This window comes from Opisthocomus hoazin, chromosome 4 (genome assembly GCF_030867145.1).
Source record: "Opisthocomus hoazin isolate bOpiHoa1 chromosome 4, bOpiHoa1.hap1, whole genome shotgun sequence".
Taxonomy (NCBI): Eukaryota; Metazoa; Chordata; class Aves; order Opisthocomiformes; family Opisthocomidae; genus Opisthocomus; species Opisthocomus hoazin.
Window position 1 is genome coordinate 15,209,693 of NC_134417.1, and position 136,341 is coordinate 15,346,033.

A 136,341-nucleotide genomic window follows, 5' to 3' on the forward strand; every position below is an offset into this window, starting at 1 on the left:
GTTGTTTTCAGGCTTTGTGACGGAAGGAGAATGGGGGGAGACAGAGCAATTTCAGGTTAACGCCTGAAAAATGTCTCTGACAGCACTGAGAGCTGGGACACGAGAGGCTGGAAGATGTGCAGTGGGGCTCCCAAGCCTGGCTGCCTCTGCTGTCCCTGCCAGGGGGACTGGCTGGAGCCCCCATCTCCCCCTACCTCGCAGGGGTTTGTGCTGCACGTTGTTCGAGGGTCCTGTGTCACCCAGCTGGGCTTCCAAAAACCTCGTCCAGCCCTGTTGCTCTTTCCTTGTAACTCAGGCAGAAAACCAAAGCTCATGTCTGAGGCAGTGCTCAGAGCTAGTGGGAAAGTTCAGACCAGATCCACACCTGGAGACCACTGCTCCAGCATGCACCTCCACTGTGCTGAAAGCGAGCCCAGGCCCGGGCACTGTGACCTCCACAGAGCAGATGCTTCTCTCCGACATGCTGGAGGTGGTTCCTGGTGCCAGGGTGGCTGCTTTGGGGCCAGCTCTGTGCGGGGCTGCGGCTCCCTCCCACCCTTCTCCTTGCCGTGTACCTCAGTTTCCCTCCAAGCCCTGCTCAGGTCCATCTTCCCCACACCGGATCGCAGGTCACCAGAGCTCTGCTCCAGCCTGTCCCACCCCAGCAAGCGCAACTGAGCCAGGAGTCAGAGAAACGCCATGTCATGCGTAAGTCAGGCATTTAAGGACTGTACACGTGAGGGTGGATTTTCCTCCCTCTCCTGGAAACCTAATAAGAAGCGAGCGCAGTGTGAGGCTTTCAGAGGCAGCAGACAGGACCATAGTGAGAGCTGACTTTAACACTGGCCCGAGTTCAAGTCAGTAACTGCGTTTGGCATTGCTTGACTGCACCAACAAGGACATCCACGACTGAAAACAACGTGGTCAGATGGAGGAGAAGCTTTGGAAGGATCATTGTGTGCTCCTCAACAAGGATGAAGAAAATGAGCTGGTAAGGAGCAGGGGACTGCACTGGGTTTTGGTTTCCTTGTGAACCTCTTATCCCACGTGCCCATTTTGGATATGCCTCCGCTTCTTCTTCACCTTCACTCACCATTCGGGCACTGTCTCTTCAACATAGCCTTGGTGAAGGAAAAGCCCTGGATCAGTCCTTACTGACTCTGGGATTGATTTTTGCAAAGTAAGGGCTAAATGAGGAACATACTGCTTCAGTCCAGAGGCACGAAACATGGAAGAGACCTCTTTGCCCACCAGATGTCATCTGGCCAGGGAGCAGTGTCCCTTTCCCCACTGTCGGTTCCGTTGTCTTTTCCATCCTAATTGAGAATCACTACTACTGGGTACACTTTCCCTTACTGGGTCATCATGTACCAGAAAGCAAGTCACAGGGAAAGTGCTTAAAAATGACTTTTATCCTGGACAATTGTCTGAAGTAGTGAATAAATCTCTTCTCTGGAAGTGCAAGGGTCTTTGCTGCTTAAGCAGGTCGAGGAACCAGGTCTACCACAGCTCTCATGGCAGGAATCTCTTGTTTCTCAGTCTTTTACAGTAGCTTTTATGGAGCTGCTCTGTCCTTACAAGGGTTTTTTATTAATGTTAATTGAATCTACTTTCTGTCTTTGATTGTGATTGATTATTGATTATGTGCAGCAGCCTGGAAGGGCTGCACTAAGTGAGTGCTTTGCAAACACAATGAGTTGGAAACTCTTCCTCTACCTGCTAACATGGAGTGATTACAGAGTCTGGTGAGGGTGGGAGTAAGACTTTCTCCTCCAGCTTTCTGTGCAAGGAATAACTGGAATCCAGATATTTCCATTGCACAGAGCGGGCACAGAAGTAGATGCCTCTGCACAGTTGTAAGACGCCACTCCTGAATTTGCTAGAGAGATATATATCTGTGCTGCATGCTCTGGAAGCACAGCAGCACGCTCTCCCAGGACAGGAGTCTCTGTCCTCTGCAAGCAGAGGCTGCTAGCAGGTGCTCCCCAGCATCTCTAGTCTCACTGTCTGCCCAGCTTTGGGGACTGAGAAAGTGCCTCTGTTGTGGGGATGCAGGTACTCGAGGCATGCACAGGTGGGAGAGATCCTGCCCTGCAAAGCACACCTGCACCTCTGTATCAGGATTGCTTGCAGGGCTACTAATAGCAGTGGGGCTTCAGCTTCCCTGGTTGCTTTCAGTAAATTCCTGCTGGGATTTGGCTGCTGCTCATGTGAGCTTGTTTTAGACTAGGGAGCTTAGGCCAGTTGCAGCAGCCTGGATCCAGCATAAAATGAAAAATTCTGCTGTGGGAGACAGGTAAGGAGTCAGCTAGGGATTGTCTGTGTCATGCTGATTGCTACAGAGAGTGTTCTTCAGGGGGTCTTCAGCTGGCGTGTGGGTATGGCCCTTGATGCCTGCCTCTACTTGTATAAGAAGCAATGGGAATGCCACCTCCCTGGTGAGGATGGAGGGCCAGGATGAACGGTTGGGTGTAGTGAGGCTGAGCTGGGAGCCTGTGCACCCCGCATGAGCTGCACCCACTCGTAGGAGACGCCTCCCTTGCCCCATCCAGCCTGTGGCTGCAACGCTGCTGGCAGAGAAGGGCCTGGCTCTGCCCAGGATGCTGCTGACACAGCCTGCCTTGTGCAAGGCTGTCTGCGTCAGGCTCAGCCGTGACTTTCATGATACAGCTTCCCGCAGTCCCGTTTGCTGGAGCAGCCTTGCTTCCAGGTACTCCACTTTTTGGAAAGCCCTTCTTACTGCAGGCAGGCTCAGTGGGGTAAATGAGCTGTGAACGTGGGTTCCCTCAGCTCCAGCCTTCAGTGCTTCTTCATAAGTACTGAGTGAGCGCTCAGCGTGTGTTCTCTGAGAAACACTGTGCACTAGCACAGGCTTCCTTTGTACCCGGCCTGGGCAGAGCGAGCCGGGTGATCGGCCATGTGTTGCAGCCGTGTGGGGACTGGCTGTGCCAGCTGAGACCCATCACTCTGCCCTGGACACCTGGGCTCCCGCCTGGTCCCATACGGGCATGGTGGTGAGCACCGGGCACGACTCTGCTGTGCTGGGCTGCTGCAGCCTGTGGGAAGGGGCACCCCCCAGCACCCTGCATGTCGGGAGCTCACAGCACCCCTCCACTTATTTAAGCCACCCCGTTTTGACCTGTACAGTGCACTGCTATTGATTATCTTCCATCATGTCTAATGCATTTTCGGGTTCCTCGGTTGCTGTGCTTCGCACATAGCTGTGTGCTAAAGTCCCGCTTGCTGACAGCTGCCCGTGTTTGGCTCGTGCTAGAAATCCCTGAATGTCCTCGCTGGGCGACTTGGCACCGTGCACTCCCTCAGCTCGAATGCCACAGCCCTTCCCCAGCCTTCCCTCCACCCTTGGCTGCAGATTTGATCCCCTCCAGGCCCTTGTGGGGTGATGGAGGAGTTGTTGTCCCATGCAGCTTCTGTCACTCCAGCCACTCCTAGAACAGGCTCCTTGTTTTCCAGGACTGCATTTGGAGTGTGTTTATAAAAATCCTGTTAGGAAAAGGCAAGCAAATGAAAATCTCCTGGAGTTTCCTTAGTTATGGACACTGTGGTTTGTCCTCCCACCCTGAAAACACCATTTGTAGTTATTGATTTAAACTTCTGTGGCCTCTGAAGGAATATTATTTTGCATGCAGCAGGGCTGCGCATTTAAAACCTACAGAGCTGGTTTGACATGGATTTTGCTAACCTGGTATAAGGGCTGTATGATTACGTTTGTTTCAGTTGAGCTGCATTGATTTCAGCTTAGTTTATGCTGATCATGATCAGAGTTCAGATAAATCAAGTTAATTGCTCTCTTAAACATGAATAGGTACTTACTCCACTGCCTTTAAATCACTTGAAAATTATACTTGAAATTGAACCAGTACGATTGTTTGAACAAGCCCTCTCCAAGGAGCTGTGCTTTGTTGCAAACTCTATCCTGTAAAGCACTGGTTCTCCTTCTGCCATTTCTCTGACATACATTTCAGATGTGGGACGTCCTCATTTTCATTCTCTTGTTATAATTTAAAACACCATTTTCCCCCCCCCTCCATTACACAGTCCGTGGCAATAGGTATGCACTGTCTCACTGTGTTGTGTACTTCAGTAGGCAAGCTGTTCTGGAGAAACATTCAGTGTAGTCACAAGCAGATGTACAAGAACGTTTCCTTTTACTCATGGCCTCTGCCTACGTCTGCAGGGTCACCTGATACCTCCTGCCTCGTGCGCCCGCTGCTTGGCAGTTTTCTTTCCCCAAGGCAGATTCTGTGCCCCTGCTGCAAAGCAGATTTCAGCAGTCAGCACCAAGTTTGCATGGAGACATTCTCCTCGGTAGCAGGCAGGGCTGCTTGGCACTGGCACTGCAGATAGAGAAGTGTTACCATGGCAGGTCGGCTGCAGTCGTGATGGTAAAAGCTCCAGACTGGATTTAATTCTTCATTAATCCTGGGAGAGCTGATGTGAGAACGCTCCTCTGCCAGCAGCAGCCCAGCAGCTCTGCTGTATTCTTAGCTACGTGGTCTCAATCAGCAAACTCCCAATTCCAAAAATGACCTTGAGCAGTTATAGGAGAGGGCTTCAGTCTGCAGCCTTTCTTTTCAATGAGCTTGGGCTTCCTATGAACAAACGCCAAGGTCAAACTTGCTAACAAAGAATGCTTTCTCTTTGCTGTGCAGGCGACTTTTGGCTACAAAACCCAAGGCTGGCGGAGGATCTTGTGCATTGCTGGGTACATCTTGTCCTGTGGGGCTCTGCTGCTGCTGTTTTACTGGAAGCCGGAGTGGGACGTGTGGGCGAACTGCATCCGCTGTAGCTTGGAAGAAGCGGACGTTGTTCTGCTCAGAACCACAGTAGGTTAACCCTTCTAGCTCGTTGTTATTTGCAGAACCTATTGTTTTCACAGATAGGGCAGCCGGTCTGCCTTTGTCTGCATGACGTAGCAGGTTAGCAACACTTTCCACTGTTGGAAAGTGGAGCGGCAGGGATGAATCAAGCTTCCAAGGACCAATCATTTTTATTTGCAGAGTTTGAAATACTGCGTAAAAGACCATGTTTATACTAAAAAAGAGGGCAGCTACCCTGCCTGAAGGCTGGGCACCAAGCAGAGTTCAGGCATTGCTGCTGCCCATTTGCAGGCTCCAGCAGCTGCCCTCTGCCGATAACATGTTCGTGAAACAGCTCTGCCTCTTCCCTTCCTTTCCATGCATGGGGCGCAGCCAGCTGGCTTCAGCAGAGGGATCATCTTCAGAAGTTGTGGCTGTTAGTAGCCTTTCTGTTTTACAGTTCTTGAAGAATGCTGAGGAACTGGGTTTTAGAGAGCTGGATTTCAGGCATTAGATATATTCTAAGACTCTGTAACTGTAAATTAAAACCTAACCCAATTCTAGCAGAGCAAATGCTTAACACAACGCTCAACACTGCAATTATATTCCTAGGATAAATACACTCTAACCACTAAATGCGTAATCTATTTCTCATTGTAACTAGTTACATTAGACTAAACTGATTAAAGGACAATTCAGTCTGACAAATGCTTGTATAGCAGTAAAGCTGAGTTGCTCTTGGCTACGGAAGTATAGCAAGTAACGCAATGTTATAGGAGTTTTGTAGACCAAAGTAGATGGTGCTTAGGACTCACTGTTTACACCAGAAGTATTTCAGAAAGCTTTTACTTCCAACTAGCTCTAGTCTGATCCCATAGACTGAATATCCATCCAGTAGCTATTGAATCACATCTTCTGGTTTAGTCTAATCTGTTCTGAAATTGCTCTGCAGCATGAACCAAAGCAAATGAAGATGATTGCGAGATTGACTTTGAAGTGATTTACTGATTGGTACTAAAACACTGAGACCAACATCCCTGTTACAATGGGCTTATATTTGCTATGGTTGTAATGATGCCACAGTACTGTAGTTCTCTGGGAATCTCATCTATACTTTCCAGAGTCAGGAGACATTATCACAGGCAGCATTTTGGGCTTGGCACTGAACTGTGCTCTGTTTCTCTAGGATGAGTTTCAGAGATACACCCGAAAGAAGGTGACCTGGATTGATTTGTCCACATTGGCACTACTGGTTGGTAGTAATTCAGATGATCCTCTTGTAGCTGATGAAGACTCTGTCATAAACAGAGCTGTAATGAAGCCACAGTTAAAGGTAAGTCAGCTATAAAATGGAGAAGAAAGACGGCAGGGAGGAGGCAGGTGAAAATGGGAGTCAAGGCACCTGGAAACTCCCAAGGGTGCTTTGTCAGCATCTTCCTGCAAATCCTGTTTACATAAGCTCAAGTTTTCTCCTAAAACATGGGGAAGAATTTCTGTAACTGTGAGATGGTTTTCCCTTGAATGGCAAAAAGAATTTTTGCTGGTTGGTCTTGCAGGTGAGATGTATCCAGGTGCAGAAAATCCGTTATATTTGGGACTTTTCTGTAAGAGAATTCAAGAAAGTTGGGTGAGTGTCAAAAGCCTGTTACAAAACCCTTTGTGGCAGGGGACTTCCTTGTCTGAGCTTACTCCTGTTATCCTAGATCATTAGAAGACAGCAACACATGTCACAGCATACACCACAAGTTTGGAGCTGGCCTCACAAGGAAAGAACAGAAGATCAGGTATGATCTACATATGAGTAGTAGTATGAGCTAATTGTGGCAGTGTGACCTATTAATTCTTCCTTTCAAATTCATGTGAGATTCTTGCTACTCACCTTAGCAGTAAGGCACTGCAAACTGTGTGGGTGACAGTTGGAAAGGTGCAAAATCATTTTCCATTACAGTTTATTCATCTCATTATCTTCTCAGTGATGTCAGGCTAAGTCTGGGGAAAACGCCCCTGGTTCCCCCTGGGGTTCAGGGCACAGCAAGCTGTGACTGGCTTCCTTTGCCATTTTCTCCTTAAAAGCCCTCTGGAAAGCTCATCACAGGGTTTAGTGGCAAACCAATGGCCTTTTCAGCAAGGAAACAGTAAAATTCTTCCTCTGTGTAAAGTCCTCTTGGATATAATAGCTTCCTGACAGGTTTATTTGTCCTGTTCAGCCACATGGTGACCTCAGGACTTACTTTTTTAGAGGAGTGTTAATGTTATTTGTGTGAACAGTTTTCCACATGAAGTCTTACCCTACATGACTAAGCTATAACGTGGGGAACTCTTCTCTACCTTCCTACAGGCAGCTGGTGTGTGGGCCTAATGCCATTGAAGTTGAAATTCGTCCTATTTGGAAGTTACTTTTTAAAGAGGTCAGTAAGTCAGACTAGCACTTGGTGGGACACGTTTGAAGTGTTTTGGAGGCTTTACCTGGGCACACTGGGATGGGGTTGATCAATGCTCATGGAGTGAGGTTGGTGAATCTCCTTTACTGCTATTAGCACACATTCCTGGCAGGAGGTTACAGGGAACAGTATAAAGCTAAGATGATACCTGGTGCTGCATCTTTGTAATAGCTAAATGTTTCCCTTGTGATGACTGTGCCCCTTCTTGGAGAGCAGTAGTGTGGGAGGACTGATGTCCTCCTCCTCTGCTGTAGGCCCTTGCTCCTGACTGAGCATCTCCCGTGATCTGGACGTCTTGCCTCATGACTGAGCAGTGGCATGCACCTGGAATGCTCAGGCTTTCTGCAACTGCTAGGACTGACCATAGCCACATCAGTAACTCTGTCATTTCATGTAGGCTCTTGATAATGGTCTGCAGTGAACACTTTTTTGGTGGACCTTAGGCACGCTTGTTCCTCTTTAATAGCCCTGTTTTGGTAGTCTGAAGGTAGTACAAAGCATTGTACAAGCTTGCTTGTGGCCTCAACAGCAGTGTAAATCAGGAGTGTGCTTTAGAATGGAGGAAAATATTTGCAAAATTCCTATTTTGTAACTGCATTGTTCACCTATTTCTCCTATGACATAGATGCGAGACAATTTTTTTCCTGCACATATAAGGACACACTCCAACACTGTTCTTCCTCTACAGAGGGCAAACCAAAAACATCTTGTGGATAAGAGGAGAGACACATATGGATGGTTATTTGCTGAGTTTGCATATAGAAATGCTGGACATATATTTTTGCCAGCCTGTAAGCAGAGGCTTTGCATATAGGATTCTTACTGTGTTGTCTGTGTTCACTTTAGTGGACTATGGATTCTACACGAATGTCTTTAAAATGGAAAAGAGCTATGGATGCTGGGAATCCAAGCTAGTACGTGTCTGAACTTTAAGTGCAGTTTGTTTGAAACCCTACAAAATACATGAAAAGCTCCAGGGCTCCTGAAATTGGTTGAATTTGATGTTACCAACCTTTCAGTGTCCCCTGGAGATGGTTTTGAAGAGAACTCCAGTGTAGCACTCTAAAAAGTTTATTTAATTTGAACTTTGCACTTCCATCCAAGGCTGAAGCTTCATGTTTGAAATATTAATGGTGGTGCCTGAAGGCAGACTGGTCCTCATAAGCTTGTGGTATTTCAGTCCAGATGCAGCTTCAGTGTCCGGAGGCTGGCACCCTGATTTAGTGTCTGTCTCTTTGTCCTAGTGAATGTCGAAGAAAGTATTAAATTTTCATTGAGGGACCAAATTTGTCAGATGAATAATTCATTTCAGTTCCAGTCTTTATGCAGAAAGCTCTTTCAGTGGCTATTTTAGTTACACCAGTTCTACAGAAAAGTCTGTCACTCCTGCAGACAAGCCAAGTGGTGGGCAAATCTCTGAAAAACATCATTTAATTCTTCTTTTGTTGTTAGCTAGATACCACAATAACCAAAATTATATTCTCAGCCTTCAGTGGGTCTTGTGGCCTGTTTTAGCAGAACATATTAAAATGAATGATGACTGGTATTGTAAAGCTGACACAATGCAGAGTAGCTAAAAGTACGGAAGTACGAGGAAATCAAGCCTCCATTTTAGCTGTAGCCTCAGACTGCTTACTGATGGCCCCACAGACCATTACCATTTTTCTTTTTCCAAATAAATATCATATTCACTCTAACTTTCTTCAATCACACAGTATTAAAATACTGTTATGGTAATTATGGTAATTCAGTCTTCCCCCCCCAGTTTGGGTAGGGTCTCCTGTGTAGCAGTTACTTAGCATCAGAAATGTTAAGGTCACCTTTGTTAGACGTCTACAGTGGGAAACCAACCGACTTAGTCTGACTGTAATTTGCCAGCATAGTTGCTGCTGCTTTGTGACTGGTTAGTAACCACTTTTAATTACAAACAGCACAAACCACATGTAAGCTGGTAAGTTCAGAGCTGGAGGCTATTCATGCTCTAAAATAGCCATGAAAGAAAGCTGCCTTAGGATGTTAAAACAACCCTCTAACTCAGTGTTTAACACTCCTGGATGCTGTAATGAATTGTTCTCACCTCTTCCCACACTCGATCTCTCCTGACATGTGTTATGACCATCCCCTGACATGTGTTAAATTTGTGTTTGCAGATTTTAAACCCCTTCTATGTGTTCCAAGCCTTCACCCTCGTGCTGTGGCTGAGCCAAGGCTACACTGAATATTCAGTGGCCATCATAATCCTGTCAATCATTTCTATTTGCTTAACTGTGTACGACCTCAGACAGGTGAGTCCGCGGCACAGCCTGCCAGCCCTCCATCCTGCGCTTTGCTGGCAATTTCATCTACCACAGACACAAGCAGCTATTTATATGCTCTTTCTGGCTAATTTTTATCGCTGTCTATTCTGCTGTATTACTACAGATTTATTTTTATAGAAGAGTTAAAAGGGTCGTACCTGGGGGTCTTGAACTTTCCAAGAATTAAAGAAAATTGAAGTCTGATAGCTGGGCATTGTAAGACTTTATGAAGGTGGACTCTATCCATGAGTCTGGTTCCTACTGTAATTTCAGGGGGATTCACTCCTCTTAAATTTTGCTAAATAACAAGTCTTAATAGCAAAAGGAAACATGACTTTATTTCTCAGATTTGTTCAATACTTCTGTCATGGTTGAATTCTGTCATCTGCTGGAATGTATTTTCTAGTAGTCTCAGCTTATTCAGTTTTTGCACTTGCCTGTGGTAAACCTGAAACCTTCAGTCTCTATGGCGAAGACAGACAGATCGTGCTGAGTCTCACCCAGCTATAACTCTTTTTTGCCTCCCAAAGATGTTGAGATGGACAATTTCTAGGGTGATGTAAAAGCCTTGGATAGGTTTTCTTGGTCACAGAGTTTTATGGACACTAAGCAAATAAAGCTGAACACAACCACTTAGAGGGAGATGTTCAGACCAGGGCTGATCTTTGTGCCATTGCTTTTCAGTCAGTATTATGTCTGTGAAGTGCTGGCCTTAAATCATTGTATCTTCGTGGAGCCAGGTGAGGTTTCTGGTGCTTCCTGTGGGAATCGCAGAATGCTCTCACTGGGAATTTGGAAAATATTTCCTTGATTTCTGAACCCACTTTAAATACACAGGGAAGGCAAAAATCACATGAAGAAAAGGTATAATAAGGAAAAAAGAGAAACTACCTGAATGAAAGTATGGATGGGAAAGAGTGATAGGAACAGGAGTCTGGCAGGCAGTGTTCTAGTCTCTCAGGTCTGGATATTAGGTATTGCATTCCTCTGTCGTTAAGTTTTAAAAGCAAAAATGAACTGAGGATTCCTGAGTCCTGATAAATGTTTTGTTAGTCTTCAGGAAAAAGATAAGGGTTAGAGGACATCATTGAGAAATCCAGTCCCTGCAGACAGCGTGATGGGATTAGAGGTGGTGGCAGGTGAAGGGACAGCAGCGCTGAGGTGCAGTGACCTGACTGTCACACTCATGCTGCTTCAGAGCCAGCCATGGCTCATATTGCCTCGAAATTCACTGGTAAAATCATTGTTCCTGCACTGAATTACTGGGGAGGGGCAAGATTCAGCCCTTTGAAAGGTTCCATGGGAAGGTGGTATAGCAAACTTCTCTGTGGAGCGCTGCCCAGGAGGAGGCAATAATTTGCCCTTCCAGGAGCTGGCTTTTGTTTGAATTGCTTTTCCGTGGGCTGCTAGAGGCACACAGCACGTTGCCTGTGTAGGTTTTGGGCCTGCGGGGCTTTGGGGCACGATGTGCTCGGTGACGTGCTGTGCTGGCAAGGCGAGGCACTCCTGCCCTGCCAAGGGCACGCTTTTATCGCTGCTCACACCGATCTCAGCCAGGGCCTTGTGAATAGCCGGGGCTTCTGCCAGCACAGGTGTGTTGGCTGCGTATCGCATTTTCGTATCGCTGACTAATATCAGCAGGATGACGAGCACTCCCGTGTTGAACAAGCACTCGCATCTCTTTGAGCGCACCTTTGTACTGTAAGTGTTGGTGTCCGTCCTGGTATTGCCGAGCACAAAGAACAGATATGGTCCATTCAGCTTTCTTTGGCAAGGCCAGCTTTATTCTCTGACTGATAATTTTGGCAGGAAGAATTACAATGTTTGAGGCCTCCGGATATTCTTCAAACTGGCTTGACATGTTCACATGAACAATGCTAATGAAGAAATCCACACTCGGGCATTAGGTTTTTGCAACTGTGACTTTTAAATCAAGATATAGCATTCTCTCTAATGGCTTCGCAATGACAGTTGACTTCATCATTGTCTCAGGATGCATAATTGTCTGAATTAGATTGTCTATGATTTGTCAGTTTTTGCAGCCATCTAAATTAGAATTTCTGGTTTTCTTCTTGCAGTGGCAGTTTTGTAACGATAGTCTTTACAACTTTGTGGTCCTGTTGGTAGCCTCCTAGCAAGGATAAAACTGTTGAGCACAAAGAAACGCTCTACTGAGTGACTGCAGATAGCAACGTTGCAGCTCAGGAGGCTTACACTGGTACGAAGCAGGAATAGCCGCTTGAAGGTCAAGGGAGATACAGTGGCATGAATCGGAAGCAAAAAGAAAACTAGGTCCATGTTCCCATGGCAGCTTGTTCTAGGCTAACCCGATGAACTCGCATCCTGACTTCAATATGAAACCTCCACTGGATGACTCAGCAGAGTTTAGTTTCAGTGTGACGTTAGCATGATCACTGGGCTGGAACCTGCTGCTTCACCTGAGTATTGGTGTTTCAACACTGCAATTTCTTTCCCATCAACAGCAGTCTACCAAGCTGCACGACCTCGTTGAGGAGCATAACAAAGTCCAGGTTACAGTCTGCACAAAGAGCGAAGGTGAGTCATCTGCATCTTATTTTCCTCACAAGCCAGTATAATTAACTAACATGTTGAAATGTATCTGGAATTGCACAGCTCCTTGTCATTTCTATGGCTGAAATCACACACAATCACAGAATCACAGAATGGTAGGGGTTGGAAGGGACCTCTGTGGGTCATCTAGTCCAACCCTCCTGCCAAAGCAGGGTCACCTACAGTAGGTTGTAGAGGACCTTGTCCAGGCAGGTCTTGAATATCTCCAGAAAAGGAGATTCCACAACCTCCCTGGGCAGCCTGTTCCAGGGCTCCGTCACCCTCAGAGTGAAGAAATTCTTCCTCATATTCAGACAGAACTTCCTGTGCCTCAGTTTGTGCCCATTGCCCCTTGTCCTGTCACTGGACACCACTGAAAAGAGCTTGGCCCCATCCTCCTGACACCCACTCTTCAGATATTTGTAAGTATATATTAGGTCCCCTCGCAGCCTTCTCTTCTTCAGGCTGAACAAGCCCAGCTCCCTCAGCCTTTCCTCGTAGGAGAGATGTTCCAGTACCCTCACCATCCTCGTAGCCCTCCGCTGGACTCTCTCCAGTAGCTCTTCATCTTTCTTGAACTGGGGAGCCCAGAACTGGACAGAGTACTCCAGATGAGGCCTCATCAGGGCAGTGTAGAGGGGAAGGAGAACCTCCCTCGACCTGCTGGCCTGCAGGGAGAGTGGGGCAGAGGGAGGTGAGCTGGGCAGGGCGGTGAGAAGTGTGGGCACAGCCTGTGCGGTGCAGTAATGATGCATCTGTATCTGCGGCATCTGTAATGATAGGTGAAAGTCGTAATTTGAGTTGAGAACGGCTTGGAAAATTTAATTTCAGAAACAAGCAACTAGATAATGACTCTGGCCTTCCAAGACCTACTTTCCTGCTCTGCTACAGGCTACTTTCACAATATTGTCAAGTAACTTGTGAGCAATTCTCTACGAGTCTAGATATATGGCTCCCACCGAGGTATATGCTTTCTTTCCTGCATCTGTTTCTTGCCAATAAAATAGGGGCTGTAACTCTTTTTGCGTCCCAAAGATGTTGAGATGGGCAATTTCTAGGGTGATGTAAAAGCCTTGGATAGGTTTTCTTGGTCACAGAGTTTTATGGACACTAAGCAAATAAAGCTGAACACAACCACTTGGAGGGAGATGTTCAGACCAGGGCTGATCTTTGTGCCATTGCTTTTTCAGTCAGTATTATGTCTGTGAAGTGCTGGCCTTAAATCATGTAGTGCAGAAGTTTAGTGATGATGTGTGTGCCGGGAGACTTTTAATTGCTAAGAAGTTGTGTACAAGTAAAGTTCATTTTCATATTGTTCTACAGGTTGCAAAGAGCTGGAGTCTCATTACTTAGTCCCTGGAGACATGTTTCTTTTAGATGGAAAAAAGCTGTCTCTCCCATGTGATGCTGTCCTGATTGATGGAAGCTGCGTTGTGAATGAAGGGATGCTCACAGGTGCAGTCTTGGAGTTGGAAATGCTAACACCCTGTGCAGATTGTCTGTCGGGGAGATGTCTCTATCTGTTCTGACAGCAAATTGTTTACTATTTATTAGAACAGTTTGCAGCAGGAGGTGGAAAAACTGTGGCTTGAATAATTCACAGTTGTCTTGGGCTTTTGAACACTGCCATTGAGTAATATGCATTTCTTATCCACATTAAAAACAAGTAGGATTAATATACTGTCATGAGTAGAAAGTGAAAATAATCAAATCCACTGAATATGTATTTTTTGAGTTTTTGGATTCTGATCTTGCAGCAGTTCTGTTAAAGCAGACAATATATGAGCACAGGGGTTACTGTTGTACCTAAACATTGAGCCAGTAAGAGGCATGAACTTGGGTCAGGAGCAAAATTTGGCCCAAGCCCATTGGTAGAAAATGCTCAGAGAAACCATCTGATGTACTCTGAAACTAGAACTATAATGGCTGTTACCATATATCCACATGTGTAAGTAGATAAGCAAGCTCATTAGTCAGGGAAGCTGGAGCACCTAAAGCATGCTGTCACTTGCTAATTATGCAGGATCTGACAGACTTCTGAATCCCCTTTAAGTGAAGCTGCATGCTGTTATTCTTAGGTGAAAGCATTCCGGTTACTAAAACCCCCTTGCCCCTCGTGGAGAGTCCGATGCCCTGGAAAACCCACAGCATGGAGGATTATCGGAGACACGTCCTCTTCTGTGGGACAGAAGTCATACAGACAAAGCTGACAGGCAGAGGGCCGGCGAGAGCCGTCGTGCTGCAAACCGGTATTTCTTTTATCATTTGCTAAGCAGCAGAGAAAAGCGGCAGCCCCAGAGGCTGGAGGAGAGCTGCTTTTGTTTTGTAGTTCAAATCCAGCATAGGTCTGCTGTCCCTGAGAAGCGCTCGTTGCCACCTGATGGCGCAGGCTTGTGCAATGCTGTCCGTTTTTGAACAGCAGCCGTGTGGTACGCCGCCGCTATGTCACATACGCAATGTATGGCACATGTCTTCATGCAGGGTTCAATACAGCTAAAGGTGACCTGGTGAGATCCATCCTCTACCCCAAGCCAGTGAACTTCAAACTCTACAGAGATGCCTTCAAGTTCATTGTAGGCCTCTCTGTCATTGGCGTGTTCGGACTCATCTACACCGTGTGCGTGTTCATGTCCCACGAGGTAAGTACGAGGGATGCCTGTGCGCTGCAGGTGCCAGCTCTGAGCCCTTGGTCACTCAAGATCCTTGGAATATTGTCCGCTTCTGTATTTCAGTTTTCAGATGCCAGAAATGGGGGGTGGTGGGGGTGTTGATGGGATGGATGGGCAGAACAAAGCAGAGTAAATCTGTCATCCCCAGGGGCAAAGCTTGGGGTGCATTGCTCCTGGGTGGGAGGATCGGACCCTCTGAGTGTGGTGGCAGCTGGGAGGGATGCTGTTCCCACCCCCTCACCCCTGTTGCTCTCACTGTTTGCAGAAGCCGGTGGCAGACGTGGTGGCTATGGCCTTCCTCCTCCTCACCCTGGCTGTGCCTCCCACTGTCCCCGCTGCCTTGACAACAGGAACTGTTTATGCCCAAAGGAGGCTGAAGAAAAAGAAGATTTTCTGCATCAGCCCACAGAGGATTAATATCTGTGGGCAGATCAACCTTGTTTGCTTTGACAAAGTAAGGTTCTGCCTGGGTCACTGAAAGATGCTGGGGGCTGCTAGAAATGTGACTTTTTTTTTTTTTTTTCCTTTTCCCACCCCATCTACCCTGCTCTAACCCCAGGGCAAAATCCTCTACAGGTGCCCATGCAGCAGGGCCATACTGCGGGCAGGAGGCTTTCCTTACCCTGCCCCAGAGCCGCGGAAGGACCTCTGGGGCTGTGGCTGGAGGGAAGAGGTGAGCAGTAGCAGGGTAACTAGATGTTTGTTTAAATTTAGACGGGCACGCTGACAGAAGATGGACTGGACCTGTGGGGCATCATCCCTTCTGAGGGAAGCCGGTAAGCAAGGATTTCATTTAGCAAGAACTAATCTCCAGTGTGAAGGTACTACCCAGATGTCTAGTTAGGAGGGAGGCAGTTGTATAGGATACGGAGAGACAGCAGAGGGCATGCAGCAAGAGATCTTTGGGTGCATTTGAGGAGGCAGGGTGCAAGGGGTGTCCCTGCTCCCTACTCGGCTCCTTCCCTCCGAGGACGTCATCCGGGCACTGCTGTGGCAGGCGTAGCTGTAAAGTTTGCTGCTAATTCAAGGCAAACAGAAGTCAGCAGCAGCAGGAGTGCTTTATTTATCCTGGGGGGATCTATAGAATATGCACAGAGCTTTTCAATTATATCATTCACAGCACAGTTCAATAAATACTCTTAATCTAGTCAATAAATCTTTCATCATTTAAATATTAGGATAATGTTCCTTCTGTTGAAATTAAGTGTTTCTGACTTTGATGCCTGTCAAATCTTGCCTACTTTCTGTAAATGCCATGAAAAAATTTCACGTGACCACAGATCAGATCTGCAAATCTCAGGTGTCCTTAGGAACTCCCTCAAAACCCTGGCAGGCTCTGTCTCAGTTCCAAGCCTAAAGACCATTGAAATCCTCAATAAATAACCACTATGTAAACATTAAACTTGACTATATGCAAAATTATACTATTTAATTAATATTACTATAATACAATAACCGACTTCAGCTCTGCAGTGCGTGTTATGCCAACCTCAAAATATTAATCTTTTGTAGTGGCCAGAACAAATCACACACCCCATATCAACTCCCAGGTTTCATTAGTAGTTGTTAATATATCAGATACTTCAACACCACAGAGATAATCATGCCATAATGAGTGAAAGGATGAATTCATTGCGAGAGCAGAAGAATCATATTTCCAATACTTCCTCAAAGGACAGAGAGAAAATTACTATCCCATCCAGATTAATGAGAAGAGATTAATAAGTGTCAACCACAATAAAATACCCTTCCAGTGGGACCAAAGTGCAGGCACATAGGACAGTCTCTTCTCGGCCCCTCTCCAGTGCGGCGGGGAGGCCACGCTGAGTAGGTGCGTGTTGAACAGGCTCGGAGCCCACCGAAGGCCAACGACTCATGGTAGTGCCAGAATGATTTCCATCAAGATAGCAGGTAGCGTCTGCTTATGGGAGCAGCAGAACAAATCTGGATCCATAGATCAGAATAAATTTGTGTAACAAAAAAAACCTCTACAAGGTATCAAAACATAAGGCTGTCTTTGCAGACATGTCCAATCTGCACCCAGCTGGGAGCTGGTGCTGGTGGTGTGCCAAAATGCAAGAAGGAGCTATTGCTGCCTGCATTGATCTCATTAGCCTATTTTCATAATTACTCTTTCTTAAATGTTGACATTTTTAAACATGTTGCAAGACTAGCTGTCAGCTAAGCTGGATACTGCGAGGCAATGACGGTAAAGGAATTTCATTCAACTTGCAAAATATCCTATTGTACGTTTAATAAGATATAAATGTTTGTTGGTTTTATGTGGTGTTTAGCAGTTTCATGGTGCCCTTCAAGTATTAATTAATTAATAAGCCAATTATGACCAGGCTGAGAACAAGGTATAATTTGCTGGAAACACAACAGACTTGGACAGCCCAAAGGGACAACAGGTCCTGGATTCATTGTTCCTCTAAATAGAGCTGCGAGCTGTCGCGCTGCTCACTTCCAGATGCATTTCATTGTGCTTGTGTTAGTTACAGGGGATAGCGGTGATCAAAGGTAAAAAAAATCTATTTAAATTTCTCCTTAACATGCCAGCCTAAATGCCAATGGGCTGTGTTCTGGTCTGGCAAACAGAGCTTGTCAGCCAGCCAGCCAGTTTCTTAGGGGGGAAAACTGTGTGTGTGAGAAGAGGACTGTCAGAAATAACTTCCATGATGAAATTACAGAGCCTCCATCCAGCCTAGCTTCACGCGTGTTTGGTCTGTACTGTGAGGCCAAGGAGGGAATAAACCTCAAGGCTATCCACAGGAAGAAATCAAGGCGTGAATCTTTGATAGCATGCCTCAGTGTAACTCCATAGGAGACAACCAAGTACCCATTTTTAAAACCAAGGTGTGAGGGACAAGCATCTGGTGTCTGTGGATATGCGGATGTAAAATCTACAGCTGGAAGTGAAGACTCGGCTCCTCGTGGCTCTCCCACATCGCTCTTGGGGATGCGGAGTGCGGGCTGTCGGTGCAGAGCACCAGCCTGAGAAGATGCACCCCGTTTCCATACTGCAGCTTCACAAATCTTCTCCTAGGGCACTTTGCCAAACTTCTTTGAAATCCCTGCTGCAAGTTGTTTCCTTCCCAACAGCGTCTTCTCTGCTTTGTCTAATACCAAACAGCAATTGCCAAGCAGGTCTCCTGTGGCAGCCCCTCTGAGTGTTTTACCGGCTCAGTTACTTCATGTGAAGTTGAACTTGTACCAGTTAATCACTGGGTACTTCTTGTCCTCCTGAAGGCATCTGACCCTGTTACCAGATGGCTGGGTAGGACAACGTGTTGCTTGCTGTTAGGGGGCTCAGCTCCACTCAGTGCAGCAGAGCAGCACCTATATGCCCCAGCTGAGGACTTGTGTCTCTGCATCCCTCTTGTAAGTGCTCCCACTAACCCTCTGCTTTTAATCAGGTTTCAGAAAATCCATAAGTTCCCGTCCAGCACTCCTCTGCCCTGGGGCCCTGTGTGCGGAGCCATGGCAAGCTGTCATTCACTGCTTGTTTTGGACAAGAAGATTCAAGGAGATCCACTAGACTTGAAAATGTTTGAAGGCACATGCTGGGTAACGTGAATCGCATCCTCTACACACATCCAAACCATGGACATCCCCAACCCATCCCATGGGGGTTTACTGACAATTCAAGCTCAAATACGTGCCTGTAGGGGAAACTCCTTTTCAATCCTGGTCATAACAGCTGGAATTTGCTCTGTTATTTCTGCTAACCACATGGCAGATTTGCAGCACTGTCCCTGCTTTTTGATAGTCCAGGAATCATTTTCCTTGGGGCTTCCTGCATTTGCTCTCTTAATTTGATCTGGAAACACTGGAGTGTAAGGAAGCAGGGGGGGAGCCTGGCTGCTGCTTGCTGGAAGCAGGGGCTCAGACCACGCCGTTGGCCACATGGTGCGCAGAGTGTAAGTCAGCCAAGGAAACGCACAGGCAGGCTTTTATGCTGCTATGCTAAAGGCTGTTATCTCTGCTTACCAAAGGGACATCCCTATGGAGAAGCCAAGGCTGGGGCCTCCAGCTAGGTGAACAGCAAGCCTCAGAGAGACCTGGGGAGGAGGTGAGAGACTGAGCCTCCAGGCTCAGCTGTGCAGATGGAGAGCTGCTTGGGTGGGAGCAGAACGGGAGGAGCCATGAGAAGGAAAGGGGCTGCTATTCCCCCTGCCATGTCCTAGCCTGGAGGGGTTCCGGGTCTCTGCAGTTAACTGCCTCATCATCTTTTCTCCTTCAACCTTTTGCTCCAGAGAGATTAATCAATAAGTAAAACGGATGGCAGCTCTTTCAGCAGCACTGTGGGAAGGCATCAGGCAGGTGCTCGCTCCTGTGGAAGAGTAGGCAGCAGCAGAGCCGCATGACAGCAGAAGGGGACGAGGGTGAATGAACCTTGGCAGCACATAAAGTAACAGAGCTGGAGGGCTAAAAGCATCCTACACTGAAAATTACCACCCTGTTTCTGCACAGAACACCAGTGAGACTCTTAAAAGCGGGAGACTGGAGGGTAACACCAGCTTGATAAGGATGATTTTTTTTTCTCTTTCCCTGCATCATTGATATGGCAATAAATCTATGTGGATCTTGAGTTTAAAGAAGCCACAAAATTTGACACAAGTTTTTACTCTCATCAAGTCAAAAGACACAGGGCCATGTAGGCCTCTGCTGAGGACAAGGCTGCAGGGAGGCTGTCACTGACGATGGACAGGAAGACCTATTAGATCGTAACAAAACACTTCTCTGCAACCAGTTGCCAACAGTAAGGGGAAAACATGCTCCCATGTGCTGCTGCCCCTGCTTGAACAGACAGGTGTGAAGTCAAAATAAAAAAAGTAAGTATCAGAAATAACACTTTTCTTTGTACAGGAGATAGATGACTCCAGCGCAGCTCAGGATGGGGCTGGTGCTCTGGACACCTGCATCGTTAGACCGGGGCCGAAGGCCAGCAGTGTAAGTCCATTTTTTTCCTGAGAATAAATATTCTGTATGTTCAACCTGCAGCACATGCAAACTCCTAGCATGTGCACTATTCATTTACCTGGGTTAGCGGTTGCAAAATGCCTTTCAACCACTCTTGGTACTGTGTTGCATCTTTCCCCAAAACACCCTGGAAGCATAGAACCAGAAAAGCAAATTCTGATTAAAGTGGACATGCCGCCCTGAAGTGGCATGTGAGGCACTTCATGTGCCTTAAAAGCCCCTCAGTTCCGACTCCACTATTTGTGCTAATAAAAGATACAGACTACTCTGAGTCCTCACCTGGTAAATCTGCTGGCAAAATGAAACTGCACAACCAGTTTAAGTGGAAACTAATACAGAGAAACCGTGTAAACAGAATTAATGTCTAAAGCATGAGTTTATCTGCAGGAGAAGGCAGTGTGAGTAAGGACAAGGCATTTCACCCAGAGGCATGGACGTGGGTCCATGAGTCCTTCTGGTAATGGTTGTGCAATCCCACTAGCAGATCTATCAGCATCACCCCAAAGCACGGTGATGTTTGCTTCAGTCTTCCTCTTACAAGTACACTTAGGAAGCTCCTCCAGGCTTTGACAGTTCAAAATTTTTATGCTTCCAATTCAAATGTTGAACTGGCCAGCATCGTCCTGGTGGAAGGAGTGTAATTTTTGCTAGCAACACTGGGAAGACAGTGCTGTGGCAACAAGAAAATCAATCTTGTTTTTAGGATTGCTCTGTTCCCATGGCAAAGTCACTGTAACACATCAAATTTTAGTTCCTAGGACTGCAAATGCAGGAATATTACATTAATATGTGGTTATTAAGAGAAAGAATGGGACAAAGCCTGGAAAACCAGTCAAATATAAACAAAAATATTGCAGTTCCTGGGAAGTACAGTAGGAAGACAGAGCTGTTGAGATTGTGATTCCTGAACTTGTGATCAGGGATCTGATCCCATAGCCAGAAGGCAGAAAAGGTGAAATAATCTCCTATTAGTAATAAATCACCTTACCAAGAAAACCTCAAACGAGCTGAAGTTCAGAATGGATTTTCTTTGTGTATTCAATGATCCAAATAACATCTGACTTTCCTGACCTCTCCAGGCCCCCGTGGAAGGAATAGCAATCCTACATCAATTCCCCTTTTCTTCTGGGCTCCAGAGGATGTCTGTTGTTTCACAGAAGATCGGAGAGGAACAGTACGACCTGTACATGAAAGGAGCACCAGAAATAGTGTCCAGCTTTTGTAGACAAGAAACAGGTACAGAACTGGGAAAGGACAACTTTACAGTGTTTACTTGGACTTAATCCAAACCAGAGTTTATATTAGGACTCTAATCGTAAAAGGTTTTCAGCATTTACTCTTCCCACTGGCCACACTGCAACCGCATGTGTATGAGTCTTCCCACAAGCCAGCCTTGAGCTTCTTAAATGTCATTAGTTAATACTACAAACAAGTTTTCGTTGCTTGTTTGGAAGTTAAAGGCGCACACAGCCCAACAGCTAGTGAGATGCACAGCCTGAGGTTCAGCCCCGATACATCCCTTAGCTGACTTGCATCAGCTGAAGATACAGTGCACAAATAATGTTGATATGTCAAGATACCCAGAGCAGACGTAGGATCATGGTAACTGGATGTGTCACAGCAAGTGTGTTGTGCTGTACAAGTTCTTAAATTTCCTGCTAATTTATTGCCCTGTAAATTCAGCACTGAGTTACTGACCTAGCTTGCAAAGGCTTTAAATCTCAGCGCTGGGAAACTTGCTGTGGACATGCAAATTGCTGTTATTAAGGATATTTGCTATTAACACTTGAGCAAAAACTTCTGTCCTCTCTCTGAAAATAAACATAGGCTTTTCTTTTTTGTATGTGAACAATATTACAGGCTTCCACTCAAATTTGTCTGCAAACTTGAAACTCAAGTCACATTCTCGGAATACTTCAAAAGGATGCCAAGTAAACGCAGTACCAATGGTTTGTGGCTCTATAGCTTGTTATTTCAGGTGGCACTGACCTGAAAACAGCTGAGAACTCTTTTGGGGGACAGTGGAAAGGTTTAGTTTAGAACCACCTAAGATCTAATGACACAAACCTCCAAACAATTCAACATCAGCAAGAAAAAGGTCTTCAAAATTATGTTTCGCTTTCTCAGATTTCTAAATAGCTCCTCTTTCCTGTCTTGATTGTTTCTATATTGATTACAGCTTAATGCATAATTAGGTACCGCACTGTAAAGCTGTGATTGCAGTACGTAGTGAGCACAAAATACCGCAAAGTTTAAAGGAACTCTTTTCTTTTAGAGTCATGGGAATGATCAGAGAGTTGAAAATTTAGGATTTGGGAGAATTCTTACGTTAAGGCACAAACATAAAACCAATTTCCTCGGCCACTCAGCATGTATGCAGTAAAGCTTAGGACAGAATTACGAAGTTAGTCATTTGTCCTTTGCCCAGTAATTCATCTTCTCTACCTGTACCTTAACATACCTTTAAAAAGTATGAAACAGATGCATAGATCACTTACTTGAGTAGTCAGTTACACAGCCTTGGTACAAAACAGCTGACTTCTGTAAGAGGTCACAGTGCTGTAACAAAGCTATAAAGTGGTTTAAAGGACAGGCATTTAACCCTAGAAAAGCAGTCAGCAAGTGTGGAATATTTTAACCATGAAACTTTTATTCCTGTAAACAGTCCCAGCTGATTTCTTAAAGGAGCTTAAGACGTACACAAGCCAAGGCTTCAGAGTCATTGCTCTGGCCCATAAAGTGCTAAACCTAGGAAAGGACGTAGACATGAGCAACCTAGAGAGGTAAGACGTGCTGATGAGCTGCTGGTATCGCTGCCGGGCTGCTTTCCTATCTGCTTGCTGTGGCCTGCCCCAAACCTTCCCCCCTCACCTGCCAAAGGAAGCCTGTCGGGAAGCAGTACCATATAACGCCTTCCTCTCAGCAGATGCTGATTACACTGTTAATTGCCTGCTTTGCTACTGCTCTTGCAAGGCTCACTGAACTGAATTTCAGAATCTGTTATCAAAGGGTAATGAAAGCTGGTGATTGTGCTCCTATATGGCAACGGATTGGGACTGCAACAGAAATTCTGTATGCCATCTGTGGGTTTCAGCCAGCCAGTTCCTGCAAATCCCTGTCCCTCTCTCGGCACACACATCTCTGCTGCATTGCTCCTTCCTAGAGATAGCAATGTAGCGGATCAGCAGCTTGGCTGAAGTTACAGAAATCTTGGCGTTGTTTGAGCACTGCTTGTCTTCTACTCGCAACAGTTGTGCTTCCCTGCGGAGCCAGTGTGGTTCCCACTGAGCATGGCTTTCCTGTTGAACAAAAACCGCAGGGAGAGTCTCTCTCTCTGTGCTGTCCATGGGAAACAGCATGTTTGTTTCTGTCCTTGCTCTAAGAGAGGAGGCAGAGTCTGGGCTGGTGTTCCTGGGCCTCCTGGTGATGGAGAACAGCCTGAAGCAGGAGACGAAGCCTGTGCTACAAGAGCTGACTGCCGCCCGCATCAGGAGCGTCATGGTCACAGGTAAATCCCTCCGGGCTCTGCGGGGCACACAGCAGAGAGGTTCACTCCTCCAGCATCCTCCATTGCACGGCCGTGGTCTCCACCTGGGCTGCCACCATGCTATGGAGATGCAAGGAGCCTGTTTCTCCACTATCCTCGCAGGAGACAACCTGCAGACAGCTGTCACGGTGGCCAAGAACGCGGGTATGATTCACATGGGCAGCAAAGTCATCCTCGTAGAAGCAAATGAGCCGGAGGGCTCTGCTCCAGCTTCCATTGCCTGGCGATTGGCAGAAGACAGCAAAGCAAACACAGCTGTGCCCCGTGTAAGCATAGCCAGGGATGGTTGCTTTTGGGTGCCAGGAGGAATTAACGAAGCTTTTAATGTCTAATTAGTGCCTAATATCCAGGCTCCTTAGGGCTGGACTTCTTGCTAAGGATTTGGCAGCAGCTCTGAGGAACAGAGGAAGCCTGGGGACGCATTTGTATCTACGGCAGGGTGCATGGAGCTGTGGTATGGACCATGCACCTGTTAAGGGAGTAATAATTAATATAGTGGCTCTTTGTTCCGGGCAACATGCAAAATAACTACACAAATAACTGCCAAGTCTGCAGATGCAGTGGCCACTTCAATCACACTTGAAGTGCGCAGAATTAATGCAATTATACGTACTGGTCTGTGTGACTATTTGCTGGACCAAACTTCCGTGTCTAAACTAGAAGCCTGTGGCTAACAGGGATTAGTTAGGCATGGAAACACAGCTAGAAAATCGAGTACTGCCAAGCAGAAAGTTTTACAAAAGGATGCTGCAGAAGGCTGTGTCCCCGCGTGCCTGGTGGGAGGCTGATGAGCTGGAAGCGAAACGGCATGTTGTGACCTCAACCTGAGAAGAAATGCTGTCTTATTTCTAGGAGGTATGTGCTAATACTGAGGAAAAGATCACCTTGGAAGGAGAAACCAGCAACTACCATTTTGCAATGAACGGAAAGTCCTATCAGGTTATTATGAAGCACTTCTACAACTTGCTGCCAAAAGTAAGTTCAGAGGAAAGAAAGCGCTTATTTGCCCTCCCTGTTTTATTAAGTGGCAGTGGTGCTCCAGCTGGAGAAAGGTGGCTTTCTGTTTGATTTTACATTTTGACAGCTCTGGGCAGCCTCCCACCATGCCTCAGGTTCAACCCAAACAGCTTGCTTTCAGCACCTTCTAAGACCTCAGATGACAGGGGTGGCTGTCATGCTGCGAGCAGCTGTGCCATGGAGTTACTCTATGGTCACCTTCTCAATTTCATTTTAATTAAACACATCAACCCCATTCCCATGTGCCACTACCACAGCTGGCAACAGCCTCTGCTCATCAGGGGCATCAGGAACATGAAATACCCACTTCTAGCAGCAGAAATCTTCAACTCCTGTTACGCAGTCCTTAAAATAGCTGGTACTGGGACAAATTTTTGGGTTTTATAGTCTCTGGCCAGATTTTCAGGTAGGAGAAACCTCAGGCTGCGCAGTGTTACTACTGCTGTCATCAACCATCTGTTCTGCACTTAGGGAACACTTACAATGCCTTGCTGCTCCAAAGGCTGCTGCAGAGCACATGGTGGTCACTGGCTTCCCAGCACCTCTTGCGGAGCAGGCAAAGCAGAAACCAGAGCAGGATAAATCTGATTTTAGAGGAAACACAAACCCTAAGGGTAGCAAAAGCATGGTAGGGTTTGGGAGATGGGATTAGAGGGTTTTACAAGTGTCAGGTACCCATCAGAGAGGCCTGATCCTGCCTTGATGGAGCGATGGAGGCACAAATGCCTGCCCAAAGCAGCCGGTTACTCTCTCTTGCAGATACTGGTGAACGCGACTGTCTTTGCTAGGATGTCTCCTGGCCAGAAGTCCAGCCTCATTGAAGAGTTCCAGAAACTCAAGTAAGGTTCTCTTTTGTTTTCTTCTTGAACCAAACCAGTAATATGTTTGAAGTGTGATCGCCCCAGCTAGTGCTGCTCCAGGCCCATCTTTCCGACCCTCCCTTTGTCCATGGGCGACCCCTGCCCGCATCCTTCGTGGCCACCTCCTCCTAGTTCCGCTGCAGGGACCCTGCTGCACCAGGAGCACCTGCACCCCTTGCCCAGACTTAGCCACCGCTTCTCACTGGTGCAGTAGAGAAGGCAGCATTAAGTGAGGCTGAGATAAAGATACAGAGGCAGACCCCTGCGTACACAAAGAGCCCCCACCGCCAGCAACTCCTGCGTGGCTGCTGGTGCTGTCTGGGCTGCAGCTTTAGCAAAGCTGAAAACAACCTGACGTAGTTAGGAGTTTGACCCCAAAGATGCTCCCCCAGGTCCCGCAAAGGAAGTTTCCTCCCCCCAAACAGGACTCATGCTAACTATAGAAATTGCTTGCTGAGCATAAGCAAGATGTGATACCTTTCTGAAAAAGAAACAGTTAATTCTTCGTTATGAGGTGCTTCCTCTGGGGATGAAGTTCCCTGCCCTCTCAGAGGGACCTCGTGCAATGGCTTGGGAGCTGCTGTATTATTTCAGCAATTCCTGTGTCTTCAGGCCTACAGAGACAGTCGAGGAGAAAAATGCCCGTAAAAGCCAAGGCTGCAGCTGCAGGAGCTGCTGCAAGCATGCACACCCTGCTCCCTTTCCATCACACCTGGTACCATGGGGAAGACACTGTCTGGAATAAAGTGGCAGCATTCCTTTTCCTGTTACAGCCTCTTGCAAAATTGAATTTCCCTCTGTGCACCCTGCCCCGACCTCTCCCCATAGACAGCTTGTCCTCTGGAAACAGCCACTGCCTTCTCCTGGGCCAACAGGAGTCCCTGCTCTGATGTACCTGCAAGTGCTAAGTCAGTGGGTGCTCCACATGGGATCAGCCACGTCCAAGGCTCATGTGTTTTCCCTCTTTTTCCTCCATCAGTTACTGCGTGGGTATGTGCGGCGATGGCGCCAACGACTGTGGGGTACGTAGGAGCTCATCTCCCATTCTTGTTAAATATTATCTCTTTCAACCTAAGGAGTACTGTGACAAGGGGCTGCCCAACACCAGTTGTCACCGGTATTTCCCAGGTTAGCCTCTGGGCACACTTGGTCAGTGTGTCACCGTGAAATGCTATCTACAGGAGGATTTTTTGGTACTAACATACACAAACATAGGGGATTACTGTTTTGATTTTTTCCCCCCAGAAGTAGGGGCAAGGGACTTTCTTACACGTTTGTTCAGTTTTACAGTTGTAAATTTGACAATCTTAGCCGTAAAAATATTATATTATCTATTATATTATGATACTAGTGTAATCATAATATAATTCATAATAATGCATTAGCTTGCTTTGTAAAAGTTGTTGATAGCCTACACCTGAGCGCTAAACCAGAGGTGACAAGGCCAGGGAGCTTGTAAGAGACCAATAAAAGAAATATGAACAGGAGATTGAAAGGCATAGAATGAGGACAAAATGGTTATTTAAACAGTTTAGGAGACTGTTTAACAGGAGAGGTATGCAGAACTCCAGTATGGGAAACAGTGTACAGGGTAATTCAAAGGATTGTAAATAGGTATAATGGGATTAAATGCACAAAAGAAGTATTTAGGCTCCAGGGAAGGGAAGATATCTGGAAAATGAGATCAGTTGGGCCACAGAACAGAGGAGGATCAGTTACAAAGGACACTTGAAGCACAACTTGTAAAGCACCAGTAAACATACTGCGTGGGGTGGGGGGGTGGGGGGTGGCTGGGTGTCTCTCCATCTTCTGACTCCCATGGATTTCAGGCTTTGAAAATGGCCCACGCAGGGATATCACTGTCAGAGCAGGAGGCGTCCGTGGCCTCGCCTTTTACCTCTCAAATCCCCAACATCCAGTGTGTGCCGGAGCTGATCAGGTGAGTCTGCTGGGTGCTGCTCTGGACTAGTCTCAGGGTGCTGCTGCTGGCTCGGAGATCGGCGTAGGGGGGTTGTGAGTGGGCACGCACTACCTTCAGAGATGCTGATAAACCAAACCTAATCCCTCAGTGACTATAGAAAATACAGCAGAAAGGTTTTTGAATTGTTTTTGATACTCAAATTCCAGTGCTGGGAGGTTTTCTGTGGTTGTAGGAGAGCACTGCTGATGGTGGCTGATATTTTTGGAACAGGTGTAGCAGGAGAGTCACAGGAAAAGGCAAGTATATCAGTGACGCAGAATAGATTTTCTTGTCGTTACTTTAAAATATTGATATCCATGTGCTGCACATGGTCATGGAGCAGCCAGTAATGATGCCATTTCACCAAATGTATGCAAAGACAGTTACCTGTCTGAAATGTGCTTGATTCCCGAAACTATTGAGCAAATTAGTAATGAAAAAGCAACAGCAGCTTAATCCAGGCATTAAAATTGTGGCTTTAGAACAAGAACAGAGAAGCAAAATGCTACAATGAAGGGTAGTTAAGTGGCTGTAAAGTATCTTAAGGCCAAAATATTTGTTTGTGGAATTTTGAACTGTTTTCTATTCTTCTTAGAGTTCCTAAACACAGATCCTTAAAGCAGAAACCATCTGTAGCACTAAATCCCCAGTACTGTAGCTGTAAGGGGGGTTTTCTAGCTTTGTTTTGTGTTTCGAGCAGGGAAGGTCGAGCTGCTTTGGTTGCTTCCTTCGCTGTGGTGAAATACCTGACCCTTTATGGCATGATTCAGTTTATTGGTACCGCTCTGCTGTTTTGGGTAAGTGTTTTGTGCCCATCTTTTATCAGCATGCTGTGTGCTCTGTAGTATTTTATCTTTAGTGCCATTACTTGGCAGGGAAGAAAAGGCATGTAGGGCTTCAAGGAATAACAAAGATGTGAAAAGCTGAATAATTACTGGCAGCGTTTAGATTGGCTGTAGGCACCTGCAGAATCTGGAAGAAGCCCAGTGATAAAAATTAATCTCTTCCAGAAGAAGTCAGGGAAATAGAAGGTGGGTGAGTCCTGCCTAGCTGCGTGGTGGAGGCCTGGGAGCAGGACTTGCTGTAGAATGGGGGCTTTGGGGGAGCAGCTGCATCTCTCTGCTGGAGAAAAAGCTTGAAAAAGAAGTGAATGTCTCGGGCAGATGAAGGAGGGTAGTTGAGGAAGAATTACCATTGTGTGTCACCAGTATGTGATGAATCCTCTAAAACTTTAATCCATGAAAAGAAAAACAGCAGAGGAAGTTAATATATGGATTTACTTTGGGCACCACTCTCGCCTCAGCTGATGCACGTCCTCTGCGCAGTCCCGCAGAGGGTGAAGGGCAGAAAGGAAAGTGAGCTGCTGCGAATCTGCAAGGTACAGCTGAGGCTCGGTGGCAAATGGGGAGCGCTGGTGGAGCACCACGTGGGGATGCCTTCCCCAGCCACTGGTTCCATCATGCCAACTTTGTCGACGTCCCCACTACCCAAAAACATTTTGAACCTGGAACAAAGTGAAACTCTAGCTGTCATTTCTATTACCATGGGTTGGGAGTGCATGACCTGATCTGGGTGGCCCAGGGGCACTTGTATCTGGTGGGAAAATATTCAAATGCCACTGTGTTGCCCACAAGTGCTGTGAATTAGCGGGGGATTCAGTGGGACCCAGCTGGCAGCCTGTAAACTGGGCTTGTGAGTCCTCACGGAGTTGCATCAGAGCTGTGGGGCTGCTGTTGCTGGTGTGACATTGCTCTGAAATAGCATCGGCTGCTACAGTTTGTATCGATCATCTAAGTTGTCATCGGTTCTCAGGTGGTGCTGCCTTTTTTTCTGTTCCAGCAACTGCAAATCTTTGGGAATCACCAGTATTTGATACAAGATGTCATCATTACCCTTCTGGTTTGCCTAACAAGTAAGCAGCTTGGGGAAGCCAGTTGTCTCTGTCTGACAGCCTGAGAGTCAATAGATAACTGGATTTCCTAATAAAAATTAAAATGAGGAGCCAAGTTCTGCTGTCAGTAACATCATAACCGTTGATGCTAGGGCAATTCCCAGGGCCCAGAGTGTGAGATTTGGCTCCCAGTCCTTTGCAAACATGGCTGCAAAATTCTGTACATAATCTATAGGGTTTGGATGTGAGACTCGGCTGGAAGAGGAGCAGTTGCTCTTCTGACTGTTAGTGGGGCTCAGACAGTGTAACTTTAGCCCCTGGCCTCCTGTGTGTTCCTGGTGTGAGACCAGTACGGCTCTGAGACTCCACTGGAGATCCACCCCCACCTGAAAGTGAGGATGATATTCCCCATCTCCTCTCTGTGTTCTCTTGAGGAGGGAAAACAGAGGAAGTTCAGATGGAAAACAGTGCAGACCAAAGCCATTTCTTGCCTGCTTGTTAGGGCCAGGCTTTGCAGCATTTAGTGGTGATGAGCAGACAGGGGTCCATGTGTGGCTCTGCTTGCCCAGCAAACGCAGAGGGATGCTGGTGGACTGAGCTGCCACGGACTGGAAGTGTCTCCGGTTTCTCCCCAGTGAGCTTGACTGAAGCCTACCCAAAGCTGGCACCTTATCGTCCTCCCAGCCAGCTCATCTCTCCTCCCTTGCTGCTCTCCATCATCCTCAACGTGTGCTTTGCCATAATCATGCAAACCTCTGGCTTCCTTCTGGTGAGGCAGCAGCCCTGGTATGTAGCGCTGGCCAGCCAGAGGTAAGTCCCTTTTTTTCTCTCTGAGCCCCAGCTTGCAGATCACGTTGCTGCTGTGTGTGGGGACACTCCAGCCTTGCCGTGGCCTGCAGCCGGGCTCACTGTAGGAGGGCAATTCCACCCCCCTCAGCTGTGTGTATGCTTAGCAGAGAGTTGCCAAGACAGAATTAAGTTCTGCAGATGCCTCACAGAGATATGAAGGGCCAGCCTGAGGGCTAACACACGCGTGTTTTTCAAACACCTCCTCTGAGGCACGCAGTGTGCTGCCCGTCTGGAAATATGGGAGGAGTGCGATGCCCATGCCATGGGGCGGTGGTGGGCACCCACACCCGATGGGGCTGGAGGCCCCCAACCTCTCCCCGCTCCCCCTCAGTGCCCTTGCCTGGGGTCTGGCCGCGCAGCTCCTCCCAGAAGTAAACAGCCCTGGGGGTGGGTTTTTCTGGAATCCAACCTGCCTTAGAGAACGGTTGCGATGTTGTAACCTGGCTTGTTTCCGTGTTTGTGAAAGGTAGAAAAAGTCTTTTTCCATATTCCAGAGCTTAACTGTATTATGTATTATATGTATAATACTATGTAATATTTGTTATAATATATATGTATTAATGACCAGTGTATCATCGTCCAGAAATGAACTGGTTTCAGTGGGGATACTGCTGGTGCCAGGGCTCAGCCGGGGCCATTGCCCTGCGGCTGCAGGGATGCATCCCGGGGCGAGTGTACCGGAGCAGTGTGCAGGCACCTGGGGCATGCATCTTCATAGCCGTGTCCCTCAAACACTGCTGTTGTTGCCCACCTGAGAGCCAAGATTTTGGCACACACCAGAAAATTAAGCTGATTGTTTTGGGTTTTGTTTTGGTTCATTGGTTGCTTTTTTTATGTGTGGTTTTCACTCCCGTGGGTGACACCTGGTTGTTATAGTAGGCAAGGTTGGAAAGAAGAGGGAATTGCTGTTTGCAGCTCAGTATTGCTGAGACAGCAGGAACAAAATGGTGGGTGTTACCTTACAGACACTGCTCTCCGGGGAACCAGACCGTGTCCCCCACCAGCCCAGGGGGAAACGGTACCAGCAGCAGTGCCCAGAGCTCTGTCCTCAGTTACGAAGACACTACGCTGTGGCCACTGACTTCTATCCACTGCATCATTGTGGCTTTCGTCTTTTCCAAGGGAAAGCCCTTCCGGAAGCCCATCTACACCAACTGTGAGTAAAGCTGGAGTAACATGTACTCTGCAGACCCCTGCTCCTGCCCCAAAATAACCCTGGCAGGAGAGGCTGCTAGGGAAGGGGTGCTGTGGATTTTTCTGTACCCACACCACTGACTGGCATGTGAAATAATTGTTGGTGTATGTGAGCTCCTACTTCTCCATTTCTAAAAAAGCTCAGTGAGCACTGCTTATGTTAGCTGCTGCCTGGAGATAAGAAGCAGCTGAGCTAAAAAAGGAGACTGCATCTTGTTTTGGAAAATGTGTGCTTTCCAGAGGATGACAGGCTGGATTTAGTGCAGAACTGTGCATTATTGTGAACACAGAGAGCATATGAGCATCAGATATATTTGTTTCAAAACACATCAAAAAGAGTTCCTCTGAGACTCACAGTCTTACCTTGCCTGACTTCCTCTCCTAGAGATGAGAGAGAAAGGCCTGTGATAATATCACTGTTAAAATCCTCTCACAATAACCTTTCTGTGTCTGTCTGTGTTCTGCCGAGATGATTTAGCCCTTCTAGCCATCCGTTGCCCGACAGCTCCTTTGCGATTGCAGCTCATGGATGAGAGGGCAGGACTGCTTAATCTTAGCAGGGGTGTTTTTAGGTATTTTGTTAAAAGGCAGGTCCCAAACCCATTTCCCAGAGCACTGGATCACCTGCAGAAGACAGGTGAGACCAGAAAGAAGCTGCCCCACAAGCAGCCAGGCTGAGATGGGACAGAGGACTCTGTCAGCTGGGAAATCTGCACACACTTTTCTGTGTTTTATCCCTGTTTAGGGACAATCCCTAGGAAGAAGCAAAGGGCAATTCCCTTGTTTTGGCCACCCACTCAGCCCTGTCCGCTCTCTTCCCTGGCAGTGAGAAGGTTGCCACGAGGCCATTGGGAGCTGTTGACCCATTTTACCAGCTAGTTTTAAGATGCTCACCTCCTGGTAATTGCCAGGAGTTTGGCACCTCCAAACCCCTGGGCCAGCTGCTGTCACTCTGTGGTCTCCTACTCCTTTGGAAGAGGATGCAAAGCCAGACAAGCTCTGCCTGTGGAAGGCACTGGTGTAGGCCACCTTTGCACTGTGTTGGTTGTAGAAGCACCCGTCCCTCCCCGGGAGGGCAGCCCATGGGAAGAAGCAGCCTCCTCTGCTGCCTGCGGTCCAGGCATACGGCTGAGCACGTGGAGGAGCGAGCGCAGGGCAAGGGAAGCTGCTGTGGCTCACAGCAGTGCCCTTTCAAGGCAGTTTTCTGTGGTTGTGTAAGAATCAGAATATGCCAAATCACTTGTGCAGGAAAAACCAGTGTAGGTGGTGAGCTTTGCAACATGCTGCTGGGGAGTAGCTCCTCTAGTTTCAATTCCACAGCTCTTCTTTTAGGGGAAAAAAAAAAAAAAAGGCATTTTACATGATGGCAGTTCTACAGCATTAGCATTTGGGGTTCCTGTCAGTGCATTTGGAGAGTTTGGTCACCAACACCTCTCCCTCCCAGGGCCACAAATGCTCTTCTTTCCCTAGATATATTTTCAGTCCTCCTGGCTCTCCAGCTTGCGATCTGCCTCTTCCTCTTCTTCGCCGACATCGATGCTGTGTACAGTGGCATGCAGGTAAGTGCAAACAGAATGCGCATCTCCTTTTCATGCTACTTCTTTTGCTGGCCCTTTACCTAAGTGTAGAGAGCAGAACCTACAGCTATGGTCATCTTGGAAATGAATTTGCTGATCTGATGCTGACTGGGTAGCCCTTTCAAACTTCTCTAAAATCCTTCTGACAAGGGCTTGATTAATGAGGTTGTCCTCCTCTCCTCTAAAGACTGCGTGGCAACAGGGAGAAGAAAAAGTGCTTATAGCTTGCTGAGCTTTTCTTCTTAACAGAAAAGCACAACAGGGTGGGTTGTGGTTTTGCATGTTGTAGGAGGTTTGTTGGCTGGAGAAGCGAGTGGGCAGGGATTGCTGCTCCCTCGGGAGCACCACGAGCTCGTGTGGGGCCATGGCTGCCTTGGCCCCCCCTGGGCGCTCGGCCAGGGCACGGCGCAGGCAGCTGCCTCCAGCTGTGCTGCCCAGCGCCGGGAATGGCCGAGCCCTGCGGCTCGTCCCCAGCCATCCTGCATGGGATGGATTTGGGTGGAGGGCGGGCATACACAGAGGGCAAGGAGCTGCACGTTGTGCATCGGCTGCAACTCCCCAGAAGTATTTGGGCACCAGACTCTGCCCCAGGCACTCGGATTGCAGGTTTCAGCAGTAGCTTAAGTAGCCAAGATGAGTTGGGCAGCTCCGTGCCATGGGGAATCTGGCACCAAACCTTCCATGATCTCTGTGACAAGGGACTACTGTCACCTCCTACTGCCTCCTCCATGCTTGCCCCTGGGAAAAATGTTAGTCAGCCTCTCCAATCATCATGAACAGATGCAAATCTTGGCAAGGCGTTTAAACCTAATTGCCGTTCATGTCTTTTCCAACAGTTTCTTTGCACTCCTGTGATCTGGAGAGTTTACATCTTACTGATGCTCTTGGTCACCTTTTGCATATCTTTTTTTACGGAGGTGAGTGCATTTGTTTACCACCCGTTTTCCCAGGGTGAACCAGTGTCTGGTCAGGTCCTTCTGCACCCATTTGCAGCCTCGCTTTCTTCCTGCAGAAGAAAAAAACCCCCAGACCCTCCCCCCCCCCCCAACTCAAAGCACGTCAATCAAATCTGTTTTATGCAGCACCAGGGATTATTTAGACCATGTCTAAATAGAGAGAGAGTAGGCTGAAGTGCAGCTGCCCCCGAGGAGCCTGCTGCCCTGGCCTGCTAGGGAGCAGACCGCAGCACGCAGCAGGCACTTGGCAGTGATTTCAAAACTGCTTCCCTCTTGCCCTACAATCCACCAGGCCAGAGACTGCTGGCTTGTGAGCTGGATGTTGCAGTAATGACTAAGCCCTAAAGCGTCTTGTGGGTCAAGGCTGGCTGCGTCACCGCTGGTGGGGGCACAGGCTGTGTCCAGCACCAGGTATTGGCCCCTGCAAGGAGCAGCAGTACCCAGTCATCCCACAGCCCAGTCATCCCACAGCCCCGGGAGGAAAAACATGCCCCTTGACTATCCCCTTTAGCCAAGCAGACTGGGATCAGTGTTCTCCTGGTATAGCTGAGCAGAGTCCTCCTGAGGATGAGGATGGTGGCATCTGGCAGCCGTGTTACCAAAGGGGAGCGTATGCAGCTGCCCAGCGCTGTGGGGCTCAGGGGGGTTGCATGTGTAGCAAGGGATGGCTTTTGTCCCCAAGCGGTCCTCCCTCCCTGTGCAGAGCAGCAGCACTGACCCTGTGCCGTGTCACTCCGCAGGATGTTATCTTGCAGAACAAGCACCTCTGGCTGCTGCTTAAAGCCTGGTTTGGGTACCAGTCAAAGAGCCAGTATCGAAAATGGCAGAGGATGCTGCAGACAGATCCCAACTGGCCTCCTGCGAACACAAAAGACTTGGCAGCAAAAAGCACAGAGGAGATTTACATTAACCCTACCTATGAACACAGCAATGAGGACTAAGTGAGACTCCGCAGCCGGGCACAGGGCTGCACAGTGCTGGCAGATTCCCCGGCATGCACTGAAGAACGCGGGTTTTCATCCTTCCATGTGCAGCAGATTCAGATGTTTGAAATCCCTGCACAAACCCATCCATTCAGGGGCAGGCTGGGCCTGCATTCCTTGTGGGCCGGAGCACAGGCGAGGATTATTCTCTCGGCTGCTGGCAAAATAACAGCCTTGACTCTACTCCATTGCAACAGCAGGTCTCGGGCCTCACCAACATACCCTACAAAGGTCCAAAAATATTCAATACAGCGAAGTGCTGGCTTCTGCTGCTCTACATCACGCTCTCACTTTATGTTTCAGCCACTGCTCCACCAAATCCTCTCAATGCACCCACCGGGCTTAATGGGAAGGCAATCCAAAATCAGTGACCTAATCTTGGTTGCATTTTCTTCCATCTTGGAGTGAATTACAGATGTGAGAGGGCATGTATGCTGTCCTTGCCTAGCTCTCCCTTGCCAGTTCTTGCAGACATAATGCTCTGAGTACAAGAAAGGTTAAAGCTCAGGGACTGCTGTAGGACCAGGCTAGGAAGGCTGGTGAGGATATGCCCCACTTCAGCTTGCAAAGGCAGAGGCCAGCACAGCTGCTGCACCCACGCAGGCATGACCCCCTCAGTTCATGCTCTGCCGCTGCCAGGTCCTGGCCCAGGTTTGGTGTCACGCGGCAGAAAGCAGGGCTAAGCCCTGGCTTCTCGCTTTAACTAGGTCACAGCAAGAAGCATGGGTTTTAACACGCTCTGGTGCACGGCTACTGGACAGGTACAAGAAGCTGAGCCCCTGTGTACTTGCTCCTTCATCTTCAAGTTGTTCAGCCACCATGGAAGAACTTTTGGTTACATTTGCAGGAAGCAAAAAAGGACTTTCAGTTTCAGTTTTATTATAATATGTGTTCCTATATTAAAAAAAGAACTTTATTTAAATGTAGTAAGAGGGCACTACAAATATGACCAGAAGTCTCAGCTTTGTTATTTCAAACACTTAAACAACTGATGTTTAAAAAAAGCTTCTGATCCTGTTATGTACATGTTCAGAGCAGACAAAAATAGCACGCCTCTTACAGACAGCTCATTTGCTCTCATCTCTTCTTACAGCCCAGGCAGTTGCCTGTGGCAAAAGCAACAAAGGATTTTATTTCTTACATGTGCTCTGCAAATAACATGGTTCCAAACATGCAAGCCAGATACTCCTGGTAAAGAGTAATAAACCACACTTTTCCAAAACAGTTCTCTTCTAAGACAAGCCACATGTCAGCTTCGTGACAAGGAAGTAATGAGGCTCTGCAGCTTTGGCGATGGGGCACAGGTGCTGCACAGCTCACTCTCCAGGTGCATCACCCAGAGCACTGCAGGGACCCTGGCTTTGCCTTCCTGTTGGCTGGAGAAAGATCTTGTGCTCAGGCTACCAACTGCTTAAATTCAACTTCAGGTCCCTGAGGAGCCAATGGCCCCAGCTGCAAAGGGCAAAGGCTCCTGGCTGCCCCTGCAATCCATGGTGTCTTTCTTTAAACCTCAGTGCTTTGACAGACCAAGGAGTAGAATCATAAAGTGTCGGAAAGGACCTTAAAGATCATCTATAGTATGCTTGATCAGGTCCAGTATCACCAATTACTGCACTTACAGGGATGAAGAGGGAAATTTCAGTGGCACAGTGGCCCCAGCCTGGAACAAACAGCTGCCAGAGATACAGCTAGCTGGGATTTTGTCAGATCCCCCCCGACTGGGGGCCTGCTGCTCCCAAAGGGAGACAGAGAGCCAGGGAAAGGGATGCTTCGCAGGCAGGAAAAAAACTAAACAAAACGCCATTGTGCCAAAACCAGAGCACTCATTTAAAACACCGAGGGATACAGCCTGTGGGACCTGCCCTTCCTTCCTTCCTCCCACCCTCGCAGGAGCGGCTCAGTTTAGGCACCGCTGGCCCAGGCCCCCAGATGCAGCACGTGCCTCGTCTGCCCTTCCGCAGGCCTTGGAACCTGGGGTTTCCCACTTGCACAGGCTCTCTGCTGGAGGCAACACAGTAAACCCTAAGCAACACTTGCACATTACTGTTGTTTAAAAAAAGTAAAAATGTTTCCTCAAGCAGGTTAAAATAAGTTATTCACAGAAAAAGCCCACAGGATGTAGCTGCTAAAACCAGGATGTGTGGAGAAAGCTTGCACCAGCCCTCAGCAGAGCACTGGGGGTGTGAGAATGGAGAATTCGCTTGCAAGCACTCCCAGACTACCACAAAAATCACCACAGGCAATGAAATAAAAGCAGATGTGGCAAACAGGCTAGCGCTGCTCTCAGCAAGGGCAGCACAGTTGTTAGTAAGTCCTGGGGGAAGCTGCGGCCACAGACTGTCCCCAGACCCTCCCGGCTGGGGCTCCCTGCCCTGCTCCGAGCTCATCCCACGGCCTGTCAGTACTGTCTCTCCCTGGATCTGCTCCGGAGCAAGCCCAGCAAGGAGAAGGCACCAGCAGCAGCTGTTACAAACCCAATGGCACCGATTGCTCGTCTGGCCTGCAAAGGGGGAGTAAAACACAGGCTGGAAACATGGTGAGCTTTTTTATTTTTTTTTTAACCACCCCCAGGCACCCTAATGAAGAGCAGGCAGAGACAACCAAGGCAATCAAATGAATGAGAGACACCCGTCCCATGAGCAGAAGGGGTAACACCCAGGCTTTTACCCTTAGGCTGTGGCACTCAGTAGGAGGGCACTATGAGGGTGCAGATGGACCAGAGCCAATCTCCTGGTCCAGGGTCTCCACCGAGGCCGAAGGCAGCGACGGTTTGGACCCCACACCTGGGATTTTGATGTTCCTGCGCAGTTCGCAGGCTGTGCCCTGGTCCAGGGGCTCAGACAGAGCAGCAAGGAGGTGCTCTGTGAGGCATGCAGGACCTCACCCCACGTTACCTACCTGGTCAGAGACCCCCTCACCGTAGCGGAGCAGTGTCACGAAGTGCTCGCAGTTGTTCCCGAGCAGGTCGTAGGACACCTCCTGGTCGATGAGGTACTCAGCGCGCCGGATGATCTCCTCCACGGGGAGGGGAGCGTAGGTGCCGTCGTACTTGTTGTTGATGTGGTAGGTGTCATTTCCCACCACGTCCTTCAGGAGCTGCATCCTCACCCGGGCCTTTCTGCTGAACACTGACTTGGCACTGGCAAACGTGGCTGGGGGCCCTTCATCTGGGGAAGGCAGGGACAGGAGGAGCCAGGCAGGTCCTGCCTGGTCCCTCTAAGACCTTAGAGGGGTTTCTGGCTGGCTCCTGGAAGCGCCCACCACCGGCCCACGGAGGCAGAGAGGACTCCCAGGTCACCCCAAAACCCCTTCTGCACCCACAGAATCACAGAATGGTAGGAGTTGGAAGGGACCTCTGTGGGTCATCTAGTCCAACCCCCCCGCCAAAGCAGGGTCACCTACAGCAGGCTGCACAGGACCTTGTCCAGGCGGGTCTTGAATATCTCCAGAGAAGGAGACTCCACAACCTCCCTGGGCAGCGAGTTCCAGTGCTCTGTCATGCTCAAAGTGAAGAAGTTCTTCCTCATCTTCAGGTGGAACTTCCTGTGCCTCAGTTTGTGCCCATTGCCCCTTGTCCTGTCACTGGGCACCACTGTAAAGAGTCTGGCCCCATCCTCTTGACACCCACCCTTCAGATATTTATAGGCATTTACAAGATCTCCTCGCAGCCTTCTCTTCTTCAGGCTGAACAAGCCCAGTTCCCTCAGCCTTTCCTCGCAGGAGAGATGCTCCAGTCCCCTCATCACCCTCCTAGCCCTATGTAACCCTCCTGGGCTGCAGCATCCTTACCTACAGGCGTCACGTTGATGATGTACCCGTCCCCCAGGTACAGCGCCCAGTGCTGGTAAGCCGGCCGGAAGATCTCGATCAGGTCCCCGGGCTGGGGGTCGCCGGGGTGGGTGGCACTGAAGCTCTCGACAGCTGCCATCTCAAGAGCGGGAGGTCAGGGCATGCCCCTCCGGGCGGGCAGGCGCGGTGGAGAGGGGAGGTCTGGGCCGCGCACAGGGCATATGCTGGGGGCCGGCAGGGAGAGCGTTAGGGGAGCATCCTCGGGGGGGGGGGGGGGGGGGGGGAGGGCACCCGGCCGCGGCGGCCCCCATCTCAAAAGCGGGGCCCTGGCCGGGGGCAGCCGGTCGCTCCGAGGCGAAAACGAAACCGCCGCCCCTCCGGCCCAGCGCCGCGGGCGAACGGTGAAGCCATGACGGGCCCGCATCCATCCCGCAGCGCCCGGCCCCCCCCGCGGCCGCTCTCCTCTCGGGGCTCTGCCTGTGCCGGCACCGGGCCGGCTCCGGTGGAGGGTGGTAGCTCCCCGGGGCCGGGTCGGGGGGTGAGACGGGACACCCGGGGTCCTGAGCCTGTCCCCGGGGCACCCCCGGGAGCTCGGCAGACCCGCGCCCGCCCCCCGGGCAGCGGCCGTATCCTGCCGGCAGACCCCGCTCCCACCTCCTGTCCCCCCGCTCACCCCAGCGCCCGTCCCGCTGCTGCCGTGGCCGGGCGGCCGCCCCGGGGGCGGGCGGAGGGGGGCAGCGGCGGAAGCTGGGCCGGGTCCGGTTCCTCCCGGCCGCTATAAATGGCGCGGAGCCGGGCGGGCGGCGCTTGCACGGTCCCCCGGGAGCTGCCCGTCCGTCCGTCCGCCGGGCCCCGCTCCGGAGCCCGTTCCCAAAGCTCGCCCTGTGCTCGGGGAAGCGGCCGCGGCCTCCTCGCCGGGAGCCCCCCGCCACGGCTGCCGGGGCCCCGCCGAGGTGCCGGGGGCGGGGGGGGTTCGGGGCCGGGGGAGCGGTCCTGCGGCTGAGGGAGCAGCCCTCGGCGGGAGACCTTTCGGGAGGGAAGGGGGATGCTGCCGTTCCGCTTTGCCGGGGAGGAGCGGGGAAGGAGGCGGAGCTCGGGGTGAATCCCAGTGGCGGTTTTAGGGCAAAGGGATTTCTAGGATGGTTCCATGTGGTGGGCCAGGAGTTTCCTTCAGGACATCAGAGGAGTCTCGTGGTTGTGCCCAGCAAGAGTCCTCCGAGCTGAGGGGAGGGCGCGGGGAGCGGGTACGGCTGGCTTCTTGGCTGTTGCCAGCACCGGGTGCTAAAAAGAAGGGTTCACTAACAACAAAACTGTCCTCCGAGTTGAAGTAAGCCGTGTGTTTAATGCCCAGCATTTTCAAAGTCCAATGAGCAAGCCAACTGATTTAAAAGATCAGAGCAGCTAAAAGTTTGTCATCTTTCTGGCTTCATTTGGCATTAAATAGTTAATTCAGTGGAGCACTGAATTGCAGTTCTGCTTTTCTGTTTCGAGTCTGAAGTATTTGCAAAGCTTTGGAGTGGAAAGCCAAGGCAATTCTTGTGGTGTCGGAGTTGGGGGGGGGGGGGGAGTGTGTCCATGGAAACCCAGAAATCTGCTTTACCTGGGCACAGCTGGGTGCTGAGGCTTGGGAGAGCCCGGCCTGGGGTCCTGCAGGGTGGGGCCTGGCCTGAGCCCCCGCAGACGGCAAGGGGAGGCGAGTGTGGTCGGCACCGCTCGGCATCCACAGAATCGCACCGTTAGCAAGCGCGGGAGCGTGATGGGAAGCTGCTGCTGAGCAGGCATGAAAGATACTTTTATAATTGTGGTGAAATTCCAGCATAAGGTTGACAGTTCATTTGTGTACGAGCAGGTCTCGCAGTGATTAATTTGCATTGTGTAACGAGGCTGAAAGCCCCTTTCCATTCTCATCCTCTCCAAAATAGCTGTGTTGTGTGCGTATGGACAGCTGGCATGTTCTCGAATGGACCAGAATAAAATGCCTTTTATCTGCCTAATTGTTCATGGAGGTTACAAATACTGTTTGGGCTAACAGCACACATGAGTTTACGGATATAAGGGAAAGAAGAAAGGGCAAGTAAACAATAACCAGCATTGTGGCAGAAACAGTGGGAAGCCGACACTGTTCCTCACCGTAATCAGAAGTGAACCTGCAAAGAACTGGAAGAGCATCAGAGAAACCGCAATGATGCATTGCTTACATCTCAAAGCTTCATTCATGGCACTGGAAATTCATTCAGGGCTTGTAGAAGGCCCAGGCGGTGCCTCAGTCCCCTGAGCCTTGTGAGTGGCCTGTCCTGGGGTGTATGTCTCACACACTGCATGTTATTAGGCCTTGCCACAAACACCTTTGATCTTCTGCTGTAGGGAGGTCCTTAGTGTGGCCCAGGGCTGAACATGTGTGGATCTCTACCCGCATTCATCAGAGCGTGGCAGCTTCAGAGTCTGCAAAGACCTCAAGGAGAGTTCATGACAGGATCTTGTTCTTCAGATCTGAAGTTTTTGTTCAGTTATGCTCTTGCTTAGCACCCGCAGGCAGGAGGCTGATGACAATGCTACTTCTTGTCCACTCCACCCTGACAGCAAGGAGGCAGCTCTCCTTCAAACAATCACTTCTTTCAGTCCAGCACTCCCAAGGGGGACATTGTTTTTACTTCACCCACCACCAGATGAGCTCAGTGTCTTATACGTTTCTTTCCCATGTGGGACATGTCTTGCCAGAAGAGGAGTAAGAACTGTGTCCAGCTCAGTCAGCTAATCCCCTCCCCGTGGAAGGATCTGGATAACATGATGTTGTGAAGACCTGCCTGGGATGCTATAATTAATTCTGACCACATCAGACTACGGTTTGTACATCTATCAGAGGTGTGTATGTGGTGGTGTGCAACGTACTTGTGCTGGTAAATTCTGTCTGGGCTTAGTGTATTTGAAACAACCTCTGAAGACACCATGGTTTCTTATGTGAGTTAGGACTTATTTCAATTTGGGTCTACGACATGAGATTTGAGATATATTTTAGATGAATAATTTCAAAGGTTTTCAGAAAATGCAATGATTTATTTATTATTATTTCTTCACAAAGTTCTAGAAATACTATTAAAATACAAGAGCATAAAGTAATACAAATGAAGTGGAAAAATATTACTAACTATAGTTGTGTATTTCGGGATTCACTTTGATCAAATGCAGTGTTCACGATGCAGCCATAATCTTGCTCATGTACTCTGTCATCCAGTCTATTCCTGGACTGTTTCGAAGAAGAATCCTGTGATATTGCAGCTGTATCCATCTTTCTGTTCCTTCTGTACAATGGAAAAATAAAACAAACAAACATTCTTATTTCTAGGTCAAACAATGGCGTGAGCATGAATGAAGTCAGATTTTGGAGAAGCCCAAGTTTTGTGATAGTGATGCATATGCCCTGTGTAAAGGTAAATGACATATGTTCATTTCTGTAGAAAAAGCTGAGTTTTCCTTTACAGTCCTCAAATGAGATCCTGAATGCTGTGGTTCCTTTCTGGCCCTGCAGGTACGTGACTAAGGGGAGTTTTGAGGTTTGCAGGTGCTAAAAGACGTGTATGCATCTTGACTGTGCTGAACATAGCAAAGCTGGAAAAAGCCTTACCTGTACAGGTACACTGTAGAGGAGATGAGAATGACGATAACAGCTACGCCTGCCACAACTGCAACAATGATGGCAACTATATTTTGCTCGGCATCCTCTGTGGGAAGGTCATCAACTGAGGAGGAAAGAAGAGCCCTGTCAGTAAAAGCTAAGCATACTGTGAACAGATTTTTTGTCTCAACCCTTGCCTGTCTGCTTGATTTATACTGTGTTCTTTGATGAATGTGGCTTTCTGGAGTGGTGTCAGACCCAGGGCGTGTATGCTCTACAGAGCGCTGCTGTCATGCCTTGTAGCATCCCTCCACTGGCAGATCTGACCCCTTCTTTCTGCTTGGATGACCACAGGCTCTCACCCACTGGGTTACTGAGTTACAGTATGGAAATGAAGCACAAGCTCAGTCTTCTCCATAATGACACCCATTTTTGAAAGTGGTGTGTGTAATGCAGACAGTGAAATCTGAAATAGTTGTATTACCTATCTTTTCTTCCTCACAGCTTTGTCCTGTGTACAGTTCTGAACATTCACAGTAATAGCTGAGAGAGGTGCTGTTGGCAGTTTCAGAGCAAACTCCATCATTCTTACAAGGACTGGGCATACATGGTCCACCTAGCCAAAAGGAAGGAGAAACACTTCAGACTCTCAGATAATCCAACCTTGAGAGAACTGTTCTTTGTTAGATTACACCGACTGCTAATGCTGGACATGCCCTGTATTTTAAGGCACGTTACTTGTATTTGACAACAGGAATAGGGGAAAGAAATGCTGTCTCTGCAATGAAACAGGAGAGCAAGATCCCCGGTATGCTTGTGAAGGGCTTTTCTTCTGTTGAGACTCTGTTGCAACTATCCCCAACCTAGTGATGTCCTATAAGCAAGAAGTCAAGACTTCTTAGCATCAAAGAGAGTGTGTGGTTGACTCACTCCTGTAGCATCCACGACTGTAGTTGGAAATGCCACAGATTTCATCAGATCCACACACTATGTTAGAGCAGGAGACACTGGAGCTGTCTGTGCACTCGCATCTCTGAGAGCAGTCATCAGTGGTGAATATTTCTCCAATCTGGAAGACAGCAATTAAATGTTAAAAAATATCAAATAAAATCAGCCAGCAAAACTATGAACGGAGCACTGGGGCCCCATGCTACTCTCTCGATGCCTTCCTGATGAATGGCAACAGGGCAGATTTTTTCTTTTTTTTTTCTTTTAGTAGATTTTACAAAAAAAGAAAGCAAATAGCTTACTAATCCAGCTCTTTGAAACTCAAGGATGACCCAAGAAAGAAGGCAAAAGAAGTGTTTGGGTGTATGAGATCCTACCCCCAGGTTGCTTACATGCGCAACCAACAACGTGTAACTGTTGCTGGAGACAAGAGAGAGCGGGAGATGCATCCCGTCATGCCTCCAAGGCAATATGGAAATGCCATGTGCCATTCTTCCATCAAGTCCCACCTGTTCATAGTAAGTGTCGCCCTCCTCCCATAAAACAATTTTTACTGGCCTTTTATCTACCAAATCTCTAGTGTTAAAAGAGAAATCTGTGAGATTATGAAGTTGTTCTATCCTGCAGCAACAGTGGAGAAGAGGAGGCCAAGGGGACACCTTATTGCTCTCTACAACTACCTGAAAGGAGATTGTAGTAAGGCAATTGTTGGTCTGTTCTCCCAAGTAACTAGCGATAGGCTGAGAGGCAAGGGCCTCAAGTTCCATCAAGGGAGGTTTAGATTGGATATTAGGAAAAATTTCTTTACTGAAAGAGTTGTCAGACATTGGAATAGGCTGCCCAGGGCAGTGGTGGAGTCACCATCCCTGGAGGTGTTCAAAAAACGTGTAGATATTGTACTTCGGGACATGGTTTAGCAGACATGGTGGTGTTGGGTTGACAGTTGGACTTGATGATCTTAGAGGTCTTTTCCAGCCTTAGTGGTTCTATGATTCTATGAGGATTCTCTGTATTCCTCAGAATCCAGCCTTGCTTGGGGCTCTCTTCATGCCTTAGCCAACTCTACAGACTCTCAACCCTGCCTATACCGCTCGTCACTGGGAGGAGAGGGACCACAGTGACTGACAGAATTTCTCTGTAACTGGTGTGTTGTAAGCTTTAGAGCCTTTGAGGCTATGAGGCCTATGACTGCCTGAAGTATTCTGGCAGGTGGAGTTTCAGAGGCAGACCAAGTGATCTATCCTCTCTTCCCTTCCTCCAGAGACCAGAATTTTATTTATAAATTGCTCTTTGTTTCTAAAGCAAAATTACATGCCAAGGAGAATGAGAAGATTGTCAAAAATAATTAGCAGAAGAAACATTGTTTGGTGCTGCGGGAGCTGTCTGACCCACAGAGAGCCCGTACCTCATAATATTTGCCAAGGTACGTGCAGCCACATTGTCTGTAAGGCACACAGTCAAAACCACTAAGAACATAGCCAGGGAGACATTCACAGCCTTCAACACAAGGTGATTCGCACTCAGAGGGGCTCGTGAAGTCGCTGCAGGATGCTGGGCATGCAGACATGCATGAGCTGTAGTTGCTGTTGGCAGGACATGATATATCTGTGGAAATAAGGAAAGTCCAGTTACAGCAGGCTGCTGTGCATTGCTTACACAGTGCCCTTTGAGACCCAGAGGGTGCTACCCTTTTGTAGGAGGCAATATGATGAACACACATACAGAGAGATGTGCACACATAGATAGTAGTACTGAGGTTGTAAGTAAAGCAATCTGAAGTCAGGAGATGCATCGTCAAAGCTATTTGTATGCTGTACTCTCATTCCTGGTGTTCACTGATCTCGGAGAACTTCTCATGCATTCAAGGTAGCCATCCCTGCAAGTAGCAGAGCTGTTTCACAACTCTGGGAACTGGGTTTCGCCGGGAATACAAAGGCATCTAACCATGGGTGATGCAGAGGAAATATGGTTTGATGAATCTCCCAACTTGAAAAAAAAGTATCAGGAAAAAAAGGATTGAGATTATTAGAAGTTTTATTTCAGCATTTTTTCATCTGAAGGAGTTGGGGTTTTCAGCTGAATCTTCTTTATTTTGAAATTTTGCAGGCAAAAAAAAGAAGAATTAGTAGATTTGTAGATTTAAAAAGAGATTGAAATGATAAGTTTTCAAGTTTTTTGTTCATTTTTGTGGCTTCCAAAATTTTAACGTTTTTTCCCAGTTGGGAATTGGGACATTTTTTTCTCGCACGAAGCTTCCGATGACAGGGGAGCTGACTGCTCTGCTTTTCTAAGTCATTTTCTAAGTGGCGATCTAAATGCAAAAGTCAGGATAGGACACAAAAGAGAGGCCAGAAGAGTGAGTATGCATGCTAAACTGAACAGTGATTGACGTGTGAATCGGCATGCTTTTGTGCCCTGAGAAGCTTTGATATATGGTGCTTCTAGGAAAACCCTCAAATCTCAGATTTTGACAGTCCTTTGTGCAGAAACCATACTTTCTGATTCTTCTTGTGCTTACCACAAACTGTCTGTTGCCTCCAGCCTTCCATGGTGACTTGCTGCTGCTGACAAGCCAGCACGTATTCCTCCAGACTCTGACACAAGGTAGCATCATCATCTCCTTCAACACACATATCGAATAGGCAGCTCCTATGTGCAACATGAGAAAGCGTTTCATTACCAATACCTTTGTTATTGTTGATTTTCAGCTGCTTTTCTGCCTGACTTTTGAGTTTGTTCAGTTTTCCTATATCTTGCTGACAGGAAAACAGAAGAAAAAAAAACAAACCCAGCCACGTGACTGGGAAGATCTGGTAATTTGTTGTGCAGCTGCTGCTAACATGCGAGGTATTCATATATGAACAAGCAATAAAGAGGTACCTGACTGCTTGTCACACTAAGTTATTCCTTGCTATCTGCTTCTGGTTTGGGTTAGCATGGCTGCATCTTGCTTATAGAGCATTTTTTAGTGCTGATACGTCTTACAGCTGGACTGTACACTTCTTTCAATACATGGATGCCCTCCCTTGTCCATATGCCTTGAATATTGGCACAGAATTCTATTTTACCCAGTTTTTGTTTGCCAGTGCTACCTTCTCAGCTTTGCTCATCATCTGAGTATCCACGGACTGATTTTTCAGAGGCATTCAGATTTGAGATGAATGGAAACTGCAAGTCTGCAGCACCTCAGAAAAATCAGGCAACCGCTGAGAAGGTAAAACAGGCTGTCCATCCAAATTCTAGAGCGAGGAGAAAAGTAGACTTGTGTTAAGAATCAGAAAGTACACACTGAAGCCAGTGCTCCAGTTTATTTGGCTTAAGAAACCTTCACATTCTTCTCACAGCCAAGAGGGACTTTGAAGTGGGCATTAGCTGGCTTTAAACATTAGTTATGACTAAGTAACTGGCAGAAAACTAACAGAAAACTGGCAGCTACTTGGCATTTTGTGACTGATGACAGGTGAATGATGAATGTGGGGATGAATCAACAGGTTTTGTACAGCTCAGAATTAGGTGTGTGGGAATTGTATACGTAGGAGGAACACAGCAGGGGGAACTTTCTTGATGATACTGGGTTAGTTACTCTTCACTAATCTGTCTTTTGCACTTCTCCGTGATTCAAGAAGTGTTACTGACATCTTCAGCCTTTGTGGCTATAGCAAGAAGGCTAGATTTTGTGAGGCTAAAATTGCTAAAAGGAAACTAATGGAGCCAGGTACCAAATTCTCACTGAATGTGGATGAGAACTGTAAGCACGCTGTAAATCCCAGCCTACAAGTACAACACTTAACACTGCTGCTTCACCTGTGTATGAAAACAGGAAAGCTACTTTCTAGAGCCAACAGAAAAAGTGAAACTCTAAACAGATGGAAAGACAGATCATCACAATTATTTAAAAATAAAGGGATTTAAATATATCAGTAATGGAATCACTGGGCCCAGGTCTCCAAAGACACTTACTATCCGCAGTTCTTATTCAAAACTAGCACCAGAATGATTTTGCAGATGGGGAGAACAACTGTCAGCAGTAGACACTTACGTGAAATAGAAATTTGGTGAGACGATGGAATGACAGTTCACGAAAGGACCGTCCGGGTCAATCAGGATTTGACATCTAGAAGTTCTGTTTTCTTGCCCCAGCTGATTTTCATTGCAGCCTTGGAAGAGCCCTGGATCTGGTTCATCCTCAGACTCATCTTCTGAGTTGACATCTCGTCTGGAAATGAAGTCATTATGAAACAATCAGTTCTCTGTACATGCAGCATTCATGGTACTGCTCTCTAAGTAGCACCACAAGACTGCTTCTGCCTTGTGGTGTAAGTGTAAGCTTATTTCTCTCTCATGATTTATCCTGAATGGGAAGGAGATAGGTAAAGCAAATCTAAGATGTATTAGAACACTTTCTACCACCTCAGAGATTTATGGGTATTTAAATCAAGATGGATAGCTGTAAGTATCTCTTTGGAAATTCTGCATGACGCAGGCTTCATCCAATGCCTCCTTCATCCATCTATTCAGTAAAATTTGCAGAATGATGCACATGCAATAGGCTGCTATTTCTTGGACATATGCTGACTTCCACTGAACAACTGGCTGCATGCCAGAAGTGCCAGAATTCTGCTGTAGGCGTAGCCTCCAGAGCCACTTTATGCTTAACACTAGCCCACGTACTGCTTTCTACTATTCTGGCAGAGAAGTTTTTGCAGCCAGATTATATCCTGACAGCTAATACAATTCCATGTACTTGCTAAAAAAGTTCTGTGTTAGTGGCTAAGCAACCTCCAAAAGTCTTTCAAAGCAAATTGATAAAGAAGGAAATTTCTTTCCCTATCTGTTTCAATATTCTGTGTGGACTAATTAGCACAGAATTTGCCTGACCACAAATATCATGCTCATTTATATTCAACAGAATGTCCTTACTTTTTGTGTACTGGTGCAAAACATGCCATGAAAGTAAGGAAAGCAGACTCTTCCAGAACCTCTTCTGGGAGGAACTGTGAATTCATCTTGATGGATTTCAAAGCTAACTTCATGTTCCAGAGAGGCATGACACTCAACCAGGATTTGCCCTCCCTCAGGCCCATCCAGCACAACTTGATGTATTTATCTTTGCCAGGAACAACGAGCTTGGCAAAGATCTTATTCATCCCTGTGCCCTAGCAGTTGTAATGGCTGTGACTCCAAAGAGGGATACTGAACTGGAGTAATGCAGTGATAGTTCAGGCCTTTTTGGGCTAGATAAAAGGACGCTAATAATTCATCTTAGCGATGAGCAGAAAAAGTTCCTACACACAGACCAAAGGAAGAAGACAGACCAAAAATAAGACAGCATAATTATTCCTGGGTATTAACTATGGCTTAATTCACCTATTTCCAGTGGCTGTGCTTGCCATGGATATTAAGTAGAAAATTAAGTACCTGCGACGAGAGTTTGTTCTTTCCAGAGGAACTTTCCAGCTATCACCAAATGTATTCACGTACTTTACCCAAACACCGTCTGGTTTTGTGAAGTCATTTCTATATCTCCCATCAAAGTTACCACACAAGCCTTCCACTCTATTTTCGTAGGTGTTTGCCAGCTTTATATCTAGGGAAGTTCAGAAGAAGAAATAGCCATTACACAGCAATCTTTGCTTCTGAGTCTATGGAAAAGGTGGAAAGCAGTACCAAGTACTGCAGTTTGTGATTCAGATCGGAGATGGTCATGTGACATGGGCCTCATACATAGGATATGAACACAACCCTGAAAATATGTCTTTGTATATGTATTCACAGGACTTTTTCTGTGCTCTGCAACATGGATCATGAAAAAAATAATTTCTTGTGGCCAGTAAGGTATTAGATAACATGACATCGTCACCTGAGTGCTCTTAGTGCATACTGGGTACTGCTTTGCAACAAACTGAATGCACCACCCAACTTTTTGTCCTTCGCTTACAATTCACTTGCACATTGAGAAACAGAATTCCTACACAACAGACCTTTTCTTTCTGCAGTTGGTATTTTAGGGTTTGGAATAATGGTCATATGTATAAATGGCCTGACACTTTCACCATACATTCAGAAATAACATGGCTATGTTCTGTTGTATATCAGGAGTAACTCTGCTTTGAACAGAGGAGGTAATGTGTGTTCAACTTACATAAATGAGTTATGAGAATCCTGCTGAGAAACACCGAAGTATGGGATTATCTGGAGTAGGCTTGAAAGGGAGCATGTAAAAGCATGCACTCAAAGCTGTATAGCTTGAGGCCCTCTCTCCTATGACTGGGTTAAGATGGCAAAGGGACAGATCCAGTCTTCACCCCATCATCCTGATCAGCAATTTTAAATGATTTGCTCTTGTTTTTATCACTCAGGCCTTACTTAACATGAAAAAAAGTAGAAAAATCAGACTCTACATCTCATTTATCCTAAGTTTAGGTGGATCCAGATAAAAAAATGCCAGTTTTATGGTTTTTCTGGTTCCTGGGAAACACTTTCTGTGTTCATTTTTTGGAAGTTCATATCACAAAGGACCATAGGCTCAAAGGGTGAAGGTTTCTAATTTTGCCTTGGCTTTAGACCTCCATTAGAATAAGAACATCTTTTTGAGACAGTGCATAAATATTCCTGTACATTGCCTTAATGTCACTTACCTGCATTTTGATTGCCATCAAAACTCACATATAAGCCAAAATCTGTCTCCAGGTAAATTCTTGTTGTCCTCTGATATATACGAATACCTTCATGAGGATGAGCAGGGGGTGTCACCCTCACACCATCCAACTAACAGGGAAAGAATGAGTTAAAATTTGTAAGATATAGGCCAAATTATAACCTAGATTCAGTACAGGTCAATCATACAATGAACACTTCTCTTCTCTGGTTTTATGATAAATACGTCAGATATTTTAACCAGGTGAAAAACTCAGTATTCAATTTTTTAAAGTTAACAAAATCATGTATTGAGGAAAGTGATCAGGACACCGTATTTTCATGTAATCCTAAGAGATTTCTACTATTGAGCTAAAAATGTGTATAGGAGCTATGTATACTCTTACACACCAATAAAGAGGAAGGAAAACAAGTTTTCCTAGCGTAATTCACACTTGTTTTTCCCTACCACTGATAAAAATTTGTATGGCTTTATTGTAAGTCTTGGGATATTTGGGGTTTTATTCCTAAATCTCAATTTATTTGTTTATTTGTTTGAAGTAGAATTATATCCTTCATAGCTGTAGAGAAAAAAGACGCAACACAACTGAAAATCACATTTGCGGTTGCCCGGTAGCACTGGTGTAATAATATACTTAGCTTTAATGCTTGAATTCTTCAGAACAGACATCTATTACTCAAAGGTGTTCCACTCCAAGGGAGAGCCTTTCTCTGTGCCCTGCAGTCAGCGAGAGACTTACCAATAGCTGCTTGTTCTGCCTGAATCGCACTGTGTGATTGTAAACATTGACGAGAATCTCTTTCAGGTAAGTAATGTGTCGACTTTGACGGAGAGGATAGTTCATGCCTTCAATGCTGAACTGCGTCAGAGTATCAGGTAGGTCAGGGATGGTCTGAGTCAGAATATACGTGTATTTCCCTTGAAAGTGGTGCACCAGGCCATCGAAAGTGATGTAGTGTGGATCACCCATGATGTGGCATTTCCCAAAACCTAAAGGGGAAGAGCTTCGTTACTCTCCAGTCTGAATATGTGTGCCAGATCCCAAACATGGATGATTTTAACATGTTAGATAAAAAGGATTGCTGCTAACATGCAGGTCTTTCGAAGTAAAGATAGCTGCTCAGGCATCACCCTAGTGAGTGGGCACTCAGATGGGGAGATGGGCAGAGAAACTCATTCCTCTACTGAGATCCAGAGTGAGCAAACTGAAGTGAAGCAAAACATTAGGGTTTATAGGCTTTATAGAGACTACGTTGTGCACATTGGTCCTCTGCAAGAGGAATGGCTCTGGCACACAGCATGGTTTGCAGTGGGCTCTTAGAGATGTTGCGTTCATAGTCCTCAGCAATATGTTGCTACAAAGTTATTGGAACATGAAAAGCAATGGCTAATTTTGGATGGCTCATTGCTGTCACACTGATTCCTTCCAAGGTTACTAGATTGATCACTGGGTTACTAGATTGATCATTGGGTTCACCAGACTTAATCAGATGCAGTGACTAATGTCTAAGTATTCTCCTTGACCACTGAGTACAGAGCAAACCATTATCCAAGGACCAAGGCTCTCCTTGAGACTGTTGAGGTGCCTCTGCTCTGGTATTTTGCCAAAATGGAGCAGAGGGAAACTGGATTTGCATTATGCTCTTGTGCTGATCATCAGTACAGTAGGATCTATGCCATACTATTCTTCAAAACTGAAATGTAGAGTCACTAGGCAACAAGCTATATCCTAAATGATCCAATTTACCTGGACAATATGGGGTGAACTTTGCTTAGCCAAAGCAGCTATTGAATGAAAAGCACCAAAGTTCTCTGACTGGCCTATTACGTATCTGTTCAGATCTGGTCTGTCCTGTTTTGCCTATATTTTTTTCTGTTCTCAAATCAACATGCAATGGAAAAAGCAGGATCATTGCCAAAGGATTCATAGACATACCTGAGTTTTGTTTTTGGTAGATACAGTGCAAATCTTTTTTTTTTTAATTTAAAGAAGTCAGACTGAGCTGTCAAATTTCTAGATGTAAGTAGATTTTCAAACTCTTGTTCCATTTCCCTCTACAAATTCTCTGTCTTGTACTGGAACTTTCTGTTCTGATAACTGAGACCTTTTTGTGTTCAGTAATGTGTCGTCAATAGCACTGTCAGAGCTGCCTGCTTTTCCTGTGGAACAGTCTGGAAGTGCGATGGAAGAAAGAATGGACACATCCCTCTTCCTTCTCCAGCCCTCATGGAACACAAAGTGAAGAGCTGCCTGCACATACCTGTTGGATTGCACTTGTATTTTCCATTTTTGATCACGCAGACTTCTTTAGAATCACAGCTATAGCTCTTACAGTTGATGACACCAGTATTCTGACACTCGCATCTGCTGGTGCAGTGTGGAGTTATCCAGGTCTCCCCAGCCTGGACACAAGTTGTGTTAACAGTATGTTGCCAAGGTGCTCAGCTTTGCAATGCAATAGAAGTTCAATAGCAAAGGGTGTGGGGGCTGGCTAGGCGCAACCTGTCCAGTTGGCAATTTCACAACTGCTCAATCCACATGCAGTCCCACCAAGAGCCTGGGAGGGGGGATCCCAGTCTATTTATCTTAATGTCTTTGACATGAGAATTTGAACACAAACTAGGACTAGGACAGACTGCGTGAATAACTCTGATCAATTGCCTGGTTTTGAATATGCCTCAATTTTGGCCTGAGGTGCAAAGTACCAAGCTCCTGCACCTCCTAATAACTGACCCTGCAGCTTTTACTAATCAGATGAAAGTTATTTAAGAGGTAGGTAGATCCTGAAGATTTCTCTCTCTCTCTCTTTCAGATGGACAGGGGACCAACTTTCTACAAGTTTTGCAGCCAGAGATGTGCTCCACAGACAAACTACTTACACTGTAATAATTGTTGTCATCATCCCTGCAGCCACAATCGCTCAGAGGTACACAATTGCCGTTACTGAGCACGTAATTATTGTCACACTCACAGCCCTCTGTGCACTCTTCTGTCTTCTCACAAAGGGAAGAGGCAAAAATGTCATTGCATGTTGATGGACAGGCGGAGGCACAGTCTGTGTAATGGCTGTGGGTTGGACAGGCCAATGCTGTGTGGATGAAGAGAATAGAACCAGCGTTATTAAGTACATTTAGAAAGTGCACTCCAAACACATGTGCCTGCCTGAGAGCTACAACTTGGCCTACAGAATAGTGGTATAGAATTGCCTTTTAATAACTGCTTTTGATCATCAACCAGTTTTGATTTTTTATATTTTATTTTAAAAAACCCAACAAAAACAAAACAGAGAACCCTCTCTGGAGCTGCCAATTCGGTTCTAAGACACATATGCCTGAACTGGTGGCATCTGGCACTAGACCATTCAGATTCAATATTTCTGTTCAGCTGCAAATGCCTCTTCGGGCACTGCTAGAAATGAGAATCTTTAGGGCTAATTCCTTAGAATGTTCAACCCTCCAGTGATGTAAACCAAGTGTATATCTAGCTTAACCAGAGATACAAACACTTGCAAGAACAACAGATATGCGTTGTCAGACTGAAGATTCATCTAGCTCTGTACCCTATTTCTGCCAATGACTAGAGATGCATAAGGGGATCGTTCAAGAAACAGGGTAGCAGGACAAAGGGTTTGTTTGTTCATTACTTTGCTCCACTCGTGGCAAGAAGGCAACTAGGAATTTCTGATGGACCAATTCAACATTCATCTGGCTTTTTTTTAACCAGTTAATTGCTTCATCTTCCACAACATTATGTGATTGTTAATTCCACAATGTAATACTAAATTGTGAAAAAGCAACAAAAAGAAACCCACTGTATAATCCTTATTCATTTTTACATGGTTTGTTTGTAGCATTGTTGGATGGGTGGAGTTAGGCACAATAATTCGAAATTAAGCTGAGAATGTGGCCTTAATAAGCAGCTGGCCAAATTGCCAGTTTTCATTCAAAACACAGTGAGTGGGATTGAGCCCTGTATACTAACACAGTATCCCTCTTTGTTTTAGTCTTCTGGTTATATCATTTCTCCATTTTAGGCTCATTGCAATATCTCATGGCACTCATTTGGCTACTAAACCCATTCTAACTCCACATTACTATCCATAACTTGTCTAGTCCTGAGTTATCACTGGGTTTAGCGCAACCTCAACACAGTTCAGTGCAACAATGGAGTCATAAAATCATAATAATAGAATTGCATTTTGTGAGAATTTGTGTTTAATTTTCTTTTACATAACTTGTTCACCTAATACTGCTATTTGTTCTCATGTTATCGGCCATCCAAGTTTCATTTTTTTCATTTGCTTGTGCACTTACGACAGAATGTGCTATTCCTCCATTTAATTGTGATTCCATAATTCCCGCAGGTGTCCACGTAGACTTGAACTATGTCACAGAGAGTGGACTTCATGCCATCATACTGGCACATGTCATAGATGCAGATCTGTATGAAGTCTTCAGGCTTGACTAGATTATGACATGCTTTGAATTTGTCTGATTTTAGGACATTGCACTGGCTTTCAATGCCTGGTTTATTCTCAGCATTGCAAGGAGGAACATCATCTTCTCTCAAGTCTGAGAAACAACTGCATGAAAGCACAGACACAGCTGCAGTTAAGTTTCAAAGGCATATAGGAGATAGAGAATGAAACTGAAAGGTTTGTTTCTACTGAAAGGTATTAAACAAATAACACTAGAGACTACAGTCTTCTTTCTATGAGTGAAAGATTAGGCAGAAGCCGACCTGCCTAGCAATCACCATGCTGTCTGACCCTCATTACTCTCACTGAACTTGACCCTGACTAGAGGATTGACTTATCATCTTGACCTCAGACCTGTCTTGTCATTGCAAACTTGTGTGGTGATCTGGACTCTTGGCTGACCCTGAATTCCACCCTTTGGCCTGCCCTGCTTGCCTTGCTTGGGTAGTGTGGGATGGACCCTGGCTGCTGAGGCCACTGTTCTCTCAGCTGTGTTGTCACCCTTGGCTCCCTGTCCCTTAGGGAGCAGCTGGGTCTCACTGTTCCCCAACACCATCATCCTGCTCGAAGTGCTTTCAGTGTAAAATAGAGGCTATGCCATACTGAGAACTGCCCCAAAGCCGAATTCCCGAAGTGTGTATGTAGATCACTAGAATGGCTGTGGTTTCCCTCTGGCCTGTGCAGTGGTTCACGGTGGTGATGGCTCTGTTTTGAGCTTCAAATTCAAGAAGAGACAAGTCTCATATACACTGCTTATATGTTATGAAGTAGCAAACAGTCAAAACAATTGATACTCTTTCCCGGAGGAAGACGGAAGGTATAAAAAAAGTTATATTTACCCTGCATCACTGTCTTCCTCCACTTTCCAGCTGTTTCCAAACTCTGTGACACTGACAAGTGTACCACTGGGCGAGGACAGATCATCTTCACTATTATCATTGAAGTTACCACACATGCCATGTACCTGCAAATGAACAAGAAGCATATTCTAAGCACAATCTGTTCTACCTCAGCTTCCGTAATAACTTCTTATTCATTGCCTACGAAGTGATATGACAGTCACCACCACCAACCAATCTTGTACCAGGCATTTCAGACATGCTCACTGGTGTCTGACTGCACCCAGGGAGAAATAAAATAGAAACTGCAGTAAATCTGTTCTTCTCTAAGGCTTCAGTGCATTTAATTCTATAAGCTGGATGTATTCCCCTAGCCAGGTCATTTTCTCTAACTATCCCCTTGGAACACAAGGAAATTGCTGTGAAGAGAAAAAAATAGAAAGGAAATAAATGACATGTTACAATACAGCTACAAAGAAAGATGCAATAGCTAAACACAGGAATGAGAGAAATTAAAATTAAATGCACAAAGCAGTGATTTTGAAAGAGTGCCAGATGTTTACATACTAAATCTTACCTTTGAGAAATAAGACTGTGGGAGGGTGATTTCCAGATAGTGATTGCCATCATATTTCACTATCGCACCAAAGTCAGTTTCCACTACGATAAATCTGCCGGCGTTTCCAATGGACACGCCTTGCAACTGGTTCTGCACTGGAGTGTAGACTCTCTCGTTGTTCCACTAGAGAGACATGTCACTGGTCAGTATGAACATTTTTCCATTAAAGCTTTTCTGCTCACAGTCTATATTCCGTGCAATGCTGAAGATTTCTTTGTGACAGTTTCATCTCCTTTACACTTCCACCGTTGCATATTCCAACTATGGGTTGCAGGAATTAGCCTTTTAGCTGAGGAGAGCTGGGCAGGACTCGTAGCCCGTGCCTTTAACAGGGAGTGGGAAAGATCCCTGACAGTGAGAAAGCTCTTACCCACCCATAGGGTGGATGCGCTGCCTTCAGTACTGCTATGAATCCCTGTGCTATTCTAGACCAATACAGTATGACTTGCTTTTCCTCTGCTCTGGTTAGCTAGTTATAGGTGATTGGGTTGACAACATCTATTGAAGTGGGGACCCACATTCTTTAGTTTAGGCAACAGTTCTCCAGTTCGAAGACTCTGGGCTCCATCTCCAAGACAAGGCCAATAGAACAGTAAACCCAAACCACGAGCCTTGGGAACTAGTGAGAAATGATATTTCCCCATGATACCCAGTTGACGGAGGAGCCCACAAGTATTAAGCAAACGCGTACATATTCCTCAGGAAACATGAAGATCCTTTTTCCTACAGCTACTGTAGTGAGGTAATTTTAAGACACATCTTGCCAGAATAAAGAGCACTGCTACCTACCAGGATTCCTTGGCTTTTCTGAAGGGTGATTCGTACACCATACACATCTATGTAGACTTCTTTCAGGTATGTGGCCCCTCTTAGTCCTCTGTCTTCATTCTTGCCAAGAATGGTTATAGGAATGACACTGTTGGTGTTGATAACCTCAACCAAGGTGTAGGTGCAGGTACCCACAAAAGTGTACACCATTCCATCAAAAGTGAAATAATGGGGATCTCCTGCCACTTGACATGTTGCTTGGCCTGAAGGTGAAAAAATGGTCTAAGGACTTTGGACTGGATTTCACCATGGACTCAGCTGACCAAGGATGTTTGCATTAGTGCAGCAACCTAATCCTGATCATTATTGTGTGGGCAAACCTTCACAGAGGTATGTCAGGTTCATGCCAATGACATTTATTTGGAAATAAGAAATTTCCAGAAAGTGTCTCCTAAATTTCATTTAGAGATTATGAACAAACTGGCAACTTGGCAGCAAATGAACCTCTTTATACATTTCTATATGCTCTTGTGGCTATGATATATGGTAGTTGAGAGTAATACAGAACTTTTCTACTTAGCTATATAAAAATAAATAATTATATGTATAAATACAGGTTTAAATATAAAACTAAATAAATTTGCATCTATATACATAGATACTTAATGTACTTGCCGTCACCCAGACTCTCAGAAATACAGTTCTCAACTACTCCCAAATTTAGATCTTGCAGCACTGGTGATGTGGGACTTGACTTTGTATTATCAAGACAAAAAGAACCCATGTGACTTTGCAAGCTTTTAGGCAGAATCAGTTTTTGCTGGTATCCACTACAACAGAAAGGGATCTGTGCTCGCCAGACAGATCGTCATGTCTTTTCATCTCTTATGCTGGCAGCAGTCAGTTGGGACTTCTTTGCCATCACATATGAAAGATATTTATAATAAAGCTAGAAGGAGAAGAAGGATCTAATTATGGAATTGACATTGAGAACCATTTTCAGGCAGGGCTTACCATTGGAATGGCAGCCCAGCACACCATCCTGAATGCTGCATTCGTCTCGGACTCCACACTCCCAGGATGTGCATTCAATGGTGTGATTAGCTTTGCAGGTGCAGCGTTCAGTGCAGGGATAACCAGTGAACCAGCTTTCATCCAGCTGAGCAGAAAAAAAGAGTATACAAGTATATACTAAGAGATAAATTGGAAGATAATACCATAAGAGACAATCAAATTACTAGTATTTGAATGTGCATGGTATATGGTCATTTGGCCAATTGTAGCCACACAACTCACGGATCAGGAAGGCTGGCAAAGTGAGTCTACTTTGTTATTATTAATGGTATAAACAACAATTGTCTTAGTGTTATTAACATTTTTTCCTCTCATGGTGATAAAGAATGAGATCTCCTGTTCTTTCTTTTTCTTTTCTTTAAATATCTGAGGTAACTTGCCTGGTGGTACTGGTTTTTTTCATCGACACAACCACAGCTGCTTTCTGGCACACATTTGTCTCCACTCAAAACATAGCCTTCCTTACAGAAGCAACCTTCCACTGGTAAGGAACTGCAGGAATCAGGTGCTGAGATATTCAGACAGGTAGAGGGACACCTGGTACCACAGCTCTTGTAGATGCTGCCTCCAGAACAGGACATAGCTAGAAAGAAAAAGGAAAAATAAGATCACTCAAAAGGGCAAAATCATGATAGAAGTTTTCCTGATGCTTTTACTGTTTGCTCCTGAAAACACGGAAAAATTGGTGTTAGAAAGTCTGACACTGGGGAGGACTGTGTACAGAGGATTTTCTTGCAGTGTGAGATGGATGGCTTTTGATGGAGGTGGGTAAGACAGGTGGGCCACCCTGCACTTCACCTCACAAAGGAAGTCAAGCGTTGTAAGCTCACTTTGAGTGTAGGTCTGATGTGATCATACAGGACTAAGTGTGCTTGGTTCAGTAAATCTTTTACTTCAGGTTTAAAGACATGAAGTTACTCCATTAAGGAAACAGAAGAATCTCTTCATGTACCAGCTGATATGGTCCCATTATTGTAGTTATTATTTGAACATCTGCCATATATTTAAAAATAGAATTAAAAAGTCTTTCACTGAAACCCATTGAGGAAAATACACTATACTGTCACACCCCTCCTGCTCATGGTAGAATTTGGCTTCTATCACTCAGAGCATGCTCCCCAGGGAAGACATTATATTATACAGAAATCCCGAAGCATTTGTCCATTTCTGTCATCTAAAAAACCCATAAATACTGTTTCTGGCTAGATTCTGTGATAAATCACTACATATGACTCTCATTTCCTTCTGTCCTTACAGCAGGATCTCTTAGTCCTGTCAGGCAATTAGAGCCAACATCTCCAGCCATCTAGCCAGAGTACCTGCTCTTTGTCAGGTTCTTAGTTGAGTTTTTATTTGAGTTACTGATGGAGGGAGTACTTGAGAGTCAATTGTCTTAATGTGGTTGAGTCTTCTCTAGCACTATAATCAAGCCATGGATATTTAGGTCCTGGGCTATAGTGTCAGACTATGGAGTCTGGATGTCCATAGCTTTAATCTGATTTAGAGGGTTAGAATCTTGTTTCTTGCTCTGTCTTCTTTCTGTATATGAATTCTCTGTGCTCTGTCCTCCCAGGGCTGACTTACTGGGTGCTTTAAAGCCATTCTAAAGTCACAGTAATTCTTTTCCAAACTGAGCAGCTCCAAGAATCTCTCAATGGTTTTTATGGTTTAATTTCAATGCAAAGCTAATTGTTGATCACAGGAAAGAAAAAACACCAAAAACCAAGGTTCAAATCTGCAGAAGATAATAGAGTGGTTGCGGAAGGTGATGCAGTGGTAACTGGTCTAATCAAAATTAGTGTAAAAAAACAAAAAACATGGAGGAGAATTATGGTTTATTTCAGTGTGTTTGACCTTTAAAGCACTTTTTTTTTTTTTCTGCAGGTGTGAACTTTGTGGATATAAAGGTCCTTTAGAAGATGCCTGGCAAGCAGAAAACTGCCCAGTGCTGCATAAAATTGGCACCAGTGGAACCCCTGGAAAGCTTTATTCTAAGAAATATGAGTTCATTATATAAAATTTCCCATAAGGTCTTTCTGAAGGCAATTAATCGGGAGATAGGTGAGAATAGTTGATTTCTTTGCTTTATGGAGAAATACTTGTAAACTTCCTAGAAACAACGGTTTCTCAAGGTCTCTTATTAAACTGGTTTTCTAACCAAAAACCATCAATAAACATTTGTGTATGGAGGACTACCAGCTCCACTTACACTGAGGATGGTAGATTTTCAGTGGAGCAAAGCAACAGTTATTTCCCAATGCAGAACCTCACATAAGACACGTGCATACTTTTGAAGTTTAAATCCTGAACAGACATTTATCAGTCACAACACTCACGGCAGAGAGTAGTATTCCTCCACTCTATGCATATCCCAGCATTGATACACGACTCAGCGTAGGCCTGCAGTTCATAGCATAAGGACGTTGCCTGTCCATCAGTGTAACACATGTCGTAAACACAGTTTTCAAAGAAATTCTCCGGAGGCACTTTGGTATGACAATCCTTGAAGACTCCTATGTAAATCAAGAAAGATAGATAGAAGGATAGAAAAAAAATTGGGAATTATAAGGTAAGCACCACCATCTATTTTCTGTCATGGCAAAAGTATTGGGAGTGCTCCAGGCTAACTTTGTTTCGTAAGTTAAACCAAGACTTGAAATGGAGCACGCACAATGAAATTTGCGCTCTGGATCAGGCTTTCTTCTTTTTGCATGATAGATACAACGTAGCTTACATAAATTAAATGTTGTTGGGTAGGCAAGCCACTAATTCTAGACAACTGCAGGGGCTCTCCAAAGCAGGAACACCTACAGAATTTCAGGTAAAATATCTGTAATTCACGCAATGACAGTGCCCTCTGAACTACTTCTTTAGCAAGCAGAGTGCAAGTCACTGAGTACAAGTCACTATAAAGCAAAGAGCAGCTATGGCTCCCTGTGTGCATTCTCAGATAATCTTCATGGACACATTGGCACTGTCTGAATGGTTGATGTACCTTGACCGAGAACCTATGAGTTTTAAGTTGGCCATTCACACTGGTGGTTTTATATGCTTCCAGTGTGAGCTCAGAACAACAGACTACAGAGAGGAGACAATACCAGCTATAAAGTACTCCATGACATGGCTCACAGAGAGCTACCAACAAACTACCTGTTGGGTCTGTGATCATGCCACATGCTGTGTTCTTCTTTGCTTCACTCTCCAGTGCAGGATCACATTGCTCTTCTGTCCCACTGGAGCATCTGGGGAAAGCAAGCAAAATCAAGTGTGTGTTTCACATCTCTTACTATCAGATTGTCAGTGCAAGGTTGACACATGACAACCCTGCACAACACACTGTATTTTATTATAGTCACAAGACTTTATCCAGCTTCTTTGAAAAACTGATGTCAGTCCTGTCACTGAATGGAGTCCCTTTTTGAGGTATTTTGGGCTATTCAAAGGCTTATTCTTAGCTGAAAAAAGACATGTGGGATCCAATCAGTTATGGTTTCCAGTCAGGGAACTTGACTGAAGTCCCATCCCCCCTCACACTCAGCAGATGGTTCCTGCTTTGGAAAATAAGACTTAAAGGACACAAGCCCTCTTCTCGTTCTCTGTTTAGCGTAAAGGGGCAGTTCCCTACTTCTAACAGGCAGTCAAAAGATGTAAAATGGTGCTGGATGACAAAGCCAGTGAGTGGATGGATGTTTGATTTTATAGAGATTGATTAGTAAATGCTAGTGATTAAATTAATATACATACATGGTGTTATTCTCAGGCACAAGCCAGCTTTCTCCAAGGTCATTGGAATCACTTGCAATGTCACCATTGGGCTTTATGTTGTCATCATTTAGATCACCATTATAATTACCTGTGAGAGTAAAAAGAGATTTATTTGACACTTGAAGTTCACACCTGTAGAACAAACTTTCAGGCTGTGAAATAAACTACAATGAACTAAAGACAATATATATGCAACTTCAGTGTGTACTGGGCAAAATAAGAAGAGCTCATTTGTGTTTTAGGCTTTGACCACTGACAAGCTGCTGTTCAGAGACTTGTGGGCTTGAAGCAAGAAGCCTGTAAGTTATTATGTAACTAGATCACATTGCATAGAAGAAGGAATTGCTTAGCTAAAAAAATCCAACTCATTTCCTTGGATCCTACCTGTAGAAAGTTGGACTAAAAACCAAATGGTGTTATTTACATCATTATATCTTTACGTAGAGTTCCTGAATTGAAAATGTGAAAAACCCATGGGGAGATAATTGAACTAGGAAATCTCAGATGATCCAAAGCAAAAAATAATCAGAAACTCACAAGACAAGATACACCTCTAATTTCTACAGTCTCACTGCCATCCTGAAGTACATTTCATATAATCACCTGGTTTTCAGAATGTTGTTCCAACTAAACCTGCTCAGGTTCAGGCATTAGCAACATTGGTTGAAAAACTACTGGTCACTATTAATTTCAGCAAGCTCCTAATTAGCTACTTAAGCCACCTGTGACTCTACTTTGCTATCCTATTGCAACAGAATGTCTTACAGAACATAGTAGAATGTGCCTTTTGTGTCTGATCTTCCAAATAGGAGTCTAAAAGGCCTCTATGTTTTGTACGATATGCAACACTTAATATTTTGTGGTATTTGAATTTTGGAAATAAAGTATGAATTTTCTTTCTTATTCATCAAGTCTACCCATTCAGGATTATCCATATTGGATGCTTGTCATTGCTTTGCTTTAATGTAGACAGTGCCTATCTTAGCTGGAACAAAAAGTAGTTAAAAATAAGCCTTAGTAGTCTAATTTTTCTTTCTTTTCTTTCAGATTTTCCTTTAATTTCTTTTTTTCTTCCCCCCCCTTTGATGATATAAACATGATCATGCTAGTTGTATAAATACCTTCTAAAACAGCAGCAGGAAAGTTTGACAATGTTGGCACTAAGCTATTCTGAAGATTGCTCTCTGCTGTGGAAACAGCCTCAAGTTTTTATGATTCACGAAATTAAAAGGTATAGCTTTCCTCACACACCACAAAAGACAAATACATCAGAAAGTGAATAACAGAAAAATATATTTGTAGAATTCTTGAGTAGGTGCAGGCAAATCATAATTTTTTTCTGAATTTAAAATGCAGAATTGAAGTGAGCTTTTTACTTGGCTGAAGATGTTTTTTGTAGTTGTATCTCACAACATTCCAAATGGATAGCATGCTACCGGGAATTTTGTAAGTAACAGTTCTTAGAAATGGAAAAATTCTAGCAAGTTTTCTTCACGGCTGTAAGTTCTAGTCGATTTGACAAGGACTAGTTGCGTGTAAAATAAATATGACATGCTAAGAAAAAAAGTTTAAGTGATTACCATCCTCCACAGTTCACTAAAAAGTGACTAAGCCTATAACCCTATGACTTACCACAAAGGCCACAGAGCAGACCCCTGTAATTAGAGGGCACAGAGACTTCTGCATAGTGATTTCCATCGTATCTCACCCACAGTCCAAAGTCAGTTTCCAAGAGGACATATCCACCACTGCTTTGAATGCTGATCTTCTTTTCAATAAATACAGGCAGGTTCATTCTGCTTCCATTGACCTATGCAGAAAGTTGTAAAAGTTAGTGCATTACTGCTGGGACTCCTGCAGCTACCAGCAGCTGGAATAGATTAGTGAAAGATATGTTCCTGTGCACAATGGAACTGGAAGGAATTAAAGAACACTTCATCTGAGCAAATTTGTTGGACATCTCATTAAAAGACATACATTTAATTGATAAAAAGATAAAGTTTACTATGAACTCTACAGTCAGAGAAAATACTTCAGCATCTGCATGTCAGTTTAAAAATATATGTCTTTTAAACAAGTATTTTCTTACATTCACTTTCTTGTTTTTCAGCAAAGAAATCTGGTTGCCATAGACTTCCACTTGCACAGACTTCACATAAGAGACTTTGGTGTTGGCTCCTCTGTGCTCATTCGTTGTGGATACATCAAAATATGGAAGTGTCTCAGAGATGTTGCACACTTTGGAGAGGGTGTAAGTGCAATTTCCCATGAAATTATGAACTCTCTGGTCATAAGTGTTATAATGTGGATCCCCAGAGGCACTGCAGAAAGCACGGTCTGGGAAGAAAGACAGAGAGAATAATTCCCGCTGAATCTTTACCAGACTTCTGCAGTTGCATTGTTCCTGCTTTGTTTGTTCTACTTTGTCATTGCTGCTCAGATATAACAGGGATGGCATCAGTCAGAATATTCCAAAGTCCAGCCCAGCCTCCTGTCTTTGGACCCATAAAAATCTGTACTCTTTTGTATCAGAAATCAATGCTAGAGGTTGAGGAAGAAATATAAGCAAAAAGCTTTGATATTAAAAAAAGCTTTGTTATGAAGACATTATTGTATAAAATGGAGCTGTGAGATTTTAGTGTCCAAGTCTGAAAGACTATTTCTGACTAAATAGAAAGAATCTACTCAAAAAACTTTACAGGGTTGGTTAGCCAGAATAGACCACCGCAGTACCAGCTGTCTAGGGTTCTGTACTCACATCAGTTACGGAATCTTATTGAACACTGCGTACACAAGATGTACACATTTTCAGAAAATATCAAGGTTAAATATCCAGTAATAATATGTACAAATGGAGGTACACAGGATGTGTCCATTTGTGTGTGTGAGCTGGGTAAGGTTTTGAGTGCTAATAAGAAATTCCCATTTTCAGCAAGAAAAATCTCTCCATCAGATCTTAGCAGAGTTGAGCTTGCAGGTGTTTTATGGTGTTAATCAACAACAACAAAAAATAATGAAAAAAGGTTCTTACATCTACTCTGCTTTTCAATGGCATGTTACAAAAATAGCTACAATTATGGTTACATCTACACATGAACCTTAACTGCTTACACACAAAATATTAAAACTCTAAGAACTACATACATAAAAATTATCAGAAAAAGCAAGAAGACATTCACACTCACTAGGTGAGCTAACGCTCTCTTGTACTTTACATGCTGAGACATGTAGAAGACTAAGTGCTTAAAACTGGAGAAAAAAAGCAGTTAAAACATACCTGAACTGACATTTTAGTGTATTTCCTGAGTACTAAAATAACAATAACCAAAATGACTCAGTCTTTTCCAGGACCATATCATTGGATTATATACAAAACAAAAACAGTATTTTACAGCTAAATAGAATTTCAAAACAGTAATAACAATAACAGCTGAAGAACAGATGAAAACACGCGGTAGAAAAGGGTAATTTAAAAATGTATCGACATTGCAATAAAGGGCATGTCAGATAATTGCCAGGCAGCTGGTCTAATATTATTAAGATCCCAACACTGTGGCAAAATGACCCAGGGCAGGACCTGAATAACCTGAAAGTGTCTCAGCACTGCAGGACTGTCCCACTAATATCACAAGATAAGCAAGAACAAGTTCTGACTCTCCGGTATAAAAAATCTGTCACTTGGTTGTTGGACCTGCATAAAGACAATGGAGCAGTTATGACAGGCAGTAAGAGATGGACATGGGAAAAACCAGTACCTGAGCTTGGTGTCGGTCTTGGTGTGTGTGGAGGCCGTGTTGTGGTGGTTGGCAAGGTGGTCCCAGGTTCTGTGGTTGATGGACCTAGCAGAAGAGAGAGTTAGAGGAGACCTGCACCAGCATTGGAGTTTTTTGCGGGTAGCTATCCCACTCTTCCCAAACACCCTAACACCATGACCAGAGAGGCCCAGGGCAGGGATTGCACAGTGACTCCTCAGCAACAACTGCAGGACTCAAGTGCTCTTCCACCAGCATAGCTGGAGGATAGAAGGAGAAGCACAGCCCCTTCAGTATGGACACTCCATTCCATGGTCGTGTGCCTTGGAGGAAGTGAAACAAACAGTTCTCAGAAGCAGTAGAAGATGGGCACGGAGCATGAGAGTACCTGAGCTCGGTGTGGCTCTTGGTGGTGATGTTGTGTGTGGAGGCTGCGTTGTAGAGCCTGGCGAGGGGATCGTGGGTTTTGATGTTGTTGGACCTAGCAGAAGAGAGAATTGGAGGAGATCTGCAGCAACATGGGAGTTTTGTTGCAGGCAACTGGTCCACCCTTCCCAAACAATCCAACTTTGTGACCAGAGAGACCCAGGAAGGGCATTGCACAGTGACTCCTCAGCAAAGACTCCCGCACTTAAGTGCTCTTGCACCAGCGTTGTCGGGAGATGGAAGGAGACACGCAGCTCCTCCACTAGAGTAACTCCATCCCTTGTCCATGAGCATTGAAGAAAGCTAACTGAACTGTTGCGAGAAGCAGTTGAAGACGGCGGTGGAACAGGAGAGTACCTGAGCTTGGTGTGGGTCTTGGAGTACGTGTAGGCTGCGTTGTGGTGGATGGCAAGGTGGTCCCAGGTTCTGTGGTTGATGGACCTAGCAGAAGAGAGAGTTAGAGGAGACCTGTGCTAACACGGGCGTTTTGCTGCAGGCAGTTGGTCCGCCCTTCCCAAACCCAAACCCCGCAACAGCGTGATGAGAGATGCTCAGAACTGAATTGCGGAATGTCATCTCAGAAAGAGCCCTGCCACTCAAGGGCTCTGCCACCAGCACACCTGGGTGACAAAAGCAGATTAGGCACTTCAGTACCTAGGCTCAGTGTCTTGGCTCTGGGCCTTGTAATATATGAACTAAATAGCGGCTGCAAGCAGTGCCAGCAGTCCAGTGTCCCACAAGAAAGCCCTCTTGGGCACAGGCTGCGTCGCTGGCCTACACGGCACTGCAACGACAACCTGTGCTCCTGCCTGTAGCAGAGCCTGCCACCTCAGCTGCTGACATCTCTCCAGCTGCCCTTCCCCAAGCCCAGCCTTGTACCTTCACACGATCCCTGTTCAATGGACAGATCATCCAATGCTACGTTGCTCCAGACATTTTCACCCCATTCTCCTTCCAGGACAATCTAAGGGAAGGGATGGTTCCCAGCATTAGCTCCGGCCACACGTGTGAAGTGCCGTTAGAAAGCACGGTTCATCTCAGATGGCAGTGAGAGCCTGTGTCCTCACCTGCATGTTTCCTGTGCTGTGCAGCGTGATCTCTCCCAAGTTCCATCTGTCCCCAAGGTTCCCAACGCTGCTCCAGACCAGCACTAGCTCTTCACCCTTAGCCAGGTACACCCGCAGGGCCATTGTTTCAGCCGCTCCGTACATGTGATACCAGAAGCGGAAGCAGTGCAGTCCTTCTGAAGTGCACACCGGACTGACCAGATGAGCCACAAAGCCGGGAAGGGCATTGCTCCCTTCCAGGTAGATGTAGTAGCCGTCTGAAACAAAGGGTGAGCCACGCCATCAGACACCATCGAATCTAGACAAAGCAGCCAGGGACAACCCAAGCACCGTCCTGGGAGCATGCCGTGCTGCAGTTCAAGGCAGGCAAAAGGAGGGAAGAGCAAACACAGGTCCTTCCCTAGCCACAACCCTCCCCAGCCCCGAGTCCACCTACGAACCATGCTTTCTGGGCCATGGCAGCTGTGTGGCTTGGACTGGGCAATGGCGTCACGTCCAAAGCATGGCCACAATCATTGCATGGCTCGGCAGCTTTGGGGCCCACGTATCATTGGCTTCTGGAGGAGCCAGTGCCTCCTAAAAGAGAGACCCCATTCCGGCTCCCCCGAGATAGGTGCGTCATCAAGCTTTTGCATTACTTTCTGCCTTGCATGGCAGGACCTTGCCTCCGCTGGGGGTACCACCGACTGATTCCCAGGGCTGGAAAGCTTCCTAAAGGAAAGCTCTAGCTGTGGGGGAGACTGCCACAAACGGCTCTGGATCAAGGCCAGGAAACACGTGGCCTGTATTTGCTGTTAGAAGAGGTTTGTTGCCCTCTTCCCAGGGACACCCCTCTGCTTGAAGAACGGCTGTGTAGTGACTGCTGTTCCTACCTCCTGTTGTGTGGTCAGAGGAAGGGCCAGTGTTTTGCGTGGGCGTTGGACCCTTGTGCCTTATCCAGTCAATGCTGCTGTAATCTGCCTGGACCCACTCACAGAAGTCATCGTCGAATGTGCAGTTGAAATTGCAGTCTTTTGTGGGAGCTGGATATGGTGCAGAAAGGAAAGTAGAGTTTCTAGAGTGAGGGTGTTGTCACCTTTCCCCCGTGCCCCACAGGGCACGCCCGCATCCCTGGCATGCTCATGGCCAGGTGAGGATGGCAAACCAAGTGGAAGCGCACGAGACGAGTGCCTAGCACACCAGTAAAAGAGACGGATGGGAGACAACAGTACCTGTGCTTGTCCCAGGTGCTGGTGACGTTGTTGTATGCGGAGGCTGCGTTGTGGTGTTTGGCAAGACAGGCCCAGGTTCTGTGGTCAATGGACGTAGCAGAAGAGAAAGTTAGAGGAGATCTGTGTTAACATGGGAGTTTTGTTGCGGGCAACTGGTCCACCCTTCCTGAACAACCCATCGTCGTGACCAGAGAGGCCCACGCAGGGCATTGCACAGTGTCTCTACAGCAGAGACTCAAGCACTGAAGTGCTCTTTCACCAGCATTGTTGGGAGACAGAAGGAGACACGCAGCTCCTCCACTCCAGCAATTCCATCCCTTGACCATCAGCATCAAAGAAATGTAACAGAACAGTTTCCAGAAGCAGTAGAAGATGGGGATGGAGCACGAGAGTACCTGAGCTTGGTGTAGGTCTTGGTGTGTGTGGAGGCCGTGTTGTGGTGGTTGGCAAGGTGGTCCCAGGTTCTGTGGTTGATGGACCTAGCAGAAGAGAGAGTTAGAGGAGACCTGCACCAGCATTGGAGTTTTTTGCGGGTAGCTATCCCACTCTTCCCAAACACCCTAACACCATGACCAGAGAGGCCCAGGGCAGGGATTGCACAGTGACTCCTCAGCAACAACTGCAGGACTCAAGTGCTCTTCCACCAGCATAGCTGGAGGATAGAAGGAGAAGCACAGCCCCTTCAGTATGGACACTCCATTCCATGGTCGTGTGCCTTGGAGGAAGTGAAACAAACAGTTCTCAGAAGCAGTAGAAGATGGGCACGGAGCATGAGAGTACCTGAGCTCGGTGTGGCTCTTGGTGGTGATGTTGTGTGTGGAGGCTGCGTTGTAGAGCCTGGCGAGGGGATCGTGGGTTTTGATGTTGTTGGACCTAGCAGAAGAGAGAATTGGAGGAGATCTGCAGCAACATGGGAGTTTTGTTGCAGGCAACTGGTCCACCCTTCCCAAACAATCCAACTTTGTGACCAGAGAGACCCAGGAAGGGCATTGCACAGTGACTCCTCAGCAAAGACTCCCGCACTTAAGTGCTCTTGCACCAGCGTTGTCGGGAGATGGAAGGAGACACGCAGCTCCTCCACTAGAGTAACTCCATCCCTTGTCCATGAGCATTGAAGAAAGCTAACTGAACTGTTGCGAGAAGCAGTTGAAGACGGCGGTGGAACAGGAGAGTACCTGAGCTTGGTGTGGGTCTTGGAGTACGTGTAGGCTGCGTTGTGGTGGATGGCAAGGTGGTCCCAGGTTCTGTGGTTGATGGACCTAGCAGAAGAGAGAGTTAGAGGAGACCTGTGCTAACACGGGCGTTTTGCTGCAGGCAGTTGGTCCGCCCTTCCCAAACCCAAACCCCGCAACAGCGTGATGAGAGATGCTCAGAACTGAATTGCGGAATGTCATCTCAGAAAGAGCCCTGCCACTCAAGGGCTCTGCCACCAGCACACCTGGGTGACAAAAGCAGATTAGGCACTTCAGTACCTAGGCTCAGTGTCTTGGCTCTGGGCCTTGTAATATATGAACTAAATAGCGGCTGCAAGCAGTGCCAGCAGTCCAGTGTCCCACAAGAAAGCCCTCTTGGGCACAGGCTGCGTCGCTGGCCTACACGGCACTGCAACGACAACCTGTGCTCCTGCCTGTAGCAGAGCCTGCCACCTCAGCTGCTGACATCTCTCCAGCTGCCCTTCCCCAAGCCCAGCCTTGTACCTTCACACGATCCCTGTTCAATGGACAGATCATCCAATGCTACGTTGCTCCAGACATTTTCACCCCATTCTCCTTCCAGGACAATCTAAGGGAAGGGATGGTTCCCAGCATTAGCTCCGGCCACACGTGTGAAGTGCCGTTAGAAAGCACGGTTCATCTCAGATGGCAGTGAGAGCCTGTGTCCTCACCTGCATGTTTCCTGTGCTGTGCAGCGTGATCTCTCCCAAGTTCCATCTGTCCCCAAGGTTCCCAACGCTGCTCCAGACCAGCACTAGCTCTTCACCCTTAGCCAGGTACACCCGCAGGGCCATTGTTTCAGCCGCTCCGTACATGTGATACCAGAAGCGGAAGCAGTGCAGTCCTTCTGAAGTGCACACCGGACTGACCAGATGAGCCACAAAGCCGGGAAGGGCATTGCTCCCTTCCAGGTAGATGTAGTAGCCGTCTGAAACAAAGGGTGAGCCACGCCATCAGACACCATCGAATCTAGACAAAGCAGCCAGGGACAACCCAAGCACCGTCCTGGGAGCATGCCGTGCTGCAGTTCAAGGCAGGCAAAAGGAGGGAAGAGCAAACACAGGTCCTTCCCTAGCCACAACCCTCCCCAGCCCCGAGTCCACCTACGAACCATGCTTTCTGGGCCATGGCAGCTGTGTGGCTTGGACTGGGCAATGGCGTCACGTCCAAAGCATGGCCACAATCATTGCATGGCTCGGCAGCTTTGGGGCCCACGTATCATTGGCTTCTGGAGGAGCCAGTGCCTCCTAAAAGAGAGACCCCATTCCGGCTCCCCCGAGATAGGTGCGTCATCAAGCTTTTGCATTACTTTCTGCCTTGCATGGCAGGACCTTGCCTCCGCTGGGGGTACCACCGACTGATTCCCAGGGCTGGAAAGCTTCCTAAAGGAAAGCTCTAGCTGTGGGGGAGACTGCCACAAACGGCTCTGGATCAAGGCCAGGAAACACGTGGCCTGTATTTGCTGTTAGAAGAGGTTTGTTGCCCTCTTCCCAGGGACACCCCTCTGCTTGAAGAACGGCTGTGTAGTGACTGCTGTTCCTACCTCCTGTTGTGTGGTCAGAGGAAGGGCCAGTGTTTTGCGTGGGCGTTGGACCCTTGTGCCTTATCCAGTCAATGCTGCTGTAATCTGCCTGGACCCACTCACAGAAGTCATCGTCGAATGTGCAGTTGAAATTGCAGTCTTTTGTGGGAGCTGGATATGGTGCAGAAAGGAAAGTAGAGTTTCTAGAGTGAGGGTGTTGTCACCTTTCCCCCGTGCCCCACAGGGCACGCCCGCATCCCTGGCATGCTCATGGCCAGGTGAGGATGGCAAACCAAGTGGAAGCGCACGAGACGAGTGCCTAGCACACCAGTAAAAGAGACGGATGGGAGACAACAGTACCTGTGCTTGTCCCAGGTGCTGGTGACGTTGTTGTATGCGGAGGCTGCGTTGTGGTGTTTGGCAAGACAGGCCCAGGTTCTGTGGTCAATGGACGTAGCAGAAGAGAAAGTTAGAGGAGATCTGTGTTAACATGGGAGTTTTGTTGCGGGCAACTGGTCCACCCTTCCTGAACAACCCATCGTCGTGACCAGAGAGGCCCACGCAGGGCATTGCACAGTGTCTCTACAGCAGAGACTCAAGCACTGAAGTGCTCTTTCACCAGCATTGTTGGGAGACAGAAGGAGACACGCAGCTCCTCCACTCCAGCAATTCCATCCCTTGACCATCAGCATCAAAGAAATGTAACAGAACAGTTTCCAGAAGCAGTAGAAGATGGGGATGGAGCACGAGAGTACCTGAGCTTGGTGTAGGTCTTGGTGTGTGTGGAGGCCGTGTTGTGGTGGTTGGCAAGGTGGTCCCAGGTTCTGTGGTTGATGGACCTAGCAGAAGAGAGAGTTAGAGGAGACCTGCACCAGCATTGGAGTTTTTTGCGGGTAGCTATCCCACTCTTCCCAAACACCCTAACACCATGACCAGAGAGGCCCAGGGCAGGGATTGCACAGTGACTCCTCAGCAACAACTGCAGGACTCAAGTGCTCTTCCACCAGCATAGCTGGAGGATAGAAGGAGAAGCACAGCCCCTTCAGTATGGACACTCCATTCCATGGTCGTGTGCCTTGGAGGAAGTGAAACAAACAGTTCTCAGAAGCAGTAGAAGATGGGCACGGAGCATGAGAGTACCTGAGCTCGGTGTGGCTCTTGGTGGTGATGTTGTGTGTGGAGGCTGCGTTGTAGAGCCTGGCGAGGGGATCGTGGGTTTTGATGTTGTTGGACCTAGCAGAAGAGAGAATTGGAGGAGATCTGCAGCAACATGGGAGTTTTGTTGCAGGCAACTGGTCCACCCTTCCCAAACAATCCAACTTTGTGACCAGAGAGACCCAGGAAGGGCATTGCACAGTGACTCCTCAGCAAAGACTCCCGCACTTAAGTGCTCTTGCACCAGCGTTGTCGGGAGATGGAAGGAGACACGCAGCTCCTCCACTAGAGTAACTCCATCCCTTGTCCATGAGCATTGAAGAAAGCTAACTGAACTGTTGCGAGAAGCAGTTGAAGACGGCGGTGGAACAGGAGAGTACCTGAGCTTGGTGTGGGTCTTGGAGTACGTGTAGGCTGCGTTGTGGTGGATGGCAAGGTGGTCCCAGGTTCTGTGGTTGATGGACCTAGCAGAAGAGAGAGTTAGAGGAGACCTGTGCTAACACGGGCGTTTTGCTGCAGGCAGTTGGTCCGCCCTTCCCAAACCCAAACCCCGCAACAGCGTGATGAGAGATGCTCAGAACTGAATTGCGGAATGTCATCTCAGAAAGAGCCCTGCCACTCAAGGGCTCTGCCACCAGCACACCTGGGTGACAAAAGCAGATTAGGCACTTCAGTACCTAGGCTCAGTGTCTTGGCTCTGGGCCTTGTAATATATGAACTAAATAGCGGCTGCAAGCAGTGCCAGCAGTCCAGTGTCCCACAAGAAAGCCCTCTTGGGCACAGGCTGCGTCGCTGGCCTACACGGCACTGCAACGACAACCTGTGCTCCTGCCTGTAGCAGAGCCTGCCACCTCAGCTGCTGACATCTCTCCAGCTGCCCTTCCCCAAGCCCAGCCTTGTACCTTCACACGATCCCTGTTCAATGGACAGATCATCCAATGCTACGTTGCTCCAGACATTTTCACCCCATTCTCCTTCCAGGACAATCTAAGGGAAGGGATGGTTCCCAGCATTAGCTCCGGCCACACGTGTGAAGTGCCGTTAGAAAGCACGGTTCATCTCAGATGGCAGTGAGAGCCTGTGTCCTCACCTGCATGTTTCCTGTGCTGTGCAGCGTGATCTCTCCCAAGTTCCATCTGTCCCCAAGGTTCCCAACGCTGCTCCAGACCAGCACTAGCTCTTCACCCTTAGCCAGGTACACCCGCAGGGCCATTGTTTCAGCCGCTCCGTACATGTGATACCAGAAGCGGAAGCAGTGCAGTCCTTCTGAAGTGCACACCGGACTGACCAGATGAGCCACAAAGCCGGGAAGGGCATTGCTCCCTTCCAGGTAGATGTAGTAGCCGTCTGAAACAAAGGGTGAGCCACGCCATCAGACACCATCGAATCTAGACAAAGCAGCCAGGGACAACCCAAGCACCGTCCTGGGAGCATGCCGTGCTGCAGTTCAAGGCAGGCAAAAGGAGGGAAGAGCAAACACAGGTCCTTCCCTAGCCACAACCCTCCCCAGCCCCGAGTCCACCTACGAACCATGCTTTCTGGGCCATGGCAGCTGTGTGGCTTGGACTGGGCAATGGCGTCACGTCCAAAGCATGGCCACAATCATTGCATGGCTCGGCAGCTTTGGGGCCCACGTATCATTGGCTTCTGGAGGAGCCAGTGCCTCCTAAAAGAGAGACCCCATTCCGGCTCCCCCGAGATAGGTGCGTCATCAAGCTTTTGCATTACTTTCTGCCTTGCATGGCAGGACCTTGCCTCCGCTGGGGGTACCACCGACTGATTCCCAGGGCTGGAAAGCTTCCTAAAGGAAAGCTCTAGCTGTGGGGGAGACTGCCACAAACGGCTCTGGATCAAGGCCAGGAAACACGTGGCCTGTATTTGCTGTTAGAAGAGGTTTGTTGCCCTCTTCCCAGGGACACCCCTCTGCTTGAAGAACGGCTGTGTAGTGACTGCTGTTCCTACCTCCTGTTGTGTGGTCAGAGGAAGGGCCAGTGTTTTGCGTGGGCGTTGGACCCTTGTGCCTTATCCAGTCAATGCTGCTGTAATCTGCCTGGACCCACTCACAGAAGTCATCGTCGAATGTGCAGTTGAAATTGCAGTCTTTTGTGGGAGCTGGATATGGTGCAGAAAGGAAAGTAGAGTTTCTAGAGTGAGGGTGTTGTCACCTTTCCCCCGTGCCCCACAGGGCACGCCCGCATCCCTGGCATGCTCATGGCCAGGTGAGGATGGCAAACCAAGTGGAAGCGCACGAGACGAGTGCCTAGCACACCAGTAAAAGAGACGGATGGGAGACAACAGTACCTGTGCTTGTCCCAGGTGCTGGTGACGTTGTTGTATGCGGAGGCTGCGTTGTGGTGTTTGGCAAGACAGGCCCAGGTTCTGTGGTCAATGGACGTAGCAGAAGAGAAAGTTAGAGGAGATCTGTGTTAACATGGGAGTTTTGTTGCGGGCAACTGGTCCACCCTTCCTGAACAACCCATCGTCGTGACCAGAGAGGCCCACGCAGGGCATTGCACAGTGTCTCTACAGCAGAGACTCAAGCACTGAAGTGCTCTTTCACCAGCATTGTTGGGAGACAGAAGGAGACACGCAGCTCCTCCACTCCAGCAATTCCATCCCTTGACCATCAGCATCAAAGAAATGTAACAGAACAGTTTCCAGAAGCAGTAGAAGATGGGGATGGAGCACGAGAGTACCTGAGCTTGGTGTAGGTCTTGGTGTGTGTGGAGGCCGTGTTGTGGTGGTTGGCAAGGTGGTCCCAGGTTCTGTGGTTGATGGACCTAGCAGAAGAGAGAGTTAGAGGAGACCTGCACCAGCATTGGAGTTTTTTGCGGGTAGCTATCCCACTCTTCCCAAACACCCTAACACCATGACCAGAGAGGCCCAGGGCAGGGATTGCACAGTGACTCCTCAGCAACAACTGCAGGACTCAAGTGCTCTTCCACCAGCATAGCTGGAGGATAGAAGGAGAAGCACAGCCCCTTCAGTATGGACACTCCATTCCATGGTCGTGTGCCTTGGAGGAAGTGAAACAAACAGTTCTCAGAAGCAGTAGAAGATGGGCACGGAGCATGAGAGTACCTGAGCTCGGTGTGGCTCTTGGTGGTGATGTTGTGTGTGGAGGCTGCGTTGTAGAGCCTGGCGAGGGGATCGTGGGTTTTGATGTTGTTGGACCTAGCAGAAGAGAGAATTGGAGGAGATCTGCAGCAACATGGGAGTTTTGTTGCAGGCAACTGGTCCACCCTTCCCAAACAATCCAACTTTGTGACCAGAGAGACCCAGGAAGGGCATTGCACAGTGACTCCTCAGCAAAGACTCCCGCACTTAAGTGCTCTTGCACCAGCGTTGTCGGGAGATGGAAGGAGACACGCAGCTCCTCCACTAGAGTAACTCCATCCCTTGTCCATGAGCATTGAAGAAAGCTAACTGAACTGTTGCGAGAAGCAGTTGAAGACGGCGGTGGAACAGGAGAGTACCTGAGCTTGGTGTGGGTCTTGGAGTACGTGTAGGCTGCGTTGTGGTGGATGGCAAGGTGGTCCCAGGTTCTGTGGTTGATGGACCTAGCAGAAGAGAGAGTTAGAGGAGACCTGTGCTAACACGGGCGTTTTGCTGCAGGCAGTTGGTCCGCCCTTCCCAAACCCAAACCCCCCAACAGCGTGATGAGAGATGCTCAGAACTGAATTGCGGAATGTCATCTCAGAAAGAGCCCTGCCACTCAAGGGCTCTGCCACCAGCACACCTGGGTGACAAAAGCAGATTAGGCACTTCAGTACCTAGGCTCAGTGTCTTGGCTCTGGGCCTTGTAATATATGAACTAAATAGCGGCTGCAAGCAGTGCCAGCAGTCCAGTGTCCCACAAGAAAGCCCTCTTGGGCACAGGCTGCGTCGCTGGCCTACACGGCACTGCAACGACAACCTGTGCTCCTGCCTGTAGCAGAGCCTGCCACCTCAGCTGCTGACATCTCTCCAGCTGCCCTTCCCCAAGCCCAGCCTTGTACCTTCACACGATCCCTGTTCAATGGACAGATCATCCAATGCTACGTTGCTCCAGACATTTTCACCCCATTCTCCTTCCAGGACAATCTAAGGGAAGGGATGGTTCCCAGCATTAGCTCCGGCCACACGTGTGAAGTGCCGTTAGAAAGCACGGTTCATCTCAGATGGCAGTGAGAGCCTGTGTCCTCACCTGCATGTTTCCTGTGCTGTGCAGCGTGATCTCTCCCAAGTTCCATCTGTCCCCAAGGTTCCCAACGCTGCTCCAGACCAGCACTAGCTCTTCACCCTTAGCCAGGTACACCCGCAGGGCCATTGTTTCAGCCGCTCCGTACATGTGATACCAGAAGCGGAAGCAGTGCAGTCCTTCTGAAGTGCACACCGGACTGACCAGATGAGCCACAAAGCCGGGAAGGGCATTGCTCCCTTCCAGGTAGATGTAGTAGCCGTCTGAAACAAAGGGTGAGCCACGCCATCAGACACCATCGAATCTAGACAAAGCAGCCAGGGACAACCCAAGCACCGTCCTGGGAGCATGCCGTGCTGCAGTTCAAGGCAGGCAAAAGGAGGGAAGAGCAAACACAGGTCCTTCCCTAGCCACAACCCTCCCCAGCCCCGAGTCCACCTACGAACCATGCTTTCTGGGCCATGGCAGCTGTGTGGCTTGGACTGGGCAATGGCGTCACGTCCAAAGCATGGCCACAATCATTGCATGGCTCGGCAGCTTTGGGGCCCACTTATCATTGGCTTCTGGAGGAGCCAGTGCCTCCTAAAAGAGAGACCCCATTCCGGCTCCCCCGAGATAGGTGCGTCATCAAGCTTTTGCATTACTTTCTGCCTTGCATGGCAGGACCTTGCCTCCGCTGGGGGTACCACCGACTGATTCCCAGGGCTGGAAAGCTTCCTAAAGGAAAGCTCTAGCTGTGGGGGAGACTGCCACAAACGGCTCTGGATCAAGGCCAGGAAACACGTGGCCTGTATTTGCTGTTAGAAGAGGTTTGTTGCCCTCTTCCCAGGGACACCCCTCTGCTTGAAGAACGGCTGTGTAGTGACTGCTGTTCCTACCTCCTGTTGTGTGGTCAGAGGAAGGGCCAGTGTTTTGCGTGGGCGTTGGACCCTTGTGCCTTATCCAGTCAATGCTGCTGTAATCTGCCTGGACCCACTCACAGAAGTCATCGTCGAATGTGCAGTTGAAATTGCAGTCTTTTGTGGGAGCTGGATATGGTGCAGAAAGGAAAGTAGAGTTTCTAGAGTGAGGGTGTTGTCACCTTTCCCCCGTGCCCCACAGGGCACGCCCGCATCCCTGGCATGCTCATGGCCAGGTGAGGATGGCAAACCAAGTGGAAGCGCACGAGACGAGTGCCTAGCACACCAGTAAAAGAGACGGATGGGAGACAACAGTACCTGTGCTTGTCCCAGGTGCTGGTGACGTTGTTGTATGCGGAGGCTGCGTTGTGGTGTTTGGCAAGACAGGCCCAGGTTCTGTGGTCAATGGACGTAGCAGAAGAGAAAGTTAGAGGAGATCTGTGTTAACATGGGAGTTTTGTTGCGGGCAACTGGTCCACCCTTCCTGAACAACCCATCGTCGTGACCAGAGAGGCCCACGCAGGGCATTGCACAGTGTCTCTACAGCAGAGACTCAAGCACTGAAGTGCTCTTGCACCAGCATTGTTGGGAGACAGAAGGAGACACGCAGCTCCTCCACTCCAGCAATTCCATCCCTTGACCATCAGCATCAAAGAAATGTAACAGAACAGTTTCCAGAAGCAGTAGAAGATGGGGATGGAGCACGAGAGTACCTGAGCTTGGTGTAGGTCTTGGTGTGTGTGGAGGCCGTGTTGTGGTGGTTGGCAAGGTGGTCCCAGGTTCTGTGGTTGATGGACCTAGCAGAAGAGAGAGTTAGAGGAGACCTGCACCAGCATTGGAGTTTTTTGCGGGTAGCTATCCCACTCTTCCCAAACACCCTAACACCATGACCAGAGAGGCCCAGGGCAGGGATTGCACAGTGACTCCTCAGCAACAACTGCAGGACTCAAGTGCTCTTCCACCAGCATAGCTGGAGGATAGAAGGAGAAGCACAGCCCCTTCAGTATGGACACTCCATTCCATGGTCGTGTGCCTTGGAGGAAGTGAAACAAACAGTTCTCAGAAGCAGTAGAAGATGGGCACGGAGCATGAGAGTACCTGAGCTCGGTGTGGCTCTTGGTGGTGATGTTGTGTGTGGAGGCTGCGTTGTAGAGCCTGGCGAGGGGATCGTGGGTTTTGATGTTGTTGGACCTAGCAGAAGAGAGAATTGGAGGAGATCTGCAGCAACATGGGAGTTTTGTTGCAGGCAACTGGTCCACCCTTCCCAAACAATCCAACTTTGTGACCAGAGAGACCCAGGAAGGGCATTGCACAGTGACTCCTCAGCAAAGACTCCCGCACTTAAGTGCTCTTGCACCAGCGTTGTCGGGAGATGGAAGGAGACACGCAGCTCCTCCACTAGAGTAACTCCATCCCTTGTCCATGAGCATTGAAGAAAGCTAACTGAACTGTTGCGAGAAGCAGTTGAAGACGGCGGTGGAACAGGAGAGTACCTGAGCTTGGTGTGGGTCTTGGAGTACGTGTAGGCTGCGTTGTGGTGGATGGCAAGGTGGTCCCAGGTTCTGTGGTTGATGGACCTAGCAGAAGAGAGAGTTAGAGGAGACCTGTGCTAACACGGGCGTTTTGCTGCAGGCAGTTGGTCCGCCCTTCCCAAACCCAAACCCCGCAACAGCGTGATGAGAGATGCTCAGAACTGAATTGCGGAATGTCATCTCAGAAAGAGCCCTGCCACTCAAGGGCTCTGCCACCAGCACACCTGGGTGACAAAAGCAGATTAGGCACTTCAGTACCTAGGCTCAGTGTCTTGGCTCTGGGCCTTGTAATATATGAACTAAATAGCGGCTGCAAGCAGTGCCAGCAGTCCAGTGTCCCACAAGAAAGCCCTCTTGGGCACAGGCTGCGTCGCTGGCCTACACGGCACTGCAACGACAACCTGTGCTCCTGCCTGTAGCAGAGCCTGCCACCTCAGCTGCTGACATCTCTCCAGCTGCCCTTCCCCAAGCCCAGCCTTGTACCTTCACACGATCCCTGTTCAATGGACAGATCATCCAATGCTACGTTGCTCCAGACATTTTCACCCCATTCTCCTTCCAGGACAATCTAAGGGAAGGGATGGTTCCCAGCATTAGCTCCGGCCACACGTGTGAAGTGCCGTTAGAAAGCACGGTTCATCTCAGATGGCAGTGAGAGCCTGTGTCCTCACCTGCATGTTTCCTGTGCTGTGCAGCGTGATCTCTCCCAAGTTCCATCTGTCCCCAAGGTTCCCAACGCTGCTCCAGACCAGCACTAGCTCTTCACCCTTAGCCAGGTACACCCGCAGGGCCATTGTTTCAGCCGCTCCGTACATGTGATACCAGAAGCGGAAGCAGTGCAGTCCTTCTGAAGTGCACACCGGACTGACCAGATGAGCCACAAAGCCGGGAAGGGCATTGCTCCCTTCCAGGTAGATGTAGTAGCCGTCTGAAACAAAGGGTGAGCCACGCCATCAGACACCATCGAATCTAGACAAAGCAGCCAGGGACAACCCAAGCACCGTCCTGGGAGCATGCCGTGCTGCAGTTCAAGGCAGGCAAAAGGAGGGAAGAGCAAACACAGGTCCTTCCCTAGCCACAACCCTCCCCAGCCCCGAGTCCACCTACGAACCATGCTTTCTGGGCCATGGCAGCTGTGTGGCTTGGACTGGGCAATGGCGTCACGTCCAAAGCATGGCCACAATCATTGCATGGCTCGGCAGCTTTGGGGCCCACGTATCATTGGCTTCTGGAGGAGCCAGTGCCTCCTAAAAGAGAGACCCCATTCCGGCTCCCCCGAGATAGGTGCGTCATCAAGCTTTTGCATTACTTTCTGCCTTGCATGGCAGGACCTTGCCTCCGCTGGGGGTACCACCGACTGATTCCCAGGGCTGGAAAGCTTCCTAAAGGAAAGCTCTAGCTGTGGGGGAGACTGCCACAAACGGCTCTGGATCAAGGCCAGGAAACACGTGGCCTGTATTTGCTGTTAGAAGAGGTTTGTTGCCCTCTTCCCAGGGACACCCCTCTGCTTGAAGAACGGCTGTGTAGTGACTGCTGTTCCTACCTCCTGTTGTGTGGTCAGAGGAAGGGCCAGTGTTTTGCGTGGGCGTTGGACCCTTGTGCCTTATCCAGTCAATGCTGCTGTAATCTGCCTGGACCCACTCACAGAAGTCATCGTCGAATGTGCAGTTGAAATTGCAGTCTTTTGTGGGAGCTGGATATGGTGCAGAAAGGAAAGTAGAGTTTCTAGAGTGAGGGTGTTGTCACCTTTCCCCCGTGCCCCACAGGGCACGCCCGCATCCCTGGCATGCTCATGGCCAGGTGAGGATGGCAAACCAAGTGGAAGCGCACGAGACGAGTGCCTAGCACACCAGTAAAAGAGACGGATGGGAGACAACAGTACCTGTGCTTGTCCCAGGTGCTGGTGACGTTGTTGTATGCGGAGGCTGCGTTGTGGTGTTTGGCAAGACAGGCCCAGGTTCTGTGGTCAATGGACGTAGCAGAAGAGAAAGTTAGAGGAGATCTGTGTTAACATGGGAGTTTTGTTGCGGGCAACTGGTCCACCCTTCCTGAACAACCCATCGTCGTGACCAGAGAGGCCCACGCAGGGCATTGCACAGTGTCTCTACAGCAGAGACTCAAGCACTGAAGTGCTCTTTCACCAGCATTGTTGGGAGACAGAAGGAGACACGCAGCTCCTCCACTCCAGCAATTCCATCCCTTGACCATCAGCATCAAAGAAATGTAACAGAACAGTTTCCAGAAGCAGTAGAAGATGGGGATGGAGCACGAGAGTACCTGAGCTTGGTGTAGGTCTTGGTGTGTGTGGAGGCCGTGTTGTGGTGGTTGGCAAGGTGGTCCCAGGTTCTGTGGTTGATGGACCTAGCAGAAGAGAGAGTTAGAGGAGACCTGCACCAGCATTGGAGTTTTTTGCGGGTAGCTATCCCACTCTTCCCAAACACCCTAACACCATGACCAGAGAGGCCCAGGGCAGGGATTGCACAGTGACTCCTCAGCAACAACTGCAGGACTCAAGTGCTCTTCCACCAGCATAGCTGGAGGATAGAAGGAGAAGCACAGCCCCTTCAGTATGGACACTCCATTCCATGGTCGTGTGCCTTGGAGGAAGTGAAACAAACAGTTCTCAGAAGCAGTAGAAGATGGGCACGGAGCATGAGAGTACCTGAGCTCGGTGTGGCTCTTGGTGGTGATGTTGTGTGTGGAGGCTGCGTTGTAGAGCCTGGCGAGGGGATCGTGGGTTTTGATGTTGTTGGACCTAGCAGAAGAGAGAATTGGAGGAGATCTGCAGCAACATGGGAGTTTTGTTGCAGGCAACTGGTCCACCCTTCCCAAACAATCCAACTTTGTGACCAGAGAGACCCAGGAAGGGCATTGCACAGTGACTCCTCAGCAAAGACTCCCGCACTTAAGTGCTCTTGCACCAGCGTTGTCGGGAGATGGAAGGAGACACGCAGCTCCTCCACTAGAGTAACTCCATCCCTTGTCCATGAGCATTGAAGAAAGCTAACTGAACTGTTGCGAGAAGCAGTTGAAGACGGCGGTGGAACAGGAGAGTACCTGAGCTTGGTGTGGGTCTTGGAGTACGTGTAGGCTGCGTTGTGGTGGATGGCAAGGTGGTCCCAGGTTCTGTGGTTGATGGACCTAGCAGAAGAGAGAGTTAGAGGAGACCTGCACCATGATTGGAGTTTTTTGCGGGTGGCTATCCCACTCTTCCAAACACCCGAACACCATGACCAGAGAGGACCAGGGCAGGGATTGTATGTGGAGGCTGCACCGAGGTGTCTACCAAGGGGCCTGAGGTTGTAACAGCTGCTGGATGTACAGTGAATGAGAGGTTGAGAAGATAAGTTTCATAATGGAGCTTTATTCCCAAATGGGATGTTGCACCCTCACACCACGCTCACACAATGGGAAAAAAAGCACAGGACAGGAATTCCAAGATATCTGAGTCACGATATTCTCTTTATCCAAGGGCTGGCCCACCACAGCAGTTAGCTGACATGAGGTGAATCCTCTACAACAGTTGCCCCATACCTTGAGTCTAGGCCAGAAAGGAGATGAACAGAACACTTACCACAGACAGTGCCAGCACTCCAGTCTCCGAGAGCAACGCCTGCCTCAGCACAGGCTGCGGCGTAGGCCCCCAGGTCATTGCAGAGCTGCTCCGCGCTGCCATTCGTGGCACACTGGTCAAAGACACAGCTCTCAAAGTACGTCTCGGGCGGCAGAACTGCATGGCACGGCCGGAAGGGGCCACCCAGTTGCGTGAGGATTGCACACTGCTCCTTAGCTGCCTCCTCCTCGGAGGGGGAGCAGGACGGAGGTGGGCTGATGGCTGGGTCACACCTACAAAGCAGACAGACTGCCCTGAGCTCACAGCAGCCTGTGGACCCCTGCCACACCGCTTTCTGACCTCCTGCCCAGACAAAACCTCAGCCCCCGGAGCCCAGATCCCTCGCTAAGACAAGGCACCCATGGCTGTCACTTGCAAGGGTGGGCAACGAGGCCCAGGGCCACCGTTCCCCTCTGTGGCATCAGGAGGACGGAAATGAATGGCCAAGGCAGTTGCGATCGCAACAGCTTGCGAGAAGCATCATGCCAAGGCCCCGGCCCACTCTCTCTGGGGTCAGGAAGAGCGAGATGCAGCGTGTGGAGTGGGATGGCAGGTCCTGCACAGAGGTCACTGAGCACCCCAGAGCACAGCGCCTGGGGGGAGAGAGCACCGTGAACCCTGAGGGCAGGGAAGGGCCTGGACACTGCCACAGGCAAGCCAGCCCTGAGGGGAAGGGGGAAACGGCCACACGCCGGGCACTCAGTTGCAGGCAGCACAGCCCACTGGTGGGTGAAGCAGAGAGGCGAGACGCAAGGACGACACGTCTGCTGCTGTGGAGCCTCTACGCACTCGCACACGCATTCCCACAACTGCCTGCCTCCTCTCCCTCGCCCCATGCCTGCCATTACCAGCCCTCCCTCCATGTGGCCCTCGCAGCTCCCCTCTAGCACGCTCCCTTTTGTCCGTTGTCTACGCCACGGAACAAGGACTCACGGCCACTCCTCGTCCGGCACCATCCAGCTGGCTCCAAAGTCGTTGAAGCTGGGCACGACAACCCCATCGGGTCGCATGAAGTCGTCCTGCTGGCTCCCCGTGTACGTCCCACACAGCCCACACAGCTTGCCCTTGTGCTTCTCAGACACCTTCACTAGGAGCTCATGGTCCCCATTGAACTGCAGCTGCAGGCCCAGCTTGGTAGAAACCCGCACGTAGGAGCCGCTCAGGGAGATGTTCACACCGGGGGCAGGAGAGGCCGGCGGGGAGGCCAGAGCACCGTTGATCTGAACGAGGGGGAGAGAGGGAGACAGAAGCCTAAAGAGATGCCCTCCACAGAGAGGTCAGTGTTCTTCACCGCGACGGTGCCAGGGCCCAGCGAGTCACAAGCACTGACGGCGTGAGAAACCCTGCCCAGGCCTGCGAGAACAGCAGCTACTCTACACACGGCACTCCGAAAGCTCAGGAAAACAAGCCGAAAATCTGTTGCTGCGCAAGCAGCCGTATCTGCCCCGCTCGGAGCCTCGCTGTGCTCTTCTGTGAGCGTGCCAGCAGGCTGAGGGAATATCAAGCTCTTTCTGGGGTCAGAGGGGTACTTAATGGTGCCTAGGGCACCTCTTGTTCCCAGGTGTAAAAATGAGGGGGAGGGGCTTACGTAGACCGCCTTGTTCTTGCGCAGTGCAATGTGGAGGCCTTCCATGGACAGTGCCACAGAGTCCAGAGCTGTCCAGCTCTGGCTGCCGCGATGTTGGTTGCGGGTGGTGACACTGAACCCAACGGAGGAGTTGTCGCAGCCCGTCACCACCGTGTAGTTGCAGGAGCCCTGGAAGTGGTGAAGCTTCCCATCGAAGGTGCTGTAATGCGGGTCGCCGTAGATGTGGCAGAGAGCAGTGCTGGCTGCGTAGCAGCCCCTCTGGCCGTCCTGGACCTTGCAGACCTCGTCCTCAGCACAGGACAACGCAGAGCAAACCATCTGGCCGTTGGCCTCACACCGGCACTGGCGAGTGCAGTTCTCGCTCACAGAGTACTCGCCTTCCTGCAGGCAGAGAAACGCCGCGCGTCAGCGCATCAGGCAGGAAAGCAGAGGCAAGAGAGTGCCGTGGGAGGGGTGCAAGCCAGCGCAGGGTTTTCACTCACGCTGTAGTAGTTGTCCTCAAAGAGGCAGCCACAGTTGGCCTCGGGCACGCAGGTGTCTCCGCTGAGGAGGAAGCCAGAGGTACACGCACAGCCCTCCATGCAGGGCCTGGAGCAGTTCTGCGGGGCTTCTCGGTCAACACAGGTGGCAGGACAGCCAGTCATGCAAGGGTCATAGTAGCTGTTGGCGGGGCACAGCAGGGCTGCAACGGGAAGGGGACAGTTAGGACCAGCAAGCCTTCAAGGAAGGACGACCTTGTAGGAAGGGGAAGACCAAAGACCATAGGCTTGGCTTTGGCCAGAGGTTCTGGGCACGGGGAGCGGCACATTTCCCTTCTGGCAACTGCAAGGCAGGTACTCACGGCAGAAGGTGGCATTCCTCCAGGGAAGGAGAGTCACGCCGGCTGCCTGGCATGCGTCAGCGTAGGCCTCCAGAGCAGCACACAGGAACTCCTGGCCACCGTTGAGGGCACAAAGGTCATAGGAGCAGGTCTCAAAGTAGCTCTGGGGGTTGATCACGGCGTGGCACTGCTCGAAAGAGCCGGGCCTGGCAGTCAGCATGCCACAGAACTGGTCCGATTGGTAGAGCTCCTCTTCTTCTGCACTGCAGGGTGGGGAGGGGTCGGGGACACCGCAGGAGGAGTCGTCGTCTGGGACCTGCCAGCTCTGCCCCAGCGCATTGGAGTCTGCGGCTTGCTGCCCATTGGGCATCATGTAATCGTCCTCTGGCCGGCTGTTGAAGTTCCCGCACATGCCACAGGTCAGGTTGAAGTAGGTGGTGGGCACCTTCACCTCCACCGAGTGGTCAGTGTCGTAGGACACTCGGAGGTTGAAGTCTGTCTCCAGCATGATATAGCGGCCGCTGCTGCTCACCGTGATGGCACCTCCCGCTGCTCTCACCGGCAAGGTCTGGCGCACGTTGTTCACCTAGGGCAGACACACCACAATGGGCCCTGGACTTGTCCCTGGCCTCCCTGGGGTCTCCTGTCCCAGGGAAAGCAGCTGCCGGGCAGGGCACGGCAAACCGGTGCCCGTGATGCCCTCATGCAGAGACAGCCCAGTGCCTTGCAGAGCCACGTCTCTGTTCAGCACTCTGCAGAGGCCTCTGTGCAACACTGGCCACATTCCCCGTTTGCCTCTTCCTCCTCCAACCCCTCCAGAAAGGGAAAACAAAGCATCCCAGTGGCTTCAGGGGAGCCCACCCGGGCCTGGGCCAATGGAGATGTCTGGTACATGCCAGGCCCTGCCAGCAAAAGCCCGCCCTGCCTTGCAGCCACGCCACGCTCGTGCCAGCCCCACTGCCTACCAGCACTTGGCTCTTCTCCTGCTTGACAATGGCAATGCGCAGTCCGTACACCTCAACCAGGACTTCGCGCACATAGGACACGCTGGTGCTCCCACGATGCTCGTTCTTGGCCTCAACGTTGAAGTAGGGCAGGGAGGTGGTGTTGGAGCACACTTTGGCCAGGGTGTAGGTGCAGTTGCCCATGAAGTTGTGCGTCACCTGGTCAAAGGTGTTGTAGTGAGGGTCACCGTGGACATGGCAGATGCCGTAGGATTGTTCGAGGCACTGAGGTTTCCCATCCTGCACCCCGCAGTACTGGCCCGCGGGGCATGAGGCATCGGAGCACTGGACTTTGCTTCCCCGCGCGGGACACGTGCACTTTGAGGAGCAGGTGTTGTCCGTCCAGAACTCTGAGCCCACGGGGTAGTGCTGCCCATTGTGCCAGCACCCGCACTGCTGGCTGGGCACGCATTGGTCATTGTAGAGCAGGTACCCACTGTCGCACACACAGTCCTCCACGCACGGCAGGCTGCAGGTAGCAGGAGCCATCGGGTCGACACAGGTGGCAGGGCAGGCTGCAGCACAGGGCTCGTAGTGACTGTTGGCCGGACAGGTGATGGCTGCCGAGACAGAAGACATGGCCGTTACTTGGTGAACGCTACACTTCTTTGCGCTATATTTTCCCCTTTGGAAAATTAAGAGTCTGTGTTTCCTCTGTGGTCTGCTTGGCTCCATGGGTATTCTAAGTCATACCTAGTGCAATGGAACCGAGAATGATGCCTCCAATACTGACAGCTACCTGTACATCGCCACAGCACACAATAAAAATATTTCTTATTCCCCACCCCGCTCTTCATTCCTATCCTGTGTTTTCCTGTGAGCAACGATCCGGGGTACTGCGTGTGGACTTACGGCAGAAGGTTGTGTTCCTCCACACAGGGATCTTGACACCAAGCGACTGGCAGGCATCTGCATAGGACTGCAAGCTCTTGCAGAGGGCCTCGTGGTCCAGCCCCAGCTCACACAGGTCATAGAGGCAGGTGTCAAAGTAAGCGCTGGGGCTCAGCACAGCATGGCACACCTGAAACGGGCCGCTGGTGTCAGTGAGGAGCCCACAGAAGCGGCTGCTGGCAATGGCTTGCTTGTCGGTCTCATTGCAGGCTGGGGTGGGGAGCGGTCCGGCTGAGCAGCTGTGGAAAGACAGGGAGAAGGGCTGCTGGGTCATCTGTGGGCTTCTCCTGGTGGCTGCGCCTCCCCTTGCCCGACACGTCCCCAGGCCTGCTGGGGAGCTGCACACACCTGCTGTCGTTGGACACCTGCCAGCTGTTGCCCAGGCTGGTGGAGTCTGGCTCCAGCACGCCTTCTGGGTTCAGGAAGTCATCCGCTGCCATGCCGTTGTAGTTCCCACACATGCCACAAACCTTCTGCCCAAAGGTGCTTGGAAGCGTCACCTCTACCCGATGGTTCCCATCAAACTTCACTCTCAAGCCAAAGTCTGTCGTGACCACTGTGTAGAATCCGCTGGACGAGACCTGCACGCCCGTGGATGGGGTGCAGGGCAGGACCTCTTCCACTCCGTTGACCTGGAAGGACGGAAACAGAGACACGGTTGGAGCAACCCCTTTGGCACAGCGCTCTCATCTAGCACAGCCCCACCGCCTCTCCCTTTTGCGCTTACCGTCACCCCTCCACCCTTCTCCAGCCTTATCCGCTGGCCAACCACATCAACATCCACATATCGGACATAGGACACGCGAGTGTTGCCTCCCCTGTGCTCGTTGGCCGCTTCCACGTTGAAGTAGGGCAGCGAGCTGTTGCTCTCGCACAGCTTGGAGAGGGTGTAGGTACAGGTGCCCATGAAGTGGTGTAGCTGCTTGTCGAACGTGTGGTAGTGAGGGTCTCCTTCCACCACACAGGTCCCTGACAGCGGAAAGACCACAGGAAACGTTCAGTTAAGCACCTCCTGCTGTCTCCGCTCCCCAGCCCACGCTGCACAAAGGACTGCGGCTCCATGACGGGTCTACTCTACTCACCTGAGCCTGGCACGGGTTCTGGCGTGGTTTCCTCTTTTGAAGTTGTGGCGGTGGTGGTACTTGTTGCTGTCGGAGTCGCATTGCCTACGGCAGAGATAACGGTACAAGCAAATCAATCCTCTATGACCACCTCTGGTTCGAGACAGCAACTGCATTGAGCGCCACAAGAAGCACAATGTTCCTCAAGCTGCCCTTCCCTAAGCCTTGTCCCTTAGCCAGTCAATGCTGCTGTAATCTGCCTGGACCCACTCACAGAAGTCATCGTTGAATGTGCAGGTGAAGTTGCAGTCTGTTGGGGGAGCTGGGCATGGTGCAAAAAGCAAAGCAGTGTTTCCAGAGTGAGGGCGGGGTCACTTTTCCCTGTGTCCCACAGGGCAAACTTACATCCCTGGCATGCTCATGGCCGGGTGAGGATGGCCAACCAAGTGGAAGTAGGCAGTATGCTGGCGTATCGGAGAGTAACCTGAGGACAGGCAGGCTGAGGAGTAAGGTTTTTCCCAAGGAGTCATCCCCATTCTGCGTATCCTGTGTTGTACATTAGTCAAGGCTTGTTTCTTTCTCCTTCTCTCACCTCTGGTCCCACTTCTCTCCACTTTTGTGCGTGGCACCTTGCTAAGCCTCCCAGCAGGTCAGGGGCTCTGTCTTGGGACGGATGCTACCAGTCGTTTTCTATAGCCCAAGGACCTTTCTGGCTGCTTCTTGAAACTCTACTTCCCGTACAGGGAAGGGCAGGACCCAGTAAAGCCTTAGGCCCTCTTGACTGGCAGTGCATTGCTACGCCCCAACACTTCTCAGGCAATGCCTGCCATCGTACTGCAAAAAAGCTGCTGATACAGCACCCTGGCCACGCCAATCCTGTGCTCAGGACAAACAACACTGCTCAGAACACATTGGGCAGGACACCTAGGAGAATAGAGGTAAGGCCGCTGCGGACTGCCAGTCTGGAAAGAGCTGTGCAAACCCAGCAGATTGGCTATGCGATTTTGAGGGGCTCCTGAATCTTGAACCATAGGCATAAGACCTAAACTCAAAGAATGTACAAGAAGAAAAGAACACCCAGCAACTGCTCAACTAAAGGAATGACTACCGTTCACTTCCTCAGAATACGTGCGCAAAGATTGTTACAACTCATTCATGAAAACAGATCCAAAGCTGACACTTACCACAGACAGTGCCAGCACTCCAGTCTCCGAGAGCAACGCCTGCCTCAGCACAGGCTGCGGCGTAGGCCCCCAGGTCATTGCAGAGCTGCTCCGCGCTGCCATTCGTGGCACACTGGTCAAAGACACAGCTCTCAAAGTACGTCTCGGGCGGCAGAACTGCATGGCACGGCCGGAAGGGGCCACCCAGTTGCGTGAGGATTGCACACTGCTCCTTAGCTGCCTCCTCCTCGGAGGGGGAGCAGGACGGAGGTGGGCTGATGGCTGGGTCACACCTACAAAGCAGACAGACTGCCCTGAGCTCACAGCAGCCTGTGGACCCCTGCCACACCGCTTTCTGACCTCCTGCCCAGACAAAACCTCAGCCCCCGGAGCCCAGATCCCTCGCTAAGACAAGGCACCCATGGCTGTCACTTGCAAGGGTGGGCAACGAGGCCCAGGGCCACCGTTCCCCTCTGTGGCATCAGGAGGACGGAAATGAATGGCCAAGGCAGTTGCGATCGCAACAGCTTGCGAGAAGCATCATGCCAAGGCCCCGGCCCACTCTCTCTGGGGTCAGGAAGAGCGAGATGCAGCGTGTGGAGTGGGATGGCAGGTCCTGCACAGAGGTCACTGAGCACCCCAGAGCACAGCGCCTGGGGGGAGAGAGCACCGTGAACCCTGAGGGCAGGGAAGGGCCTGGACACTGCCACAGGCAAGCCAGCCCTGAGGGGAAGGGGGAAACGGCCACACGCCGGGCACTCAGTTGCAGGCAGCACAGCCCACTGGTGGGTGAAGCAGAGAGGCGAGACGCAAGGACGACACGTCTGCTGCTGTGGAGCCTCTACGCACTCGCACACGCATTCCCACAACTGCCTGCCTCCTCTCCCTCGCCCCATGCCTGCCATTACCAGCCCTCCCTCCATGTGGCCCTCGCAGCTCCCCTCTAGCACGCTCCCTTTTGTCCGTTGTCTACGCCACGGAACAAGGACTCACGGCCACTCCTCGTCCGGCACCATCCAGCTGGCTCCAAAGTCGTTGAAGCTGGGCACGACAACCCCATCGGGTCGCATGAAGTCGTCCTGCTGGCTCCCCGTGTACGTCCCACACAGCCCACACAGCTTGCCCTTGTGCTTCTCAGACACCTTCACTAGGAGCTCATGGTCCCCATTGAACTGCAGCTGCAGGCCCAGCTTGGTAGAAACCCGCACGTAGGAGCCGCTCAGGGAGATGTTCACACCGGGGGCAGGAGAGGCCGGCGGGGAGGCCAGAGCACCGTTGATCTGAACGAGGGGGAGAGAGGGAGACAGAAGCCTAAAGAGATGCCCTCCACAGAGAGGTCAGTGTTCTTCACCGCGACGGTGCCAGGGCCCAGCGAGTCACAAGCACTGACGGCGTGAGAAACCCTGCCCAGGCCTGCGAGAACAGCAGCTACTCTACACACGGCACTCCGAAAGCTCAGGAAAACAAGCCGAAAATCTGTTGCTGCGCAAGCAGCCGTATCTGCCCCGCTCGGAGCCTCGCTGTGCTCTTCTGTGAGCGTGCCAGCAGGCTGAGGGAATATCAAGCTCTTTCTGGGGTCAGAGGGGTACTTAATGGTGCCTAGGGCACCTCTTGTTCCCAGGTGTAAAAATGAGGGGGAGGGGCTTACGTAGACCGCCTTGTTCTTGCGCAGTGCAATGTGGAGGCCTTCCATGGACAGTGCCACAGAGTCCAGAGCTGTCCAGCTCTGGCTGCCGCGATGTTGGTTGCGGGTGGTGACACTGAACCCAACGGAGGAGTTGTCGCAGCCCGTCACCACCGTGTAGTTGCAGGAGCCCTGGAAGTGGTGAAGCTTCCCATCGAAGGTGCTGTAATGCGGGTCGCCGTAGATGTGGCAGAGAGCAGTGCTGGCTGCGTAGCAGCCCCTCTGGCCGTCCTGGACCTTGCAGACCTCGTCCTCAGCACAGGACAACGCAGAGCAAACCATCTGGCCGTTGGCCTCACACCGGCACTGGCGAGTGCAGTTCTCGCTCACAGAGTACTCGCCTTCCTGCAGGCAGAGAAACGCCGCGCGTCAGCGCATCAGGCAGGAAAGCAGAGGCAAGAGAGTGCCGTGGGAGGGGTGCAAGCCAGCGCAGGGTTTTCACTCACGCTGTAGTAGTTGTCCTCAAAGAGGCAGCCACAGTTGGCCTCGGGCACGCAGGTGTCTCCGCTGAGGAGGAAGCCAGAGGTACACGCACAGCCCTCCATGCAGGGCCTGGAGCAGTTCTGCGGGGCTTCTCGGTCAACACAGGTGGCAGGACAGCCAGTCATGCAAGGGTCATAGTAGCTGTTGGCGGGGCACAGCAGGGCTGCAACGGGAAGGGGACAGTTAGGACCAGCAAGCCTTCAAGGAAGGACGACCTTGTAGGAAGGGGAAGACCAAAGACCATAGGCTTGGCTTTGGCCAGAGGTTCTGGGCACGGGGAGCGGCACATTTCCCTTCTGGCAACTGCAAGGCAGGTACTCACGGCAGAAGGTGGCATTCCTCCAGGGAAGGAGAGTCACGCCGGCTGCCTGGCATGCGTCAGCGTAGGCCTCCAGAGCAGCACACAGGAACTCCTGGCCACCGTTGAGGGCACAAAGGTCATAGGAGCAGGTCTCAAAGTAGCTCTGGGGGTTGATCACGGCGTGGCACTGCTCGAAAGAGCCGGGCCTGGCAGTCAGCATGCCACAGAACTGGTCCGATTGGTAGAGCTCCTCTTCTTCTGCACTGCAGGGTGGGGAGGGGTCGGGGACACCGCAGGAGGAGTCGTCGTCTGGGACCTGCCAGCTCTGCCCCAGCGCATTGGAGTCTGCGGCTTGCTGCCCATTGGGCATCATGTAATCGTCCTCTGGCCGGCTGTTGAAGTTCCCGCACATGCCACAGGTCAGGTTGAAGTAGGTGGTGGGCACCTTCACCTCCACCGAGTGGTCAGTGTCGTAGGACACTCGGAGGTTGAAGTCTGTCTCCAGCATGATATAGCGGCCGCTGCTGCTCACCGTGATGGCACCTCCCGCTGCTCTCACCGGCAAGGTCTGGCGCACGTTGTTCACCTAGGGCAGACACACCACAATGGGCCCTGGACTTGTCCCTGGCCTCCCTGGGGTCTCCTGTCCCAGGGAAAGCAGCTGCCGGGCAGGGCACGGCAAACCGGTGCCCGTGATGCCCTCATGCAGAGACAGCCCAGTGCCTTGCAGAGCCACGTCTCTGTTCAGCACTCTGCAGAGGCCTCTGTGCAACACTGGCCACATTCCCCGTTTGCCTCTTCCTCCTCCAACCCCTCCAGAAAGGGAAAACAAAGCATCCCAGTGGCTTCAGGGGAGCCCACCCGGGCCTGGGCCAATGGAGATGTCTGGTACATGCCAGGCCCTGCCAGCAAAAGCCCGCCCTGCCTTGCAGCCACGCCACGCTCGTGCCAGCCCCACTGCCTACCAGCACTTGGCTCTTCTCCTGCTTGACAATGGCAATGCGCAGTCCGTACACCTCAACCAGGACTTCGCGCACATAGGACACGCTGGTGCTCCCACGATGCTCGTTCTTGGCCTCAACGTTGAAGTAGGGCAGGGAGGTGGTGTTGGAGCACACTTTGGCCAGGGTGTAGGTGCAGTTGCCCATGAAGTTGTGCGTCACCTGGTCAAAGGTGTTGTAGTGAGGGTCACCGTGGACATGGCAGATGCCGTAGGATTGTTCGAGGCACTGAGGTTTCCCATCCTGCACCCCGCAGTACTGGCCCGCGGGGCATGAGGCATCGGAGCACTGGACTTTGCTTCCCCGCGCGGGACACGTGCACTTTGAGGAGCAGGTGTTGTCCGTCCAGAACTCTGAGCCCACGGGGTAGTGCTGCCCATTGTGCCAGCACCCGCACTGCTGGCTGGGCACGCATTGGTCATTGTAGAGCAGGTACCCACTGTCGCACACACAGTCCTCCACGCACGGCAGGCTGCAGGTAGCAGGAGCCATCGGGTCGACACAGGTGGCAGGGCAGGCTGCAGCACAGGGCTCGTAGTGACTGTTGGCCGGACAGGTGATGGCTGCCGAGACAGAAGACATGGCCGTTACTTGGTGAACGCTACACTTCTTTGCGCTATATTTTCCCCTTTGGAAAATTAAGAGTCTGTGTTTCCTCTGTGGTCTGCTTGGCTCCATGGGTATTCTAAGTCATACCTAGTGCAATGGAACCGAGAATGATGCCTCCAATACTGACAGCTACCTGTACATCGCCACAGCACACAATAAAAATATTTCTTATTCCCCACCCCGCTCTTCATTCCTATCCTGTGTTTTCCTGTGAGCAACGATCCGGGGTACTGCGTGTGGACTTACGGCAGAAGGTTGTGTTCCTCCACACAGGGATCTTGACACCAAGCGACTGGCAGGCATCTGCATAGGACTGCAAGCTCTTGCAGAGGGCCTCGTGGTCCAGCCCCAGCTCACACAGGTCATAGAGGCAGGTGTCAAAGTAAGCGCTGGGGCTCAGCACAGCATGGCACACCTGAAACGGGCCGCTGGTGTCAGTGAGGAGCCCACAGAAGCGGCTGCTGGCAATGGCTTGCTTGTCGGTCTCATTGCAGGCTGGGGTGGGGAGCGGTCCGGCTGAGCAGCTGTGGAAAGACAGGGAGAAGGGCTGCTGGGTCATCTGTGGGCTTCTCCTGGTGGCTGCGCCTCCCCTTGCCCGACACGTCCCCAGGCCTGCTGGGGAGCTGCACACACCTGCTGTCGTTGGACACCTGCCAGCTGTTGCCCAGGCTGGTGGAGTCTGGCTCCAGCACGCCTTCCGGGTTCAGGAAGTCATCCGCTGCCATGCCGTTGTAGTTCCCACACATGCCACAAACCTTCTGCCCAAAGGTGCTTGGAAGCGTCACCTCTACCCGATGGTTCCCATCAAACTTCACTCTCAAGCCAAAGTCTGTCGTGACCACTGTGTAGAATCCGCTGGACGAGACCTGCACGCCCGTGGATGGGGTGCAGGGCAGGACCTCTTCCACTCCGTTGACCTGGAAGGACGGAAACAGAGACACGGTTGGAGCAACCCCTTTGGCACAGCGCTCTCATCTAGCACAGCCCCACCGCCTCTCCCTTTTGCGCTTACCGTCACCCCTCCACCCTTCTCCAGCCTTATCCGCTGGCCAACCACATCAACATCCACATATCGGACATAGGACACGCGAGTGTTGCCTCCCCTGTGCTCGTTGGCCGCTTCCACGTTGAAGTAGGGCAGCGAGCTGTTGCTCTCGCACAGCTTGGAGAGGGTGTAGGTACAGGTGCCCATGAAGTGGTGTAGCTGCTTGTCGAACGTGTGGTAGTGAGGGTCTCCTTCCACCACACAGGTCCCTGACAGCGGAAAGACCACAGGAAACGTTCAGTTAAGCACCTCCTGCTGTCTCCGCTCCCCAGCCCACGCTGCACAAAGGACTGCGGCTCCATGACGGGTCTACTCTACTCACCTGAGCCTGGCACGGGTTCTGGCGTGGTTTCCTCTTTTGAAGTTGTGGCGGTGGTGGTACTTGTTGCTGTCGGAGTCGCATTGCCTACGGCAGAGATAACGGTACAAGCAAATCAATCCTCTATGACCACCTCTGGTTCGAGACAGCAACTGCATTGAGCGCCACAAGAAGCACAATGTTCCTCAAGCTGCCCTTCCCTAAGCCTTGTCCCTTAGCCAGTCAATGCTGCTGTAATCTGCCTGGACCCACTCACAGAAGTCATCGTTGAATGTGCAGGTGAAGTTGCAGTCTGTTGGGGGAGCTGGGCATGGTGCAAAAAGCAAAGCAGTGTTTCCAGAGTGAGGGCGGGGTCACTTTTCCCTGTGTCCCACAGGGCAAACTTACATCCCTGGCATGCTCATGGCCGGGTGAGGATGGCCAACCAAGTGGAAGTAGGCAGTATGCTGGCGTATCGGAGAGTAACCTGAGGACAGGCAGGCTGAGGAGTAAGGTTTTTCCCAAGGAGTCATCCCCATTCTGCGTATCCTGTGTTGTACATTAGTCAAGGCTTGTTTCTTTCTCCTTCTCTCACCTCTGGTCCCACTTCTCTCCACTTTTGTGCGTGGCACCTTGCTAAGCCTCCCAGCAGGTCAGGGGCTCTGTCTTGGGACGGATGCTACCAGTCGTTTTCTATAGCCCAAGGACCTTTCTGGCTGCTTCTTGAAACTCTACTTCCCGTACAGGGAAGGGCAGGACCCAGTAAAGCCTTAGGCCCTCTTGACTGGCAGTGCATTGCTACGCCCCAACACTTCTCAGGCAATGCCTGCCATCGTACTGCAAAAAAGCTGCTGATACAGCACCCTGGCCACGCCAATCCTGTGCTCAGGACAAACAACACTGCTCAGAACACATTGGGCAGGACACCTAGGAGAATAGAGGTAAGGCCGCTGCGGACTGCCAGTCTGGAAAGAGCTGTGCAAACCCAGCAGATTGGCTATGCGATTTTGAGGGGCTCCTGAATCTTGAACCATAGGCATAAGACCTAAACTCAAAGAATGTACAAGAAGAAAAGAACACCCAGCAACTGCTCAACTAAAGGAATGACTACCGTTCACTTCCTCAGAATACGTGCGCAAAGATTGTTACAACTCATTCATGAAAACAGATCCAAAGCTGACACTTACCACAGACAGTGCCAGCACTCCAGTCTCCGAGAGCAACGCCTGCCTCAGCACAGGCTGCGGCGTAGGCCCCCAGGTCATTGCAGAGCTGCTCCGCGCTGCCATTCGTGGCACACTGGTCAAAGACACAGCTCTCAAAGTACGTCTCGGGCGGCAGAACTGCATGGCACGGCCGGAAGGGGCCACCCAGTTGCGTGAGGATTGCACACTGCTCCTTAGCTGCCTCCTCCTCGGAGGGGGAGCAGGACGGAGGTGGGCTGATGGCTGGGTCACACCTACAAAGCAGACAGACTGCCCTGAGCTCACAGCAGCCTGTGGACCCCTGCCACACCGCTTTCTGACCTCCTGCCCAGACAAAACCTCAGCCCCCGGAGCCCAGATCCCTCGCTAAGACAAGGCACCCATGGCTGTCACTTGCAAGGGTGGGCAACGAGGCCCAGGGCCACCGTTCCCCTCTGTGGCATCAGGAGGACGGAAATGAATGGCCAAGGCAGTTGCGATCGCAACAGCTTGCGAGAAGCATCATGCCAAGGCCCCGGCCCACTCTCTCTGGGGTCAGGAAGAGCGAGATGCAGCGTGTGGAGTGGGATGGCAGGTCCTGCACAGAGGTCACTGAGCACCCCAGAGCACAGCGCCTGGGGGGAGAGAGCACCGTGAACCCTGAGGGCAGGGAAGGGCCTGGACACTGCCACAGGCAAGCCAGCCCTGAGGGGAAGGGGGAAACGGCCACACGCCGGGCACTCAGTTGCAGGCAGCACAGCCCACTGGTGGGTGAAGCAGAGAGGCGAGACGCAAGGACGACACGTCTGCTGCTGTGGAGCCTCTACGCACTCGCACACGCATTCCCACAACTGCCTGCCTCCTCTCCCTCGCCCCATGCCTGCCATTACCAGCCCTCCCTCCATGTGGCCCTCGCAGCTCCCCTCTAGCACGCTCCCTTTTGTCCGTTGTCTACGCCACGGAACAAGGACTCACGGCCACTCCTCGTCCGGCACCATCCAGCTGGCTCCAAAGTCGTTGAAGCTGGGCACGACAACCCCATCGGGTCGCATGAAGTCGTCCTGCTGGCTCCCCGTGTACGTCCCACACAGCCCACACAGCTTGCCCTTGTGCTTCTCAGACACCTTCACTAGGAGCTCATGGTCCCCATTGAACTGCAGCTGCAGGCCCAGCTTGGTAGAAACCCGCACGTAGGAGCCGCTCAGGGAGATGTTCACACCGGGGGCAGGAGAGGCCGGCGGGGAGGCCAGAGCACCGTTGATCTGAACGAGGGGGAGAGAGGGAGACAGAAGCCTAAAGAGATGCCCTCCACAGAGAGGTCAGTGTTCTTCACCGCGACGGTGCCAGGGCCCAGCGAGTCACAAGCACTGACGGCGTGAGAAACCCTGCCCAGGCCTGCGAGAACAGCAGCTACTCTACACACGGCACTCCGAAAGCTCAGGAAAACAAGCCGAAAATCTGTTGCTGCGCAAGCAGCCGTATCTGCCCCGCTCGGAGCCTCGCTGTGCTCTTCTGTGAGCGTGCCAGCAGGCTGAGGGAATATCAAGCTCTTTCTGGGGTCAGAGGGGTACTTAATGGTGCCTAGGGCACCTCTTGTTCCCAGGTGTAAAAATGAGGGGGAGGGGCTTACGTAGACCGCCTTGTTCTTGCGCAGTGCAATGTGGAGGCCTTCCATGGACAGTGCCACAGAGTCCAGAGCTGTCCAGCTCTGGCTGCCGCGATGTTGGTTGCGGGTGGTGACACTGAACCCAACGGAGGAGTTGTCGCAGCCCGTCACCACCGTGTAGTTGCAGGAGCCCTGGAAGTGGTGAAGCTTCCCATCGAAGGTGCTGTAATGCGGGTCGCCGTAGATGTGGCAGAGAGCAGTGCTGGCTGCGTAGCAGCCCCTCTGGCCGTCCTGGACCTTGCAGACCTCGTCCTCAGCACAGGACAACGCAGAGCAAACCATCTGGCCGTTGGCCTCACACCGGCACTGGCGAGTGCAGTTCTCGCTCACAGAGTACTCGCCTTCCTGCAGGCAGAGAAACGCCGCGCGTCAGCGCATCAGGCAGGAAAGCAGAGGCAAGAGAGTGCCGTGGGAGGGGTGCAAGCCAGCGCAGGGTTTTCACTCACGCTGTAGTAGTTGTCCTCAAAGAGGCAGCCACAGTTGGCCTCGGGCACGCAGGTGTCTCCGCTGAGGAGGAAGCCAGAGGTACACGCACAGCCCTCCATGCAGGGCCTGGAGCAGTTCTGCGGGGCTTCTCGGTCAACACAGGTGGCAGGACAGCCAGTCATGCAAGGGTCATAGTAGCTGTTGGCGGGGCACAGCAGGGCTGCAACGGGAAGGGGACAGTTAGGACCAGCAAGCCTTCAAGGAAGGACGACCTTGTAGGAAGGGGAAGACCAAAGACCATAGGCTTGGCTTTGGCCAGAGGTTCTGGGCACGGGGAGCGGCACATTTCCCTTCTGGCAACTGCAAGGCAGGTACTCACGGCAGAAGGTGGCATTCCTCCAGGGAAGGAGAGTCACGCCGGCTGCCTGGCATGCGTCAGCGTAGGCCTCCAGAGCAGCACACAGGAACTCCTGGCCACCGTTGAGGGCACAAAGGTCATAGGAGCAGGTCTCAAAGTAGCTCTGGGGGTTGATCACGGCGTGGCACTGCTCGAAAGAGCCGGGCCTGGCAGTCAGCATGCCACAGAACTGGTCCGATTGGTAGAGCTCCTCTTCTTCTGCACTGCAGGGTGGGGAGGGGTCGGGGACACCGCAGGAGGAGTCGTCGTCTGGGACCTGCCAGCTCTGCCCCAGCGCATTGGAGTCTGCGGCTTGCTGCCCATTGGGCATCATGTAATCGTCCTCTGGCCGGCTGTTGAAGTTCCCGCACATGCCACAGGTCAGGTTGAAGTAGGTGGTGGGCACCTTCACCTCCACCGAGTGGTCAGTGTCGTAGGACACTCGGAGGTTGAAGTCTGTCTCCAGCATGATATAGCGGCCGCTGCTGCTCACCGTGATGGCACCTCCCGCTGCTCTCACCGGCAAGGTCTGGCGCACGTTGTTCACCTAGGGCAGACACACCACAATGGGCCCTGGACTTGTCCCTGGCCTCCCTGGGGTCTCCTGTCCCAGGGAAAGCAGCTGCCGGGCAGGGCACGGCAAACCGGTGCCCGTGATGCCCTCATGCAGAGACAGCCCAGTGCCTTGCAGAGCCACGTCTCTGTTCAGCACTCTGCAGAGGCCTCTGTGCAACACTGGCCACATTCCCCGTTTGCCTCTTCCTCCTCCAACCCCTCCAGAAAGGGAAAACAAAGCATCCCAGTGGCTTCAGGGGAGCCCACCCGGGCCTGGGCCAATGGAGATGTCTGGTACATGCCAGGCCCTGCCAGCAAAAGCCCGCCCTGCCTTGCAGCCACGCCACGCTCGTGCCAGCCCCACTGCCTACCAGCACTTGGCTCTTCTCCTGCTTGACAATGGCAATGCGCAGTCCGTACACCTCAACCAGGACTTCGCGCACATAGGACACGCTGGTGCTCCCACGATGCTCGTTCTTGGCCTCAACGTTGAAGTAGGGCAGGGAGGTGGTGTTGGAGCACACTTTGGCCAGGGTGTAGGTGCAGTTGCCCATGAAGTTGTGCGTCACCTGGTCAAAGGTGTTGTAGTGAGGGTCACCGTGGACATGGCAGATGCCGTAGGATTGTTCGAGGCACTGAGGTTTCCCATCCTGCACCCCGCAGTACTGGCCCGCGGGGCATGAGGCATCGGAGCACTGGACTTTGCTTCCCCGCGCGGGACACGTGCACTTTGAGGAGCAGGTGTTGTCCGTCCAGAACTCTGAGCCCACGGGGTAGTGCTGCCCATTGTGCCAGCACCCGCACTGCTGGCTGGGCACGCATTGGTCATTGTAGAGCAGGTACCCACTGTCGCACACACAGTCCTCCACGCACGGCAGGCTGCAGGTAGCAGGAGCCATCGGGTCGACACAGGTGGCAGGGCAGGCTGCAGCACAGGGCTCGTAGTGACTGTTGGCCGGACAGGTGATGGCTGCCGAGACAGAAGACATGGCCGTTACTTGGTGAACGCTACACTTCTTTGCGCTATATTTTCCCCTTTGGAAAATTAAGAGTCTGTGTTTCCTCTGTGGTCTGCTTGGCTCCATGGGTATTCTAAGTCATACCTAGTGCAATGGAACCGAGAATGATGCCTCCAATACTGACAGCTACCTGTACATCGCCACAGCACACAATAAAAATATTTCTTATTCCCCACCCCGCTCTTCATTCCTATCCTGTGTTTTCCTGTGAGCAACGATCCGGGGTACTGCGTGTGGACTTACGGCAGAAGGTTGTGTTCCTCCACACAGGGATCTTGACACCAAGCGACTGGCAGGCATCTGCATAGGACTGCAAGCTCTTGCAGAGGGCCTCGTGGTCCAGCCCCAGCTCACACAGGTCATAGAGGCAGGTGTCAAAGTAAGCGCTGGGGCTCAGCACAGCATGGCACACCTGAAACGGGCCGCTGGTGTCAGTGAGGAGCCCACAGAAGCGGCTGCTGGCAATGGCTTGCTTGTCGGTCTCATTGCAGGCTGGGGTGGGGAGCGGTCCGGCTGAGCAGCTGTGGAAAGACAGGGAGAAGGGCTGCTGGGTCATCTGTGGGCTTCTCCTGGTGGCTGCGCCTCCCCTTGCCCGACACGTCCCCAGGCCTGCTGGGGAGCTGCACACACCTGCTGTCGTTGGACACCTGCCAGCTGTTGCCCAGGCTGGTGGAGTCTGGCTCCAGCACGCCTTCCGGGTTCAGGAAGTCATCCGCTGCCATGCCGTTGTAGTTCCCACACATGCCACAAACCTTCTGCCCAAAGGTGCTTGGAAGCGTCACCTCCACCCGATGGTTCCCATCAAACTTCACTCTCAAGCCAAAGTCTGTCGTGACCACTGTGTAGAATCCGCTGGACGAGACCTGCACGCCCGTGGATGGGGTGCAGGGCAGGACCTCTTCCACTCCGTTGACCTGGAAGGACGGAAACAGAGACACGGTTGGAGCAACCCCTTTGGCACAGCGCTCTCATCTAGCACAGCCCCACCGCCTCTCCCTTTTGCGCTTACCGTCACCCCTCCACCCTTCTCCAGCCTTATCCGCTGGCCAACCACATCAACATCCACATATCGGACATAGGACACGCGAGTGTTGCCTCCCCTGTGCTCGTTGGCCGCTTCCACGTTGAAGTAGGGCAGCGAGCTGTTGCTCTCGCACAGCTTGGAGAGGGTGTAGGTACAGGTGCCCATGAAGTGGTGTAGCTGCTTGTCGAACGTGTGGTAGTGAGGGTCTCCTTCCACCACACAGGTCCCTGACAGCGGAAAGACCACAGGAAACGTTCAGTTAAGCACCTCCTGCTGTCTCCGCTCCCCAGCCCACGCTGCACAAAGGACTGCGGCTCCATGACGGGTCTACTCTACTCACCTGAGCCTGGCACGGGTTCTGGCGTGGTTTCCTCTTTTGAAGTTGTGGCGGTGGTGGTACTTGTTGCTGTCGGAGTCGCATTGCCTACGGCAGAGATAACGGTACAAGCAAATCAATCCTCCATGACCACCTCTGGTTCGAGACAGCAACTGCATTGAGCGCCACAAGAAGCACAATGTTCCTCAAGCTGCCCTTCCCTAAGCCTTGTCCCTTAGCCAGTCAATGCTGCTGTAATCTGCCTGGACCCACTCACAGAAGTCATCGTTGAATGTGCAGGTGAAGTTGCAGTCTGTTGGGGGAGCTGGGCATGGTGCAAAAAGCAAAGCAGTGTTTCCAGAGTGAGGGCGAGGTCACTTTTCCCTGTGTCCCACAGGGCAAACTTACATCCCTGGCATGCTCATGGCCGGGTGAGGATGGCCAACCAAGTGGAAGTAGGCAGTATGCTGGCGTATCGGAGAGTAACCTGAGGACAGGCAGGCTGAGGAGTAAGGTTTTTCCCAAGGAGTCATCCCCATTCTGCGTATCCTGTGTTGTACATTAGTCAAGGCTTGTTTCTTTCTCCTTCTCTCACCTCTGGTCCCACTTCTCTCCACTTTTGTGCGTGGCACCTTGCTAAGCCTCCCAGCAGGTCAGGGGCTCTGTCTTGGGACGGATGCTACCAGTTGTTTTCTATAGCCCAAGGACCTTTCTGGCTGCTTCTTGAAACTCTACTTCCCGTACAGGGAAGGGCAGGACCCAGTAAAGCCTTAGCCCCTCTTGACTGGCAGTGCATTGCTACGCCCCAACACTTCTCAGGCAATGCCTGCCATCGTACTGCAAAAAAGCTGCTGATACAGCACCCTGGCCACGCCAATCCTGTGCTCAGGACAAACAACACTGCTCAGAACACATTGGGCAGGACACCTAGGAGAATAGAGGTAAGGCCGCTGCGGACTGCCAGTCTGGAAAGAGCTGTGCAAACCCAGCAGATTGGCTATGCGATTTTGAGGGGCTCCTGAATCTTGAACCATAGGCATAAGACCTAAACTCAAAGAATGTACAAGAAGAAAAGAACACCCAGCAACTGCTCAACTAAAGGAATGACTACCGTTCACTTCCTCAGAATACGTGCGCAAAGATTGTTACAACTCATTCATGAAAACAGATCCAAAGCTGACACTTACCACAGACAGTGCCAGCACTCCAGTCTCCGAGAGCAACGCCTGCCTCAGCACAGGCTGCGGCGTAGGCCCCCAGGTCATTGCAGAGCTGCTCCGCGCTGCCATTCGTGGCACACTGGTCAAAGACACAGCTCTCAAAGTACGTCTCGGGCGGCAGAACTGCATGGCACGGCCGGAAGGGGCCACCCAGTTGCGTGAGGATTGCACACTGCTCCTTAGCTGCCTCCTCCTCGGAGGGGGAGCAGGACGGAGGTGGGCTGATGGCTGGGTCACACCTACAAAGCAGACAGACTGCCCTGAGCTCACAGCAGCCTGTGGACCCCTGCCACACCGCTTTCTGACCTCCTGCCCAGACAAAACCTCAGCCCCCGGAGCCCAGATCCCTCGCTAAGACAAGGCACCCATGGCTGTCACTTGCAAGGGTGGGCAACGAGGCCCAGGGCCACCGTTCCCCTCTGTGGCATCAGGAGGACGGAAATGAATGGCCAAGGCAGTTGCGATCGCAACAGCTTGCGAGAAGCATCATGCCAAGGCCCCGGCCCACTCTCTCTGGGGTCAGGAAGAGCGAGATGCAGCGTGTGGAGTGGGATGGCAGGTCCTGCACAGAGGTCACTGAGCACCCCAGAGCACAGCGCCTGGGGGGAGAGAGCACCGTGAACCCTGAGGGCAGGGAAGGGCCTGGACACTGCCACAGGCAAGCCAGCCCTGAGGGGAAGGGGGAAACGGCCACACGCCGGGCACTCAGTTGCAGGCAGCACAGCCCACTGGTGGGTGAAGCAGAGAGGCGAGACGCAAGGACGACACGTCTGCTGCTGTGGAGCCTCTACGCACTCGCACACGCATTCCCACAACTGCCTGCCTCCTCTCCCTCGCCCCATGCCTGCCATTACCAGCCCTCCCTCCATGTGGCCCTCGCAGCTCCCCTCTAGCACGCTCCCTTTTGTCCGTTGTCTACGCCACGGAACAAGGACTCACGGCCACTCCTCGTCCGGCACCATCCAGCTGGCTCCAAAGTCGTTGAAGCTGGGCACGACAACCCCATCGGGTCGCATGAAGTCGTCCTGCTGGCTCCCCGTGTACGTCCCACACAGCCCACACAGCTTGCCCTTGTGCTTCTCAGACACCTTCACTAGGAGCTCATGGTCCCCATTGAACTGCAGCTGCAGGCCCATCTTGGTAGAAACCCGCACGTAGGAGCCGCTCAGGGAGATGTTCACACCGGGGGCAGGAGAGGCCGGCGGGGAGGCCAGAGCACCGTTGATCTGAACGAGGGGGAGAGAGGGAGACAGAAGCCTAAAGAGATGCCCTCCACAGAGAGGTCAGTGTTCTTCACCGCGACGGTGCCAGGGCCCAGCGAGTCACAAGCACTGACGGCGTGAGAAACCCTGCCCAGGCCTGCGAGAACAGCAGCTACTCTACACACGGCACTCCGAAAGCTCAGGAAAACAAGCCGAAAATCTGTTGCTGCGCAAGCAGCCGTATCTGCCCCGCTCGGAGCCTCGCTGTGCTCTTCTGTGAGCGTGCCAGCAGGCTGAGGGAATATCAAGCTCTTTCTGGGGTCAGAGGGGTACTTAATGGTGCCTAGGGCACCTCTTGTTCCCAGGTGTAAAAATGAGGGGGAGGGGCTTACGTAGACCGCCTTGTTCTTGCGCAGTGCAATGTGGAGGCCTTCCATGGACAGTGCCACAGAGTCCAGAGCTGTCCAGCTCTGGCTGCCGCGATGTTGGTTGCGGGTGGTGACACTGAACCCAACGGAGGAGTTGTCGCAGCCCGTCACCACCGTGTAGTTGCAGGAGCCCTGGAAGTGGTGAAGCTTCCCATCGAAGGTGCTGTAATGCGGGTCGCCGTAGATGTGGCAGAGAGCAGTGCTGGCTGCGTAGCAGCCCCTCTGGCCGTCCTGGACCTTGCAGACCTCGTCCTCAGCACAGGACAACGCAGAGCAAACCATCTGGCCGTTGGCCTCACACCGGCACTGGCGAGTGCAGTTCTCGCTCACAGAGTACTCGCCTTCCTGCAGGCAGAGAAACGCCGCGCGTCAGCGCATCAGGCAGGAAAGCAGAGGCAAGAGAGTGCCGTGGGAGGGGTGCAAGCCAGCGCAGGGTTTTCACTCACGCTGTAGTAGTTGTCCTCAAAGAGGCAGCCACAGTTGGCCTCGGGCACGCAGGTGTCTCCGCTGAGGAGGAAGCCAGAGGTACACGCACAGCCCTCCATGCAGGGCCTGGAGCAGTTCTGCGGGGCTTCTCGGTCAACACAGGTGGCAGGACAGCCAGTCATGCAAGGGTCATAGTAGCTGTTGGCGGGGCACAGCAGGGCTGCAACGGGAAGGGGACAGTTAGGACCAGCAAGCCTTCAAGGAAGGACGACCTTGTAGGAAGGGGAAGACCAAAGACCATAGGCTTGGCTTTGGCCAGAGGTTCTGGGCACGGGGAGCGGCACATTTCCCTTCTGGCAACTGCAAGGCAGGTACTCACGGCAGAAGGTGGCATTCCTCCAGGGAAGGAGAGTCACGCCGGCTGCCTGGCATGCGTCAGCGTAGGCCTCCAGAGCAGCACACAGGAACTCCTGGCCACCGTTGAGGGCACAAAGGTCATAGGAGCAGGTCTCAAAGTAGCTCTGGGGGTTGATCACGGCGTGGCACTGCTCGAAAGAGCCGGGCCTGGCAGTCAGCATGCCACAGAACTGGTCCGATTGGTAGAGCTCCTCTTCTTCTGCACTGCAGGGTGGGGAGGGGTCGGGGACACCGCAGGAGGAGTCGTCGTCTGGGACCTGCCAGCTCTGCCCCAGCGCATTGGAGTCTGCGGCTTGCTGCCCATTGGGCATCATGTAATCGTCCTCTGGCCGGCTGTTGAAGTTCCCGCACATGCCACAGGTCAGGTTGAAGTAGGTGGTGGGCACCTTCACCTCCACCGAGTGGTCAGTGTCGTAGGACACTCGGAGGTTGAAGTCTGTCTCCAGCATGATATAGCGGCCGCTGCTGCTCACCGTGATGGCACCTCCCGCTGCTCTCACCGGCAAGGTCTGGCGCACGTTGTTCACCTAGGGCAGACACACCACAATGGGCCCTGGACTTGTCCCTGGCCTCCCTGGGGTCTCCTGTCCCAGGGAAAGCAGCTGCCGGGCAGGGCACGGCAAACCGGTGCCCGTGATGCCCTCATGCAGAGACAGCCCAGTGCCTTGCAGAGCCACGTCTCTGTTCAGCACTCTGCAGAGGCCTCTGTGCAACACTGGCCACATTCCCCGTTTGCCTCTTCCTCCTCCAACCCCTCCAGAAAGGGAAAACAAAGCATCCCAGTGGCTTCAGGGGAGCCCACCCGGGCCTGGGCCAATGGAGATGTCTGGTACATGCCAGGCCCTGCCAGCAAAAGCCCGCCCTGCCTTGCAGCCACGCCACGCTCGTGCCAGCCCCACTGCCTACCAGCACTTGGCTCTTCTCCTGCTTGACAATGGCAATGCGCAGTCCGTACACCTCAACCAGGACTTCGCGCACATAGGACACGCTGGTGCTCCCACGATGCTCGTTCTTGGCCTCAACGTTGAAGTAGGGCAGGGAGGTGGTGTTGGAGCACACTTTGGCCAGGGTGTAGGTGCAGTTGCCCATGAAGTTGTGCGTCACCTGGTCAAAGGTGTTGTAGTGAGGGTCACCGTGGACATGGCAGATGCCGTAGGATTGTTCGAGGCACTGAGGTTTCCCATCCTGCACCCCGCAGTACTGGCCCGCGGGGCATGAGGCATCGGAGCACTGGACTTTGCTTCCCCGCGCGGGACACGTGCACTTTGAGGAGCAGGTGTTGTCCGTCCAGAACTCTGAGCCCACGGGGTAGTGCTGCCCATTGTGCCAGCACCCGCACTGCTGGCTGGGCACGCATTGGTCATTGTAGAGCAGGTACCCACTGTCGCACACACAGTCCTCCACGCACGGCAGGCTGCAGGTAGCAGGAGCCATCGGGTCGACACAGGTGGCAGGGCAGGCTGCAGCACAGGGCTCGTAGTGACTGTTGGCCGGACAGGTGATGGCTGCCGAGACAGAAGACATGGCCGTTACTTGGTGAACGCTACACTTCTTTGCGCTATATTTTCCCCTTTGGAAAATTAAGAGTCTGTGTTTCCTCTGTGGTCTGCTTGGCTCCATGGGTATTCTAAGTCATACCTAGTGCAATGGAACCGAGAATGATGCCTCCAATACTGACAGCTACCTGTACATCGCCACAGCACACAATAAAAATATTTCTTATTCCCCACCCCGCTCTTCATTCCTATCCTGTGTTTTCCTGTGAGCAACGATCCGGGGTACTGCGTGTGGACTTACGGCAGAAGGTTGTGTTCCTCCACACAGGGATCTTGACACCAAGCGACTGGCAGGCATCTGCATAGGACTGCAAGCTCTTGCAGAGGGCCTCGTGGTCCAGCCCCAGCTCACACAGGTCATAGAGGCAGGTGTCAAAGTAAGCGCTGGGGCTCAGCACAGCGTGGCACACCTGAAACGGGCCGCTGGTGTCAGTGAGGAGCCCACAGAAGCGGCTGCTGGCAATGGCTTGCTTGTCGGTCTCATTGCAGGCTGGGGTGGGGAGCGGTCCGGCTGAGCAGCTGTGGAAAGACAGGGAGAAGGGCTGCTGGGTCATCTGTGGGCTTCTCCTGGTGGCTGCGCCTCCCCTTGCCCGACACGTCCCCAGGCCTGCTGGGGAGCTGCACACACCTGCTGTCGTTGGACACCTGCCAGCTGTTGCCCAGGCTGGTGGAGTCTGGCTCCAGCACGCCTTCCGGGTTCAGGAAGTCATCCGCTGCCATGCCGTTGTAGTTCCCACACATGCCACAAACCTTCTGCCCAAAGGTGCTTGGAAGCGTCACCTCCACCCGATGGTTCCCATCAAACTTCACTCTCAAGCCAAAGTCTGTCGTGACCACTGTGTAGAATCCGCTGGACGAGACCTGCACGCCCGTGGATGGGGTGCAGGGCAGGACCTCTTCCACTCCGTTGACCTGGAAGGACGGAAACAGAGACACGGTTGGAGCAACCCCTTTGGCACAGCGCTCTCATCTAGCACAGCCCCACCGCCTCTCCCTTTTGCGCTTACCGTCACCCCTCCACCCTTCTCCAGCCTTATCCGCTGGCCAACCACATCAACATCCACATATCGGACATAGGACACGCGAGTGTTGCCTCCCCTGTGCTCGTTGGCCGCTTCCACGTTGAAGTAGGGCAGCGAGCTGTTGCTCTCGCACAGCTTGGAGAGGGTGTAGGTACAGGTGCCCATGAAGTGGTGTAGCTGCTTGTCGAACGTGTGGTAGTGAGGGTCTCCTTCCACCACACAGGTCCCTGACAGCGGAAAGACCACAGGAAACGTTCAGTTAAGCACCTCCTGCTGTCTCCGCTCCCCAGCCCACGCTGCACAAAGGACTGCGGCTCCATGACGGGTCTACTCTACTCACCTGAGCCTGGCACGGGTTCTGGCGTGGTTTCCTCTTTTGAAGTTGTGGCGGTGGTGGTACTTGTTGCTGTCGGAGTCGCATTGCCTACGGCAGAGATAACGGTACAAGCAAATCAATCCTCTATGACCACCTCTGGTTCGAGACAGCAACTGCATTGAGCGCCACAAGAAGCACAATGTTCCTCAAGCTGCCCTTCCCTAAGCCTTGTCCCTTAGCCAGTCAATGCTGCTGTAATCTGCCTGGACCCACTCACAGAAGTCATCGTTGAATGTGCAGGTGAAGTTGCAGTCTGTTGGGGGAGCTGGGCATGGTGCAAAAAGCAAAGCAGTGTTTCCAGAGTGAGGGCGGGGTCACTTTTCCCTGTGTCCCACAGGGCAAACTTACATCCCTGGCATGCTCATGGCCGGGTGAGGATGGCCAACCAAGTGGAAGTAGGCAGTATGCTGGCGTATCGGAGAGTAACCTGAGGACAGGCAGGCTGAGGAGTAAGGTTTTTCCCAAGGAGTCATCCCCATTCTGCGTATCCTGTGTTGTACATTAGTCAAGGCTTGTTTCTTTCTCCTTCTCTCACCTCTGGTCCCACTTCTCTCCACTTTTGTGCGTGGCACCTTGCTAAGCCTCCCAGCAGGTCAGGGGCTCTGTCTTGGGACGGATGCTACCAGTTGTTTTCTATAGCCCAAGGACCTTTCTGGCTGCTTCTTGAAACTCTACTTCCCGTACAGGGAAGGGCAGGACCCAGTAAAGCCTTAGCCCCTCTTGACTGGCAGTGCATTGCTACGCCCCAACACTTCTCAGGCAATGCCTGCCATCGTACTGCAAAAAAGCTGCTGATACAGCACCCTGGCCACGCCAATCCTGTGCTCAGGACAAACAACACTGCTCAGAACACATTGGGCAGGACACCTAGGAGAATAGAGGTAAGGCCGCTGCGGACTGCCAGTCTGGAAAGAGCTGTGCAAACCCAGCAGATTGGCTATGCGATTTTGAGGGGCTCCTGAATCTTGAACCATAGGCATAAGACCTAAACTCAAAGAATGTACAAGAAGAAAAGAACACCCAGCAACTGCTCAACTAAAGGAATGACTACCGTTCACTTCCTCAGAATACGTGCGCAAAGATTGTTACAACTCATTCATGAAAACAGATCCAAAGCTGACACTTACCACAGACAGTGCCAGCACTCCAGTCTCCGAGAGCAACGCCTGCCTCAGCACAGGCTGCGGCGTAGGCCCCCAGGTCATTGCAGAGCTGCTCCGCGCTGCCATTCGTGGCACACTGGTCAAAGACACAGCTCTCAAAGTACGTCTCGGGCGGCAGAACTGCATGGCACGGCCGGAAGGGGCCACCCAGTTGCGTGAGGATTGCACACTGCTCCTTAGCTGCCTCCTCCTCGGAGGGGGAGCAGGACGGAGGTGGGCTGATGGCTGGGTCACACCTACAAAGCAGACAGACTGCCCTGAGCTCACAGCAGCCTGTGGACCCCTGCCACACCGCTTTCTGACCTCCTGCCCAGACAAAACCTCAGCCCCCGGAGCCCAGATCCCTCGCTAAGACAAGGCACCCATGGCTGTCACTTGCAAGGGTGGGCAACGAGGCCCAGGGCCACCGTTCCCCTCTGTGGCATCAGGAGGACGGAAATGAATGGCCAAGGCAGTTGCGATCGCAACAGCTTGCGAGAAGCATCATGCCAAGGCCCCGGCCCACTCTCTCTGGGGTCAGGAAGAGCGAGATGCAGCGTGTGGAGTGGGATGGCAGGTCCTGCACAGAGGTCACTGAGCACCCCAGAGCACAGCGCCTGGGGGGAGAGAGCACCGTGAACCCTGAGGGCAGGGAAGGGCCTGGACACTGCCACAGGCAAGCCAGCCCTGAGGGGAAGGGGGAAACGGCCACACGCCGGGCACTCAGTTGCAGGCAGCACAGCCCACTGGTGGGTGAAGCAGAGAGGCGAGACGCAAGGACGACACGTCTGCTGCTGTGGAGCCTCTACGCACTCGCACACGCATTCCCACAACTGCCTGCCTCCTCTCCCTCGCCCCATGCCTGCCATTACCAGCCCTCCCTCCATGTGGCCCTCGCAGCTCCCCTCTAGCACGCTCCCTTTTGTCCGTTGTCTACGCCACGGAACAAGGACTCACGGCCACTCCTCGTCCGGCACCATCCAGCTGGCTCCAAAGTCGTTGAAGCTGGGCACGACAACCCCATCGGGTCGCATGAAGTCGTCCTGCTGGCTCCCCGTGTACGTCCCACACAGCCCACACAGCTTGCCCTTGTGCTTCTCAGACACCTTCACTAGGAGCTCATGGTCCCCATTGAACTGCAGCTGCAGGCCCAGCTTGGTAGAAACCCGCACGTAGGAGCCGCTCAGGGAGATGTTCACACCGGGGGCAGGAGAGGCCGGCGGGGAGGCCAGAGCACCGTTGATCTGAACGAGGGGGAGAGAGGGAGACAGAAGCCTAAAGAGATGCCCTCCACAGAGAGGTCAGTGTTCTTCACCGCGACGGTGCCAGGGCCCAGCGAGTCACAAGCACTGACGGCGTGAGAAACCCTGCCCAGGCCTGCGAGAACAGCAGCTACTCTACACACGGCACTCCGAAAGCTCAGGAAAACAAGCCGAAAATCTGTTGCTGCGCAAGCAGCCGTATCTGCCCCGCTCGGAGCCTCGCTGTGCTCTTCTGTGAGCGTGCCAGCAGGCTGAGGGAATATCAAGCTCTTTCTGGGGTCAGAGGGGTACTTAATGGTGCCTAGGGCACCTCTTGTTCCCAGGTGTAAAAATGAGGGGGAGGGGCTTACGTAGACCGCCTTGTTCTTGCGCAGTGCAATGTGGAGGCCTTCCATGGACAGTGCCACAGAGTCCAGAGCTGTCCAGCTCTGGCTGCCGCGATGTTGGTTGCGGGTGGTGACACTGAACCCAACGGAGGAGTTGTCGCAGCCCGTCACCACCGTGTAGTTGCAGGAGCCCTGGAAGTGGTGAAGCTTCCCATCGAAGGTGCTGTAATGCGGGTCGCCGTAGATGTGGCAGAGAGCAGTGCTGGCTGCGTAGCAGCCCCTCTGGCCGTCCTGGATCTTGCAGACCTCGTCCTCAGCACAGGACAACGCAGAGCAAACCATCTGGCCGTTGGCCTCACACCGGCACTGGCGAGTGCAGTTCTCGCTCACAGAGTACTCGCCTTCCTGCAGGCAGAGAAACGCCGCGCGTCAGCGCATCAGGCAGGAAAGCAGAGGCAAGAGAGTGCCGTGGGAGGGGTGCAAGCCAGCGCAGGGTTTTCACTCACGCTGTAGTAGTTGTCCTCAAAGAGGCAGCCACAGTTGGCCTCGGGCACGCAGATGTCTCCGCTGAGGAGGAAGCCAGAGGTACACGCACAGCCCTCCATGCAGGGCCTGGAGCAGTTCTGCGGGGCTTCTCGGTCAACACAGGTGGCAGGACAGCCAGTCATGCAAGGGTCATAGTAGCTGTTGGCGGGGCACAGCAGGGCTGCAACGGGAAGGGGACAGTTAGGACCAGCAAGCCTTCAAGGAAGGACGACCTTGTAGGAAGGGGAAGACCAAAGACCATAGGCTTGGCTTTGGCCAGAGGTTCTGGGCACGGGGAGCGGCACATTTCCCTTCTGGCAACTGCAAGGCAGGTACTCACGGCAGAAGGTGGCATTCCTCCAGGGAAGGAGAGTCACGCCGGCTGCCTGGCATGCGTCAGCGTAGGCCTCCAGAGCAGCACACAGGAACTCCTGGCCACCGTTGAGGGCACAAAGGTCATAGGAGCAGGTCTCAAAGTAGCTCTGGGGGTTGATCACGGCGTGGCACTGCTCGAAAGAGCCGGGCCTGGCAGTCAGCATGCCACAGAACTGGTCCGATTGGTAGAGCTCCTCTTCTTCTGCACTGCAGGGTGGGGAGGGGTCGGGGACACCGCAGGAGGAGTCGTCGTCTGGGACCTGCCAGCTCTGCCCCAGCGCATTGGAGTCTGCGGCTTGCTGCCCATTGGGCATCATGTAATCGTCCTCTGGCCGGCTGTTGAAGTTCCCGCACATGCCACAGGTCAGGTTGAAGTAGGTGGTGGGCACCTTCACCTCCACCGAGTGGTCAGTGTCGTAGGACACTCGGAGGTTGAAGTCTGTCTCCAGCATGATATAGCGGCCGCTGCTGCTCACCGTGATGGCACCTCCCGCTGCTCTCACCGGCAAGGTCTGGCGCACGTTGTTCACCTAGGGCAGACACACCACAATGGGCCCTGGACTTGTCCCTGGCCTCCCTGGGGTCTCCTGTCCCAGGGAAAGCAGCTGCCGGGCAGGGCACGGCAAACCGGTGCCCGTGATGCCCTCATGCAGAGACAGCCCAGTGCCTTGCAGAGCCACGTCTCTGTTCAGCACTCTGCAGAGGCCTCTGTGCAACACTGGCCACATTCCCCGTTTGCCTCTTCCTCCTCCAACCCCTCCAGAAAGGGAAAACAAAGCATCCCAGTGGCTTCAGGGGAGCCCACCCGGGCCTGGGCCAATGGAGATGTCTGGTACATGCCAGGCCCTGCCAGCAAAAGCCCGCCCTGCCTTGCAGCCACGCCACGCTCGTGCCAGCCCCACTGCCTACCAGCACTTGGCTCTTCTCCTGCTTGACAATGGCAATGCGCAGTCCGTACACCTCAACCAGGACTTCGCGCACATAGGACACGCTGGTGCTCCCACGATGCTCGTTCTTGGCCTCAACGTTGAAGTAGGGCAGGGAGGTGGTGTTGGAGCACACTTTGGCCAGGGTGTAGGTGCAGTTGCCCATGAAGTTGTGCGTCACCTGGTCAAAGGTGTTGTAGTGAGGGTCACCGTGGACATGGCAGATGCCGTAGGATTGTTCGAGGCACTGAGGTTTCCCATCCTGCACCCCGCAGTACTGGCCCGCGGGGCATGAGGCATCGGAGCACTGGACTTTGCTTCCCCGCGCGGGACACGTGCACTTTGAGGAGCAGGTGTTGTCCGTCCAGAACTCTGAGCCCACGGGGTAGTGCTGCCCATTGTGCCAGCACCCGCACTGCTGGCTGGGCACGCATTGGTCATTGTAGAGCAGGTACCCACTGTCGCACACACAGTCCTCCACGCACGGCAGGCTGCAGGTAGCAGGAGCCATCGGGTCGACACAGGTGGCAGGGCAGGCTGCAGCACAGGGCTCGTAGTGACTGTTGGCCGGACAGGTGATGGCTGCCGAGACAGAAGACATGGCCGTTACTTGGTGAACGCTACACTTCTTTGCGCTATATTTTCCCCTTTGGAAAATTAAGAGTCTGTGTTTCCTCTGTGGTCTGCTTGGCTCCATGGGTATTCTAAGTCATACCTAGTGCAATGGAACCGAGAATGATGCCTCCAATACTGACAGCTACCTGTACATCGCCACAGCACACAATAAAAATATTTCTTATTCCCCACCCCGCTCTTCATTCCTATCCTGTGTTTTCCTGTGAGCAACGATCCGGGGTACTGCGTGTGGACTTACGGCAGAAGGTTGTGTTCCTCCACACAGGGATCTTGACACCAAGCGACTGGCAGGCATCTGCATAGGACTGCAAGCTCTTGCAGAGGGCCTCGTGGTCCAGCCCCAGCTCACACAGGTCATAGAGGCAGGTGTCAAAGTAAGCGCTGGGGCTCAGCACAGCGTGGCACACCTGAAACGGGCCGCTGGTGTCAGTGAGGAGCCCACAGAAGCGGCTGCTGGCAATGGCTTGCTTGTCGGTCTCATTGCAGGCTGGGGTGGGGAGCGGTCCGGCTGAGCAGCTGTGGAAAGACAGGGAGAAGGGCTGCTGGGTCATCTGTGGGCTTCTCCTGGTGGCTGCGCCTCCCCTTGCCCGACACGTCCCCAGGCCTGCTGGGGAGCTGCACACACCTGCTGTCGTTGGACACCTGCCAGCTGTTGCCCAGGCTGGTGGAGTCTGGCTCCAGCACGCCTTCCGGGTTCAGGAAGTCATCCGCTGCCATGCCGTTGTAGTTCCCACACATGCCACAAACCTTCTGCCCAAAGGTGCTTGGAAGCGTCACCTCCACCCGATGGTTCCCATCAAACTTCACTCTCAAGCCAAAGTCTGTCGTGACCACTGTGTAGAATCCGCTGGACGAGACCTGCACGCCCGTGGATGGGGTGCAGGGCAGGACCTCTTCCACTCCGTTGACCTGGAAGGACGGAAACAGAGACACGGTTGGAGCAACCCCTTTGGCACAGCGCTCTCATCTAGCACAGCCCCACCGCCTCTCCCTTTTGCGCTTACCGTCACCCCTCCACCCTTCTCCAGCCTTATCCGCTGGCCAACCACATCAACATCCACATATCGGACATAGGACACGCGAGTGTTGCCTCCCCTGTGCTCGTTGGCCGCTTCCACGTTGAAGTAGGGCAGCGAGCTGTTGCTCTCGCACAGCTTGGAGAGGGTGTAGGTACAGGTGCCCATGAAGTGGTGTAGCTGCTTGTCGAACGTGTGGTAGTGAGGGTCTCCTTCCACCACACAGGTCCCTGACAGCGGAAAGACCACAGGAAACGTTCAGTTAAGCACCTCCTGCTGTCTCCGCTCCCCAGCCCACGCTGCACAAAGGACTGCGGCTCCATGACGGGTCTACTCTACTCACCTGAGCCTGGCACGGGTTCTGGCGTGGTTTCCTCTTTTGAAGTTGTGGCGGTGGTGGTACTTGTTGCTGTCGGAGTCGCATTGCCTACGGCAGAGATAACGGTACAAGCAAATCAATCCTCTATGACCACCTCTGGTTCGAGACAGCAACTGCATTGAGCGCCACAAGAAGCACAATGTTCCTCAAGCTGCCCTTCCCTAAGCCTTGTCCCTTAGCCAGTCAATGCTGCTGTAATCTGCCTGGACCCACTCACAGAAGTCATCGTTGAATGTGCAGGTGAAGTTGCAGTCTGTTGGGGGAGCTGGGCATGGTGCAAAAAGCAAAGCAGTGTTTCCAGAGTGAGGGCGGGGTCACTTTTCCCTGTGTCCCACAGGGCAAACTTACATCCCTGGCATGCTCATGGCCGGGTGAGGATGGCCAACCAAGTGGAAGTAGGCAGTATGCTGGCGTATCGGAGAGTAACCTGAGGACAGGCAGGCTGAGGAGTAAGGTTTTTCCCAAGGAGTCATCCCCATTCTGCGTATCCTGTGTTGTACATTAGTCAAGGCTTGTTTCTTTCTCCTTCTCTCACCTCTGGTCCCACTTCTCTCCACTTTTGTGCGTGGCACCTTGCTAAGCCTCCCAGCAGGTCAGGGGCTCTGTCTTGGGACGGATGCTACCAGTTGTTTTCTATAGCCCAAGGACCTTTCTGGCTGCTTCTTGAAACTCTACTTCCCGTACAGGGAAGGGCAGGACCCAGTAAAGCCTTAGCCCCTCTTGACTGGCAGTGCATTGCTACGCCCCAACACTTCTCAGGCAATGCCTGCCATCGTACTGCAAAAAAGCTGCTGATACAGCACCCTGGCCACGCCAATCCTGTGCTCAGGACAAACAACACTGCTCAGAACACATTGGGCAGGACACCTAGGAGAATAGAGGTAAGGCCGCTGCGGACTGCCAGTCTGGAAAGAGCTGTGCAAACCCAGCAGATTGGCTATGCGATTTTGAGGGGCTCCTGAATCTTGAACCATAGGCATAAGACCTAAACTCAAAGAATGTACAAGAAGAAAAGAACACCCAGCAACTGCTCAACTAAAGGAATGACTACCGTTCACTTCCTCAGAATACGTGCGCAAAGATTGTTACAACTCATTCATGAAAACAGATCCAAAGCTGACACTTACCACAGACAGTGCCAGCACTCCAGTCTCCGAGAGCAACGCCTGCCTCAGCACAGGCTGCGGCGTAGGCCCCCAGGTCATTGCAGAGCTGCTCCGCGCTGCCATTCGTGGCACACTGGTCAAAGACACAGCTCTCAAAGTACGTCTCGGGCGGCAGAACTGCATGGCACGGCCGGAAGGGGCCACCCAGTTGCGTGAGGATTGCACACTGCTCCTTAGCTGCCTCCTCCTCGGAGGGGGAGCAGGACGGAGGTGGGCTGATGGCTGGGTCACACCTACAAAGCAGACAGACTGCCCTGAGCTCACAGCAGCCTGTGGACCCCTGCCACACCGCTTTCTGACCTCCTGCCCAGACAAAACCTCAGCCCCCGGAGCCCAGATCCCTCGCTAAGACAAGGCACCCATGGCTGTCACTTGCAAGGGTGGGCAACGAGGCCCAGGGCCACCGTTCCCCTCTGTGGCATCAGGAGGACGGAAATGAATGGCCAAGGCAGTTGCGATCGCAACAGCTTGCGAGAAGCATCATGCCAAGGCCCCGGCCCACTCTCTCTGGGGTCAGGAAGAGCGAGATGCAGCGTGTGGAGTGGGATGGCAGGTCCTGCACAGAGGTCACTGAGCACCCCAGAGCACAGCGCCTGGGGGGAGAGAGCACCGTGAACCCTGAGGGCAGGGAAGGGCCTGGACACTGCCACAGGCAAGCCAGCCCTGAGGGGAAGGGGGAAACGGCCACACGCCGGGCACTCAGTTGCAGGCAGCACAGCCCACTGGTGGGTGAAGCAGAGAGGCGAGACGCAAGGACGACACGTCTGCTGCTGTGGAGCCTCTACGCACTCGCACACGCATTCCCACAACTGCCTGCCTCCTCTCCCTCGCCCCATGCCTGCCATTACCAGCCCTCCCTCCATGTGGCCCTCGCAGCTCCCCTCTAGCACGCTCCCTTTTGTCCGTTGTCTACGCCACGGAACAAGGACTCACGGCCACTCCTCGTCCGGCACCATCCAGCTGGCTCCAAAGTCGTTGAAGCTGGGCACGACAACCCCATCGGGTCGCATGAAGTCGTCCTGCTGGCTCCCCGTGTACGTCCCACACAGCCCACACAGCTTGCCCTTGTGCTTCTCAGACACCTTCACTAGGAGCTCATGGTCCCCATTGAACTGCAGCTGCAGGCCCAGCTTGGTAGAAACCCGCACGTAGGAGCCGCTCAGGGAGATGTTCACACCGGGGGCAGGAGAGGCCGGCGGGGAGGCCAGAGCACCGTTGATCTGAACGAGGGGGAGAGAGGGAGACAGAAGCCTAAAGAGATGCCCTCCACAGAGAGGTCAGTGTTCTTCACCGCGACGGTGCCAGGGCCCAGCGAGTCACAAGCACTGACGGCGTGAGAAACCCTGCCCAGGCCTGCGAGAACAGCAGCTACTCTACACACGGCACTCCGAAAGCTCAGGAAAACAAGCCGAAAATCTGTTGCTGCGCAAGCAGCCGTATCTGCCCCGCTCGGAGCCTCGCTGTGCTCTTCTGTGAGCGTGCCAGCAGGCTGAGGGAATATCAAGCTCTTTCTGGGGTCAGAGGGGTACTTAATGGTGCCTAGGGCACCTCTTGTTCCCAGGTGTAAAAATGAGGGGGAGGGGCTTACGTAGACCGCCTTGTTCTTGCGCAGTGCAATGTGGAGGCCTTCCATGGACAGTGCCACAGAGTCCAGAGCTGTCCAGCTCTGGCTGCCGCGATGTTGGTTGCGGGTGGTGACACTGAACCCAACGGAGGAGTTGTCGCAGCCCGTCACCACCGTGTAGTTGCAGGAGCCCTGGAAGTGGTGAAGCTTCCCATCGAAGGTGCTGTAATGCGGGTCGCCGTAGATGTGGCAGAGAGCAGTGCTGGCTGCGTAGCAGCCCCTCTGGCCGTCCTGGATCTTGCAGACCTCGTCCTCAGCACAGGACAACGCAGAGCAAACCATCTGGCCGTTGGCCTCACACCGGCACTGGCGAGTGCAGTTCTCGCTCACAGAGTACTCGCCTTCCTGCAGGCAGAGAAACGCCGCGCGTCAGCGCATCAGGCAGGAAAGCAGAGGCAAGAGAGTGCCGTGGGAGGGGTGCAAGCCAGCGCAGGGTTTTCACTCACGCTGTAGTAGTTGTCCTCAAAGAGGCAGCCACAGTTGGCCTCGGGCACGCAGGTGTCTCCGCTGAGGAGGAAGCCAGAGGTACACGCACAGCCCTCCATGCAGGGCCTGGAGCAGTTCTGCGGGGCTTCTCGGTCAACACAGGTGGCAGGACAGCCAGTCATGCAAGGGTCATAGTAGCTGTTGGCGGGGCACAGCAGGGCTGCAACGGGAAGGGGACAGTTAGGACCAGCAAGCCTTCAAGGAAGGACGACCTTGTAGGAAGGGGAAGACCAAAGACCATAGGCTTGGCTTTGGCCAGAGGTTCTGGGCACGGGGAGCGGCACATTTCCCTTCTGGCAACTGCAAGGCAGGTACTCACGGCAGAAGGTGGCATTCCTCCAGGGAAGGAGAGTCACGCCGGCTGCCTGGCATGCGTCAGCGTAGGCCTCCAGAGCAGCACACAGGAACTCCTGGCCACCGTTGAGGGCACAAAGGTCATAGGAGCAGGTCTCAAAGTAGCTCTGGGGGTTGATCACGGCGTGGCACTGCTCGAAAGAGCCGGGCCTGGCAGTCAGCATGCCACAGAACTGGTCCGATTGGTAGAGCTCCTCTTCTTCTGCACTGCAGGGTGGGGAGGGGTCGGGGACACCGCAGGAGGAGTCGTCGTCTGGGACCTGCCAGCTCTGCCCCAGCGCATTGGAGTCTGCGGCTTGCTGCCCATTGGGCATCATGTAATCGTCCTCTGGCCGGCTGTTGAAGTTCCCGCACATGCCACAGGTCAGGTTGAAGTAGGTGGTGGGCACCTTCACCTCCACCGAGTGGTCAGTGTCGTAGGACACTCGGAGGTTGAAGTCTGTCTCCAGCATGATATAGCGGCCGCTGCTGCTCACCGTGATGGCACCTCCCGCTGCTCTCACCGGCAAGGTCTGGCGCACGTTGTTCACCTAGGGCAGACACACCACAATGGGCCCTGGACTTGTCCCTGGCCTCCCTGGGGTCTCCTGTCCCAGGGAAAGCAGCTGCCGGGCAGGGCACGGCAAACCGGTGCCCGTGATGCCCTCATGCAGAGACAGCCCAGTGCCTTGCAGAGCCACGTCTCTGTTCAGCACTCTGCAGAGGCCTCTGTGCAACACTGGCCACATTCCCCGTTTGCCTCTTCCTCCTCCAACCCCTCCAGAAAGGGAAAACAAAGCATCCCAGTGGCTTCAGGGGAGCCCACCCGGGCCTGGGCCAATGGAGATGTCTGGTACATGCCAGGCCCTGCCAGCAAAAGCCCGCCCTGCCTTGCAGCCACGCCACGCTCGTGCCAGCCCCACTGCCTACCAGCACTTGGCTCTTCTCCTGCTTGACAATGGCAATGCGCAGTCCGTACACCTCAACCAGGACTTCGCGCACATAGGACACGCTGGTGCTCCCACGATGCTCGTTCTTGGCCTCAACGTTGAAGTAGGGCAGGGAGGTGGTGTTGGAGCACACTTTGGCCAGGGTGTAGGTGCAGTTGCCCATGAAGTTGTGCGTCACCTGGTCAAAGGTGTTGTAGTGAGGGTCACCGTGGACATGGCAGATGCCGTAGGATTGTTCGAGGCACTGAGGTTTCCCATCCTGCACCCCGCAGTACTGGCCCGCGGGGCATGAGGCATCGGAGCACTGGACTTTGCTTCCCCGCGCGGGACACGTGCACTTTGAGGAGCAGGTGTTGTCCGTCCAGAACTCTGAGCCCACGGGGTAGTGCTGCCCATTGTGCCAGCACCCGCACTGCTGGCTGGGCACGCATTGGTCATTGTAGAGCAGGTACCCACTGTCGCACACACAGTCCTCCACGCACGGCAGGCTGCAGGTAGCAGGAGCCATCGGGTCGACACAGGTGGCAGGGCAGGCTGCAGCACAGGGCTCGTAGTGACTGTTGGCAGCGCAGGTTAGTGCTGTGTAAGAAAAGATATACCTATTTGTTAATTATTTTAAGCTGTTGAAATATTTTGTTTTATTTGTGGACGTCTTGCAATTCTGAGGCAATCTGGTGCATGTCTTTGCTGTCTTACCAACGTTTAATTTCTTTTGAGTTTTGGGCTATTCAAACTTTCCCTCGTGGAGAGAATTTCCTATTAGACTTCTTATTCCTGGAGATGATTTCTTTGAATTCTTGCACTGGGCTGAGGATATTGCTGTCATGTTAGTTATTTTCGTAGATGTTTGTCATATTTAAGTTATAGTCCTGATATTTAATTCTAAGCATATTGTAGCTTTGTATTTTTTCACTTTACCAAGGCCTTCAATGTTTGTCAAATAATCAGGATGTACAGGTGCTGTATTCTATTTTTAGATCTTGTTACATAGACAACATGTAGATACCAAAACTAATTAGAGGTTTTAAACACTGACATTTTCAGGTGAGAAGATGCCAAAACTGAAATTTCCTGAATAGTCTTTTTTCAGCTACTATGTGTTTATGTGATGCAGTTCAGTTTTTAAGGACATATTTTCTTACTCTATTTTTAGCCTTCTTTCCTATGAAGACAGAGATCACACAATTACATTGCACATTTCTCTGCTCATCTTCCCACTTACTAAATTTGACTCAGCTGACTTGTTGGAAATAAGTTGGTAAGGTTGGTAGAGGAGAAAAATATATTTAGGTATATATTAAATGAAAAAGCCACAAGGCAAGGAGGAGAGATCCTGTAAGCTTCTGGTGAGAATAGATCTGTTCTGGACTTTCAGACAGCATTTAAATCCCGTTCTAAAGACAACTTTTTTGTTGTTTTGTTTTCTGTAATGTATACCTGAATGCTTGAGAAATGTTCTTTTTTTAATCTTTACCAGCATTCACAGAAGAAAGGTCGTTATTCCCATTTAATCACAAGCACAGACTTCTGTCTATTACTTTAATACTTGACAATTTTTGTCTTATGCCTCAGTGTGGTTTTGTCTCTTCCCCACCCTCATTACCTTCTCCACTTCCATTAGTGTGGTTACAATCTCCATTGCACAGGCTTCTTACTCCAGTCCTGGCCTTTAATTCCAGGCTGCCTGCCTGTGTTGCCACCTCTCCCATATGAAACCCTGAATCATTATGTCTGTACAGAACACTCTGATGCTTTCCTCCATATCCATAGGGGTGAATGGCCAGTACTTCCTCCTCTCTTATACATATGGGAATTTGTGCCCCTGATGGTGTTTTCAATACTCTGCTTCTCCCTTTACCCCAGACCTCCCACTCCGCTCGTCAGATGTGTTCCTCCTTCATCCTGCTGTCTTTGCACTGCTACAAACTGGGTTTCAGACATCTTCTCTGTTCAATTTCAGGTTCATTCCTCTCATCAGCTCTGATTTCATTATTCCTGCAAGAGCAACAAGCTCTGACCCCTGAATCCAGCTTCCTTGTCCTTGGCTCTCTGCCTAGCCAGTTTCAACCTGTTCTTCCTCTTTTCCGTAGACTTCTAAGGAAATTATTTTTTTTCTTTCTGTCTTCTACTTGCTTTCACTAAATCTAGGGTCTTCCACTTAGCCTATTCATTAGTCCTCCCCAGTTCCTAGTCAAAGCTCCATTCTCACTGTGCCAGGCTGCCTGGATCCCTTATCTACAGCTCTGCCTTTCATCTGCTGCTCACGTCATCTCTATGTTCCTATAAGATATCTGTCTTGGTGTGTTTTTGCTGAGGTTGCTACAGGAGAAGAAGACACAGCCTCCCTTCTGTTAACTGGTGCCTGGCCACCATGCAAGGTAGAGAGGCTGGGAGCATAGAAGCAGGCAGCTCAGGCTTTCAGCAGAGAGGGTGGATAAAACTCTTACATGTCTACTAAGCATGTGCAAAATGAGATTTTTTTTTCTCAAAGACAGTTTAGGCATAGTTTCTTCAGAAGGTAAAAAACCCTCTAAGTCAAGTGTCCCTGACGCACTTAATAGACCTGAACAAAAATATAGGGACACTAGAGGAATGCAAAGGAAAAGCTTCCAATGCTATTTTAAGATGGACCAGACAATATTTTTTCCTTTCATCAAAAGCAGCTTAACTATCATTCACTAGAATCTTCCCAAAGGAATCAAACTGAGGACTGTATGTAACCCTGAAATCTTTAGCCTGATCAGTCAAGATTTCAATGTTATATGAATTCAATACAGTGTCTTGTTGTGCTGTGTCTTCATGAAGTCCTAAGTATAGTCTCCTGACAAGTGGTAATTTCCAGTAATCTTTGATACATACGACAGAAGGTTTCATTTCTCCATGATGTCAGCTGAACTCCTGCAGCTTGGCACGTGTCTGCATAAGCCTGCAGGTTTTGACAGAGGACTGCATTGTTCAAATGAAGTTCACAGAGATCATACTGACAGGCTTCAGAATAACTTTGTGGATCAATTACTGAATGGCAGTTCTGGAATGGACCATTAGGATCTGTGATCAGACCACAGTATTCATTGCTTTGGATCATATGTTTTTCATCAGCAGTGCAATTTGGAGTATGGCCATCATCTGGCAAGCACCTAGTGTGGGGAAAAAAAAAGTTGCGGAAAAATTCATGGATAAACTTCGGATGCACTAGCACCTAAGATGATTTTCAAATCATATCTAACAAAACTACAGAGCTGTCCTCAGGCTAAGCATGGCATATTTTAAAGTTCTACATTTCAAACACTTAGGATAGAAATTCAGATTTTAATATGATGTCCACCTTATAAACTTTGAGAGTCCTAGAAGAAACCCAAGTATTTATTCTGGCTTTCTTTTAAGTCAGGCTTTCTACATGGGAGATACCTAGGAAGGGCAAATAAAAGCAAAAGCATTCAAAGTTAAACCTCTACTATCACTAAATAGTATATTTTGAAATTATAAAAGAAATAGTAAAGTATCTCAGAAGAGTTGAAACAAGGTCTTCAAGCATTAGCATTAATACACTAAAATAATAACTGAAATCTTTGTGGGCATCTCAGTGTTTTACTCAAATTTTCTCTTTTTAAGCACAGTTAAATTTGCTGTGAAATTTTACCCAGATAGATAAAGTAAGTACACTGACAGGAATATATTTTATCCCATGTGCCTGACATTTTTGACCCACATACAACAGTTTCTTAAAATACTGGTCACTGCATAACCAACAGCTAAGGCCTAACATCCCAACTGGAGTACTACCTGGAGTCATTGTAAACCTGCCAACTGTTGCCAAGGCTGGCCGAGTTTGTTTCCATCTCTCCATCTGGGTTAAGAAAATCATCTGCTTTGTGCCCATTATAATTTCCACATATTCCGCAGACTTTAGACATATAGGTACTGGGAAGAGTGATTTCTGCTCTGTGATTTCCGTCAAACTTGACCTTCAGCCCAAAGTCAGTAGCAACGACAACATACTGCCCACTGAAGGAAATGCTGACGCCTTGTGCCAAGGTCAGAGGGAGCACTTGGCTGGCTCCATCAACCTGCAGACACAGAGAAGGAGAATCATTATAATCACTTCAAAACAAGTATTTTTAATGGTGACCCTGTTAGATCACATCCCTAGATTGAGCATAGGACTTGCATAGGGAGCCTGTAATAACAGTAAGAACTCGTATTGTGTTAAGCATTATTTAACATGAATGTTGTATACGGGCACATAATCTAGGGTCTCAAGGCCATAATAATGCAGCTACATAGCTTCCAGGTGCAGTCAAAGTGAGCTTGATGAACCAGACCCAGCTGGCAAAAATCCAGGACTTTGCATGGTCTGTCAGCAGTAACTGCTTACTGACCTATTTTTTATTTTGGACCAAATAAGATTAAAAAAGGGTAGTTAGAATGGATTCGGAGAAAACGTTCAGGATTGGACAAATCTTGAAAAAGCTTCTTTTTGCTTCTTTCTCTTTTAATTTTCACATATGAAATGCCAGACAATACCAAGTAGATGTCCAAGTAAAACTTTCAATTTATTTAAAGTTTACTAAAGTTAGCATCTACTCTGAAAATTTGTTCTTATTACACATGTAAGAAAGTTTGGTTTCCTTAGAAACATATATATAATAAAAATGGTAAATACAGGGGAAAGGTATAAAAGAGAAGCTGTTGGACAAGTGTGGATATACGAGATCAATATGTTTCTAAGATCAGGTGGGAAAGGTCTCGGCGTACATTTCAACCTTTATCTCCTGTCACATAAATCACTGTACTATTTTCTTATAAGAAGGCTGGTAATGAAGTAAGGTGACCTGTTCATTTATTGGGTGTTTTAATCAAGCATGTCTGCTATCTTGGCGCTTTATGGAAAGAAGCCATAAAGAAGCCTTAAAATACAATAGCTGGCCAAGTGACACAACCAGTGTGAGGAGAGTAATCAGATTGTCACTCTAGGACTTTCTTATCTGACCCTACATTATGGCAAATGCCAGGTGTTGAATGAAGTTAGCAGTGACATGGAATAACTAGAAATCAGGGATGAACATGCAGCTTTACAGGCTACCACACAGAATCAGGAAATAATCACCAGCATGGACTCGGTTAATGCAGGGCCTTTTTATTCCCTGATGCAGACCGTGCTTGAGTGTGGGGAGCAAACTAGAAAAGTAGGCTAGCCCACCAACCTCATGTGCGGTGTCAGCTCTAATCCCACTTCTTAGCAACACAATTTTAGCCTGTGTTTTCAGTCCTGAAATTCCAATGTTTAAGAACTCCATACTACTCCTACTCCTAAATATCTGACTGTCCCTCTAAATATTACTATATGTATGCTGGAAATTTGTAGTCATTGTACAACAACTTCTTCATTCACACTATGAGTTACTGATGAGAGACAGCGGGCTCCAACTTTACCTTGACAACTTTGTCTTTACCCAGATTGATCCTGTAGCCATACACATCGATGTCCACATATTGGACATACGATACATGAGTGTTGCTTCCCCTGTGCTCATTGGCCGCTTCTATGTTGAAATAGGGCAGCGAGCTGTTGCTTTCACACAGTTTGGAGAGGGTGTATGTGCAGGTGCCCATGAAGTCATGACGCTGCTGGTCAAATGTGTAATAGTGAGGATCCCCATGTATACTGCAAATTGCTTCTGGAGACAGGAAAAAGGAATATGTTCTCATTAACATATGGATACAACCAGAAAAGCCAACTCATTGTGCAGTGGGAAAACACAGTCATCCCCGTTTTATAGACTACATACAGAAAAACTGAAACAGAAAATCAGGTTTATATGGCATAAGGCAATGCCATAGATACCCAAAGAAACTAACTGAAGCAAATAAGTAGCACTGGTAGCAAAAAATTTAGTGCCCTTCTACAACCTAGCATCTGTGATTGGTTAAAATTACCTGTCACCAGAGGTGGTGTAGGTCCTGTTGGTGTAGGTGTTGGTGGTACAGGGATGATGACATCTTCTGTTAGTAGAAAAGACAAGGCAATACAATGAGTTATAACATTACATGGTGAACGCTACATGGATTTCCACTTATTCTTCAGCATCATAAAATTAGAAGTTTTTCACTGAAGCAAGTGGAACTGCCTATATTTCATAATGAGGATGTGTGGGTTCTTTTGAGTGCTTAAGATAGCTCATCTGATTGTTAGCTTGGTGGCAATGACTGAGCTTGTGCTGGCTTGCTTCTTTGGTGCTGGAAGTGTATTTACAATTGGATATGTGACTCCCTCTGGTGTGTATGTTAAGGCGTGAAGGTCATACTGTCTGCAAGTGTTGGCATGTCTGGAAGTGAGTAGCCTGCCAGATGATGCTATATACCAGAAGCAAATAACTCTCAGGGCATTGGTGGTTTCTAATCAGAGAGTTTTGTTGTTTCTTCAAAATTATATTTATTTCTTCGAAATGTGGCAGCTGTAAGAGGTTTCTACTGACAGACACAACAAACAGTCCTGTTGTGGTGTCTTCCCTCATGCCTGCTTCCACTTGTTAACACAGATTAGCATCTTCTCCACCTATTCATTATCCTTCATAAAGATATCTTCTAAAAGAAGATGTGTACTTCTACGCATGAGCTAGCAATACCAGGAGGAGTATTCTCCTGATGTCTTGTTCCTTCCCCTGGTGACATGTGAATGAGTAGTGGATCTGAATCTGTGAACGTACAACAGACAGACTGAAACCTTCAGAGCACACACACATTCACTCCTGCCCCTTTGCAGAACAAAGAGCAACTCCTCTCATTCAGGTACTCTTCTATTGCACTCCGCTATGCACTGAGTGTGTGGTAACAGTCAGTGTGCGAGGAGATAACCAAGTGATGAACTGATTCACAGAGAACAATGCTTCCCGACCTACTTAGAGACACACTATAGGTATATAGTCATACAAATGAATCCACAAGTAAGGCAGCTGGTCTTCCGTATTACTGACACTTCTAATGACATAATTTTTAGGGATTAAGTTGTAATATAGAAAACAAGTCATACAAGAACAAGATACAGATTTTTGAATAGTGGTGCAGTAACTACATACTGTGAAGGTACTGCTTTTGTGCTAACCATGTGATTCAAATTCAGCTCAATGTGGGAGATTTGCAAGATACTTATGATACAATATAGAAGAAGCCAATAGACTTCACATAACTTGAAGACTAGTGTATACCGATAAATCTGTGCACAAAATAATCCTGTTCACTTAATGAGCTCTAACTTCAAAGCTGAAGATATTTTGAAGTAATCTGCCTTCAAAATGGGATCAGTTCCTTTCCATGCAATAGTTTTGTGTACATGCCCACTTCTCATATGCTTCTTACACACCCACTTCTTCACATCAAGCTCCCTACTCCCGTATAAATGCAGTTTTTGTATATCTACCCCAGAATTGCTCTTTTTGCTCTTTCAACATTGCTGAAAAATTGTCAGGAAATCCTGAAAATGGCTATATTCCCACAATGGAGACTTCCCAACAAGTGTTAAGTTAACCTTGTCGTAGAGCTGATGAAAAAATAACCAGAAAAAAAATGTCTTCCTGACGTTATTGCCCCTTGAGATCTAAGGTGAAGTAGTTCTGCAAATGACAATATGAATATCAAACATCATAACCTAAAGACTGCTTGCTAAATTTTCCTTGGAAGCTAATTTTTCCATGTGACAAATGGACATATATTTAGTTTTTCATGAATTTGATTAAAATATCTATTCCTGTAGAACAGACAAAACATTCTTGTAGAAATAAAAGGTTGGGAGGACTTTGACTTTTGCCAGACCTAGCAATTCACTTCTTTCATTATATTAGCAGCCATAGAGTTGAACAGAAGGAGGAGCCCTTTTCTCCTGTCTCTTGGAGTTACATTAGTGCACCATCCAGTGGCTGAATCATGTGCTAATACGCCTGGGAAAATGAAGAACTGGCTCTCTCTAGCTCCACCAAAAAGGCCCCAAGTATTATTCACAGAATTTTTAAGGAAATTTTATGTTTTGAGGGTGTGGACCTGAAAGCAAATCTTCATTCTGGCTAGAGTAAATTTGAAACATTTTATTGTCATTATATGAGTAGCATTTCACAAAGAGCAAGGCCCATTAAGACCTAATGACACTTTCTATATCGTTTTCAGTAAGTTTCTTGTTCTATTCACATTTTATAAGTAATGCATGCTTGTCAGTAAAGATGGGATAAACTGTAATTCACTTCCAGATACTAGTCATCCACAGCTTGTGCCAGTCTTGGCTGATTTGTTATAGGGTTAGGGATCAAGCTCAAATTGCTGATTCATAGTCAGAGCTGATAGTGCAATTCAGCTTTATTGACTCACCATTATTTCTTTTGTGACATATGACAGTGCTGTGTATTTGCTGAGCTTGTATGAACCGAGATTTGCTGTAAAATCACGATTAGAGCATTTAATCTAGAATCCAAGACCAATGTCCATAGCCTTGGCTGGGTTTAGAGATCCACTTCAGACTTAAAATAAAGGTTAAGTTTGCTGGACCGTGTGAAAATGGTCACATTTGCAGAGAAGGGGGTAGCTTGTTCTGAATGTTTGAGGTGGTGAGGAAAGGTTTAGGAAGAAACTACAATGAAACAGATAACATTGAAACGAAGTGAGCTGTAAAGTTTTTGCCACTTCTGTTTTGTGGTTCAAAGTTATGAGGAGTTTCTATATTGTATGTGGAATTGAGTAACGGTCAACAGCTTAAAAAGAGATGAGGAAGGAGTATACAGTAAGGTGCAAACATAAACTTACCACAGGATCCATTCCTTACTCTCACGTTGTCCAGTGCCGTATCCGCATACTCTGTCAGTCCTCGGACAGCCTCAAAAATTACCTAGGCAGGATGCAAAGTAAATCACTGCATCAGAGTTGTTTAGGCAAATATGAGGCCATTCACCTTAGCATGTTTTCAAAACATTCTTTCTGGTCTATCTCTAAAGGCATCAAGTAAGCTAAGGCTATAACAGTTCTCCTAGCTTCCCTGAGAAGCCTAAAATATGTACTTTGTAATAAGGTAAGGACTTCAAGAAACATTGCCCTCTATTTTGCTGACAAATTATTTATGAGAATCAGTTTTCTGGATTCTATGGAGGAGTCCAATGTAAGCAGCATCTCAAATTTCAAACCTCAACTGCCTTCTCACAAACCTGCATTTAGTTAAGGCACCTAAAGTCCTTGACTTCATGATAAAATGAAGGGGGGAAGGAAAGAAAAAGAGAGGAAACTAACTATCTTTTATCCCCTAACAGTACCAGTTCTCTTAGCTCGTTGGCACAGAGCATGAAGCCGTTACATTTACAAAATATAAACCAAGTAAATCTTGCTTATATTTTCTAGCTTACATGGACAACCTTTTGCTGCCTGCAAGGGGAGAACAAATGCTGACACTGGTCAAAGAAATTTATTCTGAAAATATATTACCTTTATCTTACTCTGTGTTGGAAAAGTATGAGTGATGGCACCATAGATCCACAAGGAACTCTGGTTTCCCGTCCGATTCCACAGTACAGACTCCACTGTGCTGTTTTGGATAAGCACTCTCAGTTCATTCATGTCTTCTGACCCAAACATGTAGTACCAGAAGTCTATGCATATGTCTCCAGAAACCACAATATTTGGGCTTTCAAGCCGGTTAGTGTCGAATGGGATCAGATTACTTGCTTCTTGGTAGATGAAATAGCCTTCTGCAAAGTGAAAGAAATTAAAATATGGTTGAATCTTTGTAACTCCTTGGGTGTCATTTAAAACTGAAGTACAACCCAATTCTGGAAGAAATCCAGGGCATCACTAGCACTGCAAAGAAGCAAAGTAGAAGTTGTCTGGAATTTACATTGCAATGGTTAGCACCATGTAGTTATCCAAACTAAAATATGAGCTGGAGAGCAAAGCAAATATATCCCATCTCACATGAACAGGTCTTTTGGGATCAAGAATAAAGATGGAGGCCTCTTTCAAGAGGCAGCACCTCCAGACACAGTGCCCCACCAATCAATGTTCAGTTTCTTCTTTCCTCAAATGAAAGTAATGCAATCTGCTATACAGCTTCTCTTGAAGAACATTTTTTTTTTTCTAAAGATTTTGGTCTTGAGATGAGCAAATTCCTAGCACAATGAAAATTCCAACCTGTCAGCATTTTGTTTTGTCTCAAAATGGAAGAGATAGAACGCAATGTAGATATTTCCATCAAAATATTTAGGTTTGACATTATGAAAAGGAAGGAAACTTTCCAAAATTCAGAAATTCACAGTATTTCTTTCAGGATTTGAAATGTTTTAGTCTAAATTGGTTCAATATGAGATCACATTTTGCTTTACTAGGGCTGAAGTTTTTTGCTCCCCATGGGCTAAAGATCAAAGCTACTTTTCCCCAATGCAATTAAAGTCAAGTTTCTCCCATCTGACTATAGAAAGGAATCAAAACTAAGTGAATGACCATCTATATGGTAAAGCATGATTCCACATGTAGCATCTAACATTGTCATATGTTTTAGTTGACAAGAAAACTTTAAAAAAAAACATTTTTATTTGTGTGAATCCAAATTTAAAATCTTACATTTCTTCTTTCAACAGGCAATTTTAATTTCTATTATCAAAAAGCTAAAAATGCAGAAAATTATTTTGCAAAAATCCCAACTAATACTGTTATAATCTGCTTACTAACTGCGTCTGACAGTAGCTGACCTTTCAGTCTCAGGATAATTACGGAATGCAGTATGACTGCAGACTGATCCCCCCTAAATGGATCTGCTAGTGCAAGGATAGTGGGTCAAACAGATAGAGATGGAGCCATTCTAAGCACTTGTTTCATGATTTGACTACATTAGACTCCAGTTTTTCAATCACATGTAGTTGAAGACAAATTTTAAAGATATTCTTTAATTTCAGACTTGATCTTGTAACACTTTGCTAGCATGAACATTATCTAGTGCTAGTACAGCAATCATTGCATTTATTGCCATGAACTGGTATTGGTATAATTTGACGACAAGACCTCTCCGGAACAATGATCTGTTGCACATCACTGCATTCTCTGTGAGGCCTTAAGCATGACATCATTACCTTTCTTCTGCTTCCATGCACTGATACAGATTTCCAACCCACGATGTGGCAGCCCAGTTTAATTTACTCTTAACTGGCACAGGGAATACTCAAAGACAGGTGTCAGCATGAAACAAAACTGACACATTTCAAAGGGCTTCATGAATCTCTTTTCTCTTTCAAAGAAAGAAGAATAAAGACAAGCTGTCTTCAAAAGGAAATCAACAATGCCACAACCAAGAACCTACTTCCATCAGGATAGTCTCCATCAGGACCCGTTCCATCAGTCGGAGTGTCATGCTTGGTTCGTATCCATGCTCCCTGGTTGGCATTGCAAGGTTGGGTCCAGTCACAAAATGGTCTTGAGTTGTTGTTAAAATCACATCTGGTGAGGTAAGCTGAAATACAACACATTAAAGTAAGGAAGAGGAGCTAGTATATTCAAAATCTGCATTGGATGTTAACAACACTAATGACATACAGTTACCTGTTTCAGGATCCCATGTTCTCAAGCCACCAGTTGGTCTTTGCTTGATCCTGCCAAGAAAAACAACACAGTGAAATCCTTGTGGAATTAGTGACTCAAAAACTGTTTAAGAAAGAATGTTGGGACCTTAACATAAGTCTTTGGGCGTTTCACTGAATAACTGAATAAATACAGGCTTTCATAGAATCATAGAATCATTAAGGCTGGAAAAGACCTGTAAGATCATCAAGTCCAACTGTCAACCCAACACCACCATGCCTGCTAAACCATGTCCCGAAGTGCAATATCTACACATTTTTGAAACACCTCCAGGGATGGTGACTCCACTACCTCCCTGGGCAGCCTATTCCAATGTCTGACCACTCTTTTAGTAAACAAATTTTTCCTAATATCCAATCTAAACTTCCCCTGATGCAACTTGAGGCCATTGCCTCTCATCCTATTGCTAGTTACCTGGGAGAAGAGACCAACACCTGCCTCACTACAACCTCCTTTCAGGTAGTTGTAGAGAGCAAAAGGTCTCCCCTCAGCCTCCTCTTCTCCAGACTAAACAATCTCAGTTTCCTCAGCTGCTCTTGACAAGACTTGTTCTCTAGACCCTTCACCAGCCTCTAGACCCTTCACCAGCCTCTAGGGATTCATACACATCTGATTCTTTCTCTTCCCTTATGTACTTACTCCTTCAAGATAAAGCTCTGAGTCAAAGGTGGGATATGTTCACTTCATCTAGTGTGGAAGGATCCTCTGGTCTGTATCCCACTGAACTGAAAGAAGACCATCTCTCCTATGTACAGGGAGCTATGGAAGGAAGGGATGGAGGGATGGAGGGATGGATGGATGGACGGATGGATGGATGGATGGATGGATGGATGGATGGATGGATGGATGGATGGAGCTCAGCTCAGACAATACCAGGATAATAGCAAAAACTTGCTATTAATTTGCTTGTGGCATTGTCATCCCCACTGCTTCAAAACAAACCATGTAAATGCTGGTAAACTAGTGTACCATGTTATTTATTGGAAGGCTACATATTTCCTTTAACCCTTGCGAATTTCTTCATGACACAAAGCTGTCATCTCATTCAGCTCTTCTAATTTACCCTGAAAAACTGCAGAAAAAAAGCAGTTACAAATGTGTAGTCCTTGTGGTACTACAAAGTCATGCAGAGATGAGGTGACACAAGATCAAAACGTCACTGCAGATCACAGCATAGAAGGCTCTGCTCTTTGGATGTTTTGCATAGGGAAGGCATTTCCAGGACTGCAAGGTTACAGTAGTAGTTCTCAGCATGCTCTGACGGTGGCCCAAATTTTCAGGAGGCAGGATTTAGTTCCAACCTCTGTGGTGCCTCCTCCTTAATTATCCTTATTTCACTTGACACAGTATAGAGAATCTGTCCTTAAGTGAATGCATCGCAGTGAATGTCCACACCGCCCCTCAAAATCTAAGCAATGGCATTCAGAGAAACCAGGGAGATTAGAAGCAAATACCACACAATCAAGTCATCGATGAAATGCAGCAAGCAACTGAGCTAAGGACAAGGAGCAAAGAGAATATGGGAAGACAGATATAGTAAGAATATTTTCTTCACTGTTCCTTCCTGGATTTCTTGTTCTACAAGAAAGGGGAAGCTGCGATGAGTTGCCCCTTGGTCTCTATTCAGTGCTATCTTTAAGCTGTTACACATCAGGCAAATCCTAAGGCAAAGGTTACTGTAGGTATATTCAGCGTCAAAAGTGTTTTATAATTACTACCAACATTTTGTTAAGATCTCTGCTCTTCAGATGTGCCATTAAAAATCCACATGTTGCAGATTTCTCTCACAGACAGGAGGCAGTGCAGAATTAGGCAACAACAAAATTAAATTACTTCTTCTTTTTAAAAAAGACAGGGTTCAGTTGTACAAAATTCCACATTTAAAAAGTGAAGAAACATACCACATTTAAAAAGTGAAAAAAGGATACTTATCACTAACAGCTAATCTTCCTGAATTAAGCTACATTCAGTACTGTGCTACTTACCCTGTGGTATTCAGCACTGAAATACAGAATAAAATTAAAGTGTATTGTAAGTGCCAGAGGGTCCCCATCTAGAAGACAGAGAGAAGTCTTCTGTGTGGTACAGTTTGCATAGTAATCCACCAGCTGTACTCAGCAAGGAAGAAATGAGACCGAACTACAGTGAGACCGAAGGATATATTGACCAGAGGGTGGAGGCGATTATAAAAATCTCTCCAACCATGTACCAGTTATGTTTGCTGGATTATCTACCTTGAGAAAAGGACATATCAACCGAAAGCTCATATTACGTGTCACTTGCTTTGACAAACCCTTAGTTGTTTGCTGGAGAAATTGATTTGATTTTGGCAATTTTTGTTGCTGCTGCTGTATATTAAAAAAAGTCTGCAATTTTAAAGGGATTTTTTCCTCACATTGATAGCAAGACAACTTCATTTTAAAACTCCTGCCCAGCTTTCACTGCTAGTATAAGTGAGATTTCTCATACTGACTGAATTTTCTCCCTTTCTGAAACTAACATTCAGCATAGCAGATAACAAGCTTTCAATTTACTCAGAACAGTCATGTTGTCATTGGCAGAATTCAAGAACTTGCTTAAATATTGCTGCTACCATATTGCCCCTGCTTGAAAAGAAAAGGATCATTTTCGGGGCTGCAACGAAGACTCTGTTGGTTGCTGGCACAGAAAAAGGAGGCAGATCATTCCCACTGCCACTTGGGCCTTTGCTGTTCCTTTCTTTTGTAGCATTCCTTGCACTGGGGTCTGCAAAGAAAGGACTCAAAGGCAGTCGGTTTTCCTCCTTCACCTGGATGTCATGAGTGATGAGAATCAAAGGAGTATCAGAGAGTGTACGGTGTTTCTTTGCATTGCCTGGAAACCCCAGACCATGGCTCTTTTTGTGTCTAAAATGAGGATGTCTCTGGGAACAGGGCTTTCTGCAAAAGTAGCCTGTTAGTTACAACCACTTTCCCTCTGTGATTATATTCCAATACTTAAGGTCACTAAGGTTTCATAATTTCAGTCTGGAATGTCTTCATCTCCCTTTCCCCCTGCTCAGCATAAAAAAATTTCACTTGTCATTAACAAATAACTGAGGAGGCTGCTTACAGAGACAAGAGAAATAAGGAAGGATTCAGGGAGGCTAAGCAGAAACACAAATATATTTCAAGTTAGATGTTAACTGATGTGTTGACAATGGACCTGGGCTGCATTCTGCCACAAACTCATGCCCCACACAAGTCTCTCCAAAGCCAGAGGGGGGATGTTCACTTGACTGGTAATTATCCCTCTGCAGTGAAAATGCTTTCCTAGGAAAATCAGTGTATTTTTGCCAATCAGTAAACAGGGAAGAGGATTTCTGTGATTTAGAGACAGAAGAGGCTCATTCCCTGCACAAAAATTGACCATACTTTTCCAATTCAGTTGAGAAGAACTCAGTGTGAGAATACAAGTGGCCTTCAGATAAACGTTGCATTAAGCACACCGCATTTTCAGCAGGGCTGCTGAGATGCTGGTCCAGCAAGTGGTAATCTGGGCAACAGCTGTCCCTAGCACTGTAATGGGTAGTAAGAGGCCCTCCGTGTCTGGACATGCCTTCCTTCTGCAGACAATTTAGGGACTCCTCGTGAATCTGATACTGCTCTGGATGATTCTGACAAGAAAATGTAAGTCCAGCTTGGAAAGAAAGCAACCCTCTGGTAAATTGACAGAGCATGGGAACAGGCTGCCCAGAGGGTTTGTGGAGCCTCCTTCTCTGGAGTTATTCAAAACCTGCCTGGACGAGGCCCTGTGCAACCTGATCTAGGTGACCCTGCTTTGGCAGGGGTTTTGGACTAGGTGAGCCTCAGAGGTCCTTTCCAACCTCTTCAATTCTATGAAATCCGTCCACCCAGATGATGCACTGTCTTTGACCCCTCCTCACCCATGGCAAACACGAGGCACTGCAGCATCATGAACACTCCTGTCAACAGAGCACGACACGCTCTCCAGCCATGCTGTCTGAGCTGTTCTGTCACTTTGTCACTCCTGTTCAATGACAGCTCAGGTACTCTGTGAAAGGTGAACTGGAGTACTGGTTAGGGCTTTTCAGCGAGGGACAAATAAATAACCTCCTTTACATATGGGAAAGATGACAAGAAAATTACTTACCACTTGATTCCAGTGGCATGTGACAGTATCCTGCATTCCTGACAGTCAAACTGATCACCTTGCAGGCCTGCTATTTCTCTTCTCCATCTGCATGCTTTGTATCTCTGACAGGTGCCTGGGAGACACTGCCATTTGTATAAAGATACCAGTCTGGACTGCACAGCAACCTGGGGAAGAACAGCAGTTCTTAATTTCTTATACAATGAAGCTAAAATTCCAAGGGAGGGCATTTGGAGACAATCTTCCAAACAAGTTGATTTACTTCTGCCTTAAACCAAGGATGCAAGTGATGCACACCTGGCAGCTAATCCCTATGACCGGTTTCGTAGCGCTCTGTACTGCTGTGTTTCTTTTTGAAACCAGACACCACATTTCACCCCATCTGCAGTCAGTATTAGAAATTCTCCTCACCTGCCACCTGTTGACAAGGCACACTGAGGCTACTCATAGGAACTAATTTCCTTTCGGTGACACAAACATACTTCCCACATAAATTCTGCAGAAGATGCCAATAGTAGGGTTGTCAATGAACAGTGTGACGTGCAGCATCCTCGAAAGGACAGAGACAATACTGCATACAACTTCATTTCTGGCTGGTGGTCAGAAAGGGGCTTCTAAAGAAACTGTTAATTTTTTGCAGAATGAAGTTATGTTTCCCAAGAGACAGAATCAGCCTGATATCCCTGCAGACACACAACACAATGAAGACACAATCAAAAAAAATTGTCCCAAACAAGACAGATCAAAGAGTAAAAGCAGGAAACTCAGCAGTTCATTCACTCTGGTGAGTGCTGCCTAGTGCAGATTTTGCTGCACAGTTATTCTAGCACATATAATTGTCCTCAAGCATCTAAATCTGTTTTCCCCATTTTCTCGAATCCAAGAGTTCTCTGATGAATCACAATTGCACTTCACTGTGTTGCTAATGCTCAGTCTGTGGTGTTGTAATCAGTAGAAAGATAGGGAGCTTGGCAAACTAAAGAGTGGGGAAAACGGTACAAAACCTCATTCTCCTAAGCCATAGGTTTGTGGCTAGTTGAGCCTCGTAGTGACACCACAGGAGACTGCCACACTGCTACCTAGCACAAAGCAGAGAGGTCACTGGCTGATACGAAATGCTGATGTCTTGTTGGGATACACTTGCAGCACATGTATATCCCAGGGCCTGTTCTGTCTGAGGCTATATGCAGAAGAACTTTTAATTGAAGTAACCAAATGGCTGTTCTTAAATGGCAGAATTTTGTGCAGATTCGCTTAATTTGGAATACATCAGGTTCAGTAAATTTGCACATAAAAAATAAATATCTTTATCTGATTTTCAGACAATATGAACGTATCTCACTGGGCTTTGCATAGATTTAACTGCACTGGGGTTTTGCATCAATTTTGGTTAAATTGATACAATTTGCACGAGTAAAAAGATCCCTCTGTTGTTTCTATTCAGGTAATTATTAAGTTCTTCCTCTGTCTTTACAATTACTGAGTCAGCTTTTGCAGCATGTAATACCTCTGTCACTGTTCCTGGAACTCCCAAGGCCCTCTGGGCTCCACTCTGCATTTACTGACATTGTGTACGAAAAAGGATTGCCAGATCTCTTGTTGCTTCTGAAGTCTGTCTGTGCTGGACTCTCATTGGAGCTACTCACAAGTCATTGCTCTGGTCAGCCTTCACTAAGGAGTTATGAAACAAATAAATCAGCACCCATAAATCCATAATCAGTTAAATTTAGATTATACAAAAGTGCAACTAAACCCACCTTTGCTCTGTTGACTAATCTGAGGACAATGTACACAAATCTCTGTTGCTAGAAAATAAATGGATGTTTCTTTGATGAGTAAAGTGTACTTGTGTTGTGTTGAGTGCAAGCTGAGGCTGTTTTTCTAACTGCTGGTTCTCCAGACTGAAGCTTAGATTTGAAATTCAAGCTGTGTTTTTCCTGGTCTGAGAGCTATAATGATTTTGAAAATGGAATGCAGCATTCTTATTAGAGTGCAGGTGCCAGATAGAAATTTCATTCTCTTTCTTATGTTTTGAACAGTGCAGAGATAACAGAAGTAAAAAGACAGCAGCTTTTTGGTCAGTATTCTCAGTTGTCAATTGCCTACAGACAAAATTCCTGCGTGTAAATAGTAGTCTTATGCCATGACCTAAACCAAATGCATTTTCAAGGTAAAATTCTTAAGTTTATTAGGTGCTTACAAACGTGCACTGTATGGATAATGTATTACTAAAATAATAACTATTAAGTCCTTTCTTATCTTTGAGTTGAAATACACTCGCAATGTATTTCATTTCCAGCATACCAGGGTAAAGACCAAAACATTCCTCCCAATTAATGCAATAAAGAGCTTTTGCTAGCATTCCAATGGATATTTAAATAAAGACCTTCATAGGCAAAACTACTTTCTTCTTAATTTTGGGGTGCTACACTTGCAGTCATGAGATCAGTAAATCAGTTCATAAAAGCTTTTCCAAGTCTGTGTATTAATAATAGAGGAGATCTGAAAGACAACTTTGTGTATTTTAGGAGCAGATCTCTGGCAGGAGGAAACTGCTGATATTTATCT

General features: G+C 49.7%; 3 protein-coding genes across 3 annotated transcripts; 1 reads left to right on the plus strand and 2 right to left on the minus strand.

Annotated features, from left to right (window-relative positions):
• The first annotated feature begins 907 nt into the window (after positions 1 to 907).
• ATP13A5 (ATPase 13A5) lies at positions 908 to 34,761 on the plus strand. Its single transcript, XM_075418076.1, has 30 exons — positions 908 to 970; positions 4,653 to 4,826; positions 5,986 to 6,132; positions 6,356 to 6,426; positions 6,503 to 6,583; positions 7,138 to 7,207; positions 9,391 to 9,525; positions 12,021 to 12,093; positions 13,432 to 13,563; positions 14,187 to 14,357; positions 14,590 to 14,747; positions 15,043 to 15,231; positions 15,492 to 15,553; positions 18,194 to 18,344; positions 19,647 to 19,730; positions 20,840 to 20,996; positions 22,426 to 22,543; positions 23,144 to 23,268; positions 23,410 to 23,573; positions 24,160 to 24,282; positions 25,084 to 25,163; positions 26,164 to 26,206; positions 27,014 to 27,123; positions 27,845 to 27,941; positions 28,984 to 29,056; positions 29,671 to 29,845; positions 30,850 to 31,040; positions 32,549 to 32,637; positions 33,492 to 33,572; positions 34,352 to 34,761. The coding sequence occupies exons 1-30, from the start codon at positions 908 to 910 to the stop codon at positions 34,550 to 34,552; spliced, it is 3,588 nt and encodes a 1,195-aa protein (XP_075274191.1). The 3' UTR covers positions 34,553 to 34,761.
• Positions 34,762 to 36,906: 2,145 nt separating this feature from the next.
• On the minus strand, positions 36,907 to 39,445 carry PLAAT1 (phospholipase A and acyltransferase 1). Its single transcript, XM_075418075.1, has 4 exons — positions 39,057 to 39,445; positions 38,384 to 38,607; positions 37,493 to 37,761; positions 36,907 to 37,094 (listed from the first exon to the last, which is right to left on the minus strand). Exons 2-4 carry the CDS (start codon positions 38,520 to 38,522, stop codon positions 36,993 to 36,995), a joined length of 510 nt encoding a protein of 169 aa, XP_075274190.1. The 5' UTR covers positions 38,523 to 38,607; positions 39,057 to 39,445; the 3' UTR covers positions 36,907 to 36,992.
• Positions 39,446 to 59,699: 20,254 nt separating this feature from the next.
• LOC142361097 (zonadhesin-like) lies at positions 59,700 to 63,544 on the minus strand. The gene is made up of 8 exons (XM_075417860.1): positions 63,526 to 63,544; positions 63,235 to 63,482; positions 62,778 to 62,955; positions 61,125 to 61,233; positions 60,913 to 61,007; positions 60,718 to 60,835; positions 60,531 to 60,622; positions 59,700 to 59,893 (listed from the first exon to the last, which is right to left on the minus strand). Exons 1-8 carry the CDS (start codon positions 63,542 to 63,544, stop codon positions 59,700 to 59,702), a joined length of 1,053 nt encoding a protein of 350 aa, XP_075273975.1.
• Positions 63,545 to 136,341: the final 72,797 nt, after the last annotated feature.

Coding starts and splice junctions, on each gene's coding strand:
- ATP13A5 (XM_075418076.1), top strand. CDS start 908: ATGGAGGAGAAGCTTTGGAAGGATCATTGTGTGCTCCTCAACAAGGAT. Junction 24,283..25,083: donor TCTACAACTTGCTGCCAAAA/GTAAGTTCAGAG, acceptor TCTCTCTTGCAG/ATACTGGTGAACGCGACTGT. Junction 25,164..26,163: donor GAAGAGTTCCAGAAACTCAA/GTAAGGTTCTCT, acceptor TTCCTCCATCAG/TTACTGCGTGGGTATGTGCG.
- PLAAT1 (XM_075418075.1), bottom strand. CDS start 38,522: ATGGCAGCTGTCGAGAGCTTCAGTGCCACCCACCCCGGCGACCCCCAG. Junction 37,762..38,383: donor CATCAACGTGACGCCTGTAG/GTAAGGATGCTG, acceptor TGCCTTCCCCAG/ATGAAGGGCCCCCAGCCACG. Junction 37,095..37,492: donor GTGAGGGGGTCTCTGACCAG/GTAGGTAACGTG, acceptor CCCCCTTTGCAG/GCCAGACGAGCAATCGGTGC.
- LOC142361097 (XM_075417860.1), bottom strand. Junction 61,234..62,777: donor TCTGCTCTGTGGCCTTTGTG/GTAAGTCATAGG, acceptor TTACTCTCACAG/GTAATTATAATGGTGATCTA. Junction 61,008..61,124: donor GTGCCTGAGAATAACACCAT/GTATGTATATTA, acceptor ACTGCCTGTTAG/AAGTAGGGAACTGCCCCTTT.